At 33.2% G+C, this 144,179-nt stretch overlaps 3 protein-coding genes, 2 long non-coding RNA genes and 1 pseudogene across 5 annotated transcripts; 4 read left to right on the forward strand and 2 right to left on the reverse strand.

The window, feature by feature from the left end:
• The first annotated feature begins 20,148 nt into the window (after nt 1–20,148).
• Nucleotides 20,149–23,914, forward strand: LOC134719481 (uncharacterized). The gene is made up of 3 exons (XR_010107600.1): nt 20,149–20,282; nt 23,030–23,185; nt 23,829–23,914. It is a non-coding gene; the product is annotated as an uncharacterized LOC134719481 (long non-coding RNA).
• Nucleotides 23,915–37,467: 13,553 nt separating this feature from the next.
• On the forward strand, nt 37,468–40,839 carry LOC134719482 (uncharacterized). The gene is made up of 3 exons (XR_010107601.1): nt 37,468–37,599; nt 39,820–39,975; nt 40,760–40,839. It is a non-coding gene; the product is annotated as an uncharacterized LOC134719482 (long non-coding RNA).
• Nucleotides 40,840–62,019: 21,180 nt separating this feature from the next.
• LOC134717698 (peroxidase-like protein) lies at nt 62,020–101,231 on the reverse strand. Its single transcript, XM_063580192.1, has 12 exons — nt 101,068–101,231; nt 85,729–85,886; nt 84,958–85,120; nt 79,578–79,801; nt 75,268–75,480; nt 71,607–71,665; nt 71,305–71,434; nt 70,364–70,462; nt 67,821–67,910; nt 65,567–66,293; nt 64,965–65,137; nt 62,020–62,309 (listed from the first exon to the last, which is right to left on the reverse strand). The coding sequence occupies exons 1-12, from the start codon at nt 101,229–101,231 to the stop codon at nt 62,206–62,208; spliced, it is 2,304 nt and encodes a 767-aa protein (XP_063436262.1). The 3' UTR covers nt 62,020–62,205.
• Nucleotides 101,232–107,148: 5,917 nt separating this feature from the next.
• Nucleotides 107,149–108,104, forward strand: LOC134719483 (uncharacterized). Its single transcript, XM_063582470.1, has 2 exons — nt 107,149–107,508; nt 107,962–108,104. The coding sequence occupies exons 1-2, from the start codon at nt 107,232–107,234 to the stop codon at nt 108,081–108,083; spliced, it is 399 nt and encodes a 132-aa protein (XP_063438540.1). The 5' UTR covers nt 107,149–107,231; the 3' UTR covers nt 108,084–108,104.
• LOC134717699 (uncharacterized) lies at nt 108,084–109,583 on the forward strand (annotated as a pseudogene).
• A 33,204-nt stretch (nt 109,584–142,787) lies between these two features.
• Nucleotides 142,788–143,105, reverse strand: LOC134717700 (uncharacterized). Its single transcript, XM_063580193.1, has one exon. The coding sequence runs from the start codon at nt 143,103–143,105 to the stop codon at nt 142,788–142,790; it is 318 nt and encodes a 105-aa protein (XP_063436263.1).
• Between the last annotated feature and the right edge of the window lie 1,074 nt (nt 143,106–144,179).

A 144,179-nucleotide genomic window follows, 5' to 3' on the forward strand; every position in this document is an offset into this window, starting at 1 on the left:
CCTCTTCGTCTCCACACACAAGTTCGTCAATAACTACGGCGAAAATGGAATCTTGATTCGTCCGTCGATCCATAAGATCTGTGGCCTGTGTGACCATCTCTGACGCTGTTGTGTCCATCTTAAATATAGGAAACAGTAGTATACCGATGTTCAAAACTCATAAATCGATCGAAAAAAACAAATCTGGGTCATAAATCAAAACCGATGGAAAGCCATTTTAGCGTCGTACTGCTGTCAGCATGTTATAACGGAAAGGCCTCCGTGCCCTTAATCCACTGCAATGCAAACGGCGTCTCACCGTGTTTGCTCCAATGTGTCTCCTATGGACGCCGACAGTCTTTGTGCGGTTTGAACAGCCGTACGGAACCGATCTCACAGATGCTCAATCGGAATGTATCGATCCTGTTGGACAGTAGTTGCTCTCTGTCTTCCTTGACGTAATCTGTCATTTAAAGAATCAGTTTGGTTGAATTTTTGGATAAGTCTGGTAATTGTTGTGACTGAACACTGAATTCTACGTGCAATTTCACGACTTAAAATGCCTCCGCGCACAATGCCCCAAACTTCATGTTTCTGGTTTCTGAAAGTCTTGGCATCCAGCCATAGTTTATTGCAGTGGCTTACAAAAAAGGATGGGAACGTTAAATTCTTGAGCGAGGCTTTCCAAAAACACACATTGAGAAAATCACTCGTGCGTCAAAATAGCGATGCATTCGACTCATCGACCTTTCTTTAACATAGCATGTACCTTTTTCCTAGCATAATTGAAGTGTTAAGTTATGGAAAGAAGTCTGACGATTCATTTTCAAACCGATATAGGTAATCATTGGGAAAAAAATATTCATATATTTTAGAATATTTGAATTAACAAGTGTTGCGTTTTCATTGGCACTCAGTATATGTTAACAAACAGATATGTTGTTGTTCTACCCTGTCATATTATCTCAAGAAACTTATTGGAAAAGGGTGTAATTATATTGATCATGAATTTCAAATACTGTATTTTTTAATAACAAATAGTCTGAAACGATCTCGCGAGACTGACCAATGAATTGTATTTTACATTTGTAGATTTTATGCTTATTCCATAGTTTTCACGTCTAATCTTATACATAAATATACGAAAAACTACTGAACATTTCTCAAGGTAGATCATTAGTAATTGTTTTTTGAGGCAGAATTTTCCTATATTTGCCAAAATGAAGACTTTACTATGCTTTTTTTCAAAAATATAATAAAAAGAATGGGTCACCGTGCTATTTTTCAAGCTATAAGTCGTTGAAAATTGCCTAGATTTGGTTAGTTAGGTCGTTCATGAAAAAACACGTAAGAGTGCATAAAAAATTTCTATGAGATAGAATTTTGAAATAAATTTTGAAAAGATAGGTTTCCTAAAATGATTTAAAAAAATAAAAAGAAAACATGATGTCACCGAACTTGTTTACTTGCCACAAGAAATAAAAAAAAATCCCTTTTAGCCCAGTATAAATTTTGAAAAATATTTGATAAATATGATGTGTTTTTCTTTATGACGCATTTTTCTTTTCTGTGATTTGTTTGAGTACATACAGTACGTAGTACATAATATAATTATACTATGTCTAGCCATATTAGGAGATGGATGATTTAAAGAAACATTGCAAAGCGTTATTCAATTCCAATTAATACACCGTCTTAAACTAACGTGTTTTTAATAAATTTCCTTTAGCGGATATACATATAAATATGTTGTGTTTTGCATTATGTAACAATTTTCTTTTCTGTCATTTGTTTCAGTACATACAGTACATATTACATAATATAATTATACTATGTCTAGCCATATTAGAAGATGGATGATTTAAAGAAACATTGCAAAGCGTTATTCAATTCCAATTAATACACCGTCGAGACGTATGAACAGTCTAAAATATTCATAAAGGATATAATGTGTACATCATTGTTGCCTCATTAATAAGCTATATTTAAAACAATATTTTTATAAATGAAATTACATGTACACATCAATTCACTGATTTCAACATATGGATCAAGATTATAAAAATTCTCTAAAAAATAAGCATAACGTTACATTTTTATCGTTTCAATGGTAGTACAGAGGGGCGTTAAAAAATGTGTTCGATTATGTGTAAAAAAACAACACAAAATATTAACACGTGTGACATAAGTCTTGCGTAATATGTTTGTTTAAAAAATTGATGCCTAGTTAATGTGATATATATTCCTATGCGACAGAGGAGACACAAGACGGTCATAAAATACCCCTTTTGTGCACTTGTGTTTGCGAAAAAAAGAAAATGAAATCAAGTCACATCATGTGTATTGCCTTTTTTCTTGCCGTAATGTACGGACCATGTAAGTTAAGTCTTTAACTACTTTTATGTGATATGGTTTTTATGTAAAGAGTACTATGGTCGGGTGGTTGTCGCTTTGACTTATTCACCATTTCCTTTCTCAATTTCATCATACGCACTGATAATTATAGAATATCTTACTGTTCTACACTTTTTTTATCAAACTTAGGCGAAGTAAGGTTTTCACTGTAGATACACTTTTTTGTCGTTATTCACTTAACTTTATTTATTGCAAATATCTTCAATCTATTGTCTACGGTTTGAATTTGGAATACTATTTAAACGCGTACATAGACCAGACAAGGGTCAGTTCTTTATGATTGAAATGACTTATTGTTTTACTCTATTGTGTATAGAGATCTTGGATTATCTTACCTCCTATACATTTATAGGAATATGATTGGTTAATCGCGACCTCGTGGAGACCGTTTATATTCAATATTAGGTTAGTAGGGAGGCGGGGCATATTTCAATACGCGGCTAGTAGTGGATTTTCAAATTAGGCATTGCTTGATTATTTAAAAAGTATTGATAGATCTGTTTCATATTGTTAAATAAAGGTTGTTGATAATAGATATTTTTCGTTTACATTAGTTTTTTTAAGGGAAGACCAATTAAAAAAGGTTCTTAAAATTGAATCGAACCATTGAACACTTTTTATACAGAAATAAGAAGATGTGTTATGATAGCAAATAAGACAACTTTAGTCTCAATTCAACAAATAAAGATAGTCGGTAAGATAAATTCGTTGCATAGTGTGATTGTGACCTAATATGACATATACAGGGTAAATAAATTTCATATGGGGTTCGAGCTACGCTCTCATCCCATATGGAATTTACTGACCCTGGTCACTAACACACTATGTAACTAATAATATTGTTTTATTGGTACCAATACTGACTTTGTCATCAATAAAAAAAACATAAATATATATATTATTGCAATACGACTATGAATATTCGCGGTACTATATTCTCTCGAGACATATTTATTGAAACATTTCAAGTTTTCTCTGACTGCGTATGACGTCTTTTGTAAATGGATTTGATGTGTACTGAATGGGACGATAATCTCACCAAAAGATTTAATGACCGTGAGGCCCGTATTTTTTCTTTCGTAAGTTTTGGGTGTGTTTTGTTTTGATATCTAGAGTCAATCCTCTTTTAACTGGTTTTTTATTAAGTTTTAATGTTGTGCTGTGACTTAACAGATTCAAGGAAAGACTGAGTGTTTAGCACCGGCAAATATATTTGAAAGCAAACTTCCATGATCAGAATGCTGTAATGCTGTGGTTGACTGTTATCGCTGTATATCAAATTTGTGATTCGTTTATTGTTTGGAAATAAATTAGGTTTTTAGTCTTGTCCGTGTCTTTTATAGATTGTTCTTTGATTCAATTCTTGCTCATTATTAAAGTCCATACGATGATAAATCGTAGATAATATCTCCGTCAATTGGTCCCTGATGGAAAGTTTGTAATGGCAATCATATCATATCAGACAATTTCTATGGTCAATATTACGTTTCGAAATCATATTGGTTCTCAGTTGGATATATAATTGAGCTCATATAAGTTCTCAGTTGAATATATAATTGAGCTGATATGTAACCATAACATCTCCCTGCGTTATATATCATGTACTGTAGTACGCCGCTAGATTAAAACCGACGAGGAAAGGTAACACATGGCCACTGAAGCTTTATTTATGTAGAGCCCAGGTGGTCGTGTGGTCTAGCGGGACGTCTGCAGTGCAGGCGATTTGGTGTCACGATATCACAGTAGCATAGATTCGAATCCCGGCGAGGGAAGAACAAAAAAATTGCGAAAAATTAGTTTATTATAGTTTGTTCATGTATCAGAGTGTCAATGACATCTGACTATAAGCTCTTATAGTCGACCAAACATGATAACATTCTGTCAGATCGTATTATTAGTGAATGTGAGTAATAAGACATAAAATTGAGAATGAAGCAGGTGATTTGACATAATACAGCTATCTTTTCGCGTTTCCATTCTAAATTTGATTTGCCATTTTGAATCTTTTGGTTGAAATTCTAATTTGTTATTATATTGTTTCTTAAATTCATCAACAAAAACATATAACTATCGATAGAAACATCATTAAGTAACCTGATTATAAACAAACATTGGAATTACCTCGATTTTTACCTAGAAATGTATAGGAAGTAAGATAATACATTTCTAGAAACAGAAAACTTCTTGCCGTTACATTAGTTGGATATTGAAAGCCGTTAACATGATGTCAATAACTACATTATGACTAAAAAATTTATCATTAAAGTAATTGTCATTTTACCTGTTTCAATAAAAGGACGTTTGACGGATCTTAACTTAGCTAGGCCACAATTTAGCTGTGTTTCACAACAGTAAGGTTTCACTAGGTGCTAATATGATTATTGTCAACAGCTCAAGTCATACATGTATCAATACAGTTTTCAGAAATATTTGTAGTTTATTTACTTTTTTCATTCCGTAAATATAAAAAAGAAGTTGTGAGATGATTGCCAATGAGACAACTTACCACAAGAGACCAAAATGACACAGACATTTACAACTATATTGCAACAATGAGCAAAACCATACGGCATAGTCAGCTATAAAAAAGTGTTTATATAATTCACTTTAAAATCAAGAACAATTAGATATTTCAAAACCGTTTAATCAAATAGTTAAACATCTCTTTATCAAAAACAATAGTGTAGAGACGTGTAATATAGCGGCATGACTATCAACGGAATTGAAAAGACCATAACTAACTGAGGAATGTACACTTTAAAAACAATTTCCATTTCTTTCATACGACATATAACATAAGTTATATATATATTAAAAAGCTTTTACAGACCACAAAGATAACTAGTTACAAGGCAAACAGATATCTGGAGAAATATCTAATGGATATTCACAAAACGATGTTTATTTGACTCCGTTGGAAATACATTGGTAGTTATTTTGCATCCTTTCTATCAATTTTTTTAAATTTAATTTGTCATTTCTTGTACTATAATTTCTGATATAAAATGTGCTTTATATACCTTGTATTCCCGTTCAGATATACTTTCTAAACTGAATCAATTGTTATAGACTTTAACGAAATTTGAAATTCATAAATATTACAGGTTATTCAGGATTTGCTTGTAGGAGGAGTGGTGGAGTTTGTACGCACAGCGTTTGTCCCAAGGGGTATTTCAAGGACCATTTACCACACGATGACTGTTGTTCTACTGAAATATGTTGTCTTCCCTTGATACATCAAAAGCCTTCCAATTATCCCAGTACTTACTTTGTTTTAAATGAATCGATCTCATGTATATGTATTGCCCAATTATGTGTTGTTCATTTCTTTAAATACTTTTATTTGAATTTTATATATGTATATATATATATACATAAACACATTGTGGTTGTATAGCTCTAAAATAATGAAATAAATGATCATTTTTACTATTATCAGACATGAAACCTGCACATGTATATCAATTAAAGTGCGCAAAACTGGGTTTCCCAAATATTTACCCTTAAAATCCGATTGCAAGTAAAAGGTTGAAAAATGGAGGATATTTATCATTCACAGCATTATCAAAACCTAACCGCAGAGCATACATGTACACATTCTACATGTAGCATGCATATCAGATACTAGGATAATCAAACGTCAATACAACAGCACATTAACGATGACAAAAAACCCTTTTTTCTTTCATTTTTTTTTACATAAATAAGGTCATTAGTTTTCTCGTTTGAATTGTTTTACATTGTCTTATCGGGCCTTTTATAACTGACTATATGCGGTATGGGCTTTGCTCATTGTTAAAAGCCGTACGGTGACCTATAATTGTTAATGTTTGTGTCAGTTTGGTCTTTTGTGGATAGTTGTCTCATTTGCAATCATACCACATCTTCTTTTTTATACTTTCCACGAAAACATGCAATCTTATAATGAAAAAGTATAATTTAAAATATTAGTATCAGAAAAAAAATACTTACTGGAACACGTATACAAATCGCTGATTTAAACAACGATCAATTACTTGATATCAGGATTGTGAATATTTTATGCAATTGTAATATGGTGGTTTTTTTTATTTAACAATATATGTATGTGTTTATGTTTAAGTATAACGTGGATAAATTTCTCTTTCAGGTTACTAAGACTTTCTTGACGTGAAATTACATTTTAAGAACTGAGGGTTTAATGATTGAATAAAAAAATAATAAATGATATAACACGCTTTGCTTTATCTGACATTCAATACATTGAAAGATCATTGGATAAAAAGATCAAAACAAAACATTTGCCTGCCTAATTATATTTATTGCGCAACACCCTTTTAATAATTACTTTTGCTATCGACGTCTTTTAATTTCTGATGCAAAGTTGTCTGATTTACAATTATATCTGTTTTGTTTAAGGGTAATTTTCTTCTTAAAAGAAGGGCAGAAGGTACCAGAGGGACATTAAAACTCATAGATTAATAAACCGACAACGTCATGGCTAAAAAAGTAAAAAGACAAACAGACAAATTAAAGTACACAACATAGAAAAATAAAAACTTAGCAACACGAACCCCACCAAAACTTTGGGATGATCTCAGGTGCTGCGGAAGGGTCAGCATATCCTGCTCCACGTGTGACGTGCTGCTCAGATTATTACAAATCCGTCAAATCAAAACATAACAATACTTTTAGATATTTGGATGATATATTGGTTCTCAATAATGTCGACTTCAGTATGTATGCTAAAGAAATCTGTCCTGTTGAGCTGACTTTAAATAATGCTAGTTCTAATAATGATCTCTTCCATTTCCTGGATCTTATTATCTATATCGTTAACGGGTAATTCAATTCCACAATTTATGAAAAACTTATGATTTTTCATTTCCTTAGTTATCAATTTTTGGATGGTGACGTTACCTTGTCACCATTTCTGGTGTTTATATATCTCCATTTGTAAGATTTGCTCGTGTATGTAACAACGTATTTGATTTTAGCGAGAGAAACTTGTAATACTGAAAATTATTACACCAGGGTATTCGATATCACAAACTATTCAAAATTTTTACAAAATTTTATCATCGATACAAGGACATCGCTTGTAAATATATTTCAACATGCAGACATCTTGTACGTTTAAGTATTTCACAACCAATTTTTATGTAAAAGCACATCGCAAAAGCTCACAAAACCTTTAAACAGACTTATTAAGAAGGGATATAGTTACGATACTGTTGTCAGGTCATTAAAGATTGCACATTTTGGCTTTACTATTGATTCACCTATAAGGGCTTTGCATCGGAAATAAACACATTTATTCTAAAACCAGATGTTAGCTTGATACGGGTAATGTTCTTCATATACATTTCATGATGGAATAATACTAACCTCCTAATGGGAGGGATTGCACATAATATCCATATGATGAGGACATAATCTTTAAATCAGTTTAATTGAGCTGGCATGTCAGTAACTGCTAGTGGTCCTTTGTTAATTATGTATCATTGTCATTTTGTTTAGATCTTATGTAACATATTCTGACATCGGACTCGGACTTCTTTTTAGTTTTACTGTGCGTATTGTTGTGAGGAACCTCTGGCCTTTGTTAGTCTTGTATGATTTTTAATTTTAGTTTCTTGTTCTTATTTCGGAGTTTAGTATGACGTCCATTATCACCGAACCAGCTGAAGAACAACTCCGAGTGCGGGAGTTTCTCGCTGCATTAAAGACCCGTTGGTGGCATTCGGCTGTTGTCTGTTCTTTGGTCGAGTTGGGGTCTCTTTGACACATTCCACATTTTTATTCTCAATTTAATCATTCAGTAGGTCACATTGGTGAATAGGGAATAGGATTATAGTTACAACATACGGCACATATGCGATTCATCTGTGAAATATGGATACACCATAACGGTCAACCAACTCGTGATGGCGTGTGTAAAATGTACGAAGGGATGGTTTCAACTTCACTTTTTGGAACTCATGGTTTAATATTTTTCTTTTTAGCAGCAACCATATAAAAAGGAAGTCATGATAGGAAAAATAAACCCGGGAATATCGTAGCAACTAGGAGATGTAGATACCGTATACCTGCGCTGCTTGAATGTTGTTACATAGTTTACAATTGGGAAGCTGAACTTGTCGTAAAGTTCTGTTTTCAACCGACCCTGATTGTCAATGTTTAGATGTAAGTCAAGATATTAGGCTGACTAAACTGTATATGTTGTATTCTTTCTCTCTAGTTCGTGCTTTAAACAGTCATCGTTAGGCATTTTTCTTATGGTAAGGACTTTTTAAAATCCGACCCTAATATTTGATATAATTTTTCATTGGTATTCTTTCTTGAAATTGCTAAAATTTATAGAAATCAGATTTTCTTGATTATTAAGGTCACTATCATTTTAAATTGTGTTGGATGTGTCATTTTGAAGTCTAGAAAGAAAAATGACGAAAGATATCAAAAGAAAGAATCAAAGGTCATTCTTTGGAAAAATTAAATCTAGTTACATCATATGAAATATGATTTTTTATTTATAGAAAATATAATTATTCGCACGAATAATTATAAAATATCTTACTACACTGTTTGATCTAACGGTAATAAAGAGACGTGTTCACTGACGAGACCATTTTGACGTTATGCGCTCAAAAGTTTTCTTTTCATTTCAAAGATTGTAATGTATAAACAATTTATTCAAATATCAGTCCATTAGTCCTTAATTTGTCATTTCACGCAAGGAGAGTCTAAGTAATCTGAAAGAAAATGTTATCCATCTTTAGATTAAAACATAAAACTATCAGGATAAAAACACAATAATATGATTAAATAAAATAATTTCAAATAATTGCAAGATTGTATATGTTGTCGTGATGTCGTTTTTTTCGTCGCTCGAATGCTGTTTTATTGACGTTTAATAAACTTCGTATCTCTTGTTCATGCTACGGGTAGAATGCGTACGTGTATGCTCTGCTGTTAAAGGCATGTTGTCGCTAATGCTATGCAATGTTAAATGTTTAGGGGCAATAAGATTTATAAAATATTATTCAAGAAAACCAGTTGTGCGTACTATAATTGATACTCATGTCCAGGTTGCATATACATATAGATACAAATCAAATACTAATTGTGAAAAACATGAACAAAACAGAATTAAAAAATTAATACGCATAAAATCCAAAAAAATAACAATTGCCTCGGTGATAAAATTTGCTTTGATTAATCAAAAAGTTTTAAATTATAAGGTAAGTATTGACATCATGTTAACGGTTTTTAATATGCACATGATGTAATTAAACACGCTTCCTTTTCTATATATGACACAGAAACATATAGATATATAATATATATATAAATCGTCTAAACATCAACCCAACAATGTCAGATCTGTAAATTTGCTTTCGCAAATTTTTTGTTCTTCCCTCGTCGGGATTCGAACCCATGCTAAAGAGATATCGTGACACCAAATCGCCTGGACTGTAACCGTCGCGATAGCTATAGACCACACGACCACCTGGGCTTCATAAAAATGATGCGTTCCTTGGCCAGGTTTTACCTTTCAACGTTAGTTTTGAATTAGCGTCGTACTACACTACATGATATATAAGGCATGAAGATGATATTTTTACAGATCAGCTAAATAATTATTTATTAACGTCTAAACCAGTGACAACTCTTCAACAGATTTATCCATCGGATCACCAGCAGTGATGGTGATAATGACTGTGTACATTCGGTATATGCAACTCGTCTAAACATCAACCCAATAATGTTAGATCTGTAAATTTGCTTTGCAAATCTTTTTTTCTTCCCTCGCCGGGATTCATATTCATGGTACTGAGATATCGTGACACCAAATCGCCTGCACTGTAACCGGCGCGCTAGACCACACGACCACCTTGGCTTCATAAAAATGAACATTTCGGTGGTCAGGTGTTACCTTTCCACGTCAGTTTTAATCTAGCGTCGTACTACAGTACATGATATAAAAGGCATGAAGATGTTATCTTATAAAATAGCTGAATTATCTGTAGTAAAGGAACCTACAAATGAATGTAAGATACAGTCAAAAGAAATAATTATATTGATAAGTACGTCTGAAACAGTGACAACTCTATAACAGATTTATCCATCGGATGACCAACAATGATGGTGATACATGGCTGTGTACATTCTGTATATACAACTCGTCTAAACATCAACCCAACAATGTTAGATCTGTAAATTTGATTTCGCATTTTTTTTTTCTTCCCTCGCCGGGATATAAACCTATGCTATTGTGATATTGTGACACCAAATCGCCTGCACTGTTACTGGCGTGATGGACCACAAGACCACCTGGGCTTCATTAAAATGAACATTTCGGTGGCCGGGTGTAACCTTTCCATGCCAGTTTTAATTCTAGCGTCGTACTACAGTACATGATATATAAGGCATGGAAATGTCATTTTTACAGATCAGCTAAATTATCTATAGTAAAGGATCCTACAAATTAATGTAAGATACAGTCACAGAAATAATTATATTTATAAGTACGTCTGAACCAGTGACAACTCTACAACAGAATTGTTCATCGGATCACCAGCAGTGATGGTGATACATGGCTGTGTACATTCTGTATATACAACTCGTCTAAATATCAACCCAACAATGTTAGATCTGTAAATTCGCTTTTGCAAATGTTTTGTTCTTCCCTCGCCAGAATTCGAACCCATGCTACTGAGATATCGTGACACAACATCGCCTGCACTGTAACCAGAACGCTAGACCACACGACCACCTGGGCTTTATAAAAATAAAGCTTTCGGTGGCCGGGTGTTTTTTTTCCATGTCAGTTTTAATCTAGCGTCATACTACAGTACATGATATATGAGACATGAAGGTGTTATTTTTACAGATCAGGTAGATTATCTATAGTAAAGGATGCTACAAATTAAAGTAATATACAGTCACAGATATAATTATATTTATAAGTACGTCTGAACCAGTGACAACTTTACAACAGAATTATCCATCGGATCACCAGCAGTGATGGTGATACAGGGATGTGTACATTCTGTATATACAACTCGTCTAAACCTCAACCCAACAATGTTAGATCTGTAAATTTGCTTTCGCAAATTTTTTGTTCTTCCCTCGCCGGGAGACTAACCCATGCTACTGAGATATCGTGACAACAAATCGCCTGCACTGTAGCCGGCGCGCTAGACCACACGACCACCTGGGCTTCATAAAAATGAACATTTCGGTGGCCGGGTGTTACCTTTCCACGTCAGTTTTAATCTAGCGTCGTACTACAGTACATGATATATAAGGTATGAAGATGTTATTTTTACAGATTAGCTAAATTATCTGTAGTAAAGGATCCTACAAATTAATATAAGATACAGTAACTGAAGTAATGATATTTATAAGTACGTCTGAACCAGTGACAACTCTACAACAGATTTAACCATCGGATCACCAGCAGTGATGTTGATACATGTCTGTGTACATTCTGTATATACAACTCGTCTAAACATAAACCAAACAATGTTAGATCTGTAAATTTGCTTTCGCAAATGTTGTGTTCTTCCCTCGCTTGAATTCGAATCATGCTACTGAGATATCGTGACACCAAATCGCAAGCACTTTAACCAGCGCGTTAGACCACACCACCACCTGGGCTTCATACAAATGAAGCCTCTGGTGGCCGGGTGATACCTTTCCATGTCAGTTTTAAACTAGAGTCGTACTACAGTACATGATATATAAGGCATGAAGGTGTTATTTTTACAGATCAGCTAGATTATCTATGGTAAAGGATCCTATAAATGAAAGTAAGATACAGTCACAGAAATAATTATATTTATAAGTATGTCTGAAACAGTGACAACATTACAACATATTTAACCATCGGATCACAGCAGTGATGGTGATACATGGCTGTGCACATTCGAATATACAACTCGTCTCAATATCAACCCAACAATGTTAGATCTGTTAATTTGCTTTTGCAAATGTTTTGTTCTTCCCTCGCCGGAATTCGAAACCATGCTACTGAGATATCGTGACACCACATCGCCTGCACTGTAACTTGCGCGCTAGACCACACGACCACCTGGGCTTCATTAAAAGGAAGCTTCCGGTGGCCTGGTGTTACCTTTGCATGTTAGTTTTAATTTAGCGTCATACTACAGTACATGATATATGAGGCTTGAAGGTGTTATTTTTACAGATCATCTAGATTATCTATAGTAAAGGATCCTACAAATTAATGTAAGATACAGTCAAAGAAATAGTTAAATTTATTTTATGATACGTCTAAAACAGTGACAACTGTACAACAGATTTAACCATCGGATCACCAGCAGTGATGGTGATACATGTCTGTGTACATTCTGTATATACAACTCTTCTAAACATCAACCCAACAGTGTTAGATCTGTAAATTTGCTTTCGCAAATGTTTTGTTCTTCCCTCGCTGGAATTCGAATCATGCTACTGATATATCGTGACACCAAATATCATGCACTGTAGCCGTGCTAGACCACACGACCACCTGGGCTTCATAAAAATGAAGCTTCGGTGGCCGGGTGTTACCTTTCCATGTCAGTTTTAATCTAGCGTCGTACTACAGTACATGATATATAAGGTATGAAGATGTTATTTTTACAGATCAGCTAAATTATCTGTAGTACAGGATCCTACAAATTAATATAAGATACAGTCACAGAAATAATTATATTTATAAGTACGTCTGAAACAGTGACAACTCTACAACAGATTTTACCATCGGACCACCAGCAGTGATGGTGATACATGGAAGTGCACATACGAATATACAACTCGTCTCAACATCAACCCAACAATGTTATATCTGTAAATTTGCCTTCGCAAATTATTTGTTCTTCCCTGGCCGGGATTCTTAACCCGCTACTGAGATATCGTGACACAACATCGCCTGCACTATAACCGGCGCGCTAGACCACACGACTACCTTTATAAAATGAACATTTCGGTGGCCGGATGTTACCTTTCCATGTCAGTTTTAATCTAGCGTCGTACTACAGTACATGGTATATAAAGCATGAAGATGTTATTTTTACAGAACAGCTAAATCATCTTTAGTAAAGGATCCTACAAATAATTGCAAGATAAAGTCACAGAAATAATTATATTTATTAGTACGTCTGAACCAGTGACAAGTCTACAATAGATGTATCCATCGGATCACCAGCAGTAATGGTGATACAGGGCTGTGTACATTTTGTATATACAACTCGTCTCAAGATCAACCCATGCTACTGATATATCGTGAAACCAAACGCCTGCACTGTGAACGGCGCGCATGACCAACTGGGCTTCATGAAAATGAAGCTTTTGGTGGCCGGGTGTTACCTCTCCATGTGAGTTTTAATTTAGCGTCGTACTAAGATGTTATTTTTACAGATCAGCTAAATTATCTATAGTAAAGGATCCTACAAATTAATGTAAGATACAGTCACAGAAATAATTATATTGATACTGAACGACATTAGAAACGCAACACCTAAATAAATCAGACTTTATCAAATAAAATAAAAGATATATTACACAAATTTATGATATATATGAATATTTAATCAATCTTTCAACGAAACAGACAAAATTTACTGTCAATCGAGAAACCAATGACGTAATGTTTGATGTCGAGGTAATGAGGTACACACGAACAGTCTGGTTTAAAATCATCAGTATCGGTTGAGGCCACCGTTGTTTCGTAGGACAGCTTCTAATCTTGTTCGCATTGATTGACAAAGGTTTCTTACTGTTCTGCCTGGAATGTTTTGCCATTCCTGTTGTAATGCAATACCGAGTTCAGCCGGGGTAGTCGACGGATTCGGACGAGAACGAATACGTCTGCCCAACCCATACCCCATGTGTTCAATGGGATTTAAGTCTGGCGAAAGAGCAGGCCATTCAAGAACATCTATTCCATTCAAATTCAAACAGTTTTGAGTCAATCTAGCGGTATGCGCACGTGCATTATTATGTTGAAAAGTCAATTGATTTAACTGTCTATGCCGTCGTAGCTCTGGTACGACATCTGGCTGCAAAATTTCATCAATATAGCGTCTAGCTGTTAATGTGCCATTGACAATAACCAACCGCGTCCGAAAATTTGTGTTAATAGCGCCCCATACCATTACAACTCCGCCACCAAATCTGTCACGTTCAAGCACACAGTTATCTGCGTAACGTTCATTTTCTCTTCTATATATTCCTGTTCTTCCGACTGCAAAACTGACATTAAACCGTAATTCATCGGAAAACATCACGTGATTCCAGTTTCTCCGCAGCTGCAACTGTTGCCTGGCCCATTGGTGTCGATTTCGTCTATGACGTGGAGTCAAAATCATCCCTTTATAGGGTCTTCTACAGCGAATTTGACGACGTCTAAGGATACGGGATACTGTTTTAGGATTTATTGCTCTGCCATGGCGTCCAATAAAATCGTTTGCGGTTGACGTCGCCGTCGTGTATCGATTCCGCAAATGATGTAGTCTGATGGCATTTTGTTGGCGTAGCGTCTTTACTTGTGGTTGGACGGGTCTCGGACGATTATTGTTCATGACAATATCTGTTAATTTGTAATGAGACCTTTGAATGGTGTCTCCATCGGTACAGGCGGAAACCAAGTTGAAATAGAACAAAAGAATTGAAGCTCTTTGTTAGAGAAGGCGATAAAAGCTTACTGTAATGTTTACTATAGTAAAACAAAATTTAAAAGCTAATAGAAACAAATAAAATGATAGTTTTCGGCTAAATTACGAAGTATTTTATCATAAAAACAGCATTTGCATAAGTTTTCAATTTATCTATTACATAGTTAAGCAGAACAATTAGATATCAATTCGACGACATGGGTGTGTATTCAGTTGGATCTAAAAATTACCACGGACGGGGATCATATCAATGTATTTGTTCCGTGATTTTCATTTCTGCCCTTCCATTGTGTGACTCAAGAAAGAATTCCAAAAAATGGATAACAATTACATCCAAAAGAGAAAATCGAGTGAACCTTTTTATGTTAGGGCGTGTTTGAGTTGAATATATAGTTTGTCTTGAAAACGTAAAAAGCAAAAGTATTTGATAAATCATCTCGCTTCAGATTATATCATTTTTATATATCATGGGTACAGGTTGACTTTATAATATTGAAAATTCATAGTACTAAACAATTAAATATATGGGTCAAGTGAAATACCTTTCTAATGAAACACAAAAACAGAGTAAGTGTGTTCGAATTGCAAATTTTTACTAAAAGTACTTGACGACAGACTTTTAAGTTGGATCTTAAAAATGCATATCTTTGAAAAAACTTCATTTTTTGTGTGTGACATTAAGGGTTTATAGTCTTCAACCACTTACAGTTTGTGGTCTTCCCTTCATCGAAATATTGAAAAAGATTTTTTTAAATGTTGATGAATTTTCGAAAATTCAACCTGACAACCGATCAGACAATAGTTTTAAGTTGACTGAATGCAGACAACTACATTAACTGATGCTCATTAGCTAGTAGATACATCTATCTTTTAAAATACAACTGGCATATAAGGATCGTAATGGTGCTATGTGAATAAATTTATCGGTTTTCAAGAGCTAAATTGGCAGCGCTTCATCCCTGCAATGGCTTCCATTTTCAAGATTGTAAAAATGAACTGGCGTAATGGGGAGATAATTTTGACGGGTACATGCGGTATTAACATTGAGTTTTATTTATGATTTTTAACAATTCTAAGACATTGAAATAGGATTTCAATAAATTCTAAGAGGGATTCAAACTGCCAAATAAAATTAAGAAAGGAAAAGGGAAAACATTGATGTGTTATGTCTTATGTTTTAGTCACATTACCCGTTTCATTTTACAATTTTATGTCTTATTAGTCAAATTAAGTTATAATACAATCTTACAGAAATTTTCAAGTTTTAATCTGTTATCTCGGGTCTGTTGTCACATTATCACTTTATATGTAATGTTGCCTTTATCTATTGTTCAATATGATAAGATGACCTCTGTTTATTTACAGTCTTATCTTTTTTTTTTAAATGTTATTGGCTATCTTCATTCAATAATATCATATGGCAAATTACTATGACCCTTATTCATATGATTTGTACCATGTGACCGTCGCTTTTTTTTTCTACAAGACTTCCTTTACTTGTAAATTGAGAATATAAATTATATCAAATATGAGGAAAATTCAGCCTTTTTTTCTGTCTTGGGAGTATGAAACTAACGTGTTTCTATAAACTTCTTTTAGCGGATATTTATAAATATGTTGTGTTTTGCCTTATGTAACAATGTTCTTTTCTGTGATTTGTACATACAGTTCATATTACATAATAAAAGTATACTATGTCTAGCCATATTAGAAGATAGATGATTTAAAGAAACATCGCAAAGCGTTTTTCAATTCTAATTAATTCACCGTAGAGACGTATGAACAATCTAAAATAATTATAAGATTAGAGTATATAATGTATACATTATTGTTGCCTCATTAAAAAGCTATATTTAATACATGTAGCAATACAATATTTTTATAAATGAAATTACACATCAATTCACCGATTTCAACATATGGTTGAAGATAATCAAATATCTCTAAAAAATTATCATGAGGTTACATTTTTCATCGTTTAAATAGTAGTAAAGAGGTAGCGTTTAAAATTGTGTTCGATTATGTGTAAAAAAACAAGACAATTTATTAACACCATATTTTCTAGTTTTCTCTTTATATTTAAGAGCTGATAATTAATGTTTTCTTCATAACCTTTTACTATCTGAATACAATCCTTAAACACTGTATTGGTTTTACCACTTTATAACATCATGTTTATGTGGTATGCTAGAGAATGATTTCGTTACACATTTCCACATGACTCAATGAGATACCATAATGAAAATGTGTCTAAACGGTAAGGTTCATACTTCGTTTTTCCTTTTCAACGATATCATTTTAAGAAGTTAAGAATAAAAAGAGACGAAAAATACCCAAAAGGAAGAATCATTAAAGTTAGTCGAAGACAGAATAACCAAAAAAAGTTAGTTTTGGCAAAAGAAATACAATTTGTGCTAATTTTTCATACAAAAAAGCAAATTAACTACTGACAAAAAGAAACCTGGTTCAATCAAACCTCTCATAGGCATCCGATACATGCACAATGAAAAGAATAATTTACATCTCTATATTTAATTTGATTAAGAGTGCAAATTAAATGTCGTTTATAGTCTAGAAATAAGATAAAAGGCGTTCACAGAAACCGTTCGGGCGCAAAACGATTATGTAATATATGATTGTAGCTCTACCGTTAACTTAATATGTATTCTTCATACATCAAAGACTTAATAAAACGTGAGACATAAGTAATATGTTTGGTTAAATAATTGATGCCTAGTTAATGTGGTATATATTCCTATGCGACAGAGGAGACACAAGACGCTCATAAAATACCTATTTTGTGCATTTGTGTTTGCGAAAAAAGGAAAATGAAATCAAGTCACATTATGTGTATTGCCTTTTTTCTTGCCGTGATGTACAGACCATGTAAGTTAAGTCTTTAACTACTTTTATGTGATATGGTTTTTATGTACAGAGTACATTCATTATACGCACTGATAGTTATAGAATATTGTACTGTTCTACTCTTTTTTATCAAACGTAGGCGAAGTAAGGTTTTCACTGTCGAGACACTTTTTTGTCGTTATTCACTTAACTTTATTTATTGCAAATATCTTCAATCTATTGTCTATAGTTTAAATTTGGAAAAAATATTTAAACCCTTACATAGACCAGACAAGGGTCAGTTCTTTATGATTGAAATGACTTATTGTTTGACTCTATGATGTATAAAGATCTTTGAATATTGTTTTATCTGTACCAATATTGACTTTGTTATCAATAAAAAAAAGGCATAAATACATATGTTATTGCAATGGGACTATGAATATTAGCGCTACTACATTCTCTCGAAACATATTTCTTGGCATTGAAACATTTCAAGTTTTCTCTGACTGTGTATGACGTCTTTATGCTAAATGGATTTGATGTGTACTGAATGGTACGATAATCTCACCCAAAGATTTAATGACCGTGAGGCCAGTATTTTTCTTTAATTCATTCGTAAGGTTTGGGTGTGTTTTGTTTTGATATCAAGAGTTAATCCTCTTTCAACTGATTTTTTTATTAAATTTCTATGTTGTGCAGTGACTTTACATGTTCAAAAAAGGACAGGGTGTTTTGCACCGGCAAATATGTTTGAAAGCAAACATCCATGATCAGAATCTTGTAATGCAGTGGTTGACTGTTACTGCTGTATATCAAATTTGTGATTCCGTTATTGTTTGGAAATAAATCAGGTCGTTAGTCCTGTCCGGGTTTTTATAGATTGGTATTTGATTCAAGCCTTGCGCATTATTAAAGTCCATACGATGATAAATCGGTGCTAATATCTCCGTCAATTGGTATCTGGTGGTTAGTTTGTAATGGCAATCATATCACATCAGACAATTTCTATAGTCAATATTACGTTTCGAGCTCATAAAGGTTCTCAGTTGGATATATATATATATATGGTAATACATCAACAACCTTTATTGTTTTTATAATTAGTATAGGGTTGAATATATTTGGCAGCCTGGCTTGATTAGTTAATTATAGTTTGTTCATGTATCAGAGTGTCAATGACATCTGACGATAACATGTACTCTCTTATAGTGGATCAAACATGATAACATTCTGTCAGATCGTATTATTAGTGAATATGAGTAATAAGACATACAATTGAGAGTGTAGCAGGCAATTTGACATAATACAGCTATCGTTTCGCGTTTCCATTCTCAATTTGATTTGCCATTTTGAATTTTTTGGTTGAAATTCTAATTTGTTATCATAAAGTTACTTAAATTCATCAACAAAAACCATATAATTACCGATAGAAACATCTTTCAATAATCTGCAGATTATAAAGTTACACATTGGAATTACCTCAAAAATACCTAGAAATGTATAGGAGGTAAGATAAATACATTTCTGTGTCAAATCTAGAAAAAAAGAAACTGGAAAAAAGGTGCTATGTGGATTGATTTATCGGTTTTCAAGAGCTAAATTGGCAGCGCGTCATCCCTGCAATGGCTTCCATTTTCAAGATTGTAAAAATGAACTGGCGTAATGGGGAGATAATTTTGACGAAGTATAATCCTGACTGGGTACATGCGGTATTAACATTGAGTTTCATTTATGATTTTTAACAATTCTAAGATATTGAAATAGGATTTCAATAAATTCTAAGTGGGATTCAAACTGCCAAATAAAATTAAGAAAGGAGTACCAATATTGACTTTGTCATCAATAAAAAAAAGCATAAATATATATGTTAGTTTTGGAAAAAGAAATGCAATTTGTGCTCATTATTCATACAAAAAAGCAAATTAACTAATGACAAAAAGAAACCTGGTTCAATCAACCCCCCCCCATAGGCAGCCGATATATGCACAATGAAAAGATTACTTTACCTTCCTATATTTAAGTTGATTAAGAGTGCAAATTAAATGTCGTTTATAGTCTAGAAATAAGATAAAAGGCGTTCACAGAACCGTTCAGGCGCAAAACGATTATGTGATATATCATTGAAGGTTATAAATCTCTACCGTTAACTTATTATGTATTCTTCATACATCAAATACTTAATAAAACGTGAGACAGAAGTTATATGTTTAGTTAAATAATTGATGCCTAGTTAATGTGGTAAATATTCCTATGCGACAGCGGAGACACAAGACGCTCATAAAATACCCATTTTGTGCATTTGTGTTTGCAAAAAAAGGAAAATGAAATCAAGTCACATTATGAGTATTGCCTTTTTTCTTGCCGTGATGTACGGACCATGTAAGTCAAGTCTTTAACTACTTTTATGTGATATGGTTTTTATGTACAGAGTACATACATTATACGCACTGATAGTTATAGAATATTGTACTGTTCTACTCTTTTTTATCAAACGTAGGCGAAGTAAGGTTTTCACTGTCGAGACATTTTTTTGTCGTTATTCACTTAACTTTATTTATTGCAAATATCTTCAATCTATTGTCTATAGTTTAAATTTGGAAAAAATATTTAAACCCTTACATAGACCAGACAAGGGTCAGTTCTTTATGATTGAAATGACTTATTGTTTGACTCTATGGTGTATAAAGATCTTTGAATATTGTTTTATCGGTACCAATATTGACTTTGTAATCAATAAAAAAAAGCATAAATATATATGTTATTGCAATACGACTATAAATATTAGCGGTACTACATTCTCTCGAAACATATTTCTTGGCATTGAAACATTTCAAGTTTTCTCTGACTGCGTATGACGTCTTTATGCTAAATGGATTTGATGTGTACTGAATGGTACGATAATCTCACCCAAAGATTTAATGACCGTGAGGCCAGTATTTTTCTTTAATTCATTCGTAAGTTGTGGGTGTGTTTTGTTTTGATATCAAGAGTTAATCTTCTTTCAAGTGATTTTTTATTAAATTTCTATTTTGTGCAGTGACTTTACATGTTCAAGGAAGGACAGGGTGTTTTGCACCGGCAAATATGTTTGAAAGCAAACATCCATGATCAGAATCTTGTAATGCAGTGGTTGACTGTTACTGCTGTATATCAAATTTGTGATTCCTTTATTGTTTGGAAATAAATCAGGTCGTTAGTCCTGTCCGGGTTTTTATAGATTGTTATTTGATTCAAGCCTTGCGCATTATTAAAGTCCATACGATGATAAATCGGTGCTAATATCTCCGTCAATTGGTATCTGGTGGTTAGTTTGTAATGGCAATCATATCACATCAGACAATTTCTATAGTCAATATTACGTTTCGAGCTCATAAAGGTTCTCATTTGGATATATATATATATATATATACAACTCGTCTAAACATCAACCCAACAATGTTAGATCTGTAAATTTGCTTTCGCAAATTTTTGGTTCTTCCCTCGCCGGGATTCGAACCCATGCTACTGTGATATCGTGACACCAAATCGCCTGCACTGCAGCCGTCCCGCTAGACCACACGACCACCTGGGCTCTCAAAAAAAGAGCTCTCGGTGGCCATATGTTACCTTTCCACGTCAGTTTTAATCTAGCGGCGTACTACAGTACATGATATATAAGGCATGAAGATGTTATTGTTACAGATCAGCTAAATTATCTATAGTAAAGGATCCTACAAATTAATGTAAGATACAGTCACAGAAAATAATTATATTCATAAGTACGTCTGAGTCAGTGACAACCCTACAACAGATGTATCCATCGGATCGCCATCAATACTGGTGATACATGGCTGTGTACATAATGTATATACAACTCGTCTAAACATCAACCCAACAATGTTAGATCTGTAAATTTGCTTTCGCAAATTTTTGGTTCTTCCCTCGCCGATATATATATATATATATATATGGTAATAGATCAACAACCTTTATTTTTTTTATAATTAGTATAGGGTTGAATATATTTGGCAGCCTGGCTTGATTAGTTAATTATAGTTTGTTCATGTATCAGAGTGTCAATGACATCTGACGATAACATGTACTCTCTTATAGTGGATCAAACATGATAACATTCTGTCAGATCGTATTATTAGTGAATATGAGTAATAAGACATACAATTGAGAGTGTAGCAGGTAATTTGACATAATACAGCTATCGTTTCGCGTTTCCATTCTCAATTTGATTTGCCATTTTGAATCTTTTGGTTGAAATTCTATTGTTTCTATTGTTTCTTAAATTCATCAACAAAAAACATATTATCACCGATAAAAACATCATTCAATAATCTGCTTATAAATTAACATTGGAATTACCTCGATTATACCTAGAAAAGTATAGGAGGTAAGATAAATACATTTCTGTGTCAAATCTAGAAAAAGGAAACTTCTAGCCGTTACATATGTATCATTAAAGTAATCGTCATTTTAACTGTTTCAATAAAAGGAAGTTTGAAGGATCTTAACTGAATTAGGCCACATGTTAGCTGTGGTTCACAACAGTTAGGTTTAAATTGGTGCTCATATGATTATCTTCAACAGCTCGAATCATATCAATACAGTTTTTGGAAGTATTTGTAGCTTATTTACTATTTTCATTCCGGAAAGCCTTTATATAAGTCACTTAAAAATCAAATCCGTTTAATCAAATAGTTAAACAACTCTTTGTCAACGACAATAGTGTAGAGACGTGTAATATAGAGTCATGACAATCAACTGAATTGAAAAGACCATAAATAACTGAGGAATGTACACTATGAAAATAATGTCCATTTCTTTCATACGACATATTACATAAGTTATCATGAAGCTTTATTGACAACAAAGAGAACTAGTTACAAAGACAAACAGATATCTAGAGAAACATCTAATGAACATTTACAAAACGATATTCATTTGACTCCGTTAGACATACATTGCTTGTTATTTTGCATCCTTTCTATTAATTTAAAAAAAAATAGTCATTTCTTGTAGTATAAATTCTGATATAAAATGTGCTTTATATAACTTGTTTTCCCGTTAAATATACTTTCGAAACTGAATTAATTGTTAAAGCCTTTAACTAAATTTGAAATCCATAAATATTACAGGTTATTCAGGATTTGATTGCATGAATAGTGGTGGAGTTTGTACGAACAGCTTTTGTCCCAAGGGGTATTTCAAGGACTATTTACCACACGAAGACTGTTGTTCTACTGAAAAATGTTGTCTTCCCCTGATACATCAAAAGCCTTCCAATTATCCAAGTACCTACTTTGTTTTAAATGAATCGATCTCATGTATATGTATTGCCCAATTATGTGTTGTTCATTTCTTTAAATACTTTTATTTGAATTTTATATATGTGTATATATACATAAACACGTTTTGGTGGAAAAGCTCTAAAAATATGAAATAAATGATCATTTTTATTATTATCAGATATGAAACCTGCACATGTATATCAATTATAGTACGCAAAACTGAGTTTCCTAAATAGTTACCCTTTTAAATCCGATTGCCAATAAAAAGGTTGAAAAATTGAGAATATTTAAAATTCACAGCATTATCAAAACCTAACAGCAGAGCATACATGTACACATTCTTCTTGTAGGATACATATGAGATACGAGGATAATCAAACGCCAATACAACTGCACATTAATGATGAAAAAGGAGACTTCTCCACGATAATATGTAATCTTATAATGAAAAAGTCTTATTTGAAAAAAGACTATCAGAAATAAAATAACTTACTTGAACATGTATTCAAATCGCTGATTTAAACAACGATCAATTACTGGATATAAGGATTGTGAATATTTTATGCAATTGTAATATGTTTTTTTTAGTTAACAATATATGTATGTTTTTATGTTTTAATTTAAGGTGGATAACTTTTTCTTTCAGGTTACTAAGACTTTCTTGACGTGAAATTACATTGTAAGAACTGAGGGTTTAATGATTGAATAAAACAATAATAAATGATATAACACACTTTGCTTTATCTGACATTCAATACATTGAAAGACCATTGGATAAAAAGATCAAAACAAAACATTTGCCTGCCTAATTATATTTATTGCGCAACATCCTTTTAATAATTACTTTTGCTATCGACGTCTTTTAATTTCTGAAGCAAAGTTGTCTGATTTACAATTATATCTGTTTTGTTTAAGGGTAATTTCTTCTTAAAAGAAGGACAGAAGGTACCAGAGGGACATTAAAACTCATAGATTAATAAACCGACAACGTCATGGCTAAAAAAGTAAAAAGACAAACAGACAAATTAAAGTACAAAACATAGAAAACTAAAAACTTAGCAACACGAACCCCACCAAAACTTGGGGATGATCTCAGGTGCTCCGGAAGGGCCAGCATATCCTGCTCCACGTGTGACGTGCTGCTCAGATTATTACAAATCCGTCAAATCAAAACATAACAATACTTTTAGATATTTGGATGATATATTGGTTCTCAATAATGGCGACTTCAGTATGTATGCTAAAGAAATTTGTCCTGTTGAGCTGACTTTAAATAATGCTAGTTCTAATAATGATCTCTTCCATTTTCTGGATCTTATTATCTATATCGTTAACGGGTAATTCAATTCCACAATTTATGAAAAACTTATGATTATTCATTTCCTTAGTTATCAATTATTGGATAGTGACGTTACCTTGTCACCATTTCTGGTGTTTATATATCTCCATTTGTAAGATTTGCTCGTGTATGTAACAACGTATTTGATTTTAGCGAGAGAAACTTTTAATACTGAAAATTATTACAGCAGGGTATTCGATATCACAAACTATTCAAAATTTTTACTTAATTTTATCATCGATACAAGGACATCGCTTGTAAATATACTTCAACATGCAGACATCTTGTACGTTTAAGTATTTCACAACCAATTTTTATGTAAAAGCACATCGCAAAAGCTCACAAAACCTTTAAACAGACTTATGAAGAAGGGATATAGTTACGATACTGTTGTCAGGTCATTAAAGATTGCACAGTTTGGCTTTACTATTGATTCACCTATAAGGGCTTTGCATCGGAAATAAACACATTTATTCTAAAACCAGATGTTAGCTTGATACGGGTTATGTTCTTCATATACATTTCATGATGGAATAATACTAAACTCCTAACGGGAGGGATAGCACATAATATCCATATGATGTGGACATAATCTTTAAATCAGTTTAATTGAGCTGGCATGTCAGTAACTGCTAGTGGTCCTTTGTTAATTATGTATCATTGTCATTTTGTTTAGATCTTATGTAACATATTCTGACATCGGACTCGGACTTGTTTTGAGTTTTACTGTGCGTATTGTTGTGAGGAACCTCTGGCCTTTGTTAGTTTTGTATGATTTTTAATTTTAGTTTCTTGTTCTTATTTCGGAGTTTAGTATGACGTCCATTATCACCGAACCAGCTGAAGAACAACTCCGAGTGCGGGAGTTTCTCGCTGCATTAAAGACCCATTGGTGGCATTCGGCTGTTGTCTGTTCTTTGGTCGAGTTGGGGTCTCTTTGACACATTCCACATTTTTATTCTCAATTGAATCATTCAGTAGGTCACATTGGTGAATAGGGAATAGGATTATAGTTACAACATACGGCACATATGCGATTCATCTTTGAAATATGGATATACCATAACGGTCAACCAACTCGTGATGGCGTCTGTAAAATTTACGAAGGGATGGTTTCAACTTCACTTTTTGGAACTCATGGTCTAATAGTTTTCTTTTAAGCAGCAACCATATAAAAAGGAAGTCATGATAGGAAAAATAAACTTACTTAAATCGTAGCAACTAGGAGATGTAGATACCGTATACCTGCGCTGCTTGAATGTTGCTACATAGAAATGTAAAGTTTACAATTGGGAAGCTGAACTTGTCGTAAAGTTCTGTTTTCAACCGACCCTGATTGTCAATGTTTAGATGTAAGTCAAGATATTAGGCTGACTAAACTGTATATGTTGTATTCTTTCTCTCTTGTTCGTGATTTAAACAGTTATCGTTAGGCATTTTTCTTATGGTAAGAACTCTTTAAAATCCGACCCTAATATTTGATATAATTTTTCATTGGTATTCTTTCTTGAAATTGCTAAAATTTATAGAAATCAGATTTTCTTGATTATTAAGGTCACTATCATTTTAAATTGTGTTTGATGTGTCATTTTGAAGTCTAGAAATAAAAATGACGAAAGATATCAAAAGAAAGAATCAAAGCTCATTCTTTGGAAAAATGAAATCTAGTTACATCATATGAAATATGATTTTTTATTTATAGAAAATATAATTATTCGCACGAATAATTATAAAATATCTTACTACACTGTTTGATCTAACGGTAGTAAAGAGACTTGTTCACTGACGAGACCATTTTGACGTTATGCGCTCAAAAGTTTTCTTTTCATTTCAAAGATTGTAATGTATAAACAATTTATTCAAATATCAGTCCATTAGTCCTTAATTTGTCATTTCACGCAAGGAGAGTCTAAGTAATCTGAAAGAAAATGTTATCCAACTTTAGATTAAAACATAAAACTATCAGGATAAAAACACAATAATATGATTAAATAAAATAATTTCAAATAATTTCAAGATTGCATATGTTGTCGTGATGTCGTTTTTTTCGTCGCTCGAATGCTGTTTTATTAACGTTTAATTAACTTCGTATCTCTTGTTCATGCTACGGGTAGAATGCGAACGTGTATGCTCTGCTGTTAAAGGCATGTTGTCGCTAATGCTATGCAATGTTAAATGTTTAGGGGCAATAAGATTTATAAAATATTATTCAAGAAAACCAGTTGTGCGTACTATAATTGATACTCATGTCCAGGTTGCATATACATATAGATAAAAATCAAATACTAATTGTGAAAAACATGAACAAAACAGAATTAAAAAATTAATACGCATGAAATCAAAAAAAAATAACAATTGCCTCGGTGATAAAATTTGCTTTGATTAATCAAAAAGTTTTAAATTATAAGGTAAGTATTGACATCACGTTAACGGTTTTTAATATGCACATGATGTAATTAAACACGCTTCCTTTTCTATATATGACACAGAAACATATAGATATATATTATATATATAACTCGTCTAAACATCAACCCAACAATGTCAGATCTGTAAATTTGCTTTCGCAAATTTTTTGTTCTTCCCTCGCCGGGATTCGAACCCATGCTAAAGAGATATCGTGACACCAAATCGCCTGGACTGTAACCGTCGCGATAGCTATAGACCACACGACCACCTAGGCTTCATAAAAATGATGCGTTCCTTGGCCGGGTGTTACCTTTCAACGTTAGTTTTGAATTAGCGTCGTACTACACTACATGATATATAAGGCATGAAGATGATATTTTTACAGATCAGCTAAATAATTATATTTATAAGTACGTCTACACCAGTGACAACTCTTCAACAGATTTATCCATCGGATCACCAGCAGTGATGGTGATAATGACTGTGTACATTCGGTATATGCAACTCGTCTAAACATCAACCCAACAATGTTAGATCTGTAAATTTCCTTTGCAAATCTTTTTTTCTTCCCTCGCCGGGATTCATATCCATGCTACTGAGATATCGTGACACCAAATCGCCTGCACTGTAACCGGCGCGCTAGACCACACGACCACCTTGGCTTCATAAAAATGAACATTTCGGTGGTCAGGTGTTACCTTTCCACGTCAGTTTTAATCTAGCGTCGTACTACAGTACATGATATAAAAGGCATGACGATTTTTACAGATCAGCTAAATTACCTGTAGTAAAGGATCGTTCAAATAAATGTAAGATACAGTCACAAAAATAATTATGTTTATAAGTACGTCTGAACCAGTGACAACTCTATAACAGATTTATCCATCGGATGACCAGCAATGATGGTGATATATGGCTGTGTACATTCTGTACATACAACTCGTCTTAACATCAACCCAACATTGTTAAATATGTAAATCCCTCGCCGGGATTCGAACCCATGCTACTGAGATATCGTGACACTACTTCGCCTGCACTGTAACCGGCGCGCTAGACCACACGAACACCTGGGCTTCATAAAAATGAACATTTCGGTGGCCGGGTGTTACCTTTCCACGTCAGTTTTAATCTAGCGTTGTACTACAGGACATGATATAAAAGGCATGACGATGTTATTTTTATAGATCAGCTAAATTATCTATAGTAAAGGATCCTACAAATTAATGCAAGATTCAGTAACAGAAATAATTATATTTATAAGTACTTCTGAACCAGTGACAACTCTAGAACAGAATTATCCATCGGATCACCAGCAGTGATGGTGATAGATGGCTGTGTACATTCTGTATATACAACTGGTCTAAACATCAACCCAACAATGTTAGATCTGTAAATTTGTTTTCGCAAATTTTTTGTTCTTCCCTCGCCGGGATTCCAACCCATGCTACTTAAATATCGACACCACTTCGCGTGCACTGTAACCGGCGCGCTAGACCACAAGACAATCTGGGTTTCATAAAAATGAACATTTTGGTGGCCGGGTGTTAACTGTCCACGTCAGTTTTAATCTAGCGTCTTACTACAGTACATGATATATAAGGCATGAAAATGTAATTTTTACAGATCAGCTAAATTATCTATAGTAAAGGATCCTACAAATTAATGTAAGATACAGTCACAGAAATAATTATATTTATAAGTACGTCTGAACCAGTGACAACTCTACAACAGAATTGTTCAACGGATCACCAGCATTGATAGTGATACATGGCTGTGTACATTCTGTATATACAACTAGTCTAAATATCAACCCAACAATGTTAGATCTGTTAATTCGCTTTTGCAAATGTTTTGTTCTTCCCTCGCTAGAATTCGAACCCATGCTACTGAGATATCGTGACACAACATCGCCTGCACTGTAACCGGAACGCTAGACCACACGACCACCTGGGCTTTTTAAAAATGAAGCTTTCGGTGGCCGGGTGTTTTCTTTCCATGTCAGTTTTAATCTAGCGTCATACTACAGTACATGCTATATGAGACATGAAGGTGTTATTTTTACAGATCAGGTAGATTATCTATAGTAAAGTATGCTACAAATTAAAGTAATATACAGTCACAGATATAATTATATTTATAAGTACGTCTGAACCAGTGACAACTTTACAACAGAATTATCCATCGGATCACCAGCAGTGATGGTGATACAGGGATGTGTACATTCTGTATATACAACTCGTCTAAACCTCAACCCAACAATGTTAGATCTGTAAATTTGCGTTCGCAAATTTTTTGTTCTTCCCTCGCCGGGAGACTAACCCATGCTACTGAGATATCGTGACAATAAATCACCTGCACTGTAGCCGGCGCGCTAGACCACACGACCACCTGGGCTTCATAAAAATGAACATTTCGGTGGCCGGGTGTTACCTTTCCACGTCAGTTTTAATCTAGCGTCGTACTACAGTACATGATATATAAGGTATTAAGATGTTATTTTTACAGATTAGCTAAATTATCTGTAGTAAAGGATCCTACAAATTAATATAAGATACAGTAACTGAAGTAATGATATTTATAAGTACGTCTGAACCAGTGACAACTCTACAACAGATTTAACCATCGGATCACCAGCAGTGATGTTAATACATGTCTGTGTACATTCTGTATATACAACTCGTTTAAACATAAACCCAACAATGTTAGATCTCTAAATTTGCTTTCGCAAATGTTTTGTTCTTCCCTCGCTTGAATTCGAATCATGCTACTGAGATATCGTGACACCAAATCGCAAGCACTGTAACCAGCGCGTTAGACCACACCACCACCTGGGCTTCATAAAAATGAAGCCTCTGGTGGCCGGGTGTTACCTTTCCATGTCAGTTTTAATCTAGCGTCGTACTACAGTACATGATATATGAGGCTTGAAGGTGTTATTTTTACAGATCATCTAGATTATCTATAGTAAAGGATTCTACAAATTAAAGTAAGGTACAGTCACAGAAATAATTATATTTATAAGTACGTCTGAAACAGTGACAACTCTACAACAGATTTAACCATCGGATCACAGCAGTGATGGTGATACATGGCTGTGCACATTCGAATATACAACTCGTCTAACATCAACACAACAATGTTAGATCTGTAAATTTGCTTTCGCAAATTTTGTGTTCTTCCCTCGCCGGAATTCGAACCCATGCTACTGAGATATCGTGACACCACATCGCCTGTACTGCAACCGGCGCGCTAGACCACACGACCACCTGGGCTTCATAAAAAAGAACATTTCGATGGCCGGGTGTTACCTTTCCACGTCAGTTTTAATCTAGCGTCGTACTACAGTACATGATATATAAGGTATGAAGATGTTATTTTTACAGATCAGCTAAATTATCTGAAGTGCAGGATCATACAAATTAATGTAAGATACAGTCACAGAAATAATTATATTTATAAGTACGTCTGAAACAGTGACAACTTTACAACAGAATTATCCATCGGATCACCAGCAGTGATGGTGATACAGGGATGTGTACATTCTGTATATACAACTCGTCTTAACCTCAACCCAACAATGTTAGATCTGTAAATTCGCTTTTGCAAATGTTTTGTTCTTCCCTCGCCAGAATTCGAACCCATGCTACTGAGATATTGTGACACAACATCGCCTGCACTGTTACCGGAACGCTAGACCACACGACCACCTGGGCTTTTTAAAAATGAAGCTTTCGGTGGCCGGGTGTTTTCTTTCCATGTCAGTTTTAATCTAGCGTCATACTACAGTACATGATATATGAGACATGAAGGTGTTATTTTTACAGATCAGGTAGATTATCTATAGTAATGTATGCTACAAATTAAAGTAATATACAGTCACAGATATAATTATATTTATAAGTACGTCTGAACCAGTGACAACTTTACAACAGAATTATCCATCGGATCACCAGCAGTGATGGTGATACAGGGATGTGTACATTCTGTATATACAACTCGTCTAAACCTCAACCCAACAATGTTAGATCTGTATATTTGCTTTCGCAAATTTTTTGTTCTTCCCCCGCCCGGAGACTAACCCCTGCTACTGAGATATCGTGACAATAAATCGCCTGCACTGTAGCCGGCGCGCTAGACCACACGACCACTTGGGCTTCATAAAAATGAACATTTCGGTGGCCGGGTGTTACCTTTCCACGTCAGTTTTAATCTAGCGTCGTACTACAGTACATGATATATAAGGTATGAAGATGTTATTTTTACAGATTAGCTAAATTATCTGTAGTAAAGGATCCTACAAATTAATATAAGATACAGTAACTGAAGTAATGATATTTATAAGTACGTCTGAACCAGTGACAACTCTACAACAGATTTAACCATCGGATCACCAGCAGTGATGTTAATACATGTCTGTGTACATTCTGTATATACAACTCGTTTAAACATAAACCCAACAATGTTAGATCTGTAAATTTGCTTTCGCAAATGTTTTGTTCTTCCCTCGCTTGAATTCGAATCATGCTACTGAGATATCGTGACACCAAATCGCAAGCACTGTAACCTGCGCGTTAGACCACACCACCACCTGGGCTTCATAAAAATGAAGCTTCTGGTGGCCGGGTGTTACCTTTCCATGTCAGTTTTAATCTAGCGTCGTACTACAGTACATGATATATGAGGCTTGAAGGTGTTATTTTTACAGATCATCTAGATTATCTATAGAAAAGGATTCTACAAATTAAAGTAAGGTACAGTCACAGAAATAATTATATTTATAAGTACGTCTGAAACAGTGACAACTCTACAACAGATTTAACCATCGGATCACAGCAGTGATGGTGATACATGGCTGTGCACATTCGAATATACAACTCGTTTAAACATCAACACAACAATGTTAGATCTATAAATTTGCTTTCGCAAATTTTTTGTTCTTCCCTCGCCGGAATTCGAACCCATGCTACTGAGATATCGTGACACCTCATCGCCTGTACTGCAACCGGCGCGCTAGACCACACGACCACCTGGGCTTCATAAAAAAGAACATTTCGATGGCCGGGTGTTACCTTTCCACGTCAGTTTTAATCTAGCGTCGTACAACAGTACATGATATATAAGGTATGAAGATGTTATTTTTACAGATCAGCTAAATTATCTGAAGTGCAGGATCATACAAATTAATGTAAGATACAGTAACAGAAATAATTATATTTATAAGTACGTCTGAAACAGTGACAACTCTACAACAGATTTTACCATCGGATCACCAGCAGTGATGGTGATACATGGAAGTGCACATACGAATATACAACTCGTCTCAACATCAACCCAACAATGTTAGATCTGTAAATTTGCCTTAGCAAATTATTTGTTCTTCCCTCGCCGGGATTCTTAACCATGCTACTGAGATATCGTGACACAACATCGCCTGCACTATAACCGGCGCGCTAGACCACACGACTACCTGGGCTTTATAAAATGAACATTTCGGTGGCCGCATGTCAGTTTTAATCTAGCGTCGTACTACAGTACATGCTATATAAGGCATGGAGATGTTATTTTTACAGAACAGCTAAATCATCTTTAGTAAAGGATCCTACAAATAATTGTAAGATACAGTCACAGAAATAATTATATTTATTAGTACGTCTGAACCAGTGACAAGTCTACAATAGATGTATCCATCGGATCACCAGCAGTAATGGTGATACAGGGCTCTGTACATTTTGTATATACAACTCGTCTCAACATCAACCCATGCTACTGAGATATCGTGACACCAAACGCCTGCACTGTGAACGGCGCGCTAGACCACATGACCAACTGGGCTTCATGAAAATGAAGCTTTTGGTGGCCGGGTGTTACCTCTCCATGTGAGTTTTAATTTAGCGTCGTATAAGATGTTATTTTTACAGATCAGCTAAATTATCTATAGTAAAGGATCCTACAAATTAATATAAGATACAGTCACAGAAATAATAATATTGATACTGAACGACATTATAAACGCAACACCTAAATAAATCAGACTTTATCAAATAAAATGAATGATATATTACACAAATTTATGGTATATATGAATATTTAATCAATCTTTCAACGTAACAGACAAAATTTACTGTCAATCGAGAAACCAATGACGTAATGTTTGATGTCGAGGTAATGAGGTTCACACAAACAGTCTGGTTTTAAATCATCAGTATCGGTTGAGGCCACCGTTGTTTCGTAGGACAGCTTCTAATCTTGTTCGCATTGATTGACAAAGGTTTCTTACTGTTCTGCGTGGAATGTTTTGCCATTCCTGTTGTAATGCAATACCGAGTTCAGCCGGGGTAGTCGACGGATTCGGACGAGAACGAATACGTCTGCCCAACCCATACCCCATGTGTTCAATGGGATTTAAGTCTGGCGAAAGAGCAGGCCATTCAAGAACATCTATTCCATTCAAATTCAAACAGTTTTGAGTCAATCTAGCGGTATGCGCACGTGCATTATTATGTTGAAAAGTCAATTGATTTAACTGTTTATGACGTCGTAGCTCTGGTACGATATCTGGCTGCAAAATTTCATCAATATAGCGTCTAGCTGTTAATGTGCCATTGACAATAACCAACCGCGTCCGAAAATTTGTGTTAATAGCGCCCCATACCATTACAACTCCGCCACCAAATCTGTCACGTTCAAGCACACAGTTATCTGCGTAACGTTCATTTTCTCTTCTGTATATTCTTGTTCTTCCGACTGCAAAACTGACATTAAACCGTAATTCATCGGAAAACATCACGTGATTCCAGTTTCTCCGCTGCTGCAACTGTTGCCTGGCCCATTGCTGTCGATTTCGTCTATGACGTGGAGTCAAAATCATCCCTTTATAGGGTCTCCTACAGCGAATTTGACGACTTCTAAGGATACGGGATACTGTTTTAGGATTTATTGCTCTGCCATGGCGTCCAATAAAATCGTTTGCGGTTGACGTCGCCGTCGTGAATCGATTCCGCAAATGACGTAGTCTGATGGCATTTTGTTGGCGTAGCGTCTTTACTTGTTGTTGGCCGGGTCTCGGACGATTATTGTTCATGACAATATCTGTTAATTTGTAATGAGACCTTTGAATAGTGTCTCTATCGGTACAGGCGGAAACCAAGTTGAAATAGAACAAAAGAATTGAAGCTCTTTGTTAGAGAAGGCGATAAAAGCTTACTGTAATGTTTACTATAGTAAAAAAAATATTTAAAAGCTAATAGAAACAAATAAAATGATAGTTTTCGGCTAAATTACGAAGTATTTTATCATAAAAACAGCATTTGCATACGTTTTCAATTTATCTATTACATAATTAAGCAGAACAATTAGATATCAATTCGACGACATGGGTGTGTATTCAGTTGGATCTAAAAATTACCACGGACGGGGATCATATCAATGTATTTGTTCCGTGATTTTCATTTCTGCCCTTCCATTGTGTGACTCAAGAAAGAATTCCAAAAAATGGATAACAATTACATCCAAAAGAGAAAATCGAGTGAACCTTTTTCTGTTAGGGCGTGTTTGATTTGAATATATAGTTTGTCTTGAAAACGTAAAAAGCAAAAGTATTTGATAAATCGTCTCGCTTCAGATTATATCATTTATATATATCATGGGTACAGGTTGACTTTATAATATTGAAAATTCATAGTACTAAAAAATTAAATATATGGGTCAAGTGAAATACCTTTCTAATGAAACACAAAAACAGAGTAAGTGTGTTCGAATTGCAAATTTTTACTAAAAGTACTTGACGACAGACTTTTAAGTTGGATCTTAAAAATGCATATCTTTGAAAAAACTTCATTTTTTGTGTGTGACATCAAGGGTTTATAGTCTTCAACCACTTACAGTTTGTAGTCTGCCCTTCATCGAAATATTGAAAAAGATTTTTTTAAATGTTGATGAATTTTCGAAAATTCAACCTATCAGACAATAGTTTTAAGTTGACTGAATGCAGACAACTACATTAAGTGATGCTCATTAGCTAGTAGATACATCTATCTTTTAAAATACAACTGGCATATAAGGATCGTAATGGTGCTATGTGGATAAATTTATCGGTTTTCAAGAGCTAAATTGGCAGCGCGTCATCCCTGCAATGGCTTCCATTTTCAAGATTGTAAAAATGAACTGGCGTAATGGGGAGATAATTTTGACGAAGCATAATCCTGACTGGGTACATGCGGTATTAACATTGAGTTTTATTTATGATTTTTAACAATTCTAAGACATTGAAATAGGATTTCAATAAATTCTAAGAGGGATTCAAACTGCCAAATAAAATTAAGAAAGGAGTACCAATATTGACTTTGTCATCAATAAAAAAAAGCATAAATATATATGTTAGTTTTGGAAAAAGAAGTGCAATTTGTGCTCATTATTCATACAAAAAAGCAAATTAACTAATGACAAAAAGAAACCTAGTTCAAGCAAACCCCCCATAGGCAGCCGATATATGCACAATGAAAAGATAACTTTACCTTCCTATATTTAATTTGATTAAGAGTGCAAATTAAATGTCGTTTATAGTCTAGAAATAAGATAAAAGGCGTTCACAGAAACCGTTCAGGCGCAAAACGATTATGTGATATATCATTGTAGGTTATAAATCTCTACCGTTAACTTAATATGTATTCTTCATACATCAAATACTTAATAAAACGTGAGACAGAAGTAATATGTTTAGTTAAATAATTGATGCCTAGTTAATGTCGTATATATTCCTATGCGACAGCGGAGACACAAGACGCTCATAAAATACCCATTTTGTGCATTTGTGTTTGCAAAAAAAGGAAAATGAAATCAAGTCACATTATGAGTATTGCCTTTTTTCTTGCCGTGATGTAAGAGGGATTCAAACTGCCAAATAAAATTAAGAAAGGAAAAGGGAAAACATTGATGTGTTATGTCTTATGTTTCAGTCACATTACCCGTTTCATTTTACAATTTTATGTCTTATTAGTCAAATTAAGTTATAATACGATCTTACAGAAATTTTCAAGTTTTAATCTGTTATCTCGGGTCTGTTGTCACATTATCACTTTATATGTAATATTGCCTTTATCTATTGTTCAATATGATAAGATGACCTCTGTTTATTTACAGTCTTATCTTTTTTTTTTAAATGTTATTGGCTATCTTCATTCAATATTATCATATGGCAAATTACTATGACCCTTATTCATATGATTTGTACCATGTGACCGTCGCTTTTTTTCTACAAGACTTCCTTTACTTGTAAATCGAGAATATAAATTATATCAAATATGAGAAAAAAATCAGTCTTTTTTTCTGTCTTGGGAGTATGAAACTAACGTGTTTCTATAAACTTCTTTAAGCGGATATTTATAAATATGTTGTGTTTTGCCTTATGTAACAATGTTCTTTTCTGTGATTTGTACAAACAGTTCATATTACATAATACAATTATACTATGTCTAGCCATATTAGAAGATAAATGATTTAAAGAAACATCGCAAAGCGTTTTTCAATTCTAATTAAATCACCGTAGAGACGTATGAACAATCTAAAATAATTATAAGATTAGAGTATATAATGTATACATTATTGTTGTCTCATTAAAAAGCTATATTTAATACATGTAGCAATACAATATTTTTATAAATGAAATTACACATCAATTCACCGATTTCAACATATGGTTCAAGATAATCAAATATCTCTAAAAAAAATACCATGAGGTTACATTTTTCATCGTTTAAATAGTAGTAAAGAGGTAGCGTTTAAAATTGTGTTCGATTATGTGTAAAAAAAACAAGACAATTTATTAACACCATATCTTCTAGTTTTCTCTTTATATTTAAGAGCTGATAATTAATGTTTTCTTCATAACCTTTTACTATCTGAATACAATCCTTAAACACTGTATTGGTTTTACCACTTTATAACATCATGTTTATGTGGTATGCTAGAGAATGATTTCCTTACACATTTCCACATGACTCAATGAGATACCATGATGAAAATGTGTCTAAACGGTAAGGTTCATACTTCGTTTTTCCTTTTCAACTATATCATTTAAAGAAATTAAGAATGAAAAGAGACGAAATATACCAAAAGGAAGAATCATTAAAGTTAGTCGAAGACAGAATAACCAAAAAAAGTTAGTTTTGGAAAAAGAAATGCAATTTGTGCTCATTATTCATACAAAAAAGTAAATTAACTACTGACAAAAAGAAACCTGGTTCAATCAAACCTCTCATAGGCAGCCGATATATGCACAATGAAAAGATTACTTTACCTTCCTATATTAAATTTGATTAAGAGTGCAAATTAAATGTCGTTTATAGTCTAGAAATAAGATAAAAGGCGTTCACAGAAACCGTTCAGGCGCAAAACGATTATGTAATATATCATTGTAGGTTATAAATCTCTACCGTTAACTTAATATGTATTCTTCATACATCAAATACTTAATAAAACGTGAGACATAAGTAATATGTTTAGTTAAATAATTGATGCCTAGTTAATGTGGTATATATTCCTATGCGACAGCGGAGACACAAGACGCTCATAAAATACCCATTTTGTGCATTTGTGTTTGCAAAAAAAAGGAAAATGAAATCAAGTCACATTATGTGTATTGCCTTTTTTCTTGCCGTGATGTACGGACCATGTAAGTCAAGTCTTTAACTACTTTTATGTGATATGGTTTTTATGTACAGAGTACATACATTATACGCACTGATAGTTATAGAATATTGTACTGTTCTACTCTTTTTTATCAAACGTAGGCGAAGTAAGGTTTTCACTGTCGAGACACTTTTTTGTCGTTATTCACTTAACTTTATTTATTGCAAATATCTTCAATCTATTGTCTATAGTTTAAATTTGGAAAAAATATTTAAACCCTTACATAGACCAGACAAGGGTCAGTTCTTTATGATTGAAATGACTTATTGTTTGACTCTATGGTGTATAAAGATCTTTGAATATTGTTTTATCGGTACCAATATTGACTTTGTCATCAATAAAAAAAAACATAAATATATATGTTATTGCAATACGACTATGCATATTAGCGGTACTACATTCTCTCGAAACATATTTCTTGGCATTGAAAAATTTCAAGTTTTCTCTGACTGCGTATGACGTCTTTATGCTGAATGGATTTGATGTGTACTGAATGGTACGATAATCTCACCCAAAGATTTAATGACCGTGAGGCCAGTATTTTTCTTTAATTCATTCGTAAGTTTTGGGTGTGTTTTGTTTTGATATCAAGAGTTAATCCTCTTTCAAATGATTTTTTATTAAATTTCTATGTTGTGCAGTGACTTTACATGTTCAAGGAATGACAGGGTGTTTTGCACCGGCAAATAGGTTTGAAAGCAAACATCCATGATCAGAATCTTGTAATGCAGTGGTTGACTGTTACTGCTGTATATCAAATTTGTGATTCCTTTATTGTTTGGAAATAAATCAGGTCGTTAGTCCTGTCCGGGTTTTTATAGATTGTTATTTGATTCAAGCCTTGCGCATTATTAAAGTCCATACGATGATAAATCGGTGCTAATATCTCCGTCAATTGGTATCTGGTGGTTAGTTTGTAATGGCAATCATATCACATCAAACAATTTCTATAGTCAATATTACGTTTCGAGCTCATAAAGGTTCTCAGTTGGATATATATATATATATATATATATGGTAATAGATCAACAACCTTTATTTTTTTTATAATTAGTATAGGGTTGAATATATTTGGCAGCCTGGCTTGATTAGTTAATTATAGTTTGTTCATGTATCAGAGTGTCAATGACATCTGACGATAACATGTACTCTCTTATAGTGGATCAAACATGATAACATTCTGTCAGATCGTATTATTAGTGAATATGAGTAATAAGACATAAAATTGAGAGTGTAGCAGGTAATTTGACATAATACAGCTATCATTTCGCGTTTACATTCTCAATTTGATTTGCCATTTTGAATCTTTTGGTTGAAATTCTATTGTTTCTATTGTTTCTTAAATTCATCAACAAAAAACATATTACTACCGATAAAAAACATCATTCAATAATCTGCTTATTAATTAACATTGGAATTACCTCGATTATACCTAGAAAAGTATAGGAGGTAAGATAAATACATTTCTGTGTCAAATCTAGAAAAAGGAAACTTCTTGCCGTTACATATGTATCATTAAAGTAATCGTCATTTTAACTGTTTCAATAAACGGAAGTTTGAAGGATCTTAACTGAATTAGGCCACATGTTAGCTGTGGTTCACAACAGTAAGGTGCTCATATGATTATCTTCAACAGCTCGAATCATATCAATACAGTTTTCGGAAGTATTTGTAGCTTATTTACTATTTTCATTCCGGAAAGCCTTTATATAAGTCACTTAAAAATCAAGAAAAAATAGATTTTTCAAATCCGTTTAATCAAATAGTTAAACAACTCTTTGTCAATGACACTAGTGTAGAGACGTGTAATATAGAGTCATGACTATCAACTGAATTGAAAAGACTATTAATAACTGAGGAATGTACACTATGAAAATAATTTCCATTTCTTTCATACGACATATTACATAAGTTATCATGAAGCTTTATTGACAACAAAGAGAACTAGTTACAAAGACAAACAGATATCTAGAGAAACATCTAATGAACTTTTACAAAACGATATTCATTTGACTCCGTTACATACATTGCTTGTTATTTTGCATCCTTTCTATTAATTTAAAAGAAAAATTAGTCATTTCTTGTAGTATAAATTCTGATATAAAATGTGCTTTATATACCTTGTTTTCCCGTTAAATATACATTCGAAACTGAATTAATTGTTAAAGCCTTTAACTAAATTTGAAATCCATAAATATTACAGGTTATTCAGGATTTGATTGCATGAATAGTGGTGGAGTTTGTACGAACAGCTTTTGTCCCAAGGGGTATTTCAAGGACCATTTACCACACGATGACTGTTGTTCTACTGAAATATGCTGTCTTCCCCTTATACGTCAAAAGCCGTCCAATTATCCAAGTACTTACTTTGATTTCAATGAATTGTGTTTTTTAGGATCTCATGTATATGTATTGCCCAATTATGTGTTGTTCATTTCTTTAAATACTATCATTTGAATTTTATATATATATATATATATATATATAAACATTGTGATGGTAAAGCTCTAAAATAATCAAATAAATGATTGATAAGTAATCACTATTATCAGACATGAAACCTGTACATAAAATTGAGAATGGAAACATGTATTGTTCGGTGTGAGCCAAGGCTCCGTGTTGAAGGCCGTACTTTAACCTATAATGGTTTAATTTTTAAATTGTTATTTGGATGGAGAGTTGTCTCATTGGCACTCACACCACATCTTCCTATATCTATATCAATTATAGTACGCAAAACTGGGTTTCCTAAATAATTACCCTTTAAATCCGATTGCAAGTAAAAGGTTGAAAAGTGGGGGATATTTATCATTCAAAGCATTATCAAAACCTAACAGCAGAGCGTACATGTACACATTCTACCTGTAGCATACATATGAGATACTTGATAATCAAACATCAATACAACAGCACATTAATGATGAGAACGATAACATGCAATCATAAAATGAAAAAGTATTATTTGAAATAAGAATATCAGAAATAAAAATAACAATTACTTGAACATGTATTCAATTCTTTGATTTAAACCACTATCAATTGCTTCATATCATGATTGTGAATATTTTATGCAATTATGATATGTTTTTTTAGTAAACAATATCTGTATGTGTATATGTAACGTGGATAACTTTTTCTTTCAGATTACTAAGACTTTCTTGACGTGAAATTACTATGTAAGAAATGAGGGTTTAATGATTGAATAAAAATATAAATAGTATAATACACTTTGCTTTATCTGATATTCAATACATTGAAAGATCATTGGATAAAAAGATCAAAACAAACATTTGCCTGCATAATTATATTTATTGCGCAACACCCTTTTAATAATTACTTTTGCTATCGACGTCTTTTAATTTCTGAAGCAAAGTTGTCTCATTGGCAATTATATCTGTTTTGTTTAAGGGTAATTGTCTTCTTAAAAGAAGGACAGAAGGTACCAGAGGGACATTCAAACTCATAGATAAAATAAACTTACAACGTCATGGCTAAAAAAGAAAAAGACAAACAGACAAATTAAGGTACACAACATAGAAAACTGAAAACTTAGAAACACAAACCCAACCAAAACTTGGGGATGATCCCAGGTGCTCCGGAAGGGTCAGCATATCCTGCTCCAAATGTGACGTGTTGCTCAGATTATTGCAAACCCCGTATATAAAAAAAATAACATTACTTTTAGATATTTGGATGATATATTGGTACTCAATAATGACGACTTTAGTATGTATGCTAAAGAAATTTGTCCTGTTGAGCCGACTTTAAATAAAGCTAGTTCATATAGTGAATTCTTCCCTTTCCTCGATCTTGATATCTACATCATAAACAGGAAACTCAATTCCAAAATTTATGATAAAAGAGATGATTTTTTTCATTTCCTATCGTTAATTATCAATTTTTGGATGGTGACGTTCCCTTTTCATACTTGTGGTGTTTATATATCTCAACTTGTAAGATCCGCTCGTGTATGTAACAACGTTTTTGATTTTAGCGAGAAAAATTTGTGTAATACTGAAATATTATAACACCAGGGTCAAAACTTTTAATAATTTTTATCATCGGTACAAGAAGATCATTCGTAAATATAATTCAACATGCAGACATATTATACGTTCAAGTATTTTACATCCAATTTTGTATGGTAATATTCTTTACACTGCACATCGCAAAAGCTAACAAAACCTTCAAACAGACTTATTGAGAAGGGATATAGTTACGATACTGTTGTCTGGTCATTTAAGATTGCATATTTTGGCTTTAATATTGATTCACTTACAAGGGCTTTGCATCGGAAATAAACACATTTATTCTAAAACCAGATGTTGGCATGATGCGGGTTATGTTCTTCATTTACATTTCATGACGCTTTAATACTAAACCCCTAACGGGAGAAATTGTAAATAATATTCATATTATGAAGACATAATCTTTCAATCAGTTTAATTGAGGTCTGGAGCTGGCATGTCAGTAACTGCTAGTAGTCCTTTGTTAATTAATGTATCATTGTCATTTTGTTTAGTTTCTTTTGTTACCTATTCTGACATCGGACTCGGACTTCTTTTGAACTGAGTTTTACTGTGCGTATTGTTGTCAGGAGCCTCTGGCCTTTGTTAGTCTTGTATGATTTTTAATTTTAGTTTCTTGTGTATATTTCGGAGTTTAGTATGACGTCCATTATCACTGAACTAGTATACATTTTTGTTTAGGGGCCAGCTGAAGAACATCTCCAAGTGCGGGAGTTTCTCACTGCATTAAAGACCCATTGGTGGCATTCGGCTGTTGTCTGTTCTTTGGTCGAGTTGGTGTCTCTTTGACACAATCCCCATTTCCATTCTCAATTTTATCATTCGGTAGGTCACATTGGTGAAAAGGGAACAGGATTGTAGTTACGACATACGTTCCATATAGGTTCATCTGTGAAATGGATATGCCATAACGGTCAACCAACTCGTGATGGCGTCCGTAAAATTTACGAGGGGATGATTTCAACTTCACCTTTTGGAACTCTTGGTTTAATAATTCCTTTAAAGCAGCAACCATATATCAAGGAAGTCATGATAGGAAATACAAACCCGGGAATTTAGTATCAACTAGGAGATGTATACTCCGTATGCAGGCGCTGCTGGAATGTTGCTATATAGTAATGGCAAGTTCATAATTGGGAAGCTGAACTTGTCGTAAAGTTTTCTTTTCAACCGACCCTCATTGTCAATTTCTAGATGTAAGTCATGATTTTAGGCAGACTAAACTGTATATGTTGTATCCTTTATCTCTAGTTGTTGTATTCTTTATCTCAAGTATCACCATTGTATCTTATATCTAAGATAGCTGCATAGTTTGATGAAAATCGAAGTTGATTTGAAAAGTTATAACAAAAATTAAAGATGCCTATCTGAATTTATATAATAATTTTTATTTTGACCTATTGTAAAATCAAATTCTTTCATTTCACAGGAATAACTTTAACTACCAAATAGCTTGAATTTTGTAAGATCAATATTTAATTTAGTGAGATGGTCTGATTTACACCAGTCAAAACTAAATTTGAAGGTCAAGACTAGTTGAAACAGGTCGAGACTGGTTGAGACTGAGTCGAGACCAGTCGAGACAGGTCGAGCCTTGGTCAAGACCATTTCAGACTACACCAAGATCATCAAGTACTGAATCAGACTAATTAGGTAAAGTAGAGACCTAGTCGAGTACACTTAAGTACAGTTAAGTACAGTCGAGACAATGTCGAGATTTGTCGAGTAAAATGTGTGCTCGATTTTACTGGTCGAGCACAAAAACTGGTCAATTCAGACTCTAAGCAGTTTGTAATACAATGATTTCCATTGACTAAATATATAGACATTAAAAGATTTGGTATGAGCGCCAATGAGACAACTTTTTTTTAACACTCTAATTGATTCTTTATTGCACATGTTGCTGTTTAACAATTAAACTTGGTGTACAGCATTCCATCATGTTTCCCTGTTAAATTACCACTGAATACACAGGGAGAATATTCAGTAAAATTAGCAAATAAAATACATTGGTTTAAATATCTGAATACATTATTATCATAGTTGTTACAAATAGTCTTTGTTACTTCACAAATATTATTTCGGTTATATTCATAAAAATATCTACACAATATTTTATTACGGAAATTAATCATTCGACAGGAAAGACTTTTGAGGTTCTTTTCTTACCTAATCAGAAACGAATTGCGGTCAGTGACCTCGCACGACTTTTATGATCCTTGTGTTTGGATACAATATTTTTTGAAGTGTTTCGGGAATTTGGATTATTAATTTCGATGTGGTTTTGAAAGTTTGAAATTATGCTGCGAAAAGGTAAGTTGGAGAGTAAATATATATTTTTTTCCAATGAAACAACTCTGCATCCAAGTCATACTTATAGAACAAAGTACGGTCTTTATCACGGAGCCTTGGCTCACACCGAATATCAAGCTATAAAGGGTCTAGAAAATTACAAGACTAGTGTAAAACCATTTAAAAGGGAAACCAACGATACAATCTATACAAGAGGCTCTCAGAGTCTGAATGGGTCACTAGTAATTTTTTTCGCTTAAATCGTTCATCAATGATTATTTTTGCTTTTCAATATATATATTAATCAGTGGCCAATTTTAGTTGTATCTGTCATATTTTCTTCAAAAGCAAATAAATGCATTTGGCCCAAAGTGTCTATAATTTTTGACCTACAATGAAAATAAATTTCAAAATTTATACTTTATTCATTTGGGATGATTCAAGTTAAAAAACATAAACAACTTGTGTAAAAATTGTCCTTAAAGGGTAACAAATCCTTAAGGGGTAAATTGACAATTTTGTTCACAAACTTGTTTTGTAGATCTTACATTACTGAACATTTTTGCTGTTTACAGTTTATATTTATCTTCAATAATATTAAAGATTATAACCAAAATTTGCAAAATTTCTTTAAAGCTACCAATTTAGTGGCAGCAACCCAGCAATGGGTTGTTCGATTCGCCTTAAATTTTCAGGGCTGATAGATCTTGGCCCAGTGAACAACTTTACCCCTGTCAGATTTGCTCTAAAAGCTTTAGTTTTTGAGATATTAGCCAACAACTGCATTTGACCCTTATGATTTAGGCCATGGCGGCCATGATTGTTGATGAATCAAAACTTAAGAAACAGTTTATAAACTAGATAACCTAAGGAACATTTATCTAAAGTTTGAAGGTATTTGGTTCTGAAGTTTCAGGAGAAGATGTTTTATTTTTTTACGACGATAGACGATAGACGACGACGACGACAGATGACGAAAGCCAAGTGATGCCACAAGCTCAGGCCCCGATAAGCTAATAAAAACACGAGAAAAACGAAAACACTTATGAACCACATCAACAAACGACAATTACTGAATATTAGGTTCATGACTAAGGAAAATGCAGACAAATGCAGCGGGTTTAAACGTTTTAATAGGTACCAACATTCATCCATACCAATAGTGTTCATCACAACATGGAAAGACACACTTTAAAATATCAATTGAAATGTCTGAACTCATTTAAAAGACAAATTAATACAAGTGAACATACACTGAACGAATACATTTGATCAAATGTAAATATAAAATCAATAGAATAAGTGGTGAAAAAATAAAGGCAACCGTAATATACATTGTACTGCTGTGAGATGTTAATTATTTCACTAAGTTAAATCATAACCTTGAACAAAACGCCGCCAAATAGAATAATGTACACAGGTGGAAGAAAATTATTCATTCCTTTGCTAAAAATAACATGCAAAAGTTGCATTTTATATATGTGAAAATGTTTTGTTAAAGAACTTCAGGGATAATGTTTAAATGAAGATGTAATTTGAATTTCAATGGCGAGTACGATAACCTGATGGCGTCATAATTGATAAGACATATCTTCAAAGAGTAATTTTATCAATCATTGAGGGAGACGGATTTATATAAGAGCACTGCTCTTGTTTTCTAATCCCAATTTCTGAATCTTTTGTATATTTCGTATTTATGTCTTTACCCTTGTAGCTATATATATAATGATTCATTTAATAAAATATGTTTATTATAGGAGGTAACTGTTCACAAGGAAGCTATTGAACCAAGGGTTCTAAATGGTAAAGTTGAAATCATCCCTTCTTAAATTCTATGGACGCCATCACAAGTTGGTTGATCGTAATTGAATAACCGTTTCACAGATGATATCGAATATGTTCTTTATATCATAAATACAATCCCCTTCTCTTTCTATGAATGTGACTCACTGAATTAGACCATTTACCGGGTTGGTAATAACTTGAGCAACGTGACGTGTGCCACATATGGAACAGGGTCTGCTTACCCTCCCGGAGCACCTGTGACCACCGCCAGTTGTTGGTGGTGATCATGTCGCTTAGTCTTTAGTTTTCTAGGTCGTGTCTTGTGTACTATTATTTGCCTGTTTGTCTTTATCTTTGTTAGCCGTTGCGTTGTTATTTTATCTTTCAATCTATGGGTTTTACTGTCTCTCTGTCTTCTTTCGCTCTTCTTTTATAATTTTACACATGTAAATAAACTCATCATAAATACCAGGATTGACATTTTATTTATGCGCAAGACGCGCGTTTCGTCTACCAAAGACTCATCAGTTACGCCGAATAAAAAATGTTCAAAGGGCAAATGTACGAAGTTGAAGAGCATTGAGGACCAAAAATTCTCCGGAGTGCCTGATTAGAACCACCGTCGACATTAGGTAGGTAAACTGAAAACTAAAACTAGAAGTCAAGCACAGCTTCAAACTCTAACTTTAGTATTGACAGACAAGTGAAATAGACAACTGAGACGGTAACCGAACACCCTGAAATGAATGATGATATTCTTGTAAATTTACAAAATACCTCTATCCGTGAAATTTAATGCAGTTAATAGAACATGAAGAATAGGAAGTATGCAATTTATCACTTACGTTTACATTTTGATTTAATCATGTTGTTATATTTCTATTTCGTTGATTTTGACTCTTAAACATTGTATCCTTAAAAGAATTCTGTTTCAGTAATGCTATTCAAGATACATTTCTGTTTAAACAATATTGTCAGTGTTGTTAAAATTTTGTTCATTTCAATCTAACTGCTGAAAACGATGAGCAATCTTCGTACACCTGAACACCACCATTCGTATTTCGTACGTTTAAAGCATCATTAACATGGAGTTCAAATACTGCTGTTCCAGTTCCTGAATTAAAACCCCTACCTGACGAGATATTTGTTCTTCCGATATAATAATGCACTAATGCCTGATAGTTTTTATAAATGTAAAATATTGAATCGATTTTAGAGCAAACCAAGACTGTTACAGTGATAAGATAACGTCCTTTCTTCTCACATATAAAGGTTACACTATTCTTTATCGAAGACAGGTTAAATATGCCATAGGAGGATTTGATGTCGGGGAACTTTAATTGGTAACCAGATGGTCTTGTGTAATAAACTGTAATAAATGCTGTGAAACAACTGCAACAGATAATGTATAAAAGTATTTACATGTATCACAGACAAAAACAAAACACAATGCGACTGAAAGTGGGTACAAAGGATATTGCAATTGATTAAGTGGAACAGCATACTTGAAATTATAGGAACTGCATGTGCTCGTTTGTTCATTGAGAATAAAGATGTAAGTTGATAGCTATTTTGGCGAATGTATCATTCATTTAAGCTTCACTGAAGACCCGAATGTACTCCACATCATCTTATATTGATAAGTCGATTTAATTTTGTAAAAATGTTTCTAAATACATTAGAAATATATACCTAATCAACCCAAAATTGAGCTACTTAAACGTAGTGTATTTCAGTGATATTGGGCATGTTACGGGGTACGTTAAATTACGGAAAAAACTAATCTCACTTTGTACTCCGAAACTTTTCCCAGATATGTTATTTCAAAACACGCCATCATATATATTTAAGTTTACAAGTAAATATTTTGATTAACTTTTCCGTTAACATGGTTAAAATGCACTTCCAGATATAAGAAATTTTAGTAAATGATTTAACAGGGTCGGTGCAAACATTTCGTTATAGAAACAAGTTGAATTAAACCTGGTTTTATTGCTTGCTAAAACTTCATTTGCATAAATTTTTAAATATTGTCACCAATGTGATAGCTAAGCAAACAGATAAAAAAGGTAGAAAATAAATAAATATAGGTACATCAATCATTATTGTGTTACAATCGCATCAATATACACACAAACAACAGGATACATGTATTTCAAAAGTGGACTTAAGAGCTTGTCTCACATAAAACCATGCAAAATTTGAAAAATCGTCCAGGAGGTTGGTTAAAACTTTTCCAGCTAATGAAGTTTTTTCATATCTTAGGTTCAATGGAAACCAGAAAATATATTTGAAACTTCTCTGAATTGTGTCTTTTTTTAGTAACGAGCTAATTTGCATAATTGGACAAAATTAGCCAAAAATTCCTTCAAATATATGTTTATTTGAAAGTTTTTAAAAGTCACCAAATTAGTTCTATTGGGTTTCTAGACATTTATATTGTGGAAATATATGTAAAAGATCATAAATTATGCATTTATAAAGCATTTTCTATTTTTTTGCACACTTAAAGGGTGCTCTATTTAATGCCTTATTTTGCATAAGTCATTTACAAGCCAAGTTCAAGTTGCTGGTTTTCGAAAAGGTGAAGACAGAAATACATGAAATAAATTTCTTTCCACAAATTTTTATTGGATTAAAAAAATATAAAAAATCCACCCATGGCAAATTAGTAAAAATATCCTTATTTTCTTTTTTAAAACCCCACCTCAAGCCTTTTCCCACATTTTTTACTAAACCAGTTTGTGGTATGTATTGAACAAAATATGATCTTATTATCATTTCAAATGTTCGATTTTGATTATTTTAAAGATTGCAAATGTATAACATGTGAATAAATAAGATATTGTAACTTTCACTGAATAATTGTTCTCATGAGTTATCTCCCATTAAATTGTTCTCCACACTACTATAAAGAAGGTAACTGTTCAGATGCAGACTTCCCTGAAACTAGTGCTCAACTAGTTTTTTGTGTTAGTACGACCTTGCATAAGCTCTTTGAGTGGCATTAAGATACATCTAACTTTGTATTAATGTCAATGTTGCAATATGAAGAAGTCTGCAGTTTTCTCACATTGTGTCAGCTCAGTGATTCAGTCAGACAATGTCCTGTCACTGACACTGACAGACTGTGTGTCAGATAATGAGATAGTACAGAACGTAGAGGCTAGAGCTGACACCGACAGATTATGAGGCTAAGTGGAGAAGGAATTTAGTTGGTTTGGCTATTATGACCACAACGAACGTCAAGTTTAAAGCAGGTCTTGAACATCCGTACAGACAACTAATCAGACGCAAATAGCATATACAGCAGGTAAATAATAATATATAAAATATAACAAATGAATCACTGTGCATATCTAATATAAAGAACTAAAGAAGGGTCTACCAATACACACCAATCATAGCCAGGGGGTTCAAGGGATTTGTACGAAAGTCACCCTACCCCCTCCTCCTGGATGACTATCACAAGTCCATGTAACCTCCGCTTGGAAATGACTGGCTATGGGACGGGCCTGTGAGAAATATCTAAAGTATTAACAAAATTTAACCGCAGCTGTAATTATATAATCCTTTTACAGTTCCGGATTTCAAGTCCAGAGTGTCTGACAAACCAAATTTAGAAAATCTCTCCCAGGGGGGATTTCCTGGGTAACAATCACCAGGGACAGTCTATAATTTGTTGGTATAGAAAGTCCATGCCAGTGGCGAATCCAGGACTTTTCATAAGGGGGGCCCACTGACTGACATAAGGGGGATCGCTCCAGTAATGCTTCATTCATTCCCTATATATTCATCCCAAGCCAAGGGTGGATCCAGCCATTTTAAAAAGGGGGGTTCCCAACACAGGATTAAAAGGGGGGCTTCAACCATATGTCCCCATTCAAATGCATTGAAATAAATATACCATCATGTATTTACATTAATATTAATATCATGATGTAATTTTACTTCTAGAACTTATTATGGTATAACTTTGTCTGTAAGTCCATCTGTCTGTCTGATATGGCATAGAGATTAATTTTGAAAAGTTATATATTGAACTTTCATCTTTGAAACAGCAACATGCGCTCATGGCGAAGCTGTTCATGTGCCTCTTACATTGCAAACATACAAGAGATAGGTACTAAACCTAATATTAGGCATTACATTTCAGAATAATTTTGGATCAATAATGTTTCAAGATTTTTTTTTGTAAAAAAGGCTGAAGTAAGTTACAAGGAGGGGGATAGGACCTTTATCGGGACTCCGACTTTCGGGCATTTTTTAGCTCGGGATTTCGGGATTGACTCTTTCGGGATCCAGGATTTCTTTTTTTGAATTTCGGGACCTCGGGATTTCACATTTATAATTTCGGGATTTTGTGTTTTTAAGCCCGGGATTTGGGGATCAGGACCCCTCCTACCCTCCCGCTACAATCAAATACATAAAATAATTAAAAGGGTTTTAATGACAAAAGTTTACCAAATCAAAAACATTGCTGATATATATCATTAGTATGTATTATCAACATGCAGATTACAATAACAGGTGTAAAGTTGTCTCATTGGCAATCTATCACGTCTCCTTATTATTTTTATAATGATCAACAAATAATCCCTTCTTTTCAACTGTCAAAATTTACTCTGTCTGTCTGTCTGTCTGTCTGTCTGTCTGTCTGTCTGTCTGTCTGTGTCTGTCTGTCTGTCTGACTGTCTGTTTGTCTGCCTGTCTGTGTCTGTCTGTATGTATGTCTGTCTGTCTGTATGTATGTCTGTCTGGGTCTGTCTGTCTGTCTAGTCAGTCAGTCAGTCAGTCAGTCAGTCTGTTTTCTACCCGTTTTTTCTTTCGGCTTGAAATTTTTGATTTGATATTTGGTATCTATTTTCATCATGACAAGTTACAGATCAAATAAGAATTTTGTTCTGAACGATGATTTTGTCCAGAGTTATGGTCAATGGAGTAGACTAAATAAATTCATTCAAATATTCAGGTTTCGCACATTTTGTATTCTTTCTTGGAGATATTGATTTTATAATTGGTATATAGTGTTGTAAAATGTATCATGACAAGTTAGAGATTAAGTTAGAATTTTGTTGTGGTCTGATAATATAGTGCCAAGTAATGGTCCTTGTTCTTATAAAATTCACCCAGATAATCAGTTTCCCACATTTTTTTATAATTGGTACAAGTACAGGTATGTAGTTTTATAATGACAGGTTACAGATCAAGTACAAATCTTATTCCGGTCTGATTCACTCGAACATGTCAAATAATCAGTTTCCACACCTTTTTTTATTATGCTTGTACGTAGATATTGACTTGACATTTATTACATCATGCCAAGTTAAAGATTTAATTAAGTATCAAACTTTGTTCCAGTATAATGAAATTTTAACCGAGAGGGGACTATGTATTGCCATGCATGATACTATACTCTGTCACTCTCATCATGCTCATAATCATTGTCATGATTGAATTTCATTATTTTAAAAATGAGTAAAAGTAAATTAAAATTTAAATTAACCCATTCAGTTTACATTACAATGTTAACCATGCAGGCGAAATCTAAATTGTTCTCAGGGCCGGAATACATGTATTCTTAAGGTTGCAATTTGGAGATCTAAATATTTAAAGTCAACATGTTAGTATGTACATACATGTACATGTACATAGTTATGTACATCATTGTTTTATTCACATCATGCACATGAGTAAAAGGAGATGTGGATTATAAATTTTTATGTCAGTGAGACAGCAACCCAACATTATTGTTGATTGCATTGAAATTGTTTTAAATTATATAAGATGTTGTTTCTTTCTGTCAAAATTTGGTTTCTGTTCAAAAGGGTTATATTTGTATTTTTTTAAACAATGTAATGTTTTCATGTTTCAGGTCGTCCAGGCTGTGAGCACATACTTCTGAAGCTATTCATTGCTAGTGCAGTATAACCCGTATGTACAAGAAAACAAGCCGCCTATGAATGAAAATTCAGCAGTCAAAGCTATTTAGGATGACGCACATGTTTTTTTCTGTTCATGTCCTAATCTGCATAAATCATAATATAAGTTGTGGAGAAATTTTAAACTTGAAAAAAACATGAACAAATGTTTCAAATGGATAAAAATTAAAGTACATGTTTAACAGGATAGGACAAGACTGAATTTCCAGGATTCAAAGTGCAAATATTCATATGTGGATATGGTCGCTATATTAAACTTAGCAGTTACATAAGATACTGAATAAAATGTCAGCAGATATTCAGACAATGGAGATGGAATGGTTATATCGCAGTAAGAGTAAAGTATTGAGATTCACACTGCAAGTCCTTAACTACTTATTCATGTACATTTATCTGTGAAACTGTAAAAAAATCAAATTTTATATTATCATGGTAATTAGCTATTGTCAGAATGAAGCTCCATATTACATAAACTACAATAGTTGCCTAAGTTGGTTACTTTGTTAAAGAGGAAACCGATTGACAACTTAACAAACTAAAAGAATCAATGCATACTTTATGAAAGAAAAATCATAGACCTCAACGACAAAACAGTTAGTTTCTGAAGATGAAAGTGAATAAGTGATGATAGAGAGAACCTACCAGGGGCGGATCCAGGATTTCAGATTAGGGGGGGCGCAATATTTGATTTGCCGAGCGGAGCGAGGCGAAAATTTTTTTGAGGTTATCTTTTTAAAAATATTCTTCTAAAGGGGTGCAATGTAGGTTTTTCGAATTTTTGTGAGGTACAGTCAGCAAGAAATTAAAGTTTCAAGTAGAAACCACCTAAATCCAACCTGACAACAATCTACAATCACTAGTATCATGAACGGACAGATGTAAAACAGTATGTTCCTGTTCCGCGAAAAACCTCTCAGTTATGATGGCAAGGTCTCCTACAAACTTAAAAAATCGTCAACAATCTCCTAAAACCAATAACTTACGCACTACATGTAAGAGATTTATTCTGCATATCTATGATAGAGTTTATAAAGCTGCAGCCCAAAACAGAAGCTGAAGATCATGCGAACATTGTATTTTAATTCGTGTCCCTATGCAAAACAATCTACACTCAAGACACCAGCACTTCAAAAATAATCCATATATCAATATCAATAAGCAAAGTGAGCCGTGATTTTCAATTGTTCTTTCATAATATGTTTTTACTTTTTGGATTTTTGGAGATCGTGCCAGACTTTATATATACTGTGTTCGCCACAAACCACTAAAATAAGAATGAGATGCATTAAAATATAATTACACACAAATGAATGTTCATAAGTAGCATGTAAAATTTCTAACCAGACTACATTTGCATAAATATGCGATTCCACCACATTTCTGTGGTTATTTTTCATTATTATTATCATAGTTCTTATAAAAGCAGGTGCCAGATATATTCATGGAAACAGGTTAAAGACAAAACATGCAATTAGCAGTTTCACATTTGAGAATTTGGATTTTCGATCAAACCTTTTTTTTTTAATTTGTAAAATAGAGCTTTCCTTGCGAGCTTTTAGTACTTTAATTATCGTTTTCACTATGATTTTGCTTATTTATTGATAAGAAACAGCAGTTGAAGTATAAATTCACTCATTTTGACAAGATTTGCACCCAGATTTGTGGCTTTGTGTAAACAAAAAGATTTTGTTTCATGATTTTTTTTATAAAAATACTATAAAAAATAGCCGTACAGTGATATATATAAAATATATTTCAAAGTATTTGACGTGGGTGGATTTTTAATATTTCTTTAAGATATCATAGTAGTACATTTTGATATATTCATCTTTTAATTACAGCTTCATCTTTTCTATATTTTAGCATTTCTTCAGGTCCTAAATTTGGTAAAATAGGTAATTCCTTAAACACCTGTTTAATAAATATAGAGGCCCTACTATAAAAAATCAAATATATATTTATTACTAACATTTTTTTATTTCCTTAATAATGCTTTATCACATGCATTAGTCAAAAGAGATATTTATCATGGCTAGAATTGATTATTTGTTGGAATTAAATTCATAAATAACCTTGAATTTGGCAATTTTCTCGTAAAAAAATGATGAAAATAGATGGCGCTACAAAACTCGGCTATCCGATAAAATTTTAGCAAAAAAATTTGCAAGTGATATTGGGATGGCCTAAGTGTTGTGTGTACCAAATTTAAAGAGATTCCGCAAAATTCACTCCTGGACACTTTTGCATGGTTTTCTGTGAGACAAGCTCTTAACAGTAAAGGTTTAAATTACAAAGAAAAACAAAAAGAACAATATAGCACGTAATTACAATGATAAATAACATCACTACCTAACATATATACTTCAAGAGCATTATATAATCGTCATTTAATACATAAAAACAAAAAACAAAAACCAAAAAAAACCATGAAAATAAAAAATATCTGAGGGTGTATTTGACCAAAAGGCGTACCTTCTTCAGAATCGATCAATAATTGTGTGTAAATATATAAATCGCAAAACTTACCATATTCACTGTTTTCTTGAATCTTTCTTGTAATATTACCAATTTTTGCTTTAACGGTTTTCTCAATATCGTCTCGGAGTATCGTCATATTAGCCATTATAATAATCTGCTTATTGTCTAGTGTTTTTACTTTTCTCTCTACTACGGTAATTCGTTGTTTACTTGCATTTATTTCGCTATACATTGCTGTCAAATCCTGACTACGGGCTTGTTTAGTGACAAGTAGAGATTGGACATCCGCTATTATAATGGTTTGAACTTGCTGTTTAACGTTGCTTAGCGTCTGAAGTTGATCGTTAGACTCGACTTGTTTTAGATTTTTAACTTCCTGTTCCAACATTGAAGTCCTGTTTTTAGAAGTTTTCAATTCCATCCCTAATTTTAGTTTCATGGATTCAAATTTCAAAACAAGTGCTTCTAATTCCCTTGTCACATTGTTTTTCCTCGTCACCAGTTGTTGTAAGGATATGTTATTACAACTGTTGCAATTCTGAGTCAACTTGTCAAATTTGACTCGTAAACTTATTGTTGCAACTGCATTCTGTTTTTTCTTTCATCGAGAAATAATCTGAATAATGTTTCGTAATGGTCATCGGTCAACAACTGTCCATTTTTTGGTAATTGTGTACTGGAATCAAGCGGAAAAGCACCAGACAAAGAAAGTAAACATACTATACAGAAACTGAACCTTAACATCACGAAGTGTATTTGCAACGTGACACGTAAAAGCGAAAAGTTTTAGAGATATATCTATATATTTACGTGTGAATTGATAACAATGTTGTCATAGTATAAAGTTCATGTGTAACACCCGTCTGTAAACGGGTCCTGAAATCATATGTATCGGTTGTAAATTTAGATACTATCAAAGTGTATGCATGTTATATGAAAGATATAATACTAACATGACAGAATTTCAGTATTAGATAACAAATGTTATCATGAATTTTTATTTCATAAGTGAACAGAAATCGTTAGGAATAGTTATGTAATATTGTTCTCTCCCAGGTCAATATTTAATAGCAGTTTTATGAAATTGTGTTTGTCCTTAAAGAGAAGTAATGAGAAACGTTATCAAAATGTTTAATTTTACTTGGATTGTTATTAATTAAGAGAGGTGTAGTAGAAATAGATAAATTTAAACATTTGAAAATAGATTACCATGAATACCGACAAATATAAATCATTTAAGGTCAAAGAAATACCTAGTAAATGCAATTCGAATGTTAAACGGACTATTCCGAAATGAAATGTCAAAAATATATAATCAAATTTGCGGAAAGGAAATAAGGACAAGAAGGCAAACGAGACATTATGTAATCTTCTTTTTAAATAATAAATTCATGTCTGTCCTATACTAGACCTTTCAGGTTAATTTCAGTTTACATTTAAGTATATACATATTATTCCCATTTCATCTACTAATGATCTAAATTGAGAACCGCCTCACAAACTAAAATCAGATTTGGTACAGACAAAAATTATTGAGAGTTTATCATTATTACATGAGGGTCATTATCAAATACTGTATTTATTGTTCAAGGATCACATTGAATTGTGTTACAATGGATACTTTTTCACAGCTTGTTACACATTGAGCATTGGGGGCCACTTTGGTATCTCCTCACAGAATCATTTTAACTTCTGTTTATTAACGCCAGCCTCCACCACATCAGCAAACTAAACAAAGAAAAATAGGAGATGTCCAAAACGAGAAACTGTACTGTTTATAACAGAAAACATGATTTCCTCAATAAAGTTTTCTATAACTATCACAATGAAATGATTGTTAACAATTACAACGAATCAACAAAAGATAATACTGCCAAAAGGGATATTCTGACAAAACTAGAAAATTTTAAAGTGACATTACAAAGCAAAGAAGTAAAAATTAAAAAAAGAATACAAAACTAAGGATAGAAATTATTGGCCGAGAAAAGAGAAAACAAAATAAGTGAACAAAACTGAAAACGTCTTGAACTGCAAATACATTTAACCGGGAACCTACTAAGGAGAAAGATGCAAAATACAATATGCAAGTCCTAAAAAACAAATCTTGATTCCTTTGAAAAAATGTTGTTGCTTGATAAATGCATATGAAAACAGTTAAAAGCCATTTGCAGAATGCAGAAGAAAATCTTAGATCGAAAAATTAAGTAATCGTATTTGGAAGGTATTGCTAATAAAACTCGTCATGAAAATTATACATACATCAGTAATCAAGAAACAGAGAAACAAGAACTAAAAAAGCATAAAGGTCAATGAAGACAAAATTTATTGATATTCAATCTTACTATCGAATCCAAAAATGGTCAATACACTTTAAACAGTCACATATATCAGTGTGTTATAAACCTTCTGAACTGTGGATTTTCATTTGAAAAAAATCGAAAAGCGTTTTAAAGCGATAAACGAATTTCGGATTAAGAACAGGAGATGACCAATATCATAAAAAGGATTTTGTTTCTTATTTACACAAAAGGCGTTTAGCAATATCACAAGTATAGATGACAGGAACTTGTTCATCAGCTGCTAATCAGACCTAATTTGACCATTTTATAATGCGTAACTTTTACAAATTGTGACTTAGAAGGAGAGTTGTCTCATTGGCACTCATATCACATCTTCTTATATCTATTGTACACCAACGAAACTCGAAAGTATGGCGAAACATATTTGTTTCTCTCATTAGAGGTAACCGGTGAGATCACGAACCGACGAATAATGACGAACGAACGTATTGGGAGCAGTGATTTTCTATTTAGGTAAAGCTCATTAAAATCGAATAATCAACTGAAATACCCCTTGACACCTCACAAAGTTTCCTTTATTAGAAAACAATGATAAAATACGAGCTTTCAAGTATAAGGATGGATATATGAGACTATGTATTATTAACTTATATACCGGAAGTGCCTATGTACGGATTAAAACGAAACTACGTAGAAAGGTATACTTGCGGTGATCACCTTCTACACTTTTAATAGTCACGTGGAATGATAGCATGATTTAATCATGGGGACAATCTTTTAAATACCACGGGGCATGTGTTTGATAGAAAAACATATTGAATATATTGAAAATATAACTATTTGTTCAAAAATAAACATTTAAACTAGTAGGGTGAAGGTTTTTTTATGCGGCCCGACGATTTTTTTTCTATATATTATTGTATATCGCAGTTATAGCGGGTATCGATCATCTACCTTTGATGAGGGTATAAGGAGGCAACCATTTGATTCTGAGGGGGCCGAACTGGCAGATTTGGTCAGTCAGATTATTTATTTTAGAAAAAAAAAATTCAACTGCTACACGCAAGATTATTAATAACACATGTATCATTTTACTGTATAATAGAATTCGGAGGCCATGATTTTTTTTTAGGTGCAAGCCAGCATATTCATTACTATTTTTCCCTTGCCAATAACTTTTTTTACAAAATTTGAAAGCTCCGATCCTAGAATCCTACCCCACCAAAACATCCATCTTGACTGACGATGACATACAAAATAAAAGAATAAAACAGACAGTACGCGTATCAATCAATAAAAAATGCACTTATAATCAAAGCGAGATAATCATGACACTTGGCATCCTAACTTGAAATTGATGATCCCGCTTCGTGTCATACGGCAAAGAAGGTGAAACGTTCGTGATTCGTACGTGATTCGTGATCTCACCGGTTACCTCTAGTACAAAGAAGGAAAGTAAGAATCTTTTTCGACAATGTTCCACATCATTAAATACGCTGAAAATGTCCGATAGAATTTACAGAGGTCGTTTTAATCTGAATTTAAAAGAATTACAGAGAAAAAAGTTTTGAAGGAATATGATTTTCCTGAATTTAAAATGTCGCGCATTTACAACGTTTTTGTAAGTCCACATCTTACAGTTAATATTGCGAATATTATAAATAAAGTATTTATGCAAAGCAAAAATATAAAAGATTTTGATAGCTAATTCAAAGCCGTTGAAACGGATATCCTTCCTGCTTTAAGATGCATTTGCAAGACCTTTGCAGTTGAAGAAGATGACAAATGAGGAACATCCCTTGAACTCAAAACTTTCCTGAATCGTAATGATAAAAAAAACTAGATATAAAACAATCATTCAAATTATTTAAATATCGTTTTTATACTGGTAAAACAGTTTTTCATCCCAGAGATCACATCCATGAATTTTTGACAGAAGACAAGTCTGAAAGAAATATATCTTTATTAAATCATTTGAAGAGAGCAGTTTTTAAATTCATAAAAGTCCAAGAAATAATTACAGGATTGATTTCGAGCCCTTAGTTTTTTCAAACAATGTTTAAGCACTCCTCTATTGAAAGTTCTGGAGTAATAGTCTACCGATATGAACCTACGATATCAAGCTCTGGTAAAACATATCTGTAGACCATACACAGGAACTATTTACAGTAGAAAACTTACACTTCCCAGATTTGTGACATTTTTTACCTATTGTGTCTGTTTGTTTTGTTCACGCATCATTATCAATATTATTAAATTTAATGCGACTGTCGTACATGTGAGAGGTTTAGCGCTATAAAACCAGGTTCAATCCACCATTTCTACATTTGAAAATGCCTGTACCAAGTCAGGAATATGACCGTTCTTGTCCATTCGTTTTTGATGTGTTTTGTCATTTTATTTTGCCATGTGATTATGGACTTTCCGATTGGATTTTCCTCTGAGTTCAGTATTTTTGTGATTTTACTTTTTACATTTCCCAGACATCACCATTTAAAAATATGATGTTTTGGATTCATCAGGGCATAGCAAAAATGATGCACCGTGCTCAGCTCTTTTTGTTGAAATGTGTTCGTCTCTTTGAAAGGCTTCACAAGTTAAGGTAGCTGACCAAAAAGAAGATGGACAATTTTTAGGTAACTACAAAACTGAACCAACAATAAATTGACAAAGCGGGTGTTTAGGCAATTAGACTGGTTACTTAGATACCGACATAACTCAAGTAAAATGTATAGCAATGCCACCTTTAGTTACCGTTAGCTTGAGAAATAATGTGAAGTTTTCCCTTGCCTTGATGTTCATTCGTTTATTCCCAACATAGTTGTTAAATATCTCACTTTCATTTGTATTTATTGAAATTAAGTAACAATTATATTAATTGCAATAGTTTCTGTTCACCAATTTTTACTAGAATAGAAAATAGCCTATTTAAGATTAATGTCAGTTACAAAGTAATATGCTCCTTTGAAAGCCGAACTATGACCTATAATTAATTGTTAACCTTTATTTCATTGTACTTAGATGGATAGTATCTCATTGGCACTCATCCACATCTTCATATTTAAATGTTCGTTTGATTGCCGTTTGGTATCATCTGTCATTTTGCAATACGATGTATACATTTTGCAACATGTAAAGCAGAACCTCCTTTATTCCGGAGACCATGAGGTAACCCGGTTTTATATAGAATTTTCGTTGTTCATACTTTGTCTTCATTATTGTTTTTGTTGATTTGATTATTTGTTAAAATGTGCGTCTGGTGCAGTAAAATTGGTATCATTACTTTTATGCAAGTTAACCGATACATATAGTCGACCGTTGTTAAAGCCCCCCATAGCTTAGTGTTAAATATTTAGACAATCCTTGACATTTGGTGTTGTTTCTTACTTATGTTTTTTTATTGTTTGTTTACGACTTTCCTCGACTAAAAAACAATCTAAAAATGTCGTGGCATATTTATTGTAACTTATAAAATGTTTTCTAATTTTCTTTCCAAAGATTGAGATCTGGTGATGGAATTGATTCACAAAGTAGTCTTCGATTTCTGAAAAATAAAACAAGACTTGTCACATGCAACACTCGACATTTCTATGATCACATCAAGAAACCAGAACTTACGGTTTATAAAGAGCAGATCTTTATAAGTATAAAATTGAAAATGGAAATGGGGAATGTGTCAAAGAGACAACAACCCGACCAAAGCAAAAACAACAGCAAAAGGTCACCAACAGACCACCAGCTGAAGGACGCCTCCGGGTGCGGGAATTTCTCGCTACATTGAAGACCTGTTGGTGACCTTCTGCTGTTGTTTTTTTATTTGGTCGGGTTGTTGTCTCTTTGACACATTCCCCACTTCCATTCTCAATTTTATTATCAGATGTTGTTTCGATGGGTCTTTGCTGATTTTTGTCATAAATTGTAACTCATAGCAATACAAAAACAGGCCCACAGTAAGTGGTGCACAGTTAGTCCCCTTTGGAATTCCGATAACCTGACGATATACGGAATCTCCAAAGCGAACAAAAATGTTATCTAGTAAAAAATTCAAGGACATATATAGTATCAAAGCATGTCCAATTGACATAGTATTTTGTTTACTGCTACTAAAAAATGACCTTAAAGAGTTTGAACATATATATTCACATTCTGACTTTTTAATTGCAAATTTAATTAGGTGTATGATTTTTTTCTTAATGAGAATGCATATGTTAGGCAATGTGGTATACAGGGTAAAAAAATCAAAACTGTAAATAGATTCAAAATCACCAATATAATCATGCAATGTATCAAGTACTTCCAACGAGTTCTTGACACTCCAAAAGTAATTAATTCCGCTATTTTCGAAGGCCTTATTTGAACAATTTATTATCAGGTGTTTGATTGTACTAAGTGTTCTGGTAAGAAGAACAGACAATTAAGTAGTGAAACAATTGCTTGAAGACGAAATAAATCTATATGTGTAAGGTGTTTGGTGTAGCTTCGGAAGCCAATACATACATTGTATTTGGGAATTTCATTGTATTTTGTTCTGCTTGAAATGCGTTCGTTAAAAGTGGATATTTGTTACAGATGTTGTTTTCTTATAATGGAGTCAGTTGGTGAATTGGTAATTTCTTATTTTCAAAACCTCAGTGTAAAATTTACGTCAAACAATGATAATATTATTAGCAGCTTTATCGGCCGGGACAAAAGCAAATACCTTGGCTAGTTCTTTTAGTTTATGTTTGATACGAGAAATAGGTTTATTTTGGTTATTGTTAATAGTAAAATGTTCTTTAAAACGCTGAATACGTATATCAACTATGTTCATTACTGAATTAAAAAAAGAGTTTAAAGATTTTTTGTCAGCTTTTTTCCCGTTTTATCCATTTGAAACAGTAAGTACTGTGTGAGTTGTGGATGATATTACGACCCTCATTCCAATTATTAATTGACGGGGGACGATATATAGGTTCTTTACTGAGGAATGATTTGAACTCTCGGTCTTGTACAATGTTAAGACATACCATTTTTCATTGCAATATAAAATTTCATGTTGGCTATTTAAATGCAAGTGCAGACAGACTTGTGTGTATGTGAGTTTGATTTTTTTTTTATTAATTTGATTTTCATATTATGTATATTCCAAGTAAAAGAAGATATAGTCATGATTTGCAGATAAGCTGATAATCGATTGATCGGGCTGCATCTTCGGCTTTTTGGAATTGTATTCTTAGTTTACCAGCAACAGGAAGGTGCCTTGATAACCTCGGGTCAATAGTTGTCAAAGGTAACATTATTATAATGTAATACGCCAGATGCGCGTTCCGTCTACACAAGATTCATCAGTGACGCTCAGATCAAAATAATTATTTAGCCAAAACAGTAAAAAATTGAAAAGCTTATCAACATTTGTTAAAACATTATGGCGTAGCTGACATATGCGGGTCAAAGTTATTCAGACAGGCTCAGCGTATTTGACGTGAAATAGCCGTGATATGCAATTTCATTAAGAGCTGAACAGATTGATATAGACATTGGGACGACCATTAAGATATAAAACCAGGTTTAACCTAACATTTTCACAAGTAAAATGCGTGTGCCAAGGCTCGAATAATATTTTTGTTTCCATTCGTTTCGTTTAATGAAATAGTTTAAGGTGTGGTCTTGTCAATTTTTCTTCCTTTTAACATCTAACTTTCAGTTAAGTTGTTTATCTGAATCTCATGTTATTACTGAATATATCATATCTAAATATATTCTATAAGAATTTAAAACATGATACTTACGTCTCTCCTTTTTCAAAAACCTTAGGCTGTATGGTCCTCAACTTAAGGCTCCGACAATAAATACCAGCAAATGTTTGTTTCTTTATGTCATTTAACTGATCTTAAATGATAAAGAAAAATATGTTAAAGACATGCTTTCATAGTGTTTATCTAGAACATGTAGAATATCGTTTTAATATCGCAAAAGTAACTTACAATATTAAGTGTTTTTTAAATTTTATTTTTTTATATAGGCTTGCAAAAATGTAATCTGTACCTTGTTGAAGCTGTAGCAGTAGCGAATGCATGGAAATTATTCGGTTGATACAGATAGGTGCGGTCCTAACCTATACACAATTTAACTCACAGCAGTCCTTGCGACTGCTCTATAAGTTAACTTAGGAACATTTTAGCAGACCTGTAAGTTTACATTATCCCTAGCAGACCAGACCTCATGTCTGGCTTTCAGGACTGCTGTAGACCAGAGCTATGTTTGCTAGAGCAGACATGTTCCTAGAGCAGGTCAGCCAGACCAGATCATTCTTGTGTATAGGTCTGCTGGACCGTACCAGACAGGACTTGTGGACAAGTCTGCTAAACAAGACCAGACCTGTTCACAGGTCTGTTTGACCAGACCAGACATATTGACAGGTTTGCTTGACTTGACCAGACCAGATCAGGCATGTGAACAAGTCTACTGTTTAACAGAACAGTGCTGTCAGTCATGGGGCCAGGTTTGCTTTTTAATTGGTCCTATGTATATTTTTAACAACAACGACACATACAATAAAATCAGTTCTGTTAACAATTTAACTTTATATTAGAAGAGCAGACCAGACTAAAGTTAACTTGGGATCACTGGATCAAGTTTACTTTATCTTAGAGGAGCATACCGGACCAAAATTAACTTTGGTTCAAGGTAACTTTATCATTGACCATACCAAAATTAACTTTTACAAGAACAGGTCTGGTTTGACTTTTGATAGCAGACCTGGTCATGAGTTAACTTGTGTGTGTGGCAAAGTTAACATGTCCAAAAATATCTTCGATTCTGGCTTTGGATCTTTCCTAAAATGAACAGTCCTACGACCATGTCTGCTTTTTAATTTTCTGTCCTAGGACTGGTCACAGCAGTCATAAAACTGTTCTTACGTGAAATTTAACCAGTCATAAAGTCTGCTTAAGTTAATTTAAGTTGTACATGTTAGGACTGCACCCATCTGTAGTTGTCAACTGATGAATTTGCAGCTCCCTCCAACGGATGAAAGGCGATTAAAGTGATACTGTAAAGTCTTTTTTTTTTCAAGAATAGATTTCAAATCACAAATGTAACAAGACGTTTAAAGACATCATATTTAAAATTGATTTTCTATTCTTCGTCATTGTATTTTTCTCTTTTTGGTGTATACTGTTGTTATGTGTTTTTTTTTATACTTTCTTATGCTTTGGGTATTCCATTGTTATCTGCCGCCTCTCTATTTGTTTGTTTTAAAACGAATGCTGATCAATTGTGTTTTTATGAGTAAATGAAGAATGTTGTTAAAACTATTACCATCCGAATGCATTATGAATCGAGAGTATTCGTTCTTTGCAAACACATACCTCTATGTTTCAAAATACAAAAAGTAGTATATTTGAATTATTTTTTTCTCTTTCTATATGTTTAGATATTGTTTTATAATACGTTTTTATCTTATCGTCTTTAGCTGAACACATTTGGAAGTGGGGCTAAAGTTGAAAAAGGGACTTTTAAACCCGAGAGAAGCGTAGGTGTATAGTCAGTTTTAACAATTCTATTTTTTTTATTTGTGATTTGTTCAATTATCAGATAAAGAAATAGAAAAGAATAACAACAAAGATGATCTTATAAGAGAATTCATAAATGATGACAATGGCCCTTAACGATATCTTGCTTTTTGTTTTTATCTGTGAGTGATAATCGATTGTTTACCTTTATGTGCTACATGTGCGTATTAAACACATGTATTACTGTGTTTAACTACAACACGGTAATTTCTAACTATGATGTTTGATATTTCTAGCTTAAACTTGTACTTTTTAACTACGACTGTACATATTTCCTTTGATAAATTAAAAAATTGTCATGAATAAGGTTGGTATTTTCAAAAATGACCCAATTAGGACGAAGCCATTGTTTATAGATAGATCCCTTTCGGTCATTTTTCTCTTTCAAATTTTTAAGTTAAATATCCTTGGCTTACAAATTCATGGTTTTTGTTGTTCCTGATGAAGGTCGGTCATTCAAAGCGCTTCCAACGCATTACGTTGACAAAGAGATATTTGCATTTCTAGCACTTTATCGATCCCTTTGCTGGTTAACTTCAAGTTTTACGGTTACCTATAGTTGTTAATCCCTGTATCATTTGGTCTCTTGTGGAATTTTGTCTCATTGACAATCATACCACATCTTCTTTTTTTTTATTTTTTGGTCACTGATATTATCAACTACGTAATCAGTGCTTCGATACATGATTGATAAGATATCTTTCTGCCATCCGGTTTATAATTTACAATGTCACTGATGAGTCTTATGTAGATGAAACGCGCATCTTGCGTATTAAATTATTCTATTAGGGACTCAATTGTTAAGCTTTGAGAGTTTCTAATAAAGGTCAATTCAGAAAAGCCCATCGGATGCATACAAAAATATACCAATAAAGTGATGTTTTCATTTTCACCTAATCTTTCTCAGTTCATTCTGCTACTTAATTGTAGTCAATAAGTATTTCGAACTACAATTCTATTATAAACATACCTAAAGTAAAACCGGTGTTCTTGAAATTGTTTTCGTAAAAGAATCGATCACCTTCTTTGTACCTCTGAAATTGTTGTGCTATCAAACATTTGAAAGTTGGGCCAAGTATTTCTCCATTGTAACTTGGTTTTTCTGTAATCCCTCCAACAAATAAATCTACGTCATCGGGATGCCTATTAATATATAGTACTTGTAAATTTGCATTAAATTGATCCTATACCGAGTTAATGTAAGTACATGTATGCACAATTAAAAAAACCAATCAAAATCAAAAGACATAAATCAAAAAAACAAACAAGGACAGATAATATCATGTTAAAAAAGAAACACGAAAAAACCCACCAAAAAAAACAGATAAAAAATATATTATATAATCGTTTTTTATTAAATTGATCGACACAACATGAAGCCTTTTTGAACTCTTATTCTACAAAACTAGCAGCAGATATTGACAAAATATCAGAAGCAGACAAACTAATAATCGATATGAATCTGTTCATTCTTAAACCTCGTTTTTTTTTTATTGATAAGCATAACATATACCTTGAGGAATTTTAATTAGGTTACACATCAATAGAAATGGTAATTTCATAGACATTTACCTGTAAACTTGTGACAGTTTCTTTACTGTCACGTGATCATGATCACGAAATCCTATAGGCCCAGTGTTAAAAATGTTTGCTGGGTACAAACCACAGTACATCCTCAACTTATTATAACCTGGAATTCCATGGTCTCTTCCTCTCTGAATATTAAGAGATGCAAGGTCAAATCCATCACTGGGTCCATTAAATTTCGTTTCAAACAAATGGTTTCTAATCTGGTCTGATATAAATCGGTCTCTTTTTCGCATTAGTGTTTCAGCCATCCATCGACCCATTCGAGTTGGACCATAAATGTTTAAGTCGCGCATTTTGTCGTTATTGAAGAAATCTCGCCTCATTTCATCAAACGCTTTAATTTTAAAATTTCTATCCATCGAACCTGTATGACGTCCAACTAACGAATGTCCAAATCTAAACGCAGCTGCACCAAATTCGTTCAAAGTACTTGGGTCAACGTACGCACTGAAAGAATTACGATGACCAGTGTCTGAGCTGATCAAATTCGAACCATATGCCATGTCTCTACCTACAAGCAATGGCAAAAACTCGTTGTAGATAATATGCTGGTATATTCCAGTCAAAATTTTCTTGGATTCCTGAAACAGTTTTTCATCGTCCCAATGACGGTTTAGTTTACTGAGTATTCCCGCTATTCTGTTGTGTTCCCGTAGAAAAACGATATGAATGACTGTCAACATTGGAATTTCCTGGAATCTGTAATCCCCTAAAAATAAATGTTACCTGCAGAACATATATACCTTTTTTGTTTTATTACTTAATGCCAGGTCATGTACATGATCTATGATTTGAAGAAATTTTTGCTAGTGAGTATACAAGGTGACACACATATATGCGATGCTAGGAGCTGTCTTAAACTTGCATTGAGGTCAGAGGTTTTGTTTCCTCTGTGTTAACTGTCTTACTCTGACTTTGAGATGAAGAACCTGATCATTTATTTTTGTGTGTGTTTTTTGTTTGTTATTTATTTATGTTGTGTATTATCTGGTTTTGATGTCATGACTAATTACCCTTTGTTTTTTTCTTATTTGAAATTGTTTCCTCATGATGATTATGCTTTCTATTAAAACAAATTATCTTAAAAAAATGTCCCTATTCCTTACATGTCTCTTTGACACGTTTAAAGCATACAATAATACATGTTATTTTGACTATAGGATTTGGTTTATATATCTGTTGGGAGAGAAACACGTGCGGCACATACACGATTATTTAGTTGCTGATTTTCGGTTAACGTACAGTGGCAAATATATCCGACATGTCGGGTCTAGGAAAAAAAACAATAGTAGGCCATACAGAATGAAGAACATGGACAATTTGAAATGTTACTTTGAAAATGAGTTATGGATAGTGGCTTATATTTTGTCAGAATTTAAAAAGAGTTGTTGCAAGGGTGTTGACAATATAAATCATGTGGTCATTGTTTTATACATTAAATGTCTGCAAAAGAATGATTGATACGAAATACTAAGGATTTTTTTTTTATCCCAGGCATAGATTATCATAATTACGTAATTGGCACAACCTTTTACAATTTTAAGTCCTCAATGTTTTAAATTTTAAACTTATTTGCCCTACAACTATTTTGATCTGAGCAGCATTAACGAGTGTTTTATTTTCGAAACGTACATTTGGCGTATCAAATGGTATCTTTGATAACTATATTCTTATCAAAGAGCGTACAACCTTCTGCATGGTCTGTATACAAAAGGAATCGCATTTTATTTCGCCCTTGTGACCGTGCATCCAACACGTACAATCAGAAGAGAGGGTTTTACTGCAAGACCATAAGTCACCACATGTTTATTCCCAAGTCATCCACGGCATCACAAAAGCTATAATGCTTTTTTTTTGTTAAATATGAGTTAAAATTTCTCCCGTAAACCCACAATCCGTACTTTCTTTTATATATGGGATGGTTCTTTTTATTACGTCTGGAGCAAATACAAGGAAGTAAAATTATTCTTTTAATCAACTGCATCGGAAATATAAAGAAATGTTTTAAGTACTAATGCATACGGGAAACTTTAACAAAAAAGTTTTCCAAAATATCCTTTAAAATCTGATATAATAATATCTATATTCTACATCTCTTTCATTCGTTTGATGTGTTGCAGAAATTCATTTTGACATTTGATTATGTTCTTTCCGATTCGAAATGTCCTCTGAGTACTTTGTTTATAGGAGGAACGTAACGATATCATATGTATCTAAGTAAAGACAAATGTCTCACCCGAATTGAAACAAACTTGATCTGGTAAACAATCACCAACAGGTGGCCCGTCTGGTAGTAAATCGTCTTTGCTCGCATTTAGACGTCCTCCTGTATAATACAAACAAGTATCTAAAATGTCGATAAGCAAGTTACTTACTTTACCACATATAATTTATTATTATAAAATGCCCATTATCAGATCTACATGTACAAAACACCGTTCCACTGGTTTTCATTGCATTATATTGATTGGTATACATTTGGTAAATCCCAAATTCAAATTAACTGTAAAAAACAAAAGGTAGAAAGAAGGAAAGTTTGACAAAGAACCTTACCAAATTCGTAGTTCTATTATTCTAAAATTCATTTAAAGAATATTCTTCTATCATACTAGAAACTTTAGTCTGCGCTTTATGTGTTTAATACATTATGCGACATTGCCTTAATACCCCAGTCCCACTAGGCCACAATCGCACCACGATCTGTGAAAAAAATGCAAATTTTGATGATCGTGGTACGATCGTGTAGGTCGCAGTAAGGTCGTACCACGGTCGTGGTGAGGTCTTTAAGATCGTGAAGAGCGTGGCAAACTTTAAACATGTTCAAAACAATCGTGGTGCGGTCGTGGCGAAATTAGGTCGTGGGAGAAGCGTAGTGAGAGCGCACTAAGATCGCTGTAAGATCGCTGTACAATCGTAGCGAAAGCGTGATTCTATTCGGAGAGATTAAGCTACGATCTCACAGCGACGTTATCTCGACCTTACTACGACCACCACGTTCTCACCGCGACCCAACTACGCTTCCACTACGACTTTACCACGCTGTTCACGAACATAGTGCGATTCTAGCACGCCCTTGTCGTCCTCCTCACGCTATTCTCACGACCTTACTACGTTCAAACTAAAACCATCATTTTTATTGTCATTTTCACATAAAATATATAAAAAAACTCCCTAGATTTTGTTTGTCTGAATGTAATTATCCATTTGCTCTAACGGCTCAACCATGCTTCTCGTTTTTATATAGATTAGACCGTTGGTTTTCCCGTTTAAATGGTTTAACATTTTAGTATTTTTTGGGGCCCTTTATAGCGTGCTGTTCGGTGTGAGCCAAGGCTCCGTATTGAAGGCCGTACCTTGGCCTATAATGGTTTACTTTAATAGAATTTTACGTTGATGGAGAGTTGTGCCATTGGCACTCATACCACATCTTCCTAAATATGTATATTGACACCTCTGTGTCATCTCTGCTATCGTGCACTAAAATATCGTCATTTGAGCTTAATTTATGGACCAGCAATAGGTTGTAATTTAGGTTTGATTGGTCGTTCTGACATCTCTTGATGACAAAGTATTATACTACTTATGTGTATAGTATCAGTTTAATTGAAGTCTGGAGCTGGCATGTCAGTTAACTGCTAGTAGTCTGTTGATATTTATGTATTATTGTCATTTTGTTTATTTTCTTTTGTCACATCTTTTGACATCAGACTCGGACTTCTCTTGAACTGAATTTTAATGTGCGTATTGTTATGCGTTTACTTTCCATCATTGGCTAGAGGTATAGGGGAGGGTTGAGATCTCGCATACATGTTTAACCACACTATTTTTGCGCCTGTCCCAAGTCAGGAGCCTCTGGCCTTTGTTAGTCTTGTACTATTTTTAATTTTAGTTTCTTGTGTACTATTTGGAGTTTAGTATGGCGTTCATACTTTGCTCACTCTGCCTCTACATCAACCCCTACCACCACGCCCACGTGTTCTAGTAGATTTGGGTGGCATGACTGTATTGTTTCCGAGAAATCTCCGTTTTAATAAGAAATAGAAGGAATGGAACTATATTGATATGAAACACGATATTGACGGTATTGCTGAGAACGTAGTAAGATCGCGGTATGAACGTAATAAAATCGTGGTAAGAACGTGCTATAATCGCAGTAAGATCGTGTTGCAATCGAATAACTCGTGGTATGGTCGTAATGAGAACGTGAAGAGCGTAGAAAGGTCTTTATAAGCGTAGTGAGGTCGCAGAATAAGCGCGGTGAGAACGTGGTTTAATCGTAGCGGGATCGTTGTAGAAGCGTAATTAGGACGTAGTAGTATCGTGAAAGCAACGAAAATTAACATTTTCATGCCGCTCATACTGCGACCTTACCACGATCTATTAGATCGCGGTGAGCGTGGTGCGATCGTGGTCTAGTGGGACTGGGGCGTAAGGGAATTCACCATCTATTTTGTAAAAAACGATTTTATGCATATACAAGCCCTAACTTTATTCTTGTGTTTGCAAATGGGTAGTGGGGACTGGATTTTAATCCGACTACATTTACTGTAGTATATTTTTTTTTTTGGGATGACTATTCCTTTTAATCTTCAAAATATACATATAAATAAAGCAAGAAGTTGTGGTATGGTTGCTAATGTGCCCCAATAGAACAGACTAAAACCAAGCAGAGATAGACAGCTATGAACATAACCTGTATCGTATATTCGGCTGTCAAAGTCTAGATATAAAATGATGTATATTTTGAAGAGCTAATAAAATCTTCAAATCTATATGTACCTTCCAATTGTCGTAATTCATTAACACGTATCTGGCTACTTCCATATGTTGCAGATAAATCTAGGAAAGCAGTTCGTTCGTTTAATTGTTGTCTTGGACCTAAAAGTGATAGTATGATATTTATATAGTAGAACTAACAAATTTTAAGATAACATCCATTTATTGGTGAGGTTATTGTTGCTAATTCTCCGATTTTTAATGTTTTTTTTGATAAATGTTTTTTTGTCAGTTCATGAGATAAATCATGCCTTTAAATTCTTCAACGTCCAATTTTCATCGAGCAACTAAGAAGCAACTATATAATTTTAAATTTTAAGGTTTTTCGGGGTCTCGAACGCAATAACAGTTCGACTTAGTAATTGAACCTTTATACGAATTGATGACGACAAATATGTTCCTATAGTTGTACCATTAATCCAGTCCTTCTTTTCTCCTTATGTGACCTTTTGATAAGATTTATCACTAGGTGAGTACTTATATAGTTATCAAAGGTACCAGGATTATAATTTAGTACGCCAGACGCGCGTTTCGTCTACATAAGATTCATCAGTGACGCTCAAATAAAAAATATTTATAAACCCAAACAAGAACAAAGTTTAAGAGCATTGAGGATCCATATGAGCAACACGACAGGAAAATCATAGGGGGCAGGAACTGCTGAATAATATGGAGCATCCGAAGCTAATCACCGGTATTGGATATTTTTCGTCTTTCTTAGTCTTTTTATTTTATTTGTGTTTGTGCATGTTGTATACTGTTTTCTCTTTTATATAATTTTGCGATGCTGTTAACGTTGTCAGTATATGTTTGACTTATGAGTTGAAAGTCTCGTTGGTATATTTGCCTATCTAACACATGCATGATTGGTGACAATTGAATCTAAAGTGGAATGCAGAAGGTCCTCATTAAATATATTATTTTATGTAATACGAATTTTTTACCTGGCAAACAACTTTCTGGTGGGGCTGGTTTATTTCTTACAAAATGCATGCACTTGGTACCAAAATCGTTCTGAAAATGATCATCTGGAATTTTGAATGGAAAACAATGATCCCGGAAAGTAATATTTATCTTTATTAATTTACTGATATAAGCTAATATAAAAAATATACACAGTTTTTTTTTTTTTTGAAACTATGTGTTGTTTGTTATTATCAATTACACTGCTCTTCAAATGGCAAGAAAAACAAGAAGCATATGAAAAATATAAGACCATTAACTAATCTATTGACCAAAATAAAACATACTTAGGTTTTACACAGTCTTCATCACAATCTTCTATTTTCTGCTCGTTAAATATATCTGTAAGAATGAAAGAAAGAGTAAGGTAGCCTTTTGTAAGTATTTATTCCTAAGCACTGAATAATTCCAAATGTATTCAAGTAAGAATCGCTTGACGAATCAATTTCTTTACATGCACCCTATTTCATTAGCTTTAAGCTTAAGGTATCTAATTCAATACTGCCTATAATTTTGACCGGCCGGGAGATTTTATATGGTCATTATATTAAGAAAATATAAAGAGATATTTTTCTGTATACAATCTAACAATATACTTTGATTGTTTGTTGCTAAACGTCAAATGGAAAATGTTTAATGCATGTTCAAAACACGTGGATCTTGTAATATTGGTACATTGGTTGGATACAGAGAGGTCAATTACGGACTCCTGAAAAACGTTGTTCCAACGGTTCTTAACGTGCAAATACCGTGGTTTACTCGTTACCTAAGATATCAGATTTATCATCCTGCTGAACGGACATGGCTACGTACTTGTGCATTCCACATAGCCAAACTGACGCCAAAATATACCAAGAGTGTATTGCAGTTCAGAAGAATACTAATACTGACCATATTATTGTCAAGTATAGTCTCACTGGGGTAAAGCTGATGACCGTAACTGCATTCACGGTCATCCCAAGATGTCGGATGAAAAATTAGGTCAGTTTTTTTATTGTCTGTTAAGGTGTATCTACATCATTTTCTTTACAAAGAATACTTTGATACGATGTAAATATATAAAAGATTCACTTGGAAGTCACAAATCTCTACCGAGGAACGTGTATAAAACGGGAATTTGGATTTGAAAAATACGCGAGGATGACCTTAAATCGTAATCGAGATGACCGTAACAGGATTAGCGATTCATAACAAGGCTGACCGTAATTTGTTAAAAGATGACCGTAAATTGTTAAGGATGACCGTAATTTATAAAGAATGACTAAATTTAAAAAGGATGACCGTCAATTGAAAGAAATATCCATATTTGTATGCATTGTTTTTTGTTGAGTTTGTCGCAATAGGGGCTCGGTTACTTCTTTTTAACTATTTGGTTTGTAGTTGGATGCTACATATGACGAACCATGTATTTGAAGCACGTCTTATTTTTGTCTACCTTTAGGATCATGTTGTCTTCAAAATGTACACCTTTGTTAAGCCAATTTAGTCTTACTCAAATGATAGATGAACCTACTCATTTTACTGAATCGTCGTCTTCATTGTTAGACCTTTTTATAACAGATGATGCTCACATAATAAATAACTGTGGAGTCGGGCCACCTTTATTAGACCAAATACGTTTTCACTGTCTTATAATTAGTCTGATGAACTTTCCAAAATGTCGCCAAAAAACTTTTAAGGGGAAAATTTGGCTATTTGATCGAGGAGACTATGACAGATATTGTAACATTTTATCTGAAAAAAATTGGGATTCCGTAATAAACTTAAATAAGGTTGAACAATTTACAACCGATATAACAAAAACTATCATAGAAGCTGCTGAAAAATGTATTCCAAATAAAATGATAACTGTTCGCAAAAATGAACCTCCATGGCTAACAAATGATTTAAAAAAAAAGATAAGGAACAAAAATAGAATCCACAGAAAGGCTAAAAAATATAATAACCCATCAGAGTTGTCAAAATTTAAGAAATACGAAATGAAGTTACTAGTTTAATAAGAAAATCGAAGGATGATTATAACAACAATTTAATTAAAAAAATCACGAACACTAACCCGTCCACTTCTAACTGGTGGAAAACGGTTAAACAAATATCCGGATTAAAAACAAACGACGCAAGTGTACCCCCATTTATGGTTCATAACAACTTAATATTTGAAAAAATCGAAAAGGCAAATGAATTTAATCGATTTTTTTCTTCCCAGTCAAATATTATGATTCAAGTGCTGTGTTACCTGAGGGACTTCGTAATATTAGTGATGACATTAGTTATATATAGAAGTTACTGTTACTGAAGTTGAAGATATATAGAAAATTTTTAATCCCACAAAAGCTTCTGGCCCAGACCTCATAAGTCCCAAATTGTTAAAAGAAGCATCTTCTGTTTTAAAGTACATGTAATAATTTAAGACAAGAACTATTAGATTCTGTTTCAGTTCTTCCTGTCGAAGTTAACACGACAACTTTGCTTTTTGGATCAACGGCACTCTCAGATGGGCAAAATAGTCTTTTATTTAGTTTGGTGCAGAAATATATTATTAAAAGTAAATGTTTTCACCCTTGATGTTAATGCTTCATCACTCAATAAGAACCAAAGCATTTCACACTGTATTCATTACAACAATTCATTTTAATTTTTTTTATTTTTTTTCTCATTAAATTTTTTCTTCTTTTTTCACCTTTTACATATTATTTATTACAGAGCATGCCAGTATTTATATTTATGTATTGTTCAATAAGTGTATTATTTTTGTAAAGGAGACAGATTTGTAAAAGCAAATTGCTTGTTTCTGAATCCTGAATATTATTTCCTTGGTATAATATCGTATCATGATGAATTATCTGAATAAATATTGTTTAAACTATTGTTGTCTTATAAATACGTCTTACACCAACACGATTAATATTATTTGATACAACAAAGGTAATACAAATACGGATATTTCTTAGAAATGACGGTTATACTATGAAAGGTACGGTCATCCTTTATAAATTACGGTCATCCTTTCGAAATTACGGTCATCATTTTACCAATCACGGTCATCCTTATTATATGTTACGGTCATCTTGAAAATATTTTAAAGATGATTTACGGTCATCTTAGCAAATTTTCCAAATCCAATTTCCCGTTCTATACACGTTCCTCGGTAGAGATTTGTGACTTCCGTGTGAATCTTTTATATATTTACATCGTACCAATGTATGATTTGTAACGAAAATGATGTAGAAACACCTTAACAGACAATAAAAATACTGACCTAATTTTTCATCCGACATCTTGGGATGACCGTGAATGCAGTTACGGTCATCAGCTTTACCCCAGTGATAGTCTATTTAAATGTTGATCAAGTCAAAACATCAACACAAAGGAAATGTTTTTTTTTCATAACGTGATTTATAAAACAACGTTTTGAACTCGCGTAACAATTTTAACTCAGATATCTCAAAAGGCTTAAAAGTTTCAAAAAGAGTTGATATTTGCTCGTGATCAAACATAAACTTTGAATGTTGAAATGAAACAATACGGGAGATAATGATGAACATTGCATAAGTAAATATAAATTTATACAAGAGAGGCGAAAGATACCAGATGGACAGTCAAACTCATAGATTGGAAATAACTAACAACGCCACGGCTAGTAAAGAATAAAACGAACAGACAAATACAAGAACACAAGACAAAACATAGAAAACTAAAGACTAACTAACATACAATACTCGATTGACACGTCCGTATCAGTAATAATATACATAAATTGCACTATATTTGACGTAATGGTCACACATGACCACGGAACCAACCTGACCAGATTTGCTTTAGAAATAGCGTTCAAATTCAGTGATCGCATACACTCGAATAATAAAGGTGGACTAGCCTAGCCCCCTTTCAGGTCAGTTTGTTTTTATATCAATGAGCACACATGTTTGTCCTTGTTTACCTACCGTTGGCAGTAGAATTAGGAATCTTTGTTGCCGGTGTTTTGATAACGTCATGATCCACAAATTGTGCAAAGTGAACTAAAGTAAGAGTATATCTCGTACTTTTAGGAGATCTAAAATCTTCTGTCGTACTCAATACCACATTAGAGATTTCTCTTGGACTTTTCAATTTTCCGTTTTTACCATGAATTCTTGGAATATGTCCTACATTATCAGCTGAAAGAGAAAAAAATGTTTTGAAAATACCTGCTTATTTATAATGTACATATTTTATTGTATGAAATCATGTTATTAACGAAAGGTTTGTAATTTCATTATGATTTCAATAAGACTTCGTACTTTATTTGGCATTTTAAACTTTTTTGGATTCGAGCGTCACTGATGAGTCTTTAGAAGACGAAACCCGCGTCTGGCGTATATACTAAATTTAGTCCTGGTATCTAAGATTCGTGTTAACAGCTTTTGCTTTGTTTCAGAATACCTGTTTAACGTGTATTGATACCTTTGGCGGATATCTGTTAGCTTAGTTTACCTTGTTGTCTGTAAAATTTAAAGGATATCAGAATAATTTGTTCACGATTTTATGTTGCAGGCCAATGATTTTGTCTCTCCTTTAAGGATTCAGAGACTGGTTTTGTGTGTGTTTTAAGGTGGTCCCTAACATAACGGGAAATAACTCTGTAAAATCAGCTGAATGTTTTAATTACGTTGCCACCGTATATCATCGTACAGCGGATATAGGTACTAACCAAGCGGGCATGGTCGATTTAGAACTGCAACGGTAACGAAAATCTTTGGGTTTTTTTTTATCAACGTTCAGTGTTCATTTCTCAACATATGAAATTTCGGCATCAAAATAATTTTTGCATCGATTTTTTCCTTTTTATAAGACAACTTTTATATTCTAATAATAACAATTAGCTTCTAAATCCGCAAATAGTTGTGAATGTCAACACCAACTTTCAATTTCGACTTACTAAACACGCACAGTGGCCTTCTATCATAAAAAGAGTTGCAATGAATATAGAATTATATCGGATTAGACGGAAGTCAACTTCTTTGGCAAGTATTTGCACATGTTTTTAGTAATCGTTCGTGTTTTGGGAAAATAATGAGATATCTCTTATCATTAACCTACGACCAAATCAGTTCTTAAAACAACAATTATAGATATATGAAGATGTGGTGTAAGTGCCATTGAGACAACTCTCCATCCAAATAACAATTTAAAAAGTAAACCATTATAGGTTTAAAGGCCTTCATAATGTTTAGATTGAGGTACACATTAATATTATGTGAACAAAACAAAGATTTTCGTTACCGTGTGCATGGTGTGAGGTCAAAATCGATCTCGCCCGCTTGGTTTGTACCTTAATCCGCTGTACTGATGATAAACGGTGGTTACGTTGTTAATGAACACATATCTTCTTCTTACTGCTGCTACATGGGCACTTCTCAATTTAATGTATGTAGTAGCTTGTAACTTCACTTTATTGTCCAAAAATGAACTAACATTTGTTTAACAGACATTTATTTTGAAGAAGATATTTAACTTTGTATTTTGATCTTGAAATAATTTCAACAAAATTTCCAACGTGAAAGGCTACTGTCCTGGCAGATTATTTTACCTTTAAAAGATGAATTAGAGGCTCTAAAGAGCCTGTGTCACTCACCTTTGGTATATGTGAATTAAATAGAGGAAACGGATTGAAAATTGACTATAAAGGTCACTAACTCATAAAGGGGTCAACTGACCATTTCGGTCATGTTGACTTATTTGTAAATCTTCCTTTGCTGAACATTTATTGTTGTTTGCAGTGTACCTCTACATTTATCTATAATAATATTCAAGATAATAACCAAAATGGCAAAATTTCCTTAAATATACTAATTCAAGGGCAGCAACCTAACAACAGGTTGTCGGATTTATCTGAAAATTTCAATACAGATAGATCTTGATCTGATGAACAATTTAACCCTGTCAGATATGCTCTAAATGCTTTGGTTTTTGAGTTATAAGCCAAAAACTGCATTTTACCCCTATGTTCTATTTTAGCCATGGCAGCCATCTTGGTTCGTTGGCCGGGTCACCGGACACATTTTTTTTAATGATGATTCGGCTAAGTTTTGCTTAGTTTAGCCTTGTAGTTTCAGAGGAGAAGATTTTTGTAAAAGTTAACGACGACGAACGCAACAGATGGAAAAAGCTCACTTGACGTGAACAAAACAAATGATAAATTATAGATTTTTACAATGAATATTTCATAAACTTTATAATCGTACAGGACAGTTGTTTTGCAGAAACTATTTCAATTATAAGTAAACTTATTCTCTGCAATTTCAGCCATTTTTTTCATAAAATTAAACTGTCCTGGCAGATTTTTTTTTAACTTATTATTTATTCTTATATACTTTACAAATTTATAAAAGTTAATACCCTGTTCTTAATTATACAATTTAAATTTTAACACCGTAACCACTGTGTATCATCAGTACAGCGGATATAGGTACTAACATTTTAACAATATGTTGAGTAAAACAAAAGTTACAGATAAAACGTATCAAAAATAACTGTCCTGGTTTTATCTGTCTTGTTTTTAGACTGGCGCATGTGGCACTGTACGGAACTACATCAGTTTTGGGAGCCCAACAGTTGACAGAGAGGAAAGCCCGACACCAGTAGATACAAGCTCCGGTAAATGAAGAAGCCTAACAGTGGAAATGATATGTAACAAATTTAAAAGTACACTACTATTATGTGTATCTGTAATACATTTTATACCAAAATTCATCAGTTATGGCGGAATAAAACTGGATGATTTGAAAATTTAAAAATATCAATCTGTGAATAAAACAAGAACAACTTCAGCGGTTAATAAGGAAGTTTTAATTATAACAAGTTTGCATACAATTTGCAATGTATGTATAATTCTCAATTCACAAAAACTAAATAGAAACATCCCTAAACTAATAGTAAATAGCTGAAGTTATTAGTATTAGGTTTTGTAAGCAGTACAAAAGTTTAAAAATACTTTCCTTTGAATTTCAATAAAATCTTTTACACATAATTTCTTTATTTTAGATGGATTAAATAAAAGACCGAGAATTACAGAAGTTATGTTTCTTTCATATGTAGTTTGAAAGAAAATAGCCATATCTTTAACAAGGAACAATGGATCTGGTGACTATTTGAATTGATATATCAATCCACATCAGATCTTGGAAAATGTACTTTCCATTTAACTACCAAACTTTATAAAAAGTCAATTTCAAAGTATATGTTTGACAGCAAACCAACAACAAAAGTAATTCGTCTAATCCGATATAATTCTATATTCATTGCACCTCGTTTTCTGATAGAAGGTCACTGTACGTGTGTAGTAAGTCGAATTGAAAGTTGGTGTTAACATTCACAACTAATTGCGCATTTACAAGCTAGTTGTTCTTATTAGAATATAAAATTGTCTTATAAAAAGGAAAAAAACAATGCAAAATTATTTTAGAGCAGCTTAGGAACGTTAGATTCCTTAGCAACGACTAGGAGGACCTGTATGATTAAGATAATATTTAAACCTAACGTTTATGAATAATGCAACTAACTTTGATGATTGAAGTAATTATTCTATCACATTATGTTTTTTTAAGTGGTCACATGATGGTTGGTGCATAGAGATTTGATGCTAAGATATTTACTTCTGGCAATAATACACAAATCAATAGTATATTTGAATAGAATTATAAACATAGATTCTACCACTGCATCGAGTGTAATACGATATTTATCCACTCGAAACAGTTTAATTTAAAAATTTAAATGTCAAGGGTGGATAAATATCGTATTACACGAGATTTGGTGGTAGAATCTGTTTCTCTAATAATTTTCAAACAATATGCAGGCAAACGTATATCTTCTTTTCGAATGATCTGCAAAAAGATGTGTTCTTTCTATGTGACGTCATCAGGCATGGTCGCCTTTTTTCATGCCATCACAATAGGAAAATCAGAGGAAAGCAAGACATGTCAACGTCATAATCGGATTTTAGCCAATGAAGAACTGGGATCAAACGAACCACGCGTTGATTACTATTTTTGTATACAATGGGTGCAGAAAGGGATAAATTGACGAAGAATTAGAGAAACCTTAATTCCTAACAATCTCACATTATAAAATAAATAACATAAATGTATATGTTAAGAATTACAAAATCCATAGCAATAAATAAATAAATAATGATAAAAAAAAAACGGTTAAACTTGGTATAGACCTGTTTGAAATTAGGCAGGTATGTTGTTAAAATGATAATTAAACTTACGGTCCCCATATTCGGGATCCACAAACCTTGCCTGAGCTGTTAATGCGGCACCTTTCAGCACACCAGTGCTAGGATTATTGCATGACCCGTCTGGCATTCGATATGGATAACTCGATTTACAATTCGCCCTTTGAGGTTTTAAATGGTTGCATATTTCCGATATTTTAGGATAAAGGATTGCAAGAGCCTCTTGAACCTGTTCACTTTTTAAAGGTAATCCAGTACTGGAAAAAATATGTGCAACAAAACTTGTAATTATTACATTTGTTAAAACCAAAGTTAGAAATAAAGTCAAGTAAACTATATTAAAAAACGACATGACTTCACAATAGTTGGTAACATACATTTATAAACCCGGTTAATAACATTCCAATATGGAATGCTATTTTTCTAAAAATGTTCCAGTTAAAAGTTCGTACCAATACGTTTTTTTATATACCCCAGACACACAGCTTTTTGAGGCACAAAGTTACGCTTCTTTTCTTATATCTACTACAGAAATAATTAGTTCAAGGTAATTTTTTCTCATGGGAATGTTTGCTTTTACCTATTTATAGTGAACATATGTAACCATTTACGATTCTTTTTTTACATTTACAGGAACAGCCAATATTTGGCCGTTGAAAAACAATGGAGAACAAGTTTTATTGACAAGTACAGACCATAAATTGTACTGAAAGTATAAAAGAAAAGACCAAGACAAATATCGACTGAAGAATGCATTAATATATGATAAACATAAGTTAAATGCAGGTCTCTGAGACGCATCCTTATATGAGTCATATAAAATCAATCTATAGCGTTTAAACAGAAGGACTTGCCAGCTGAGAAAAATCTGTAGATACATTTCTCACTTATGTGAAAGGCGCATACAATTTCATTTTGTTGACAATGGTAAAAGGGTACAGCACTGAACATTTTGTTATTATCTCAATCACCAAAAAATACCGAACAAATATATCAACAAAGAAAAGAAAGTCATAAAGACTAAACACCTACCTTAGCAAAATCGAAAGACAGTAACACAATAATTGAACATAGCACTACATGGGGCTGTATAAGTACGGAGCCATGGCAGATAAATATTACCAAAAAACTAAAAAATATACTAAACAGTAAAAGTAATAATCTAAAAAGACAATTAAATACTATAGCATGTGATTAAGATGATAAACAAAATCAGTATCTAGAAACCAAACTTATCGAATGGCATAATCGAAAGCCCAAACACATCAAACGAATGGATAACAACCGCTGTATGCCTGACTTGATACAGGCATGTTTCTATGTGGATAATTGTGGATTGAACTTGGTTTTTAGCTAGCTTAACATCTCACTTGTATGACAGTGGAGTCAAATTCCATTATTGAAACACGTGCAGACGCTACAGTGACACAACATATACAAATTAAAAGACACTAAATGTATACATATGCTGGTTAAATATATTTTTATATATTACATAGTATTCATAGAAATTTTAAAGAAGAAGTCGTATTGATACTTAGCCAGATGGCAAACAATTGAAAAACAATCAAAATATGGAAGACACTGATGTTTAATCTTTTTCAAATATTAATGACAAATTCGTACATTCGTTCACTATAACGCCTCCTATTTATTTACGAGGTAGTTGAAAGCTTATCAACGGAACATACATGACACAGGAGATATCGAATGATTTCCGGGATATATAAAAATCAGAAGTAAGAACTTTGAAGATTAACTAGCAGCAAAATTAAATATTGTGTCGTAAATTCTTTTTAAAGAAAGTAGGACGCAATGAAGACAATAAAAAAATTACAATGTGGTAGATACGTTCGCAGTGTGCAAAGTCTGTGTGTTAACCGGCTTCACCTACATTTAGTTATATGCGTCGAAGAACAGTAACGTTTAAATTATAAAAAGTAATAAAAATTATCAAATAGTATTAATTCTAGCTAATTTTTTTTAAAATAATGATTTCTAGAACAAGTTAGTAGCATTAGTAATCAAAAGACTGGCACAAATCTCAAACAAAGTAATCATACAACACTTGTTCAAAATTAAAGATATCCTGCCAAAGGTCGGTCTATCTTATTGAACATCCCAGCAAATGAAAATGAAAAAAAGCAAATATAGAAGCGTTAAGAAAACAATGTGTTTTAATGGACGGTTATATTTTTTAATCTGCCAATTTGTTTTACATTCATCAAATTATATATATATACTTCTTATGTTTAATGCTCCTAATCCCAAATTTCATTATAATCCACAACCACAACAAAATACAAAGAATACCTAGCACGCGTCTTACGCACAAAGAAAGAGATACAAATGAGATATAGGAACGTCAACGTTGAAAGTGTGAATTTTTATTATCATTTTTGTAATATTAACGCGAGCATTTCATCTATTGGGAATTAACACTATACTATTAATAAACAGAGTTATTTTTATAGATATATATGTACATATATTTTTACAGTTTATGACGTCTGGTTATATCTGTAATTTGGATAATTGTCAATTTGAAGGTCCACAGAATCTCGTCATTCCTCACATTATCTTAAAACGTGCTCCAACAGAAAAGATACCGTTTTTCTGAAACTTCAGAGCTTTAATTTTAAGGCCTTTGAAAGATGTCACATTGCCACGTTTCGTCCACACCGTTAAAAACAGAAAATTCACAGATCCAAGACCATATAAAAATAGCAGGGGAATGTTACAATGTTACTTGGAGAAATCGTAACTGTGATTTGACCATAAAGAAGGAAAAAAAACTTTTCCCTGAACCAACTATTGTTCCAGTTTTGTAAAAAGTAAATGGAGTTTATACCATTTACAACGAAACTGTTATTGAATTAATTGCAACCCAAACAGATGATAACCTCGAAAACGCAGTTGAATTGCAGATACAACCCAAAAAGTAATGAACAACATAGCCGATTATATAGTATGATTGGAAAAGAAGTTAGCAGCAATATACCATGAAATTTTAGACTTGAATTTTTTTTTTATAAGCAATGAACCTTTTATTCAAGGGCTAAATGAAATGTGGGAGGTAAATAAAAGGCAACAGTAGTATACCGCTGTTCAAGACTCAGAAATCCATGGACAAAAAACAAAATCGGGATAAAAAAACTAAAATCGAGGGAAACGGAAGATCAGGTTCGGTACTGGAATGAACAAAGAAACAGGAAGAGAGGATTTTAGGAGGAGAAGGATAGCTAAAGAAAATATGGAGACATTTTTTCACCACTACCCTAGAAACTATCTTGACATTCTGTATTTTATATTGTTAGTCCCGAGGGAAACACTAGCCCAGTAGCCAGTACTTCGGAACTGGCATGAACATACTGATTTTTTATGTTCTTGAAATTTGCTGTTACAAAATGTTAAAAATTATTTTATAACAGTAGCAGAAAACAAATAAGTAGAATGACGGATCGGTTGCGTTTAACATATCGCCTACATCAATCAAAATTAAGGAATGTATCTCCCCCTGCAAAGCTCTGATTCCTTTCACGGATTTGGCTATACTTTTTGGACCTTTTGGATTAGGGCTCCTCATCTTTAATATAAGCCCTGGATTTCAAATATTTTGGCTATGAGCATCACTGAAAAGACATGTATTGTCGAAATGCGCATCTGGTGCAGGGAAATTTGTACCATTTATGTTATATGATATTACCAATGTTTAATTTTGGATTGTAATTACTGTTAGCTATTTCGAGAGTTTTGAATTGTATTTAAAGTTCAGGTGATTTTTTATAAAGGAATGAAAGACAGTTGTTTTGCATTGTTGAATTTTTAATAATAGGTTTTGTGTACACCAATAAGAGGTGAAGTCCTCGGTTGTACATACAAATTTTGTTCTTGAAATAGTTTGGAAACTTTTTAAACAAACACTCAAGAGATATTGGTAATTGAAACTTGTTTTCGTGTAGTTAAATGGAAAATATTTTTTGTTTAACTAAAAGTTTTGTTCTAAAATTGTAGTACAATTTTGCTTATATTATAGTGGAGTTCAATGGTGAAGTCAATCCCATTGTTTTAAATATTACAATTGGCCTACTAAGAAGTAAAGTCCTCAGTCCAAATAGTTATTTTGGGGACGAAATAGATTCTCAATGGGGACAGCGTTGAAAAATTAACGCGAGCATTTCATTTTTTTGGAATTAACACTTTTTCCTTTAATATTATGTCAGTTAAAGAGAACCGATAAAAATAGTTCAGCTTATTAATATAGTGTTAATTTCCAATAAATGAAAAGGCTCGCTATATTTTTACAACAATCATGTTTACTGTAATATTCTAAAAGAAAAGTTACATTTACTGTTCTTCATTTCGCGCCATTGCTTTTTCTATATACACTTAACAACATTAATGAAACACCCTTTCTTTCCACAGGCAGCAATTTAATATAATAAAACTAATCTGCCGGTTTAAAAGACATTTTGTCTTTCTTGGCAACAATTGAGGTTTCGACCCAAAAAGTCAAAGGTAGTTTTTTTTAGGAATTGGTCGTTATAGAAAAATTTACTAAAACGTTAGTATTGATAAAAGATTAATCCCTTCTAAAGGCCGTTCATTCACCATACAATATTTTTCTTCGATAGCGGCGAAATCTAGAGTTAAACTTTGATGGTTCTAACATCATTCTAAAAGAGGCTGTCAGTGGTTTATTTATCAACTTAGCGTTTATAAAAGCAGACAATTTTAACGGGTAATCTACCAAACGGTTATTTAAAGCACAACGTGGAATACCTAATAGGCGATATCAACCCATTCTTATTCCTGTATGGTTACGAGGGTCGAAGAAAGAGAAGGACTGTGTGTCGAGTATGCAGTAAGGTGGTGCATTGGGATTGTAAAGATAATCATTTGTGTGTTAATCTTGATTTCAAATATATTCTATGTTTCTGATAAAAAGGAGGTCCACAAAATTAAAACCAATTAAAAATAACATACTATTGAAAAGTGTGGCCGATGCAACTTTTACTTTATGTTTTGTTCCAGCAGTTATTTGCCTGTGTAGGCACTCTAATGTTTCACAAAAGAGGCAACTTTATTGTGGATGCACTGAAAGTGTATCGCGGATAGTTTTGAAAGAAGTTTCGAAGTGTAAACGGATTACAAAAAATCTTACGTACCGACGAAATTTAAGTAAATATGATTTGCAAATCATTAAAAATTTTTTTTTTCTATTTATAGATTTTGAATTCGGTGTTAGAATATACAATGTAATTCTAAAGACCAAGCGTGATTTTGCGCTGGGAATATTGTATGGACACATTTCTATGACTATCAATTATTTGTATCATTCGGTTGCTGTGTAATTTATGAATACCTTTTACTTTCTTAGTAACTTTTTTAAAAGTTTAAAAGTGTCACTTACTCGCTCTGTATCCTCTTAGCAAAATCTGCAAATACGAGACCGGATATGGCAACACTAAAAGCAGCTGCCGGATCTTCCATTTGTCCAGCAAAAATGTCCATTCTATCTTTAGGGGTACGCCCTGATTGTCTTACACGAACAACAGGAGACACAGGTAATGGCACTGTAATGGCGGATATGTACTTCTGTTTATAATATAACGTGTAAACAATATATGTCGGGTATATAATTAAAAAAAAACCCGAAGGATGTAGAAATTAAACAATTTCCATTCAAATTAATGTCCGTGACAGCATAAACTCTTGGCAATTTGACTGTACAGCAATTATGTATTTCGAAACAGGTGTTGTATTTAACACGAATTTAACTACGAAATGGCATGTAAATCAAGTATAAGTTTATGGCAAATCAATCTCTGCAGTGTGTACTATGTAATAAATACGAATATTCTCATTGATTTATAAATTTTGTAAATAGTTTTTAAAAAGGTTCCAAGATACAATAAACATTGATGTCACTAAACATACTCAGTATTTATGTTTCCAATTTTCAAACTAATTAATGGAAGTCTTCTATGAAGTTTTGTGGTTGTTTTTTATCACTGTGTTGTCATAATAATGTCATTACAAATTTTTCACGAGAATTATTTGATTATAAATAGCTGATATAAAAAATCCTTGAAAACCATGTAATGTTCTGGCGTATGAAATTATAATCCTGATACTTTTGATAACTATTTACAGTTAACATCATTTAAACGAGACAACTTACGAATAGACTGATACCGTCGGGGAGCATACTTGTCTAATGCGTCATCTAAAGCGTTGTTCAGAATTTTGTTCAATGTAGCATTTCCTCCTTGAGTTCTACATGTTGTCAGTGTCAAAATATAGAATAAAACAAAATACAGTGTGTTGACCCGTATCATTCTGAAAAGAAATAAGTTTACATTTTCATTGATCGATTTGTATATAAATAAACTCATCATAGATATCAGGACTAAATTTAGTATATACGCCAGACGCGCGTTTCTTAATGATACTAATGTCCCGAATGAAAGTTTTGCCTGTTTAACATTTGTTATTTCGGGGCTTTTTTTTATAGCTGACGATGCGGTTTTTTGACTATTTTACTTATTGTGTCTGTATATTTAACGCATCAATGTAAATATAACGGAATTTGATGAGACTGTTATTAAAGTGAGAGGGTTAGCGCTATAGAACCAGGTTTAATCCACAATTTTCTACATTTGAAAATGCCTGTACCAAGTCAGGAATATGACAGTTCTTGTCCATTCATTTTAGATGCGTTTCGTTATTTGATTTTGCCATGTGATTGTGTACTTTCCGAATTGATTTTCCTCTGAGTTCAGTATTTTTGTGATTTTACTTTTTGCTCATTATTGAAGGCCATACGTTGACCTATAATTTCTGTGTCATTTGGTCTCTTGTGGAAAGTTAACTCATTTGCAAACATACATCTTCTATTTTAAAGTAGTGTGTATTAGTTCATTAAAATTTATGCTAAAAAATAAATGTTGTTTGACAGTAATATGCCGTTGTTTAAAAATCATTCATCGATTTAGAGAAAAAACAAATCCGAGTCACTTATTAAAACTGAAGGAATCATATGAAGTATTCAAACTTATTTAGTGAAGATTTCAGTCGGTCTTCGTCGTTGGAACAGTTTATGTGCAAGGGAAGCATCTTGGTTAATGCCTTGTTACATGTAAGAAATTGATAATATAGTTTAATTTCTTATGATTATATCTATACAAAAATCTATCATTAAGATATAAAAAAAAGAAGATTTGGTATGATTACCAATGAGACAACTATCCACAAAAGACCAAAATGACACAGACATTAACAACTATAGGTCACCGTACGGCCTTCAACAATGAGCAAAGCCCATAACGCATAGTCAGCTATAAAAGGCCCCAATAAGACAATGTAAAACAATTCAAACGAGAAAACTACCGAACTTATTTATGTAAAAAAATGAAGGAAAAACAAATATGTAACACATAAACAAACGACAACCAATGAACTACAGGCTCCTGACTTGGGACAGGCACATACATAAATAATGTGGCGAGGTTTAACATGTAAGCGGGATGACGACTTTACCTTTATTGTTATTTCCTTCGAGTTCCTTAATGTAGATGTTCCATTGACTCCCTGAGATGAAGTGAACATTTCAAGTCTGCTTTGAGTATGTACGTGTTGCCAATGACGTTTCAAATTTTATTGACATTAACATTTACACCTCTTTATTATTAATAGCGTTATTTTCATATTAGTATTTAATGTAAAGATCTCAAATAAGTATTAATGTTTGTTTATAATCCGTATCATAAAACAATACAATTATGTATACGATTCCGGAAGGCATTCACCGATAAATTGTTGGTACGATCTATCTGATTATACTCACAATATTCCAGTATGATCACGGTAACCGTCATCTATATGGAAATAAACTCATCATATATACCAGGACTAAATTTAGTATATACGCCAGACTAAAACGGTACTATTTATGCTGTCATGGACAACAGTTTTAAATTAGCTCTTTTTTTTATACAAACCTGGACAAAACAGTTTTGTGTGGTGTTCGTACTTAATTGTTTTGTTTTAAAAACTGAAGCCAAATATTATCAAGACGAACTTCCAACGGAGCGTGTTTATGCTATCCATGCCCACCCTCATTTTTCACCAAAGTTATGAAACTTTGGAAGTCTTTACGAAGAATTCTCTACAAAATATTTAAATGTGTTTGAAAATTAAAAGATAGGTAGAAAAATGTATTGTTCCCTAACACTCATTCATAGCACTCCTAAGTTGACTTCCTTCGCCTGCCCTGGGTAAACACAAGACCAACTGGATTCTGAGAAAATTTAATAGTACTTACTTTCTGGGGAGCTCATCTAATAGAACACAGTATTTAATCAAATTTAAGTACATATATATTCCGCTTGCAGTCGAAATTAGATGGCCAGGTATATTAAAAAAATGTTTAAGAAGATCATATTTATTAGTTTATTTATTTTTTACTCATTATGTTATATTTTTAGAAACGACAAACATTATATTATATTGTATTTTAATCTATGACAAAAATAAAATTGTGAAAATGGAAATACTTACATGATGTTCGAATTTGATTGCGAAAAATTGAGAATCGGTTATTTTTAACTGCGTATTAAATAAAAACCCTTTTACATGTCCAAGGTTAAACAATATTCCATATAAACATAATTTTAATGCGACTACTCGTCAGAAAATATAGAAAAAAATACGTGACATGATTTATGTGATGTTTAGTGATAATTGAAGACCCATAAATTAGTATTAAAAGATGTCTTGTCAATATTTGTAGCAGTTATTTTATGTGAAATATAACCTTTCTTAACTATGATAAAGAAAATTATCAAATGGTACATGCATTTATTTCTCTAAGTTAAGAGTTCTCAAAAGATGCTTTTTTTTTATAAAATATAAATAAGTTATGAAAGTTATGAATCTTTAACATTACAAAATGAACCGTCGTGTACAAAATGTACGTTAATGAATGTGTGCATCTTCTGATAAGTCAGAGAATTAAAGAGGCGAAGGAATATTACACCAGATTATCATTATGACTACAAATAAAGATACCATGATCCTGTAAAAGATGGCATAAACAAGTTTTTGTTTATCTCTTTTTCTACTTTATATTTATGAAAAGCATAAAACTTGGTGAAAAGTAGTTCAAGATGTCCTCTTGTCCCTCAATAAAAAACAATTACATATAATTGAGGTGTATATGTGTGGTTCGTTTTATCTGTTTTTCATTGGTTAAAATCCGATTATGACGTCTAAATTTCATCTAAAATTCTTATTGTGACGGCATGAAAAAAGGCGACCATGTCTAATGACTTCACACAAAAAGAACCCATCTTTTTTGGCAAATCATTCGAATAGAAGGGATACGTTTGTCTGTATATTGTTAAACAATCATTAGAGAAACATATTCCACCACCAAATCTAGACAGTTAAATTTGAAAATTGAAATATCGTATCGCCCTCGATGCAGTGGTAGAATCTATAGATATAGAAAGATGTGGTGTGAGTGCCAATGAGACAACTCTCCATCCAAATAACAATTTAAAAATTAAACCACTATATTTATTTAAAGGATAACACAAACTACATTACCGAACCAGCCTATTACTGCATGCTTACTATCAAAATAACGAATAACAAAGCAATAGAATCAATAATTTTGAGACCGGAGTAATAAAGCGCGTCAACTAAACATATAAATGTAAATAACAGGAACCTTCACGTAACTCGAAAGGTAATATGAAGGATGCTGTGTGTATCTTCAAAAGTGAAATTATTTTATTCTATTTTCAAAACGCACTGAAGTTTTGGCATCTCTATATAAGGTAAATTTTTTAATAATTTTGTTTGGCTAATCATGCAAAAATGTTGGGTTTGTGTTTATTAGAAGGAAAGTTTAACACGTTTTATACATTTGAAAACAGTTTTTGTAATCGAACATTTTAACGGAAACCATATATTTCATTATGTCCTAGTAAAACTTGATACACCTTCCCTGATTTTGCTCTCTAATGTTAACATTGAAGTCAAACAGGAATCACATGTGCGATTTTATATCAAGGAACCTCCGTTATTAATGTATAACTATGCAGAATGAAAATGGTATAAAATGTAAATTTGCATATAAATCCCAGTGTGGTCAATCAATGCATTATGCATTACATGACCTGTGTGTACCAATTAAGCTATCTGACATGCCAACTAGTATTCCTTACGGAGTGTTGGGTTTGACTCTCTCCATAATCAACTCACAGGCCTTGAAGTCAGAAAACTTTGCTTAGTGCTCGAAGCACAAAAATCATACTCGTAACATGAAATCCAAGATTTGTTTGGATGATTTTGGAGTACGAGCACAACAAAACTGACTAGAAAGTCTAATGACTTTAAGGCCATAAGTGGGATATTTTCTATAGATTGTTCATCATGTATCTTTAGATAAGACGTGGCACAGTACTTGTTTATCCCAAATTCATGTATTTGGTTTATATGTTATATTTGTTAGTCTAGTGGGATTTTGTCTGAGGCTTGGTCCGTTTCTGTGTTGTGTCGTTGTTCTCCTCTTATATTTAATGGGTTTCCCTCGGTTTAAGTTTGATACCTCGATTTTGTTTTTTGTCCATGGATTTATGAGTTTTGAACAGCGGTATACTACTGTTGCCTTTATTTACATAAGCCCGAGACATTGTGATTGTTTGGTATCTATTGGAGGCGACAACAAGGAAGTGTCACTCACTTGTATATCGTATTCAAAAGATAACTTTGATAAAGCAAGCAGAGGCATACACGCATCAATATGTAAAGAGCTATGAATATTTCTGATCAGAAATACATTTCTATACCTAGATTGTCATGTGTGATAAAGTTTCTTTATATGAAAAAAGGGCAAAGTGTTTTAATTCATGTTTAATAATCTTGCCAAAAAATCCTACTTTTGTATTTTTAAAGGAGAGGGATACATTTTTAATATATATAGGCATGTCACAGAAAGTGAAATAAGTACAGCGATAGTTAACTGAAGTGAAGACCATTTAGTGGCCTTCCGCTGGTGTCTCGTTTGACATATTTCCCATTTGCAAGCTGTATTTTATTTCAGTGATTGTAATTCCGTATTTTATAGTATTGTTTTTCTTTTTTCAACCAATTGATCCTGTATTAACCACGTTTTTTTTTTGTTTTGTCAGCTTTATATTTATTTACGGTTAATAGTTTCCTCGATATTATCAACTTTGTTTACAAGATGTGTAATAGCTCTAGAGTGTGATATAATCCTATTTAATAGCTTAACCTATTTGCGATTTATTTTATTTTTATGGCAGTCACACCTGTGATGACGTTAAAGTCAATGGATGTTTAACCTGGAACTGAACCCAAACATTTCTTTTTCTTAATGCGATTTTTACTCCTAACAAAGTTGTAATAAATGGCATGAGACAAAGACTAACGTTCAGTAGTAATTATTTCATGCTTATTGAAAACATGATAATTTTTTTAAAGAAGTAATTCAATAGTAAGATCTTACAAGATTAAACAATCATGATGAAGTTTCGAAAATTTTAACCTGCCTTTGAAAAACACAGGTTTTGATTGATATGGATACAATTTGTTTATTGCAGTATGTCGCTTTCGGAATTTGATGAGTCTGTTATTAAAGTGAGAGGGTTAGCGCTATAGAACCAGGTTTAATCCACCATTTTCTACATTTGAAAATGCCTGTACCATGTCAGGAATATGACAGTTCTTGTCCATTCGTTTTTGATGCGTTTTGATTTTGCCATGTGATTTTGGACTTTCCAGATTGATTTTCCTCTGAGTTCAGTATTTTTGTGATTTTACTTTTCACTGTCTAAGGTAGTTGTTTAACGACAAAAAAAATTGCACTAATCCTACAGGATTTTGTACTGACAAAACGGTAGAAGTCAGGAAATAAACATATATTTCTATATATATATTGGTTATATTACGTGACGATGAAAGTTTGAAAAGGGCGACTCAGATAAAATATATCATTTTAGGACATTTTTATCACCATTACTAACAGAATTGTTCTGAACATAATATTGTAAGACACCCGAGCTTATTCCGTCATGTACTGGAGAGTGTTCGTACGAACGCTCTGGGAATGTACCAAGTTTAGTGTAAAAGAAAGCCGAAATAAGTACAGGAATTATAATTTAATACGCCAGACACGCATTCGTCTAAATAAGACGTTGTAAAGCCAAACAAGTACAAAGTTGAAGAGCATTGGGACCCAAAATCGCAAAACGGTTCTGTCAAATACGACTAAGATAATCTAGTCCTGGGAAATGAACCTACTTTTTCGAGAAAAAAAAGGGAAATTTATTAAAATAACCGTATAAAGGAAGTGAGAATCATACTTTGGCCGCTTACATTAAACATGTTCGAAAAAATAGCCTAACCTTTTAACTTATTTCGTGGAAACAAAAGACTGAAAATACGGTACAAAATTGTCCTAACATTAATTGATGTTTAATTGATGTGGTTGCTGGACTCCAGTGGCATTATATTCATGGCGGTTCTGTAATAAAACGCCATTCACGGGTAGATTGGATCTCAAGACAAACATTTGATACTGCAACGATCAACTTAAGGAGACCTCAAACAGTTATGAAAGCGCTGCAATCTTTTACCACGAGCCATTGGATGTTAAGTTCCTAAATCTGAACTGACGTGACTGTGTACTTGTACATCTAGCAAATATTACTGAATGCCATACTTTGACGAGGGGTTGACTGCTAGTCGGGCAAAGATCAAAGTGACAATTGGGTTATGCAGCTCCTGTATGTTAAGGTGTTGATATAACAGTATTAAGAACATTTTTGTTTTTGTTTAGAAAACACAGAACTGTTCAACCCCCAATTTTGTTTTTTTTAATGTCAGGAATATGGTCATTGTTATATTATAGTTTATGTCTGTGTGTGTGACATTTTTACGTCGTGTTTATTTCCTCTTATATTTGAATGTGAATTCAAATTATTATAAGACGTGTCACGGTACTTTTCTATCCCAAATTCATATATTCAGTTTTGATGTTATATTTGTTACTCTCATCGGATTTTTTCAAATACTTAGTTCGTTTCTTTGTATTTTACATTTTAATGTCGTGTAATCATTCTCTTATATTTAATGCGTTTCCTTCGGTATTGGTTTGTGACTGTGATTGGTGTTTTTTTCTTTCGATTTATGAGTTTTGGATATCGGTAAACTACTGCTGCCTTTATTTATAATAAGGGAATATAAGGCATTTTTTTCACCGAGAACACATACAGATAAAACCACCACTTATTATCGGTTTTCAAAATGTTGTCATCATTTTTGGTTTTGAGCTCAGCTTTATCATGTTATAGAGGCGTATTTGTATTTTGCGAAAGGGACTGTGAAATTTACTGAGCCGTCGCAAGGAAAAGTTGGTCTCAAAGCTCTTTTTTTTTCACAAATACTTCTACATAATATGATGTGTCTATTATTATTGAGAGGTTTAGCGCTATAAAACCAGGGTAGCATCAACCATTTTCTACATTTGAAAATACCTGTACCAAGTCAGAAATATGACAGTTGTTCATCCGTTTGATGGATTTTGCCATTTCATTAGGAACCTTCCGTTTTAAATACAACTTATCGCTATTTGTTCGACATTACTGAATTTCTCACACGTTTCCGTAGATTCTTGACGTCATACAATAAAATATTTGACGCTTCACTGGAATAGAGATTGTAGCAGACGTCAGAAATTAAGCGACTGGGTCAGCCGGGATTACCGATAAGGTGTACTTTTCTTTTAACACCCAAACAAAAGTGAATAATAATCCATTCAAGATGTCAGCTGTAATCAATAATAATGTTTGCTTGGAAGTCAGCTCTTATCCATAATAATGTTTGCTTGAAATTAAGGACACGTACCGCAGGAATTTATCTTGTATCTACACGTGTTAGCGATGCCTTATTGTGACGTCATGAAACTAAATGTTAAGGATGAGATTTTAGCAAATTACAAGTCGACTCTTCATGGCTTCAAGAAACATTACATTGAACACCAAATCGGAGGACTTACCTTGTTTGTTTTGGATACTAACTTAAAAAATTCCGTACAAACAACGGTATATTGCTGGCTCATCTTCATGTTCCACTAAAGTTTTGTCCATTAGATTGACTAAAATTCTGTCTGCAGTGAAAGAGGGTCTTCCGAAATACTGTGAAACTGTTTACTCGCGTATGTTAACTATATGTGGATTCTTAAAATTTTTAAAGAACTTCTAGACAATTTTAAATCTCGGTCTTTTTCTAGAATAAGTTCTATCACAATTTTTGATTTTCTAACCCTGTATACCACCATTCCCCATTTGAAATTAAAAAATTGCCTAAAGGAAATCATCCACAATGTCTTTCGACATAAAAATGGTAACATACGCCATAAGTTTAAAACTTTGGAATTGCATAAGGCTATTTCGTTAATAGTAACTAACAAAAAGGTAAAACATGCTACACAGAACAAGTGGTCAGTATGCTGGAGTTTCCTATCGACAACTTATTTGTTGAGTTTGGAGGTAGACTTTTCCAACAAATTTTCGGCATTCCTATGGGAACAAACTATGCGTCTCTTCTTGCCGACCTCTTCTTATTTTCATATGAATATGAGTTCCTTTAGACACTTGTCAAATTCAAGAGAATCGAAGAAGCCAGATTATTTAATTTCACTTTAAGATATATTGATGATGTTTTTTCCATAAACAATCCGAACTTATCTGATTGGCCTTTATTAAATAAACTCAATATAGATACCAGGACTAAATTTTATATATACGCCAGACGCGCGTTTCGTCTACAAAAGACTCATCAGTGACGCTCGAATCCAAAAAAGTTTAAAAGGGCCAAATAAAATACGAAGTTGAAGAGCATTGAGGACCTAAATTCCTAAAAGTTTTGCTAAATACAGCTAAGGTAATCTATGCCTTAATATATCCCTCAGAACTAGAAATTTAAGAAACAACAGACTCCGCTTCATTTTTAGACTTATAGCTCGAATTTGACTTATACAGTCATCTCAGTAACAGAATCGATTACAAACGAGACGACTTTAATTTTGAAATAATACATTTCTCCCAACTTAGTAGCAATATACCAACTTCACCAAGACCTTGTTGATAAATATTCTGTATCAACTTCACAAGTAATACATGATGATCTTGATGTATAGATTCTTCTGTTAATATTATTTTTTTTCTGTTGGATTGATAAATATTCTGTATCAACTTCACAAGTAATACATGATGATCTTGATGTATAGATTCTTCTGTTAATATTATTTTTTTTCTGTTGGATTGATTTATGTAATATTTGACGTGGCTCGGTACTTATACATTTCGTCAATGTGCTTGTATTGTCATTCATTTTTTGGTGGCGTGTATTGTATATGCAACTTTTTGTGTTTCATTGGTTCTTATAATGTGACTCTGTACTTAAAAAGATCCCGTCAGTATGATATTGTCCTTGTTCATGTCATTATGATATATTTCTATTACGAATTACAAAATGCGTTGAACCATAAACGTCAAAATCATTCAATCCTGTAGTGAAATTAGCTATTTGTGGATTCTTATAAATTCTATATATAATTGTTTGACTATTTTAAATCTCGGTTTATTTCTGAAATTTATTCTTACATACTTCCCTGTATGGTCACATTGCCTATGTGAAATTTTAAAATTGTTTGTATGTACATTGAACGTCAAATATATGTGACGTATAAAATTTTCTGACGTCAGGCACGCAAATCAATAAATGTGTTTGTAGATAGATGTTTTTGTGTTCTGTTAAATTGTTCCTTTTAAAATTGTTATACGGAGATGACTGCTGTTCTCATATTTTGACTATCTTATTTATTGAGTCGGTTTAGTAAACGCAACATTGTAAATATAACGGAATTTGATGAGACTGTCATCAAAGATAGAGGGTTAGCACTATAATGTAACGGTACCCAAATTGTACCTATTTTGCAAAAATAGCAGCTGTCATCTAACAAGATTTCCTAAAAACTACACAATAAAATTAACGGTACCAATTTTCTTGCACCAGATGCGCATTTCGACAATACATGTCTCTTCAGTGATGCTCGTGGCCAAAATATTTGAAATCCAAAGCTTATATAAAAGATGAAGAGCTATAATCCAAAAGGTCCAAAAAATATAGTCAAATCCGTGAAAGGAATCAGAGCTTTGCATGAGGGAGATACATTCCTTAATTTATAATAATTTCTAATATTTTGTAACAGCAAATTTAAATAACACAAAAAAAATCCGTATTTGCATGCCAGTACCGAAGTACTGGCTACTGGGCTGGTGATACCCTCGGGGACTAATAGTCCACCAGCAGAGGCATCGACCCAGTGGTAGTAATAAAATTAACGGTACCAATTTTCTTGCACCAGATGCGCATTTCGACAATACATGTCTCTTCAGTGATGCTCGTGGCCAAAATATTTGAAATCCAAAGCTTATAAAAAAGATGAAGAGCTATAATCCAAAAGGTCCAAAAAATATAGTCAAATCCGTGAAAGAAATCAGAGCTTTGCATGAGGGAGATACATTCCTTAATTTATAATAATTTCTAATATTTTGTAACAGCAAATTTAAATAACACAAAAAAATCCGTATTTTCATGCCAGTACCGAAGTACTGGCTACTGGGCTGGTGATACCCTCGGGGACTAATAGTCCACCAGCAGAGGCATCGACCCAGTGGTAGTAATAATATTAAAGGTACCAATTTTCTTGCACCAGATGCGCATTTCGACAATACATGTCTCTTCAGTGATGCTCGTGGCCAAAATATTTGAAATCCAAAGCTTATATAAAAGATGAAGAGCTATAATCTAAAAGGTCCCAAAAATATAGTCAAATCCGTGAAAGGAATCAGAGCTTTGCATGAGGGAGATACATTCCTTAATTTATAATAATTTCTAATATTTTGTAACAGCAAATTTAAATAACACAAAAAAATCCGTATTTTCATGCCAGAACCGAAGTACTGGCTACTGGGCTGATGATACCCTCGGGGACTAATAGTCCACCAGCAGAGGCATCGACTCAGTGGTAGTAATAAAATTAACGGTACCAATTTTCTTGCACCAGATGCGCATTTCGACAATACATGTCTCTTCAGTGATGCTCGTGGCCAAAATATTTGAAATCCAAAGCTTATATAAAAGATGAAGAGCTATAATCCAAAAGGTCCAAAAAATATAGTCAAATCCGTGAAAGGAATCAGAGCTTTGCATGAGGGAGATACATTCCTTAATTTATAATAATTTGTAATATTTCGTAACAGCAAATTTAAATAACACAAAAAATCCGTATTTCCATGCCAGTACCGAAGTACTGGGCTGGTGATACCCTCGGGGACTAATAGTCCACCAGCAGAGGCATCGACCCAGTGGTAGTAATAAAATTAACGGTACCAATTTTCTTGCACCAGATGCGCATTTCGACAATACATGTCTCTTCAGTGATGCTCGTGGCCAAAATATTTGAAATCCAAAGCTTATATAAAAGATGAAGAGCTATAATCCAAAAGGTCCAAAAAATATAGCCAAATCCGTGAAAGGAATCGGAGCTTTGCATGAGGGAGATACATTCCTTAATTTATAATAATTTCTAATATTTTGTAACAGCAAATTTAAATAACACAAAAAAATCCGTATTTTCATGCCAGTACCGAAGTACTGGCTACTGGGCTGGTGATACCCTCGGGGACTAATAGTCCACCAGCAGAGGCATCGACCCAGTGGTAGTAATAAAATTAACGGTACCAATTTTCTTGCACCAGATGCGCATTTCGACAATACATGTCTCTTCAGTGATGCTCGTGGCCAAAATATTTGAAATCCGAAGCTTATATAAAAGATGAAGAGCTATAATCCAAAAGGTCCAAAAAATATAGTCAAATCCGTGAAAGGAATCAGAGCTTTCCATGAGGGAGATACATTCCTTAATTTATAATAATTTCTAATATTTTGTAACAGCAAATTTAAATAACACAAAAAAATCCGTATTTTCATGCCAGTACCGAAGTACTGGCTACTGGGCTGGTGATACCCTCGGGGACTAATAGTCCACCAGCAGAGGCATCGACCCAGTGGTAGTAATAATATTAAAGGTACCAATTTTCTTGCACCAGAAGCGCATTTCGACAATACATGTCTCTTCAGTGATGCTCGTGGCCAAAATATTTGAAATCCAAAGCTTATATAAAAGATGAAGTGCTATAATCCAAAAGGTCCCAAAAATATAGTCAAATCCGTGAAAGGAATCAGAGCTTTGCATGAGGGAGATACATTCCTTAATTTATAATAATTTCTAATATTTTGTAACAGCAAATTTAAATAACACAAAAAAATCCGTATTTTCATGCCAGAACCGAAGTACTGGCTACTGGGCTGATGATACCCTCGGGGACTAATAGTCCACCAGCAGAGGCATCGACTCAGTGGTAGTAATAAAATTAACGGTACCAATTTTCTTGCACCAGATGCGCATTTCGACAATACATGTCTCTTCAGTGATGCTCGTGGCCAAAATATTTGAAATCCAAAGCTTATATAAAAGATGAAGAGCTATAATCCAAAAGGTCCAAAAAATATAGTCAAATCCGTGAAAGGAATCAGAGCTTTGCATGAGGGAGATACATTCCTTAATTTATAATAATTTGTAATATTTCGTAACAGCAAATTTAAATAACACAAAAAATCCGTATTTCCATGCCAGTACCGAAGTACTGGGCTGGTGATACCCTCGGGGACTAATAGTCCACCAGCAGAGGCATCGACCCAGTGGTAGTAATAAAATTAACGGTACCAATTTTCTTGCACCAGATGCGCATTTCGACAATACATGTCTCTTCAGTGATGCTCGTGGCCAAAATATTTGAAATCCAAAGCTTATATAAAAGATGAAGAGCTATAATCCAAAAGGTCCAAAAAATATAGCCAAATCCGTGAAAGGAATCGGAGCTTTGCATGAGGGAGATACATTCCTTAATTTATAATAATTTCTAATATTTTGTAACAGCAAATTTAAATAACACAAAAAATCCGTATTTTCATGCCAGTACCGAAGTACTGGCTACTGGGCTGGTGATACCCTCGGGGACTAATAGTCCACCAGCAGAGGCATCGACCCAGTGGTAGTAATAAAATTAACGGTACCAATTTTCTTGCACCAGATGCGCATTTCGACAATACATGTCTCTTCAGTGATGCTCGTGGCCAAAATATTTGAAATCCAAAGCTTATATAAAAGATGAAGAGCTATAATCCAAAAGGTCCAAAAAATATAGTCAAATCCGTGAAAGGAATCAGAGCTTTGCATGAGGGAGATACATTCCTTAATTTATAATAATTTCTAATATTTTGTAACAGCAAATTTAAATAACACAAAAAAATCCGTATTTTCATGCCAGTACCGAAGTACTGGCTACTGGGCTGGTGATACCCTCGGGGACTAATAGTCCACCAGCAGAGGCATCGACTCAGTGGTAGTAATACAATTAACGGTACCAATTTTCTTGCACCAGTTGCGCACTTCGACAATACATGTCTCTTCAGTGATGCTCGTGGCCAAAATATTTGAAATCCAAAGCTTATATAAAAGATGAAGAGCTATAATCCAAAAGGTCCAAAAAATATAGTCAAATCCGTGAAAGGAATCAGAGCTTTGCATGAGGGAGATACATTCCTTAATTTATAATAATTTCTAATATTTCGTAACAGCAAATTTAAATAACACAAAAAATCCGTATTTTCATGCCAGTACCGAAGTACTGGCTACTGGGCTGGTGATACCCTCGGGGACTAATAGTCCACCAGCAGAGGCATCGACCCAGTGGTAGTAATAAAATTAACGGTACCAATTTTCTTGCACCAGATGCGCATTTCGACAATACATGTCTCTTCAGTGATGCTCGTGGCCAAAATATTTGAAATCCAAAGCTTATATAAAAGATGAAGAGCTATAATCCAAAAAGTCCAAAAAATATAGTCAAATCCGTGAAAGGAATCAGAGCTTTGCATGAGGGAGATACATTCCTTAATTTATAATAATTTCTAATATTTTGTAACAGCAAATTTAAATAACACAAACAACTCCGTATTTTCATGCCAGTACCGAAGTACTGGCTACTGGGCTGGTGATACCCTCGGGGACTAATAGTCCACCAGCAGAGGCATCGACCCAGTGGTAGTAATAAAATAAACGGTACCAATTTTCTTGCACCAGATGCGCATTTCGACAATACATGTCTCTTCAGTGATGCTCGTGGCCAAAATATTTGAAATCCAAAGCTTATATAAAAGATGAAGAGCTATAATCCAAAAGGTCCAAAAAATATAGCCAAATCCGTGAAAGGAATCGGAGCTTTGCATCAGGGAGATACATTCCTTAATTTATAATAATTTCTAATATTTTGTAACAGCAAATTTAAATAACACAAAAAATCCGTATTTTCATGCCAGTACCGAAGTACTGGCTACTGGGCTGGTGATACCCTCGGGGATTAATAGTCCACCAGCAGAGGCATCGACCCAGTGGTAGTAATAAAATTAACGGTACCAATGTTCTTGCACCAGATGCGCATTTCGACAAAGATGTCTCTTCAGTGATGCTCGTGGCCAAAATATTTGAAATCCAAAGCTTATATAAAAGATGAAGAGCTATAATCCAAAAGGTCCAAAAAATATAGTCAAATCCGTGAAAGGAATCAGAGCTTTGCATGAGGGAGATACATTCCTTAATTTATAATAATTTCTAATATTTTGTAACAGCAAATTTAAATAACACAAAAAATCCGTATTTTCATGCCAGTACCGAAGTACTGGCTCCTGGACTGGTGATACCCTCGGGGACTAATAGTCCACCAGCAGAGGCATCGACCCAGTGGTAGTAATAAAATTAACGGTACCAATTTTCTTGCACCAGATGCGCATTTCGACAATACATGTCTCTTCAGTGATGCTCGTGGCCAAAATATTTGAAATCCAAAGCTTATATAAAAGATGAAGAGCTATAATCCAAAAGGTCCAAAAAATATAGCCAAATCCGTGAAAGGAATCGGAGCTTTGCATGAGGGAGATACATTCCTTAATTTATAATAATTTCTAAAATCTAAATGTCCTGTTAAATTGTTCCTTTTAAAATTGGTATACGATAATGACTGATGTACCCATATTTTGACTATTTTATTAATTGTGACTGTTTATTTAACGCATCATGTAAATGTAGCGGAATTTGATGAGACTGTTATTAAAGTGAGAGGGTTAGCGCTATAGAACCAGGTTCAATCCACCATTTTCTACATTTGAAAATGCCTGTACCAAGTCAGGAATATGACAGTTCTTGTCCATTCGTTTTTGATGCGTTTTGTTTTTTGATTTTGCCATGTGATTATGGACTTTCCAAATTGATTTTCCTCTGAGTTCAGTATTTTTGTGATTTTACTTTTTGTTTTGTTTACTTGTTGATAGTATTAATGATGTCTTTTTCTGCTGCTCTAAGCAAGTTGTAGGATGAGAAAAGTGACTGTGACTGTTCACCTCTTCTTGTCCTGTCCTTTTAACGGTTGAGGTGTCTTGTCCTCGCACTGTGACCTGTGAGTCTCTCATAGTTATTTACAGTGCTTCAAATGTCATATTTTTTATTATTCTAGATTTTGATTTTGTCCCAAGTCTTTGAAACTTGTACCATAGTAACTTTGATCAATTATAACCATCTTAAAATCTTGTTACTTGACTATAGAAAAAGAAAGTCAGTTCATTTTTTCGAATTCACCAATGCAATTTTTTCTACACTAAATCATCTACTACATTGAACTATTTTAATTATTTACAACAATAAGCATACCACAGATATAAGATATATCTGGTGTCTTTCTAAGCACTCCTCTGGCATGTCTGGGCATGTTTTAAAATGTTATATATGATGAAAAACAAGATAAGTGATTCCAAGTTTTTAGAGTACATTAAAACGAACCTCTACCTAGAACATGCTGATTATAGAACTATAATAAAAATATTTTTGTAAAAATTTAGTCGCCCAAACTACCATCAATTCCTTTAAAAAAAAAATTCATGCTGTATAGAGGCACACATGTTTGAGTTCCACTCATCACATAACTCCTGTAGGATGTACTCCCATCATACCGATTGTAGTAGTTAAAACGGTAATATTTCTTGTTTCTTCTGATTTTCATGTTTAACATTGTTGTGTCCCATCTGATGTTTGAACACACTCCTCCTTTTATATCTGTAATTATATCCATGATTTCCTGGTTGATGTAATTAATGTCCAATTCTAGCTCTGTTTGCATTTGATCAATTTCAACATCTGAAAATATGATGTGCCTTAGCCAATTCTGTTTTTTTAATGGATATCTGTTTAGGTTTGTATTTGTTATGCAGGCTGGGACAATTAGCACGAATTAAACAGGTATATTATTTGCTGTTAAAACTAATTGAATAGTTTTTAACTCAGAGACAATATCAATAACATTGCTGTTGCCTCTTAAAAACCTCAACTCTGTACCATTTTCATGGCTAACCTTTTCTGTAAGGTTGAACAGTCCTGCTGCTGATATAACCCTAATATTATTATACTCAATGGATACAATTTCATCTTTGATATCTTCTTAATTAATTGTATAATTTCTTCTTTTGAAACCTTCGAATTGTTACAAATGTTTTCTTTATTTTCATTTTTTTTTTAAAGTTTGAACATTTTTTACAGACAGATGACTTCAGCGGTAGGAAGCGGGTACAACTAATGCTTCAGATAAAATTCAGTGACTGTATGCCAACCTTTCAGACCTCTTTTGTGCAACTAAAGCTGATGGAAAATTTTAAATCATCATTAATCTTTATTTCGTATCCATGACAATGTTTTGCTAATTTAGTGCATCTAAAATGGCAGGCAGAGGTCTAGCAGTATATTGAATTGTGTTTGGTATGAAATATTCAGACAAGTTAATATGAACATCAGCAATTGCGATAGAAATCTGGCCTGCTTTTGACAACGCTTATTCCATTACAGTTGTATTTTCATTTTCAAATATTGCCTATGAAGTAAATCTGATCTTTTTTCATCAGATGAAATAAAAAAAAAAGTACGTCTTTTATTACAATTTGTAGCTGCATCTCATGTCCTTTGACCTTTCATTGTAGAGTTAAGTTTTCATCTGTTTGCACCAACTCTATTAAAACAACGAAAGGGTAATCTGGCAATTACTTTTTAAGTAAGTACACTGCGTGAGTAAAATATTTTGAAACGACTTCCCAACAGGGCCCCTTTACATGATGCTTCAGTATAGTTACCACGTCCATGACCACTATCACTCTCAATATCGTCTGTTCACTTTGTTCAAGTTGGTATAAGAAGGTGGCGGATCAGATGTTCCATTAATGAAGGTTAAGTTAAAAATTTCCACCATTTATGATTGCATTTTTAAAATGACCATTAATTGCAGGATGCAAGTTCGGAAGATAAAAATAAAATTACACGTTGTTAGTTTATTTTCGATTTATGATTTTGACTGTCCCTCTGGTATCTTTCGTCCCTCTTTTTTAATAATGATTTTACCTTTTGATAATTTGTTTTGTTTACTTGTTGATAGTATTCATGATGTCTTATTCTGCTGCTCTAAGCAAGGTGTATAATAAGATAAGTGACTGTTCACCTCTTCATGTCCTGTCATTTAAACGGTTGCAGTGTCTTGTCCTCGCACTGTGACCTGTGAGTCTCTCATACAAATAATGTAGTTATTTACAGTGCTTCAGTTGTCATACTTTTTATTATTCTAAATTTTGATTTTGTCCCAAGTCTTTGAACTTTGTTCCATAGTAACTTTGATCCATAGTTACCATCTTGAAATCTCGTTACTTGAATATAGAAAAGTAAATCAGTTCAATTTTTCGTATTCACCAACGCAGTTTTTTTCTAAATCAGGCCTAAAATAAAATTTCATTTGTCTGGCATTGCCGTCCGACCCACTGGAAAACCTGCCGCCCAAATATTTTTTTTGCATTTCAGATATTTATTTTTTTTTGTAATAAAAAAAAATCGGAATCGTGCCGGAATTTTGATCGTATCCGCGGATTTTGTTCCGGGTTTTACTTTTTCCAAATCAAGATCGTTAAAGCGTTTGTTGTATTCTGTTTTAAGAACAAACGTTTAACTGACATTGAATAGAAAAATGTCTGCAAAAATATGAAAATATAATGTCAAAGAGACGGCAGCGGAAAGCATCCCACTATGCTGCAATGCTTCAGTTCAGGGGGGTGAACATTTCATAAAAAACAAGATTTTTAGTTATTCTTTGGAAGAATCGTGGGAGGATGTGTTGAAAGACCTTTTAGAGGACTCTGATTTTACTTTTGGAAAAGCAGACACAGTCGATGTCTGCTTGACGTCGTCTCTTCACGGGATAGAAGCTTTCCACCCAGATATGACAGAACAAATTTCTGTTGCTTTAACATTTGATAAATCTCTGAAATACGTAAGGTTTATCATTCACAAGTTTTGCCCTGACACAGAAAAAAAAGCACCTAAAAGTCAAAACGATGCTTTCAAAATGATGATGACAGAACGGGGGAGCTGCAAAAAAGCACCAACACTTAAAGACCAAAATGGTCCCAGATTTACAGGTTAGTAGTTTTGTACCAGTAGATGCTAGCCTGGTACAAAACATACATATTTATAAAAAGACTAGCATCTTGTGTCATATTGAATTAATTACCACCCCCTCCATTGAATTTACTACCCCCTTCATTTGTTTAAAACATTTCAGAATAAGATCTGACATCTTTAACACAGAAAAGATATTTGTCAGATTGCAACATATTTATAAATGTATCTAGTGTACCTGGGCAGTGTTGATCACCCCTCCCCCTCCAATTTTTGTTAAGGGCTCATGATCATGTGCATGTCCAGAACCCTGGAAGTGGTAATCATACAAGCATTACAACCCTGCCAAGCATATCTGTAAAACAAGTTTGTCTGGCATGCAACACATTTTCATCAAACAAATCTTTATCATGGTCTAGTTGTACAAGGAGCTGCATAATAATCAAGCCGTTTACAATATAGTAACTTTACAACTTCAAAATGCAACATCAAGCCTCTGTTCAATGGGCAGTCAAAATTAACGTTCAGTTTTCATGTCTGAAATGTTATATGGTTAATGTCAGTTTCCTGCTGGCACATGTCTGTGGTTTGTATTGGCAACTTTGCTATATATTTTTAAAAATAGTTTCCACAGAAACTATTTTTTTTTGTTATTTTTCAGCCAAAGATAAGCTGTATAATGATTTGGTAAACCAGATGGTTACAGAAAAGGCATTTTCCCCAAATTCAATGTTTAATAGTACAATTGAGAAGCATGTTGGTGTGATTGTAAATGCTCTATGGTACATTGACGGAAGCAAAGACAAGTTTGAAACTAGATGCCAAAAGGATCCTTCATATAGTATTCCAACACGGTGTGTTTTTACCTCTGCAGATTTAATTATTAAATGTATATTGATTAAAATTTAACACTTTAATAAATGTAAAACATAGAATTAAGTTTTAAAAACTAGTTATGTCAGAACTTGTGTCCAGTTTACACTGATGTCCAACAATACCATTATATATTCTATCTGTCTGACAGACAGACAGACATATGATGTCAGAGAATATTTTTTTTATTCAATATATAAATTTATACATATCAGACATTGAAATGCTGCTTTAGAAAATGTTTTTTCGAAGTACAGTTTTCCAAAGATTATAAAATATACATCAAATGTTTTTATTACTGGCAGTATGTCAGAATGTAAAATTTGGGTTGGCAATGGTTACTGAATATTCTGTTTTAACTTCAATGACATGAAATTTAAATATTATTAAAACTTGTGTTCGGTTTGATTATATATTGTCTTCTTGTGTTGCAGGTTTTTGAATTCATATTGTGGCTACAATGACTGGAGAAAGCATAAAAAGAAAGCCCCTGTTTTATATGCTGCTACTCTGAAGCTCCATAGTTCTCTCTTGTTTGACGTTCTTTCATTACCATGTACTACAACTTGGAACAATTTTAAAACTGACTTGATTTATCTCTCACGAAGCTTGAATTCCTATTCCGCATACTTAGATAAATCAAATGAAGAGCAAAAACAAAGACAAGGCATAGAACACCTAGTTCGTGAAGTTGCAAAAAATGCTTTCCTGTCACATGTTCCATCTGTATCAATTGTTGATAGAAAGTACTCCATTCTTGATTCAGCAATGCTAAAACTTGATTATTACGAATATATGTACTTGGATGAAGACATCCATGTGTCCATAGAGGATTCACTGAAAACATCATGGTCCAGATACAGTTTTTTGCAAAACCTGCAACTGTCTCAACCTAGCAATAAGTTAAGTTATAACCAAGGAGGATCTGTAGGATCCACAGTTTTCATATGGAAAGTTCCTCAACAGAGGGGTATAAATGAGATCATGAATGATGCACTTAAGGTCATAGACACACTTAAACCAAAGTTACCAGAATATCATACCCGCCGTATGAGAAGAGACTACATAAATAAATACAGCAACTTCAATGCTGTAAGCATTCCAAAGCACATTCTACGTTCTATATACTCAGACCTGACTATGGATGCTACATCAGATCAGAACCCTGCTATGGACTCGAGAGTTCGACATGCTATCTTATTTTAGATCTTCGCCATTTGAACAAGGGAAGACCTGGGGATACATTTGATAATTTCTTTGATTTATTGAAAACTAAGGTTGATGAGATGTCTGCAGCAGACGAAAGACGTCACGGAATTGAGCATCTTGCAAAATACATTTCAGTTAGAGACCTTATCAATGATGTGAAAAATGATATAGAACCAGAAACACCCATTCCAAGCGAGTCCACTGTTTTATTTGCTTTCACTCCCAAAAACTCTTATCTTAATACATCAAAGCTGTATAAATCAAAGGTTCCCTTACAATTTAAAGTACAAACAAGACAGTTACGTTTGTCACACCAAGATGATCATTATTGTGCAGCACAATACAAGTACATGAGGGAATTATGCAATAATGTATTGTGAACATGTAACATTCTTAAGCATATATGATAAATCTAAAATTGACATTGGCGAACCACACCAATATGTGTCAACAGGTGTTCGAGGCAAAAAAAGCTTGGTTCCAACAGGATCAACTCTGAGTGCTTTGGACCATGATGTGTCAAGCAAGGGTTCAATTACTCCTTCAAATACCTGAAGAAAAAGGAGGGTCATTTTACCAAGGAAAAGTAAATGTTACATATAAAGATTCTATTTTCCAAGCCAGCAGTCCATGGCGTCATGCTGCTGAAATGCAAAAAAATTTACTATTTGCAGAAGAGGTATCACCTGTACTCATGCTATTTTCAGACGGTGGGCCCGACCACCGTATCACATATCACACTGTGAAACTGTCATTATTCATACTATTCAAAAACTTTAGATATTCTTATTGCTGGTCGCACTGCTCCTGGGCACTCCTGGATTAATCCTGTGGAAAGAATCATGAGTACACTTAACATTGCATTATAAAATGCAGCACTTGCCAGATCAGAATGTACTTCAGATATGGAACAAGTTCTCAGGTCTGTAAATTCTATGGCTGAAATTAGAAAGAAAGCAGAAAGAGTACCAAATCTAAAAGGAGAATGGCTTGAATCACTTGGACCCATCATTGAAGTTCTACAAAACCGTACTGAAAGATTGGAATTAAAAGGCCAACCATTCAAATGTCATAAAGCATCTTCTGATGAGAATGTTTTTGAGTTTGAATCACAAGTACATAATATAGACGCAGCTATAGAAATTGGGAAATATCAGATGAAGGATCTAGCCCAAAAAGCAGGTACTTTGAAACTAGGTTTTACTTATGTACTTAAGTTATAGCTTGTTGTTCAGTGTGAGCCAAGGCTCTGTGTTGAAGGCCATACTTTGACGTTAACTTTCATTTATATGTTGTGACTTGGATGGAGAGTTGTCTCATTAGCGCTCATACCACATGTTATTCAAGTCAGATTTATAGTACATCATATAAGTAGACAATTATATGAGGGACACCAAACTTTAATAAACAAAACAATGTCAGACAAAACAACAGACAGTAGTTTTAATAATTGAAAAAAAGAAGAGATGATGTCAGATAAATGTCAGAGCCCAAGACACAAAATGCGTCTTCACTGTCAAACTAAATAAAAATGCAAACACCTACAATAGCAGGTACCAGCAGTTCCTGGCTCATGCACAACACCAACCTGACCATGTTAATATGTATTAGTGATATGATATTTTTCTATTTCAGATTACCAGAAATTTTTGGCCACACATTGTCTACAGCGAAACTACATTTTCCAAATACGTAAATGTGGGAATGCAGAATGCTGTAGACCAAGGCGGTGTCAGCAACAGGAGTTTCCACCATAACCTGATCCTGTGTTATCACATGATAAAGATCATTTTCAGCCACTAACGGATGTTATTGGGAAAACAACAACAGATTCGGACAGGCCCTCATCTTCAAACCAAACAGTAGCTTCTGTTGCCGAAGCACTTCAGGTTTGTAATTTTAACATGATTTCCTTTTTAAAGAGTATATAAAAAAGAAGATAGTGTGTTGCCAATGAGACAACTCTATACAAGAGACCAAATGACACAGAAATTAACTTTAGGTCACTGTATGGCCTTCAACAATGAGTATGTGTGGAAAATTAATAATAAACATAAAAAAGAACTTAAAATGATATTTTTTAAAATATGACACTCTGACAGAAAACTATCAAGCATAGGTAAACAACAATCTTTACAATTAAACCTGGAAAAGGGTAAAGTAATTACTGCTAATATGCTAGTGTCATTTTAGTGTTGCCTTTGGAAATGTACTCAAAAGACCCAAACATGTTGAAAGTTTTTTGATTTGTTTTTCTGACAAATATTAAAGTATTTTGTTCTCTCTTCTTATATCCTCATAAAATTCTATATTCTAGGGTGTGAAGAACAACCAACTAACTGCTCAAAACGTGAGGAAAACTGTTACTTGTGTTGAATGTGGGAAACCTAGATGTTTGTATTCCAAAAAACAGCTGTCAGTAAGAGAGTCCAGAAGTCTCACAAGATTGCTAGAAAAACATGATTACACCTGTGGTGCTTTAATTACACCTGATGGTATTGCTTTTAAAAATTATTCTGCCTTTTTTCCAATGCCAGGTTAAAATGATTCTGACAGTTAACATTGAAGATACATGTACATTGTATAGACAAAAAAAAAAAGACAAAAAAGAAACACAGAAACACTGTGTTATAATAGAGACACATATTTAATTGTATAAGATCATTTATTTAGAAATGCACTTTAATAGTTTCCATTGAAGCATTGAAGTTTAAAACTGAACTCGGTGAGACAGGCAGTGCTAGCCTGATAGTACTTCAATGGCTACTTGCATCTTCTATTGCAAAACAAATAGAATTCTGTACTCATTAAACACAGTCAATGAATGAATTTGATAGTATTATATTGCATTCAATGTTTTTTTCACAATCTGACTTTTACCTCATTATGATCATGGTTTAGTGAATTCATGTTTATTAATACTAAATGTTAAGTTTAATACATGTTTTTCAGATACCTCTGTCTGACACATTGAAACATATTTATATTTTATTTCATATAGGAGATGCACTGCAAGGCTTAGTATTTGTAAGACTGCAGCTTAGTTGCAACCCCCATATTGAATTCCCATATTATTCTGCCAACAACACTCGGAAGGACATGTGCTGCCATTGTGCAGCAGAAGGATCAGGAACTTATGAAAACATTCCGAGTGGTTTTGCCAGTGTGTGTACAGTGCCATGCAGCTAGCAAAGAAACCCCAAAGAGAAACCCAATAAAGAATTTATAGACTTTGATACATATTAGTTTGAAATGTTTTATTATGAAAAAAAAGAATTTGGTTCTTGCTGTTTGTTCCTTTAATATGTTGCATTTAATAAATCTGTCAGATACTTTAATGTCATATCTTCCTCTTTTTATCCTGTGAAAACCAGTCTGGAAAATATAAAGCTCAATGTAAAAAAAAAAAAAAAATTCCCTACCTACCTACCCACCTGCTGATAGTGTGGGTAGGCAATGCCAAACAAACAATTTCTTAAGGGTGGCCTTAGATCATCTACTATATTGAACTATTTTAATTATTTACAACAATAAGCATAAACCAGATATAAGATAGATCTGGTGTCTTTCTAAGCACTCCTCTTGCATGTCTGGACATGTTTCAAATATGTTTTTTTTTATATAGATATAGGAAGATGTGGTGTGAGTGCCAATGAGACAACTCTCCATCCAAATAACAATTCAAAAAGTAAACCATTATAGGTTAAAGTACGGCCTTCAACACGGAGCTCACACCGAACAACAAGCTATAAAGGGCCCCAAAATTACTAGACATAAGTGTAAAACCATTCAAACGGGAAAACCAACGGTCTAATCTATATAAACAAAACGAGAAACGAGAAACACGTATATATTACATAAACAAACGACAACTACTGTACATCAGATTCCTGACAGGTGCAAACATTTGCAGCGGGATTAAATGTTTTAATGGATCCAAACCTTCTCCCTTTTTCTGAAACATTAGCATAACATTACAACATAGAAAAACATACGATAAAATATCATCGAGAAATGAAAGGTAATATCGAAATAAAAAATGAAATTTATTACAGAAATCGCTCAAATTTCAAAATAATTTAGTTTAAGTACAGCTTTTATGGAAATTATATTAAAAAATATAGGTCACCGATGAGTTAAAAAAGATATTTCAATTTTTAAAGCAAAAAAATGGCATTTTTGCACAAAGGGAGATAATTTGGAGCTTTTTCAATGATATATACATTTTAAAAGTCACCTGGGGCCAAAACGAATTGATTTTTTGGAATAAATTTTTAACCATATGATTAAGCAACAACTACTAAAGGCAATTAATGAAATTTGTAATGAAAAATAAATGTTTGATATTTTTCTGAAAATCTTATACCCTCGAGCCTCCTTAAAAAGAACATTTACCTTGAACATGCTGATTATATACCTTTATTAAAAATATATTTGTAAAAATTTAGACACCCGTAGTACCATAAATTCCTATAAAAAATATTGTTTTAAAATTTCATGCTGTGTAGAGGCACACATATATGTGTTCCACTCTACATAACTCCTCTGTAGGATGTACTTCCATCATACAGATTTTGGTAGTTCAAACGGTGTTATTTCTTGTTTCTTCTGATTTTCATGTTTAACATTGTTTTGTCCCATCTGATGTATGAACACCCCCCTGGTTATATCTGTAATTATATCCATGATTTCCTGGTTGATGTAATTAATGTCCAATTCCAGCTCTGTTTGCATTTGGTACATTTCAACATCTGAAAATATGATGTACCTTAGCCAATACTGTTTTTTTAATGGATATCTGTTTAGGTTTAAATCCCTGTATTTGTGTATGCAGGCTGGGACAATTGGATCGAATTAAACCGGTATATTATTTGCTGTTAAATCTTATTGAATATTGTTTAACTCAGAGACAATATCAATGACATTGCTGTTTCCTCTTAAATACCTCATCTCTGTACCATTTTAATGGCTAACCTTTTCTGAAAGGTTGCACAGTCCTGCTGCTGATATAACCCTACTATAAGTATGCTCAATTGATACAATTTCATCTTTGAAATCTACATACATTTGTGCTATTTTCCCCCCTGGTCTCACAAGTACATGGGTATTAAAATGTGTTCCAAAGCACATGTTGAGTTCTATATGATCGTATAAACGGGACCCCCCAGAAGTACAACCAAAAACTATATGTTTAAGTGCAGTCATATTGTAAAACTTGTAACAAATTATAACTAATATATTAAACTAATAGTACTGAAATTGAATAATAGTTACAAAATACATGTTAACTTGAGCATTATTTCACTGTGTAATCATTAGCCATCTCAAGTTACTAAGCTGAGGTGATGTTTCTTAGTTGAGAGATTCAGAACATTGGTCTTTTTTGTGTAAAAAGTGTGTATGCAAATACTGGACATAGTGTTTGGTCATTCTTTATCTCCAATGCAATTGGCCCTGCTCACCGTAAATTGGGAGAAATTTTCACTCTGTCTTGATTTGGTTGTTTTTCACAGTAATTCTCGAGTTATTTATCTCCATTTTTGTTCAATGTCAATGTTATATACGTCCAAAATAAACTGCGGGCATTCAGAGCGTAGTTGAAAGTGTGTTAAGTGTTGTTGGAAGAATTATGGAAAATATTGAATAACTGGAGAATTTCAGCAAAAGTATCATATTAAGTCAAAGGTTATTGGGGACAGGATAATGTGTGTTTATTTTTTATTATCCCTCCTTTATATGCAAAATTCCCAATTTTGGTTTTCTATCAATTTCAATATGAACATAATACATTGAGTATGTTACGATCATTTAAGTAAGGAGCCTGTGATTCAGTGGTTGTCGTTTGTTTATGTGTTGCATATTTGTTTTTCGTTCATTTTTGTACATGAATAAGGCCGCTAGTTTTCTGGTTTGGATTGTGTTACCTTGTCAGTTCGGGGCCTTTTTAAAGCGGAGTATGCGGTATCGGGGCTTTGCTTGTTGTTGAAGGTCGTACGGTGACCTTTAGTTGTTAATTTCTCTGTCATTTTGGTCTCTTGTGAAGTGTTGTCTCAACATGACTATCATACCACATCTTCTATTTTTGTAATCAATGAATTTTGTAAAAGATTTAATAACTGGAGAATTTCAGAAAAGGTATCAAAAGTTCACTTGAATAATATTAGCGCTGATCAGTTTATTATGAACATTCATTACTATATAATTAAAAATAGTGTATTTACTTTCAATTTTAAGTAAAGTATCAAAAGTTCACTTGAATAATTAAGTATCAAAAGTTCACTTGAATAATTTTAGCGCTTATCTGAACATTCATTACTATATAATTAAATATAGTGTATTTACTTTCAATTTTAAGTTTACTAATCGATCCATGGTGGTCATTGATATAGTATACAGATCCTCTCTATTTAATAAACTATGTGACCGCCGTGGATAGTAAACTTGAAAATGATAGCAGATAGAATTCTTAAAATACAGTATACAGAAAAACGCAAACCGGAAGTATAGGTAGCAATACACAGTTAGGAGTTTAGTTTCGCATTATGGCCCCTGTGGATTTTTCAAATAGGAAAGTTATTGTGTAATAAAATTCATTTTTAGACAGATGAGTGCTAATTTAGCCTTCAAAGATGGTTTATAAGAGCATCAAGATTATTCTTTACATGTTTTATGGGCTGCTTTCTGTTTGACAGTCCGTATTTCATAGCTAGACCGGCCATCGGGCCAGAAATTAATGTACTGTTTACAAACACTCTTTTTCTACACGAAGTTTTTGACGCAATTTTACAAAAAAATGAGACGAAAGACATATGATTTTCATTGGATTTCCTGAATGATATATGTACACAGTTTCAGAAAAGGTATTACTTCAAGCGATTGAAATTCTACTTTTAGCCAAATTTTGGGGAAATATGAGACATCTTTCCCCCCCCCTTTTTGCAATATTTTATAACAAATAAATGCAGATTGTTGCCATGGTTACACCAAAAAGAAATTATATTTTACCATTTTATATACTGAAAATAAAATCTATGGAAGATTTTGATTACATACATATGCCCATATATGACACAAACAGTAAGCTTGATATTGCAAGAAAGCAATGAAAAGGGAATGGTAAAATTCATAAGAGCAAATTTGAGTATTTTTTCCTAACTGTTTATTGCTACCATAATCAGACTTAAAATTTCGTCCAATGACGGGACAATATCCGGATGCCTTTTTTCTCGTTTTTCTCCGAAAATAACTCAATCTGAATAATCATATGAATAGATGACAAATGCGACTACATGTATGCACTGTACATATAGGACACAAAGGCGTGTTGATTAATCTATTGTGGAAAGAAGATAAGCGACACCGACAATGAGGTCTTCTCGTTTAATAGTATAGAAGATATTCTGTAACTCCTCGAAGATCATAACGGTTTTTATTTACATATATTAGTTAAATTTCGTATAAGTGCCCACCAATCATGAGTGGGAAAAGCAAGGCATAAGAACAAACCTATAGAAAGGTCACAGAGGACATGTAATGACTGCTTTCATAATGATAGCGAAGATGAGTTCAGTTTTCAATAAACTGTCCAGTATATGATAAATGTCGGGAATTATTGTTTGCACAACATATGTATAGCTTAAATAGTTGAGTATTTACCTACATAGATTAGTTAAGTATTTTTCTTATTCAGAGATTTCAATTGAGATCCGCAAATTCTTTTAAAATGGCTAAATTTCCTTTAGTTTATCAAGTTATTGTAATTCAAATAATTAAATTAAATACACAACTTGAACTTTGTGTATTCTCATTTCATCTTTGTATTATAAATGCTTATATATGCATTAAGAAACCGCAGTCAGTCAGGTCACTAATGTGCTTATCGTATTCTTGTAATTCATAAAAACATTATATACATAAATATCTAGTTATTGGTTTCTGTATGTAAATGGGAGATAATAAACTCATCATAGATACAAAGACTTAATTTAGTAAATACGTCAGACGCGCGTTTAGTCTACAAAAGACTCATCAAACTACCGTTATATCTAATCAGTTGGGGCAGCATTTTTAAGCAGCTTGGAACAACATATCTGTTTAAAGGGGAATAATCCTTATATAACTTGATTGTCTCCCATATTCTTTTTTCCTCTATGTGTATCCAATAACTGACCAGTGTTCCAATGTAATGTATTTTATTGTTATAACACAAATCATTGTAATCTTTGTATGAAATTTAAAACCCAAACGGGTCCATAATTGGATAAAATATATAAATAATGTGTGTGAGCTTAAGAAATACAACAAAATGGAGGCTCGCCGAGCTTTTTCTCTTGATCGTAGATAGTGAATATACATTTGATATCTTCCGACTATGTATTTATGTTGCTTTTAATCCAGAAATTTACACACACAACCTAAAACTTAAGTTGTTTAAATCAAACTAATTGTTTCTATTATTATTTTTAAGAAATCGACAGTACAGGCGCAGAAGAGACCCATAATCATGAACTGTTACGAAGAAAGAATTATGAACATAAAGGTTTGCACAACATGCGATTTATTTCTAAAGCAAACATTTATTTGTTTAACTGAAAGCATGTGGTTTACATTTTGTAAACGCAGCATTCGATGTTTGTGATGGACGAACCATCGTAATGATAGGGGTGATAACTTAAACAATAAAATTAGAATAAAAATAAATCAGTTTTAATATTCATTTGATGTGGCTCAGTACTTATACATTTTGTCGTTGTGTTATTGTGCCACTATAGTTGTTTTTTAAGGTTATATCTATTTGACGTGGCAAGATCTCATCTTATCCCGTCATTTTGTCATTGTGCTATGGTAAAAAAATATTCTTTTGACCTTTAAAAACACCAGTGTTTTATTATGTGGTGGCTTGAATGTTGTAAAAGTTGAATTTATTAAAACATATAATAGAAAACATTTATTTGTTTAACCTTTAATTGTTCAAAAGTTTGACAATTGAACGATAAAAGCACTTTCCTGACAATAATAAATACTTTTATTTAAGTGTTCTTTGAATCCAAGTCAATATGTTTTTGTATATTTAATTTATTAAAATGCCTAGCAACAAATGTTTCCTGTTTTTTTTACTTCATGTTTTAAATTTACTTAAATCAATTATGATCGTGCATTATATTCTTGATAATGTGTGACTGGTAGTCTATATAAATTAGTTAAAATGATAGTTGTATCACAATGGTACTATTGTCTGCAATTAAATTCTATAAAGCAACTATAAAGTTGAATTTAATCAATGTATAGTACAGGATTCTTATTTCCCATTTAAAAGTGTTACGGAATATATTTTAATTGACTAATGCATTGTGAATTGTTTAAGTAATGATTTTTTTATACTTAAAATGATAACCTTTTAACGAGATTTAAAGGATAATTCTAACCAAACAAATTCAATTGTAGAAGTTTGATTCACTTTTAAAACATGAAATTTAAAACGTATTCACTTTTAAAACATGAAATTTAAAACGTGTTGTTTTTAATTTACTATCTTGTGATCAGAATTTAACATGCGTGCAAAACTTCCTCTCCAACTGAGCATTTTTACTCTCCTTGAGTTTTATTCGACGTACTCGTTACTTGTTGAATATAAGAAAATGATGCATGCATGTAATTTAACAAATTCCTTCTTTTTAACAGTAAAAGAGACTTCATTAATTGAATGCGCGAGCACTTGTTCTCAATTTGAAGATTGTAGTAGACTTGCATGGAACTCAACAGAGAAGGAATGCATGCTACATTCCGAGATAATGATGACCAACATCAACTCTATAGTGACTAATTTGGATTTATTCAGTAGAGGATGGAATGCAGGTAATTTTTAGTAAAACATAAAGCTTTTGTTTTGGGTTATTTAAATTTCAAAATTGTGATTGACACACTACATCAATAGACGACTTTCGAGTTCATCCGTCACCGGCTAAAACTCGTCAATTATGCACGCCTTTATGACGTCATTTACCAGATAGAGGGGCTCGCCTGTATCCCTGCACTATTTACGTTCATCAAGCGTCTTGGTGATCGTCTTTGTGCAGGATAAACTAGAAATAATGGTTGCTCTGTAGGTACTTACTGACAATTCCCTAATGACAGCAGTGTTGATTGTCAATTTTGAGAATTAAATTTGCCGAATAATTCGTTCAATATAGAATTTATAGTTTTCCAACCACTCGCTAAACGCACAAATGACGGTGATAAAGGCGCGTATAATTGACGAGTTTTTTCCGGTGACGGATGAACTCGAAAGTGGTCCATTAAAGGAAAATAGTAGATGCGTGATTAGAATGTTTCAATCGAGAATTACATAAGGTTAAAATGATATGAACTGTATACAATTTGAGATAGTATGTGTTGATTATTAAATCTTAATACCACATAGACATAAAAAGATATAAAAAAAAAACAAAAAACATATTTTTTTGTTTAGGGGTCAGCTAAAGCACACCTCCTGGTGCGAGAGTTTCTGGTCGTAGAGAAGACCTATTGGTGACTTTTGTTTGCTCATTGATCGGGCTATTGTATCTTTGATCGAATCATTGCTCATTTCCATTTTCAATGTTATGCATTAAAAAACAGTCCTTTATAGCTTGCTGTTTGGTTTGTAATGAGCTAAGGCTCTATGCCGTATATTGACCTATAATGGTTGAAGCTGGGTGTTGTTTTCCTGCTGCATAATATCATTGCTGTCAAAAAGCAGCTGAAACAATGGGGATTGTTTTCTAATGCAACAGATCCGCAGATTTATAAAAAAATGACTGAAAACCAGTCTCCATAAGTTTATAAAACATACGGGACTAAGAATACAGAAAAAGGACAATTCTCATTTATTGATCACAATATTCCACTTGCAATATTTTTCTCGTAAATAATATTTGTTCACAAATTAGGATATACTCTCGTTCATTGATAACAGTATATCTACGAATTCCTTTTGATAGAGTGAATTGTCATCGATAATATACCATAATAACAAAGGAATAATAAACTTAATGTTAGCTATCTTGAATAATTATACGGATAAGTCAACATATCTATGCACAATATATCATAATTTTTTAGACTGCAATAAAGAAGGCTATGATTTTGAGTATACTACACGAACCTGTCTTAAATTATTTGATGTCCCCGCGGTAAGTTGGACAGAAGCAAGATCAATATGTAAACAGGATGGCGGAGATCTTATCAGTATAACGACCAAATTGAAATGGGACTTTGTATACAATTACATTAAATGTAAGTTTTGTTATTATTAATATAAATTTATCCAATCCATCAATTCCACTGCATTGGAAGTATAAAATCCTAAAACAATCATTTCAAGAAAAACAACTTATATTTGTTTTCTAGCTGTTAAACATACAAGTTTATCTTTTTTTTGATGTTGGGTTAACATTTACAAAAATCTAATCCCTAATTAACTTTTAATTGGTCAAGCCAGCAAGACCACCACACATTTATAATCACATATATTTTATTTGACTCGTACTGGTGAAGCGTATATATGTTATTGAAGCAATAAGATTATATTGTAACAGGCCACAGGCGGACCTGTAAATAATTGATGAAAGGGTCTATAACGACTTTCGTGGAATGAGCGTTACACTTTTTTACACGAACAATCTGATTAAAGCCACCTATACTGAATCGACGTGGCTACGTAGTTAAACATCTCAAACCGTCAAACGGATACTTTCAAACAAAGACATTAATATAAACAGCAGCAAGTTCGTTCAAGATTGTGCTAATGTCTAATCCGTAATTGTCGAGTAGGTAGTTAGCCAATTCACCGTATGAAATTCTGAAAGGTTCTTCACATTGAAGATCAAATTTTAAATATTCCATTTGATATATAAATTTAAATACAATATCTTTTGTTAGAAGAGGGCTTAGACGTTTAGGAGAAAATACAATAAGATAAATAAGAGTCTGTTTCCTAATCTTTTTTAAAGTTTGAATACTGCACTTTTGTCGTTTCTTTTCCGTTTCTGATACATCTGCGTGAAAGTCTGAGGAAACAATGTTGCACGTTGCATGAGTTTAATTATTAAGTTGACCTTTTAACACCAATTCAATTATTTTGAAATGAAAATTCGCAATCAATGTTTAACCCACCTCAATCTGTATAGGAGTATTATTCAGTGGTTGTCGTTTTTGCTCTGTTACATTTTTGATTTTCGTTCTTTCTTTTGTTATGCCTTGAGTTTTGTCGTTTGAATTTTTGTTCATCTATGATAGTGGGACCTTTATAGCTGATATGCGTTATCATATTGGGTTTTGCTTATTATTTAACCCATATGTGAACCTATAGATGTTAAATTTTTTTGTAACTTGGTCTCTTTTTTTTAAGTGGCATGCATGTCACCAAAAAAGCAAGAGATGAAATCAAGCAAAGGGCTTGGTTTTGTCAAGAGGTTAACAATTGTACAAATGAAATTGTAAAAAGAGGTAAACAAAATACATTTACACATTCAACTGCAAATATAATCCATCAAATTTCAATTTAATTGTAGGTGTTACCGTGGCATGGATTGGTCTAAGAAACAAAACATGGACGAGTGAAGTATTGTTTGACAACGTGTTTGATATACAAGTAGAACTAAACGCTAATGGTGCATCTTATACATATGCGAATGACACAGACTTTTCTTGTGCGGCCATATTTATCAAAACAAAGAAAGCACCACTACGCGACAATAGCTGTAACTTAAGAGAGAGAAATCATTTTGTTTGTGAACTTGTTATTTGATTTTATTTCATATCTGTTTAATAACATCATATAGAAAAGATAATATATTTTTTTGTTGAAATAAAAAAAAATCGTTAAACAGTTGCCATGTTCGTAAATGCATGGTTCACATTTTTTAACACAGTATACATAATTTAGGTAGTGAAGAGCTTTTGCATTGATAGGTGTCATAACAGACAATTATGCTATGTTAAAAATAGTTATTCTAGTTTTTTTATATGTTAATGTGATTGTATATGCCTTTTTGTTGTTGACATCTTTGTACGTGTTTGTATTTATTTAGATTATAACGCCATGCGGACTGAAGTGGTTCAAATGTTTGTCGTTTTTACCTTTTTGATAGATATAAAAAATGTGGTATGAGTGTCAATCATACATCCAAGTCACCGGAAAGGAAAAAATATGGCATTTAATATAAGACTCGTATACTAGTGAGAAGTTTAGCTAGCTAGAAAACCAGGCTCGATACAACGTTTGAACTTCTGATTAAGCCATTTGATTTGGAATTTGCCGATTTTAATTTTTCTCTTAGTTCCGATGTTACGTCATCAGTGTCTGATTAGAAAGTTGATGAACCAGGGGTATGTCAAAGATCGTCTCGTCCTTTTTCTAAAAAAGTTCATCGGAAGGTACCAAGACCTTGTCGATAAATATTCCGTATCAACTTCTCAAATAATACACGCTGGTCTTGATGTATAGATTCTGCGTACTGATGTTGTGTATCATCTTAACAACATGTTTTATTGTTCTTTTATTTGTTTTTGTTCTATTATTAAGATTACTTTTACTGTTGAATGGTTTTATGTGATATTCGTTTGACGTGGCTCGGTACTTATACATCTCGTTAATGTGTTTGTATTGGTTTTCATTTTTTGGTGATTTGTTTTGTATATGTGACTCTTTGTATTTCTTTTGTTCTTATAACGTGACTCTGTACTTTAAAAGATATTGGTCTATAAAATGTCATTATGATATATTTCTATTATGAATTACTATATACGTTGAACCACAAACGTCAAAATCATTCAAAAGCGTAGTGGAAATAACAATTTTTGGATTCTCATAAATTCTATGTATAACTTTTGGACTAGTTTGAATCTCGGTCTATTTCTGTAATTTATTCTTACATACTTTTGATTTTTTAACCCTGTATGCGTACATTGTCTATGTAAATTTTAAAATTGTTTGTATGCACATTGAACGACAAATGTATGTGACGTATATAATTTTTCTGTCGTCAGACACTCAAATCAATCCATGTGTTCGTAGATAGTAGATGTTTTAGTGTCCTGTTAAATTGTTCCTTTTAAAACTGTTATACGATGATGACTGATGTACCCATATTTTGACTATTTTATTAATTGTGACTGTTTATTTAAAGCATCATGTAAATGTAGCGGAATTCGATGAGACTGTTACTAAAGTGAGAGGGTTAGCGCTTTAGAACCTGGTTTAATCCACCATTTTCTACATTTGAAAATGCCTGTACCAAGTCAGGAATATGACAGTTCTTGTCCATTCGTTTTTGATGCGTTTTTTATTTGATTTTGCCATGTGATTATGGACTTTCCAAATTGATTTTCCTCTGAGTTCAGTATTTTTGTGATTTTACTTTTTGATTGTTTTATTTAGCTACACCAAAGTCTATGTCAAGTTTTTCCTATGTATGTTTGAAAATCATCACCTGTGGTAGCAAAGTATATTTAAAAAAAATTACCAAGTGTATAATTCAATGTGACATTGTAGTTTCTCAGCATTGTAAAAGAAGAGGGACGAAAGATACCAAAGGGACATTCAAACTCGTAAATCATCATGGCTAAAAATGAAAAAGACAAACAGAAAAACAAAAGTACACATGACACAACACAGAAAGCTAAAGAATAAACATCACGAACCCCACCAAAAACTAGGGGTGATCTCAGGTGCTCCGGCTCATGAAAGGAAAGGGGATTGTAGTTACGACGTAAGGAACATATCCGATATCATTTGTGAAACGGTTATTCCATAACGGTCAACCAACTCGTGATGCCGTCCGTAAAATTTACAAAGGGATGATTTCAACTTCACCATTTGGAACTCTTTGTTTAATAGCTTCCTTGTGAGCAGTAACCCTCTATTAAGAAAATCATGATGGGAAATGCAGGCACGGGAATACATGTATCGTATTAATTGGGAGATATATACCCCGTATGCAGGTGCTGCTGGAATGTTGCTACTTAAAAATGGAAAGTTCACAATTGTAAATTTCTGAAATAAAATTAGATGTAAATTGTATAATATTAGCAATTAACTTATCATCAATTTATCCTTTATTTTTAACAAGCACAAAATGGCAAAATTGACAAAAAAAATTCAGACATGTACATTTCTGCATATGATATCTTTTTTTTATAAACAAGAGTGCACACACTGAAATGTCTCGCCTCCTTTACTAATCCTTGATACTATCTTGATAGACCTAAATATAAAGCTTTACTACAACTGTCACATAAACTCAACATTAACCAAGAAAATGAAACATTGATCAATGAACCATGAAAATGAGGTCAAGGTCTGATGAACCATGCCAGGCAGACATGTACAGCTAACACTTCTTCAATATTACAAATATAGTTGACTTATTGCTTTAAATAATGAAAAACAGACCAAAACACAAACACTTTAAACTTAGCAATGGACCCTGAAAATGAGGTCATGGTCAAATGACTCCTGCGTAACCGACATATAGATCATAAAATATTTCCATATACCAAATATAGTTGACCTAATGCATAACGTATTAGAAAAATAGACCAAAACTAAAAAACTTAACTTTGACCACTGAACCATGAAAATGAGGTCAAGGTCAGATGACACCTGTCAGCTAGACATGTACACCTGACAATCATTCCATACACCAAATATAGTAGACCTATTGCATAAAGTATAAGAAAAACAGACCAAAACACAAAAACTTAACTATAACCACTGAACCATGAAAATGAGGTCAAGGTCAGATGACACCTGCCAGTTGGATATGTACACGTTATAGTCCTTGCATACACCTAATATACTAGACCTATTGCTTATAGTATCTGCGATATGGACATGACCACGAAAACTTAACCTTGTTCACTGATCCATGAAATGAGGTCATGGTCAAGTGAAAACTGTCTGACAGGCATGAGTACCTTGCAAGATATGCACATACCAAATGTAGTTATCCAATTACTTATAATAAGAGAGAATTTAAGATTACAAAAAATCTTAACTTTTTTTTCAAGTAGTCACTGAACCATGAAAATGAGGTCAAGGACATTGGACATGTGACTGACGGAAAGTTCGTAACATGAGGCATCTATATACAAAGTATGAAGCATCCAGGTCTTCTACCTTCTAAATTATAAAGCTTTTAAGAAGTGAGCTAACACCGCCGCCGCCGCCGCCGGATCACTATCCCTATGTCGAGCTTTCTGCAACAAAAGTTGCAGGCTCGACAAAAATCGCTCATAAATTTACCTGGTAATATTTTTTGAAAAATATCGATTTTAGTTGAAATGATAAGACAGTTTTTGAGTGATGACTGCTCACGTGTTTTTCAAATCATAGCCGTGTGTTTCCTAAATCAAAGTGTTTTCAATTCTATCAATTGTTTGTTAAAGATGGTAGAGAAAATCATTAGTAATATCATAATCACAAATATATTGTATTTCAATCTTAAATAAGGGCCAGCTTTGGGAAAATTTTGCGTATCCAGTATATACTTGTACATTTATTTATTTTTAAATATATATATATATTTACCATCACGGTGCGGAGCTATTAGCTTCAGTCGAAATACACGCCATCTTGAAAAATAACTTATCACGTATAGATTATGATTGGTTGCATAATAATGAGGCTAAGATACAGCAACAGCTATCGGCTAAAATAAACTCATCATAGATAGGATTGAAATTTTATATTAACGTCTGACTCGCGTTTCTCCTACAAAAGAATCAACAGTGACGCTCGAATAAAAAATGTATAAAAGGCCAAAAAACGTACAAGTTGAAGAGCATTGAGGACCAAAAATTCCTAAAAGATTTGCCAAATACAGCTAAGGTAATCTATTCCTGACTTAGAAACGCCTTAGTATTTCAAAAACTCAGATAGCAGGATCGTCCTTTTATATTTACGCCAGACTCGCGTTCCGTCTACAAAAGACTCGTCAGGAACGCTCAAATAAAAAAATGTCAAAAAAGGCCAAAAACATACAAAGTCTGTTAAATGAGAAAGAATGACAGACCTTTCGCGTTCTGGATAAAACATTAAATGCCGAAAAAATTTACTGTGTCATTAATTCGTGTTCGTTTAAATAGGCATACATTTCACAGATAAATTTAATATTGCAATATTAATTATTTATACGTGTTTAATTGCTTTGTGATTCTGCAATTTGCACGATTTGCTTTGCTAAACAATGTTCCTATGCAATGTTTACAAAAAATATTATCTGTATTTTACAACATCTGACCATTTAGGCACACTACAAGAGTCGTTGGTAAGGCTTCAAATAGTTGTGTTATGTTAACTTCATTTTTAGCTCACCTGGCCCGAAGGGCCAAGTGAGCTTATGTCATCACTTGGTGTCCGTCGTCTGTCTTCGTAAACTATTTCAAGAATCTTCTCCTCTGAAACTACTAGGCCAAATACTTCCAAACTTTAACTGAATGTTCCTTAGGGTATCTAGTTTATAAATTGTATCAGAAGTTTTGATCTATCAACAAACATGGTAGCTATTGCTAAAAATAGAACATAGGGGTCAAATGCAGTTTTTGGCTTATATCTCAAAAACGAAAGCATTTAGAGCAAATCTGAAATTGAGTCAAGTTCTATCAGCCCTGAAATTTTCAGATGAATCAAACAACCCATTGTTGGGTTGCTGCCACTTAATTGGTGATTATAAGAAAATTTTGCAGTTTTTGGTCATTATCTTGAAAATTTTTATAGATAAAGATAAACTGTAAAACAGCAAAAATGATCAGCAAAGTAAGATCAACAAATAAGTAAATATGACCAAAATTGTCAATTGACCCCTTAAGGGGTTATTGTCCTCTAATAACAATTTTTCGTAATTTGTTCATCATATTTGCTAATTTTAAAAAATGTTCTCTTCTAAAACTACTCAAACAAATTCAACTAAACTTCAACTGAATGATCAGTAGGGTGTATAAAATAAAGTTTGTGTTTTATTTTCTATTTCGTCATAAAACATGGCCGTCATGGCTAAAAATAGAACACAGGGTAAAATGCAGTTTTTGGCTTATATCTCAAAAACTCCAGCATTTAGAGCAAATAAGACAAGAAGTTAGAGTATTTATAAGGCCAAGGTTTACCTGTCCTGAAATTTTCAGCCGAATTGGGTAACTGTTTTTACAGGTATAATGCCCCTGAATTTATGATTTTAAAGAAATTTTGCAGTTTTTGGTTATTATCTTGAATATTATTATAGATGCAGATAAACTGTTAATAGCAAAAATGTTGATGAAAGTAAGATCTACAAATAAGTCAATTGACCCCTTAAGGAGTTATTGCCCTTTAAAGACTTTTTTCACAATTTGTTCATCATGTTGACTTACTTTAAAAAAATCTTCTCCTTTAAAACTGCTGTATCAATATCAGCCAAACTTAGGCTAAATGAGTTTCAGAGTATCTAGTATAAATTTTATATCTCATTTCCTTGTATATCAAGAAACAGAGCTCCTATGGCTAAAATAGAACATAGGAGAAAATGATTTATTTGTTTTTGCTTTTAAAGAAAATAGGACGATTCAAAGAACATTTAAATCAATTGAAAAGCCAAAATAATCATTGATGAGAGATTTAACAAAACAAAAAATAAGGTGAGCGATTCAGGCTCTTGGGGCCTCTTGTTTGTTTTCAGTTTCAATGTCCCTTGGACTTCAGGTGGCAGATAACAACTCCTTGAGCTGTACAATTCTTTGCCTTTGATATTTATTCCGACATATTCCAATAAATATCGACTCATTTTATTTATTTCTTTAATTATATGTGATTGTACTTTGTAAGTTACCTCTTGTTTCACATGTCAATGTGACTGAGTGTTTTTGAAATAAAAGCATATTGTACATTGTCAAGCATTGATGACTGGATAAATTTCAAGCTATTCGGATAATATTCCTCATTGTTCTAAGGTCGGAGAGACAAGAAAAATTTGTGTGAACAAAACAAAGCAGATAGATAACAATGTCAAAAATAGGCGTATAGCAGTCATTATTTTCTTATAATCTTAATAACTATTAATACAAACAGGAAGCAGAAAAAGGCATAAAAACTAATTGTCGTCATTTTATTTTCGTTGTTCAAACTAATTGTCGTCATTTGATTTTCGTTGTTCACGAATATAGTCCCTAGTGTTGACAGTGGTTTACTTGCCAATATTTTCCATACCACTTCCAGATTTATTTCTCCATGTTTTATGCATCAAATTGGAAGTAGAAAGGGGGGGATGGTGAAATTTCACTGTAAAAAAAATTTGGGTCCAAAATTTTAAAGGAAAGTAGTGATTTGGTCCAACTGTAAAAAGTTTCAAATTAGCACTTCGAACGCTGTCGAAAGACTTCAAGACGCCTTAAACATAAAAATGTCCATATTTTGAAAAAGAGAACTGAATTATGTTTTTATACTGCATGCTATTTTGAGAGAAACTATAGACATGTCATAATATCCGTAAAAATTTAATCATTGCAAGTGCCTTGATAATAGTATTAACAAATTATATTAATTTTATAAATATTATATCGAAGAAAATTTATTTTGTATGGAATTTTTACCACTTTTTATATATATATATATATATATTCAATGGGGCAAATGTTGACATAAGGGGCATTGCAAAATTGACCGCCATAACAAAGCCATGGCTAGCAAACTTAACATTAGTAAATACCGTCTTATCCATCTTTTACCACAATTTCATTTTTAGATTGTGGTTCTTTCAACAATATATAAAGGAATTATATAAATAAAATGTAACATGAATGTCATACTAAGTTATCGCAAAAGACATGAATCTATTTTTGAACATTGGCGACGTCTGCGGGGAATTTCTTTGAAAGGGATATCCTTCTCTCATAGCAGGGTTTTCTTTGTTACTTTAATAATGAAAACAGTATAAACGGACACATAAAGGCAAAACAAAGGAATGAAAATTACTATTACTATTTCACAAATACCAACATACAGAGGTCTCCATGCCACCGTCTATTCCCTTGAAGGAGGATGTATCTTTCATGGCATTGATGATGTTTTCCTCTGCCATACTTATGGGTTTGGGTGCTAGTCCCCCCTGTATTATTTCTCTTCTTTTTCTCGTTCGTAAACTTTTCCTTGGCATATCGGGTTAGATTCCTGAATGTGGTTTTAACAGTTGCAAGTTTCATGTAACTCACCCCCAGAGCATTCACCTCGTCTGTTATCGACGGGTGCCGCACGTGGAGCAGGATCTGCTTACCCTTCCGGAGCACCTGAGATCACCCCTAGTTGTTGGTGGGGTTCGTGTTGTTTATTCTTTATTTTTCTATGTTGTCACTTGTGTCATGTGTACTATTGTTTTTCTGTTTGTCTTTTTCATTTTTAGCCATGGCGTTGTCAGTTTGTTTTAGATTTACGAGTTTGACTGTCCCTTTGGTATCTTTCGTCCCTCTTTTATTTTGGCCAACATCTTGTTTTTTGCATCTGCAGTTATGTCAGGGCTAAACTTTCCTCTCAATAACCCTAGCTCCTCCACCACTCTTCTACTGATCAAATTTACTTCCATACGTGTGAAGTCAGTTCCTCTAATTGATGGTAGTTGCTTGTTGAGGGTTTGTTGTTCAGCCATTGTTAAACAGGAATTTGGGGAATTTTGGGAAAATGTTAAATTAATCAGTTGTTACATTTTTAACAAGTTGCTAGTTAACGCAGTCGTTAAATATTTTTGAACAACATAATTTTACACAAAAATTAACTTACAACAATGTTGAAATTTAACGAGTCGTAAGGCTTAACGACACTTTTGAACAACTGGGCCCAGCAAATTATCCGAAAGAGATTTGTTTTTTGACAAGTTTGTGAAGTAACTCCAATTCATATGCAAAGTGTGTCTGTTATTTCTTTAATTTCTAGTTCGGTAAAATTTAATCTATACTAAATGGAGACAAGTTCTTATTGTCTTCAATTTAATTTAAGTTAGCCGACGTGGTGGTATTGGTGGGTTCCATTTGTTGTCGAAGACGATTTGTTGTAAAGACGTACATCTCAGTATTCAGGTGTTTGTTTGTTGGATGATTTTTTGTAATTGTAAGGTTTCTTATATTCCCGTTTTGCCTTCTTCATAACTGATTACAGTATTGTCAAGTACTACTTGGTTGTTAATTTGTGTGTCATTTATCAGTTCTTGGTAATGTTGACTTGTGCCACTACTAAAGACATTTTTGTGTAACTGTCTCGATGATTTCGATTTATCGATAAAGTAAAGAAGTATGTTTACATTTCAGATAGTCCTGGACGGAACCTGTACTGTTTAAAGTGTTTAAATTTCAGAGATTGTATCGGACGGACCCTGTACTGTTTTAACTGTTTACATGACAGACAGAGATTGTATTGGACGGACCCTGTACTGTTTTAAGTGTTTACATGACAGTTATTGTATTTGACCGACCTTGTACTGTTTTAAGATATTACATTTTATAGATTGTATTGGACGGACCTTGTACTGTTATAAGTGTTTACAATTCAGAGGTTGTATTGGACGGACCCTGTACTGTTTTAAGTGTTTACATTTCAGATATTGTATTTGACGGACCTTGTACTGTTTTAAGTGTTCACATTTCAGAGATTGCATTTGGCGGACCCTGTTCTGCTTTACGTGTTTTTATTTCAGATATTGTATTGGACAGACAAGGGTTAAACGAATTACAAAAAAACAAACAATGGCGCATGTGTGGCTTGTATGTCTACCTATAGAACATAAACCTTTTTAGAACAGAAAACAATGTATTAACTGTATGATAACTTAGCTTGATACGAATTATTATATACTTATTTTACAAACAAAACGAACACAAACAGAATTGATAATAGGTTTATCGAAAAAACATATCGGAGTGAAATAACACTAAATGATTTATTTTTGATATTTCCCCTATTATATCTGTTTGTTTTGTTCATGCATAGTTGTCAATATAATCGAATTTGATGCGGCTGTCATACAAGAGAGAGGTTAAGATGGCTTCAAAACCAGGTTTAATCTAACATGTTTTACAAAATGCCTGTACAAAGTCAGGAATATGACAGTTGTTATCCATTCGTTTGGTGTGTTTTATCTTTTAATTTTGTCATTTGATTAGGTACTTTCCGTTTTGAATTTTCCTCGGAGTTCAGTATTTTAGTGATTTAACTTTTCGTATTCACAATTGATATCCATAAGTATGATAACTTTAATATATTGTAAGTTTTTAAAACTTGTTTTTTTTTCTTTTTGTTAAGGTCGTGGAGTACGGGGATTTCACCAAATCTGCTTTTAACTGTTGTCTGTGTTATTGGTCCTGTCGTATACAAGATCCTGAAATAGACTGGCTTCCAGAACTTTATAATAGTGTTTACTCAAACTACATACTGATTATTAGTTATTTGTAGCTTTATAAAAACATTAAAATGTATTAACTACAATGTATACAAAAATAAGAAGATGTGGTAGGGTCAATTATATAGAAATAAGTACATTTGGTAAGATAACTAGGGAAACATGTCGAAGGTAAGGATGTTCGCTAACCTGTTTTAAAACAACAAGCTTTTTAAAAGACTGTTATAAATTGATAATATATAAAGAAAGAAAGTAAAAATCAGAAAAAATAAAAGATCCATGTGCTTGTTTTCGGGATATAAGTAATTGGAAATGAGTAGGTACTGTAAAGACCATATTTGACCCGATTATAAAGTTCAATGTAACAAGATAAAAAAATGTTTTAAACTGACTTAAAGACATGTGAGAAAGTTGTATCGAACTGTCTGAGTCGTATTTTAATTCGAAAGCGATGATTTTTACATCCTAGTTAGGTTGAAATAAGCACTTTTGAAGAAATTTGATTTAAATCGGTAGGATTTCAGCCAAATTGTAGATCAGGAAACATAGACCGCAGCTGTCGACAACTTAAACATACAAGTAAGACATATCATTACAAACATTATTGTCAAAGATCTCTTTTGTCGACGTATGCGTTCTATCTTTACTATGAGTTCAATTTGTGACGTCCTTACAAAACACAGTATCGTAAATTTTCAATAAAAAGCCATATTTCTTCATTGTATTTGCTATGATGTATTGTGATATTGGTCAATAAATCCAAATTTAATATTTAAGCTACAAAATTTGGTCATTTGAGAGCTTTATCGAACCTGCACCTTTGGTAGGAATTTTTTTTCTAGACTTGTAAGATCTTAAACATTGACATCCTTCAACTTTTCAAAACTTATGAAAAAATAACAAGAATTGAATAGAATTTTCACATATGGCCTTTTTAAAAATATTAGTTATAAAATCATAAGAAGAAAAGTAAAAGGTCAGTTGGGAATTTTTTTAATGGCACTTCATGGATAAAACAAGAGTAATCCGAAAATCGGGCAAAAACTAAAAAAAAACCCCAGAGGAACGAACGGTGTCTTTTGAGGGATTAATATATACTAATTTCCATCTAATGAAATTGTTGTGTTTAGAACATGAATAATTATAGGATCGAAATTCACACTAACTAGGAATGCATATAGATATCCACTTAAATAGAAAAACGTCTCATTGTATTTCAATATACATGATATAGGTTCAAAGAAAAATATACAGAAAGCATTGCTTTGCAATTGATTATTGCGTTTTTATTAGTAATACTTAACATTTTGAAATGAGCTGCCATACTGCCACATATTATTTTATATCTTGATTTAACTTAACGTATATTAAGGACTTCGCAAAAGTTATATATAATTAAACACCTATAAGATGTTATCATGGACATTTGAAGTGTTCAAATAACAAGTTCACAAACAAAATTCTTTCTCAATCTTATGTTGCAGCTGGCGTCAAATAGTGAATATTCGTTTTCATTAACGAATATGGTCAGGCATGATGAATCCGTGTCATGTTTATAGCCCGCATCAAAATCGTTCAGCTGGACTTTGTTACCATACACGTCAACAAAAGATTCTCCATTCATCCATGTTTTATTTCTTAGACCAATCCATGCCCTTTTGACACCTACAATACACAAGTTTTTAAATTGTACTCAATTTTAGATGGAACACGTAATTTTAATCAGTGATGTTTAAATATATGTTCAGCTTATAGAAAATATTTTGTCATGTGGCCGTTATCGACGTTTACCTTTCATGACTACTTTTTTGAAAAAGGCACTAGCTACCAGATAGATTTGTATGTTCGATCGTTATTACAGTGAAATAAGGAATTTATAATTCGCTTTTAGTAGCGGGTATGGTTAAATTTTGTCTTTATTTGTTAAAAAACGGTGGTTATGAGTTATTCACTTTCAAGTGAATAATTTGACCCCATTGAATTCGTATTCATGTCAACTTTTATTAAACCGATTAACTAAAACACACAAAGCCTAAAGTGTGCTTTTTCGGTGATTAAAGGATAAGATTATCAGCATTTACAGTTAAACAAAGGTAAATCATTAGATTAACTGAGTCGATTCCCAAAACATAATTTTTATATAGTCAGAAACGATAATTATCAATATAAAATATAAAATTGAACAGGCGTAGAATAACTACACGAGTTCACTATTTACATATACATATTTATTTTAACTTCGCCTAAATTACCATCGGAGGTTAACAGGATAGTGAAATTAGATGGCGTCTGGACTAAAATACACACTAAAAGAACCTTAAACTTTTCGAAAGGACGCCCTTCAAATTGTTTATTTTAGAATATTTAGAATTGTATTTCTTCAATAAGTTAATGCACCTGGGTTTTTTTCCTTTTTGTTCATAAACTATTTTTGTTATAGAAAGGACCAATTCGGACATGTAAACTTTAGTACTGCCTAACTGGCATGAACATACTGATTTTTTGTGTTATTAAAATTTTCTGTTGCAAAACATTAGATTTTTTTTATAAATAGAGGAATGTATCTCCCTCATGCAAAGCTCTGATTCCTTTCATGGATTTGGCTATTCTTTTTGGACCTTTTGGATTATATCTCTTCATCTTTAATATAAGCTTTGGATTTCAAATATTTTGGCCACGAGCATCACTGAAGGGACATGTATTGTCGAAATGCGCATCTGGTGCAAGAAAATTCGTACCGTTAATTTTATTGAGGTACACCACAATCTCTATATCTCTTGATATATATTTTTAAGAAGACACACACTGTATCTGCATTGACAATCATGTGAGTTTTTATTATCAAATTTTGGAAAAACTTTCCGAAAGCTACATTTTTTGTTTTTTTACATGTTCATAAACAATGGTGATTTTCATATTTTTGTAAAATATGTAAAATGTGCATCTTATTTACAGGTCATTAAAATATAATTATTATATTCAAAATACAATTTATATCCTTATCTCGAACGGAATGTTGGCTATTGTTTAGGATGTCTTTCTTGTACAATATTTGATACATATACAAATCGATGATTTTGTGCTTTATATTTAGATAATCAGATGTATTCAGGTAATCGTATTATTAAAAAAAGTACTCTTAGAATTTGGTATTAGGATAAGGGTGCCACGTGTGAAGCAGGATCTGATTTCCCTTCCGCAGCACCTGTGACCACCTCGAGTTTTTGCTGGGGTTCGTGGTGTTTACTCTTTAAATTTCTATGTTGTGTCTTTTGTACTATTATTTGTATGTTTGTCTTTTTTACGCCTAGCGTTGTCAGTTTATTTTAGATTTACGAGTTTGATTCACTCTGTTATCTTTCGCCCCACTTTTTATACTCCGTAAGCACAAGTTAAAACATGGAGCTGTGTTACTCTTAATGTAAGTATAAATGAACATACTTTTTTTTTTAGAAATAGGTCTAGTATGACACAAATGCCTTGAACTAGCAAATACATAATGGTCTGATTTTTCGTACAAAGTTTAGGTTATTTTATTGAAGAGTTATTTGTATCCGTGACTGATAAAATTCTTATATTTATCTGATAATTTAAAATTTACTTAGTACAATTTTCTTAATGACCTTATCCAGGCCTTTTTCGACGAAATATTTAACCTGTTGAATATAAAAAAAGACTAAGGCATGGCAAAGTTTGTAATGAGAATAAGGTGTTATTAGGGGATAAAACCAAAAAAACAGACAAACAGTATTTAAAAAAAAAAATACACATATACAAGAGCTGGATTTGAGTCGATAATAGTGTGTTTACGATAATTGTGTGCCTTTTGTTTTGACAATAATTTTGCTTTTCGCTATTTTTAGTTTCTTTTCGTAAATTGGTCTTCCGTTGTGTTTCTCATTTTAGAATTACGAAAAAGGGAAGACACGTTGTTTGCAAGATAAGTCTGAACGGTATTTCGTGTTTCGCGTTAAGATTGCAATATTTTGTGTTTTTGGTTGAACGAGTAAGATAATATTAATTATAAAACTCACATGGTATGTAACTATGTACAAAGTCCATTTTCAATCTTGTAGTTATACTGATAAGATCTCCGCCATCCTGTTTACATATTGCTCTTGCTTCTGTCCAACTAACTGCGGGGACATCAAATAATTTCAGACAGGTTCGTGTAGTATACTCAAAGTCATAACCTTCTTTATTACAGTCTAAAAAAGGGATAAATGAAAACAAGATATAAAGAGGAAAATTATATTAGATATATTAAATTGTTTTTTAGAAAATAATAATTATAGATTAAGGAAAACCATTATTTTAATTTAGTATGTACCTCTCCTTCGACTCATCTTTTGTAAAGAATTTCTGCTGAATAATTTGATAATTGCTTAATTTGGTAAACAAGAATCTAATCAGAACTCCCAAAATGAAAATTCGTCTCATTTTTGTCTTGCGCGGATAGTTGTCCGATTGAAAATTTAAACCTCGTCTCTTTGTTTTTATAGGGGTAACAAATAAAATTGAGCAAGGAAATGGTGAATATGTCAAAGCGACAACAGCCCGACAATAGAGCAGACAACAGTCGAAGGCCACCTATGGGTCTTCAATGTAGCGAGAAACTCCCGCTGGCTTCTTCAAAATATGAATTTTGAAATATGAAGTATATACTTCATTTTTTTATTTCAGGATCAACTGTACGTCATGACTGATCAAAAAATTAGAAAATTATTAAAAAAACTCATCATAGATACAAAGACTAAATTTACTAGTAGTGTAAATATAAAAAAGAAGATGTGGTATGATTACCAATTAGACAACTCTCCACAAGAGACCAAAATGACACAGAACTTAACAACTATAGGTAACCGTACGTTCTGCAACAATGAGCAATATATTACCTCAGACACTTTCACTCACAAGTATGCATATATATTCAATCCTTCTGACTTCATAAATCATGTTAGAGAGTCAGCTAAATTACGACTTTATATGATGAAAATTAATTAAAATCCTTATGTGAAAAAAATGGATCTCATATGCAACAGTAATGAATCGCTCTACAGTGAAAATGAAATTTTGAAATCATTCATATTTAACAGTAAACATGAATCGCATCACAATAACAACAAAGTGGAATTTGATTCAATATCAACAAGCTGAACAACAAACTCCGTTTTAAGTTATACTTCATTATTTATCAGGTTAAAGGTACATTTTTCTACAAATGAAACTTGACTGCTACTTTTGAAACTCTTGTACTCGTTAACTATTCTTAATATTTATCTATCTGTCTATCAATTTCACACCTGAATGGCTGTAGGGTTCGCATTAAATACATTTATCATGAATTTATAAGTACATATTGTAAAAAGTGTTCGGTAAACAGGAAGTTGTCGAGTGATGAATCTTAAAACGCATCATACGGTATAGCTGACTTACATAAATCCTGAAACCAAATTTCAGAAATCCTTGTATTGTAGTTCCTGAGAAAAATGTGACAAAATTATTTTCAACTTGGTTTTCATGTGTAAAATCATACAAGTGTTCGGTAAACAGGAAGTTGTCAAGAATCAATCTGAAAACGCATCACACGGTATAGCTGACTTAGATAAACCCTGAAACCAAATTTCAGAAATCCTTGAATTGTAGTTCCTGAGAAAAATGCGACGAAAAATATTCATGGGACGGCAGGAAAGACAGAGGTAAAACAGTATACCCCCCTTTTTTTTAAGCGGGGGTATAATAAGTCACGCGTAACGAGTCGGTTTCATGCATACATGGTTGAATACTTATGATGTCCTCTAAATATCTTTTTGTTAGTTTTGTAGCTGGGTTACTGTATCATCGACCTTTAACCCCACATCTCCTTTTATTCATCATAAACACTTTCAAAATTTAAAATAAAGAAAAACAAACAAATGTTAAGTTTTCTAGGAAAAAATATGAAAACAAAAATTGCTTTTTAAATAGCTGCCACATTTTTGCAAATTTTGAGGAGAAAAAGTCTTTATCTATTTGACTAGTGATGCCGCTCACGATATCCTTGGCAGAGCCAAGCATGGACATACGAAGAACAGATTCTATGTGAAACAGAGGCAACGCTTTGAATTGATTTGTATAATTATATCGAAAGCTAGTTTAAAAGAGCAGTGAATTTGAAAATTATATTGTAGAACACATTTCATTTTGAATTTACGCTTTGCCAATTACATCCACTAAATTTGGTTAAACAAGCTTTCTTTCTTCTTAGGCAGTTAATATATAGTGTAACTTCGTTCAATAACAGGCGTTATCAAACAAATGTTCAGTATTAAAGTGAAACTCATATATATTTATTTCGATCTAAACCATGACAAACTTGACCAAAACCATGACGAATTTCTGGACTCGTAACCGAACCATGTCAATCTATTTAAAAAACCATAGCAATTCCGATATTTTGCTTATTCTGCATTCGTGAAACAACAATTCTTATGTATTTAGACTAGTCAAACTAAAATTTTACCTCAAACTAATTGCAACAAAAAAAGTTTTAGTTCAAATCTATAGCATTATGCCCTTTATATACACAGAAAGTCCAATAAATCTAACTTGAGAAAATCTTATTGGAAGGGGAGATAACTTGCAAAAATGAGTCTTTTTTGGTCAGTTTTTAGTTGTTTTCATGAAATTTACGTAAAGTATGATACTTTGGTGGGGTTATAAGTTTGTATTTGAATAAATTATATAATATTCTGCTCATGAAATGTACATTACCGAAGTTATGGGTAGTGTTTTTTTTTTGCATGCATTTTTCATTTAAGAAATTGCAAATTTAAAGCTTTGTGACCATTTTGAAGAAAAAAATAGAAAATTTTGGTATTGTTTATATTTGTATATTAAATTTTATCAGCAACTAACTTATCTGAAGAAACTTTTAACCACAAAAAGAAGAATACATGCTTAATTTTTTTTTTATTGAATTTGAGATTCTTTACTTGACATGTTGAAAAATTCAAGTAATGGTTAACTAATGAATTACGGAATCGAGAATAATTCTGATGAAGAGAAGCGTTAAAGATATGATTTTGTATCAACTTTAATTGATATCTCTGTCCTTTTTTTACAAGAGTTATCTCCCTTTTCAATGCAAATCTCCAAGGGAATTTTAGATGATGATTGTTTAGTCTTCCTCAACATGCTCAAGTTAAATTTTATGGAACTTTTTACTGTGCATATTTTGGGTATAATGCTAAAGATCAAAACTAAAAAATCTTCCGTTGTAATTACTTTCGGGTGAGTGTAAAATTTATGCAAGATTAACTGGACTAATAAGACGTTATGTCGACTACGTTTTGTGATGTTTTAATTTACTAATTAACTATTTTTTAGTTTACTCAATGTATACTTTATCTAATTCTGATTAAGATATTTTAAATTGATTTCTGTAATGTGACTTATTTTGAAAGCCACGTGAATCCCTCAATATTTTTTAAATCTCCTGGATTTTAAAATTGAAAAAAAACTTTTTATTTTCAGTATTCTGCATTGTACCCAAAAAATCATCACAATGTTACAAATTACCTGCTTCCCATCCTCTACTGTATAAATCCACACCATTCACTATCGAACCAATGATGCTGGTCATCATTATCTCGGAATGTAGCATGCATTCATTCTCTGTTGAGTCCCATGCAAGTCTACTACACGATTTAAATTGTGAGCAAGTGCACGCACACTCATCTAATGACAATACTTTTACTTTCAAAAAGTAGAAATGTTTTAAAGTGCATTTTGGCATCATTCTCTCATATCGAATAAAATACGAATTCGTCAAACAAACATATAGAAAAGTAAAAATATTCAATTGGAAAAGACGCATTGTATGCTTGTGTTTCCTCTGCTGACAGGACGACAGTGTAACACACTTCACAGTTATACATTATGACATCTACGCCTTCAAAACGGTTGTCTGTCTAAGTAGGAAGTAAATATTTTAATTTAGAAAAAAATCAGTATTTATTATTATATTAACCTTAAATAATTCAAATCTTCGACGTAACTATATATTGATTTTAAACAATTGTATATTTTCTTGATGAAATATTAATGCTCATTGAAATATTAATGCTCATAAATTATGTATAGAAAACGTAGGTCGCACATCATGCAATGTCATACATTTATTTCACTGCCATTGTATATAAAATAGAAACAAGTTACATATTTATTAATCAAGCAAGATATATTTGTTGTAAAGCATTCTTCAAATGTAATGTACTGTTTTTTTTATACGCAGGAACATCAGATGAAAATGCAATTCTCCAGCATGGTGCTATGCTAAACTTTAATATGAAAAAACACAGATAATATACTGGTACCACACTCGATGTGTAACATATACTGATAAAATTGCTGAATATCTAAAATTGTTTATTTTTGTCGGATCGAGCCGTATTGCATGTTTCAACTATGCTTACGAAAATTTTGTTTTAATGTAAAAAGAAAAACGAGCCAAATATAGTAGTCATTATTGCAAAATAATTTAGAACTGATTTAGAATGATATTATGATCGAGGATGATATAGTGCGTTCAGATGCATGATCGATAAAATGAATGAAGTGAGGTACCTTGATTCCCGACAGCAACCGAGCATCAAAGCAATATAAGGATGGTGATTTTAAAATATGTATAAGCCAGACGAATGGTTGAATAAACAAAGTAAAGTCATTTTACAATTTCAAGTCATTGATTCATTTTCTTTGGATAAATGAAAGGAAAATCTATATATTTTGTTGAATTTTATTGACACCTTTTAATGTATTGCAATTAAAATGTAATTGTCCTATTTCCCTGTAGGACCTTAATCATATTTTTAACTGATAATTGAGCGGTGTGTTTTATTAATAATCTCCTTGTAGAAGTTATTCCTGGATATTGAATTGGTTTAACTCGCATAGTTATACTGTTAAAACCGTTCCACTAGATAATTAAGTCGGTATTTTTTTTAACAGATTATTTTTTGAATATATAGTTATCAAAGGTATTTCTATTAAGTTAAAAATACATACATTATTTTTCAACCATACAATAAGTTAAAAGAATATCTACAGTCCAAATATCAGATCTCAGTACTTGTTATGACAAACAAGTAGAATAAGTTAAATTCTATTTATGCATATATACATTTGCCTATAGCATTTTATAATGTTTTCTCCAACTTGAAAACCTGAAAAAGGTACCTATTCAATTATACACAAAAATAAAAATGTAACTATACAGGCTGTATGCTCAGTTACACACACATAGTCTATCACTATCACACATACTCATGCGCAATAACTATTATTTACAATATATACATGCAAGTACCATTAAATTACCTAACACTTAAATTCCTAACCGTTAACTTCAGGATTTACAGTAGAGGGCCAAGGATGCCACAGGACTGCGTAGTAAATTTTACAAGAAAAATATACTTTAATGGTCCTCTGACCACTACTACAATAATAATTCAATAAGATATACTATTTTATTCTATTAAAAACCTTACCATTAATAATATAACTTTGTTTACCTTTTCAGACAATTAGTTTATGCAGAAGGCATCATCAAAATACTTCAAATCAACTTCATGTAATTTGAAAATTCTGTAAAAAAATGGTTTACATGTGATAAAATGCACACTGTTATTTAAAAGTATCTACTATTCCCCTATAAAAACATAACAATATATTAATATTATACATGAATAAATAAAAACACAAGTCATTATAGTCCAAAGAATTCACTTGGTCACAATCGTCTTTCCTCTTCTTCCAGGGTCTTCTTAGCTACATCAGGTTTTAGTATGATCACAAGTTGATCATATGTAAGGTACACAGTTGTACCATAAGTTTAGTATTACAAATTAACATCATACTCTGAAGTTGGAAATGGTCTGTCTCTGCCCTCAGGTCATAGAGATATCTGACAACACGGGGCAGAGACTGAGAGGACCACTGGCTTCCCAACCTCAAATAGTTCAAGATGGGCCTGAAGTGAGCTGGGTCCCTGTCCAAAAAGTACATGGGTCTCCCATGCTCATCCTTTCGGAAGGGCCTCATGGTTGAACCTTCTTGAACCATCTCCGCCAGCAGAGAGCTAGGTTCCATCTTAAGGGTGGCTTTACTTGTAACAAACCTAGTACAGCCAATGTCTAAGACTACTCTGCCCGCTTGTACATCACTCCACCCAGCCAACTTGACATCCGTTACCCTCTGACTGGCCAGGTGATCCCAGACCACACGACGGGCAGGATCAATGGCTGGAGCAGCCTCTGTCCTATCCTATGTGGGCCTGGGGGTGACAGCTGATGATTTGGGTGTAGGTTCCTCAACCCTAATGGTAGGCAGAGGAATACTGGGGACCTCTAGTGTCTCTTGGGGACCAACTCCAATACTGACTTGGTCTACGACCTCTCCATCCTCAACATCAGATGCTAAGGATAAGTTAAGGGCGGTGGCCCCAGAGACACTGTTGGCTGGCTCCTCTGCCTCTATTGGTGTGGGTGAGGGCTCCCTAACCACAGTGGAACTGGCCTGGGTGATTGAGATATGATTCCCACCCAGTGTTCTTGAGGTAACATAACTGGGTGGGCTGGGTGGTGCAATCCTAGCCAATGGTCAAGTGGTGGCGATGGCTTGCCCTTGCCATTTCTTTGTCTTATTTAAGCCTGGCTCGCTACCGGGCCTCTTCCTTCCCTTTTGGCCAGGAACGACTGTGTTTCTGGGTAACAGCCTGGGCAAAATCTTCTCCTCCACAGTCTGTAGAAAATCAATTAGCACCTGTTTGGCTTCCTCCCCTGTGATGCCAGACTGCCTAACCACCAATGTGGTGGTCTGAGTCCTGGCATCACAGGTGCCATGTCTCTGCTCTGCCCTTCCCAAAAATCTGAAACAAGAGTCACACCTGTGACTCACTCCAGAGAGCTGTTCTATCAGATGGCGACGAACCACAGCCTTCCTGGCTGCCACAAATAGATCCTTATCTCCATGCTGACATAGGGAGCATGCCCACTGGCTTACTTGTCAAAAGAATGAAAATCATGAATATTAGGATGTTAATATTACTTGTGATTTTTATAAATAACATACAGAAACATGTAGACAATAATTAGTTTTTAAGTTTATGCATTCCACGAGCACATTCTCTACAGTGGATGCTTCTTTAAACTTAAATTGCTGTCAAAAATAAAAAGCAATTACTAATTATAGGTTTTCTTTCTGTTTATAGCCGCATGTGTTGAATGATCTACATTCAAAATTATGTTAAACCACAGTTAATATAACAAAGTTGATAGTTGCCAAAATTTAATGTTGTGCAACAATGCATCATACATGGAACATAAAAACATCAAATACTAGAACAAACATGATTGTACCGTCTAAGAGAGCATTCTCTACATTAGAAGCTTCCACAATCATTATTTCTTTCATTAAAAGAAATATTGTATTTCTACTTTTAGTTTTATTCTTTAAGAATTTATTTTAATCCATGTTGGGGCATTGCTGCCAGTGTACATCTTTAATTTATTATGGTGAACCACTTTCGGTTTGGATTTTGGTGTTTCCTGAACCCTGTAAATAACATCATTTAGTTTGTGTGTTATAACAAAAGGACCACACCAGTCATTTTGTAATTTACGGCTTAAACCTCGCTTTGGTTTTGGGTTATGCAACCACACACATGAACCTACATCATATAATTTATGATAAATCTTATGGTCATAATATTTTTTCATAGTTTGACCAGATATTTTTAATCTTTTTCTAGCAAACTCATATATAAATTGTATACATTCGGCCAGTTCATAGGCATATTTGGAACTATATATTTTTATTTCTTCTTCAGGGACTCCAAGAACTAAATCTACTGGAAGGGTAATTTCCCGACCAAGCATCATACTACAAGGGCTGACACCCGTGGATTGGTTGACTGATGAACGGTATGCCATCATTAAAACAGATAAAAATTGATCCCAATTCTTTTGTCGCTCATCTACATAACTAGAAAGCATTTCCTTAATAGTATTTATGGATTTTTCTACCATACCATCAGGCATTTCCAGGAATACATTTGATTCAAAATTTGAACCTTTATCGCTATGTAAACTATGGGGAACACCAAAGAGAGCTACCACACCTTCAACTAGCGCTTGGGCTACAGTGGGAGCCGCTTGGTCTTTAATGGCAAAAGCTTGGGTCCATTTGGTAAAATAATCTGCTATGACAACTATATACATGTATATGTTTCCATGATGGGATCGAGGAAAGGGACCAGTAACATCTATTGCTAGACGTTCCATAGGCACTCCCACTGAGTACAATTTCAGAGGGGCTTTGGGTTTCTTTATAGGCCTTTTACGACAGGAACATGCATCACAATTTTTAATCCAATATTCTACATCTCTACGTAGGCCATATCAAAAATATCTATCTCTTAGTTTAGTCAAGGTCTTTTTGATACCGAGATGACCACTTGAAGGGGCATTATGTAAGTATTCAAGGGCTGTTTTTCTTAAAATAACAGGAAGTAAAACTTGCCACACTATTCTACTTCCAGTATCATTTTCCCATTTTTGGTATAATATATTTTGTTTCGTTACTATAGAGTCCTATTTGGACCAATAGTGTTTTAACTCAACAGTGCCGGCAGAAACGTCCTGCCATTCCGGTCTATGACCATCAAACTTCCATTTGAACAATTGACCAATAATAGGGTCCTGTCTTTGTTCATCAGACAGAGATATACCTTTCTCAAAGTTTAATTCCTCTGTTAACTTCGTTGAAATTCCAGAACTACCAGGAATTTCTGAAGTATCACCCTTCTTAGTTTGGCACCTCGTTACTGCACAGACATTGAGGTTGTTTTTACTCTTGTTTTCGTCTGCAACAGGGATTTCCGGCAAGTTTTTAGAGGAATCTACCTGTTTGCTAATGTCAGCTGTAGTGAACATTTACATGTATATTCATATTCACTTTCAGCACGCAGACAGTAGTTACAGCCAGTTTCGCAACATGGGCGACGGGACAATGCATCAGCATTTATATGGATTCTACCGGCTCTATGCTCAATTTTGAAATCGTAAGTAGCTAGGGTCTCTAACGATCGAGCTAATTGACCTTCAGAGTTTTTGAAGTTGAATACCCAGCGTAGGGAGCCATAATCACTTCTGACCAAAAAATATCTACCATATAAGTAATGATGGAAATTTTTAATCGAGGCGACAACAGCCAGTAACTCCCTCCGTGTTACACAATATCTGCATTCTTGTTTAGAAAAAGTTTTGCTGTAGTATTAAATAACTCTCTCGACCCCATTTTGGACTTGGGATAAAACTGAACCCATTCCACCATTGCTAGCATCATTATCTAAAATAAACATGTCGTCAGATGTAGAATACCACTAAATCGGAGTACTTGTTATGGCTTGTTTTAGCGTGTCAAAGGACTCTTGGCATGACTTAATCCACTCGAACTTTCTGCCTGCCTCTGTTAAGCTATGCAAGGGTTTTGCAATGTCACCAAAATTCTTAACAAATCTCCTGTAATTGGAGCACAAGCCGAGAAAACTTCTCACTTGTTTTACATTTTTGGGGATTGGCCAATTAGTTACAGAATCTAATTTGTCTGGATCAGTGGCTACCCTATCGGAACTAACCACATGTCCTAGAAACTTCACTTGGCCTTTAAACAAATTACACTTTCGAGGGTTGATCTTCAAATCTGCTTCTTTGAGGCAATTAATAACCTTGCCTAAATTTTCTAGGTGTTCATCAAAGGACTTTGAAAAGACAATGATGTCATCAAAATAAACAAGACAGATTTTCCAGGACAAACCCAGGAGAACCCTCTCCATTAGGCGAACAAAAGTGGCTGGGGCATTACATAACCCAAAACTCATTTTTTTAAATTGCCACAACCCACTACCTGTTATGGAAAAGGCAGTTTTATGTCTATCTTTTTCTGCTAGATTTACAATCCAATAGCCACTCCTCAAATCGAGCACCGAAAACAAACTCGCCCCGGATAATGCGTCCAAGGTATCATCTATACGGGGGAAGGGGTACGAATCTTTGAAGTCTGAAAATTAAGGCCTCGGTAATCTATCGTGAATCGCAGCTTGGGCTGGGTAATTAATACCACTGGAAAACTCCAAGGCCCATAACCAGGTTCTATGATATCTCTTTTTGCCATTTCCAAAATTTCCTCCTCTGCCATTTTAAGTTTGGAGAATGGGAGACGGCGAGGGGGTATACGAATATGCCTCGCATCGCCTGTATCAATAGTATGCTCAACCAGATTGGTTGTACCAATATCTTTAGGATCTTTGGAAAAAGCATCCTGATATTTGATGAGGAGTGCCATAAATTGACATTTTTCTTCCTCAGTTGAATTCTTTGAGCTGTATAACTCAACTTAGATTAGCCGGTAACTCATCTGAAGTATTAATGTTGTTTAAAAATACAGGATCTATATCCTGTTCAGGAATTTGTATTTCCTTATTTTCAACATTCTCCATTTTAGCCGTTATGGTATTTTTCTTGGCTTTACAAATTTTATTTGTTAAGTTCATCAGTCTAAGGGGAATAACTCCATTTTCAGGTTTAACCAAGCCATGAGCCATTAAGAGACCTGTCTTTTTGATAAATTTTGAAACTGCACTAACCATGCCAGTTTCAATATTCACCACATAATCCTCTATCTTGCTAGGGACCATCATTTCAGATTCAGGAGGTACAATAACGTCCTGAGCTACAGCAATTCTACATATAGTAGGTTGCATATTTTTATTAAAATGGTAACATGGGATCTTGTCACCATTTATAGACAAACAACTTTTACTTAACAAAACATCACAGTTATTAGGGGTAAGAAAATCTACCCCTAAAATTCCATCATTATGTATATCAGCAATCAAAACTTCATGATTTATGATATGGCTACCAATTTTTATTTCCACAGTAAATTTTCCAATAAATGCGAAAGTTTCTCCAGTAGCAGTAACTAAATTTAAAGTAACTGGAGTAACTAAGTTCTGAGATGAGAGGGGGAGCTTCTCAAAATCTTTCTATTAATTACAGTGACACTTGCACCAGTGTCAACCAACATATTTACAGGAAAGTCCTGTATCTTTGTTGAAACAAATAAACCCTCATCTCCGAACTTAGACACATTAAGTGCAACTATCCTGGGCCCTGACTCATTTGTCTCCCATCGGCCCCCGTGTTCGACAAGTCCCGGTTTCCCGAGTATCCCTGCCCATAATTATGAGCTGTATTGCAATTTTGGTCATTGCGACCATTTTGGTTCCTGCCAATGTTATTATTTTGACCATTATAACCATTGCTCCTATTATTATTTCCAGAGCCATTGTTATTATTCCTGCTCTGATAATTACCCTTATTTTGATAATTATTTTACCATTGTTTATTATTGCTA

The sequence above is a fragment of the Mytilus trossulus genome, chromosome 5 (assembly GCF_036588685.1).
Source record: "Mytilus trossulus isolate FHL-02 chromosome 5, PNRI_Mtr1.1.1.hap1, whole genome shotgun sequence".
Classification (NCBI taxonomy): domain Eukaryota; kingdom Metazoa; phylum Mollusca; class Bivalvia; order Mytilida; family Mytilidae; genus Mytilus; species Mytilus trossulus.

Coding starts and splice junctions, on each gene's coding strand:
- LOC134717698 (XM_063580192.1), bottom strand. CDS start 101,231: ATGAGAGACTCACAGGTCACAGTGCGAGGACAAGACACCTCAACCGTT. Junction 79,802..84,957: donor GCTAAGAGGATACAGAGCGA/GTAAGTGACACT, acceptor TATTTTTTCCAG/TACTGGATTACCTTTAAAAA. Junction 71,666..75,267: donor TCCTAATTCTACTGCCAACG/GTAGGTAAACAA, acceptor TCATTCTTACAG/ATATATTTAACGAGCAGAAA.
- LOC134719483 (XM_063582470.1), top strand. CDS start 107,232: ATGGAACAAGTTCTCAGGTCTGTAAATTCTATGGCTGAAATTAGAAAG. Junction 107,509..107,961: donor GGATCTAGCCCAAAAAGCAG/GTACTTTGAAAC, acceptor TTTCTATTTCAG/ATTACCAGAAATTTTTGGCC.
- LOC134717700 (XM_063580193.1), bottom strand. CDS start 143,105: ATGGCACTCCTCATCAAATATCAGGATGCTTTTTCCAAAGATCCTAAA.